General features: G+C 39.1%; 1 non-coding gene across 1 annotated transcript; it reads left to right on the top strand.

Moving 5' to 3' along the window:
- The first annotated feature begins 139142 nt into the window (after positions 1 to 139142).
- On the top strand, positions 139143 to 139213 carry TRNAA-UGC (transfer RNA alanine (anticodon UGC)). The gene has a single exon. It is a non-coding gene; the product is annotated as a tRNA-Ala (tRNA).
- The last annotated feature ends 4966 nt before the right edge of the window (positions 139214 to 144179 follow it).

Raw genomic sequence — 144179 nt, 5'->3', positions numbered from 1 at the left:
TCCTAGCAGCCTGTGTCACTGAGTCTATTGATGGTCTAACTATATTTTCAAAGTGGCTGGTTACATTCCTGAGCTTCTGATCTGTTTCTCTTGGGATATAGTTATAGTATAAGTGCTTGTTTGCTTAGCATTTAGGAGATATTCAAACACAAACAACAGATTTAGAAGGAGGCATGACAAGAGAGTTATGATAACTGCTGGAGGGAAAATCTCCTTAACACCTTATTTTGTGATGGCAGTGCTCTTTTTCACTGGGATTTCTTTCCTTGCCTTATTAGGCTGGGAAATGATTCTGCATTCACTTTTCCATCATCTTCTAAGATGTATAAGACAGAGTCTCAGTCTGCTAGTAAGTCTACCAGGGAGATAAATGCTTGAACAAATAAATTACCATACAGTGTTGCAAGAACAATAGAACAATTTACAATTGTTTCTGGAGAAATGGCCAAGCTCTGTTAAGGTGGAAGCACTGGATGGGGTGGGATGTTAGGCCAAGCAGAGACTGATCTGGGTTTTGAGAGATGAATAAACTCCATTATGAAGCATGGGGATAAAATGAACCTGAAAGACTTTTATGAGTTTAGAAATCCCACAGTTGAAGTGTCAGGTGGCAGGAACTACTGTTAAAGTTGATTTGTGTGGCTGGCTAAATTCTTTCACAGGAGGTATGAAGCTATGGGTGATCTCTTTATATACCACATATTGTATAAAAATTGAGAGAAATGGTATAAATACTATTTGAATGGTTTTGTTTGTCTAAATAACTATAGTATTTAACAAGACACACATATACCTAATTCATGTAATTAAAGTATACAACTCATAGAAGTAAAAATAATACACGTATGTTATTATATGAAATGCACATTGTTACGACCCACATTTAGACTTTCTTTCTCCAAGTGATCTGTTTTTTAAACTGCTGTTTAGATCTCCGTAGAGGCTTCATATTTTGCAACAAGGTAAGATCTTTGAGTTGCCCCAAATTCATAAACCTGTGTCCAGAGATTATTGCTTCCTTACTGAACCATAAAATGCATATGCTCAAATAATTAAGGGTACTTATGGGGCTAAAACATTCTTGAAGTTCCCAAACAAATTTGTAAGTACTTTTCCAGAGAACTGCTTGCTTAAGAAAGGTTATGCCAGTTCTCAGTGCAGCCTTATTTACCCCACTGAACTCAGAATACCTGATAGGCTTGCTTTCCTCCCCACAGTGATTTGATTCTTGTTTTGTTCTTCTGTGCTGAGGACATACTGTTAAACTAGGGACTTGGGGACCCTGTGAGCTAGTAAATGATGGAATAAAAGAGTTTTGTTTTTCTTGGTTATAATTTCCCAGGATTCCTTGGTGTAATTATAAGCCTAGAGTGTCTAATGGTTTTGATATTCGGTTTACTCTCAATGATCTAGGCCCAGCGGCAATCTGTGTAGATGACCGGAAGACATGGCAAATCCATTTTGTTTGGTGGATGTTGATCATGGCTCTTGTTTATGGCAGAAGGTGACTCTGGTCACTTTGGAGTAAGTTTATTCCCTTTGGTCAATTTTCCCAGGTCCACTGTTGACACTGCTTTTCCTCACACATCTACAAAGCTCTTTCCTTTCTTAACTCTTTACTCAGGGGAGAAGGAAGAGATATATTTTAGCACCACCCTCTTGGAATTGGTGCATGGAAAATCAGTGCAAGGAAATGCTGAATTTGTCTACTGCTAAACCCTCTCTGTGGACTTCTGCTTTTTCCCACCCATTAACTATGGCTGTTTCCTAAAGTTCTGCCTCTGGCTTACTCTTTTTTCCTTCCTCTACCCTTTTCCCGGGATACCTTATTTACTCTCATGAATGTGGTTCTAAGTGATAGAGAATGACCTCCAAATCTGCATTTCTAGCCTCTGAGCTATGGACTCATAAATCCAACTCTGTTGCTCAAGGCATCTCAAACTTAACATGTATTAAAATATCTAACTGCACCATACCTGCAAGGACTTTTGCCTTCTCCTGGGCCTCTGCCTCAGTTGGTCGTATACCCATTCACCTAAACAATTAAGCTAAGTGATAATCTTTAACTCTTATTCTCTTTTCACCTTCCCACATTTTAATCACTAAGTTCTGCTGATTATCCTTCTTAAATTGTACTCACTTCCACCTTTATTAGCACTGCGCAGGTTGGAGCCCACATCATCTGTGTCTTGGGTCATAACAATAGTCTCCTAACTGGTTTCCCTGTCTTCATTTTTGTCCCTGTCAATTTGTTCTTCAAAGTCATCTATCAAAAAGAGAAATCAGGCCATGTAATTTTTCTGTTTTCGTTTCCTAGAGCTGAGGCAACACAAGTATATTCTTACATTTCTGGAGTCTAAAAATCTAAATCAAGGTCTCGGCCGTGTTAATTCCTTCTGTGAGTCTTCTTCCTAGTTCAGGTGATCCTTGATGTTCCTTTGTTGTAGATGATGCTCACGTGTCCTTTATCTTTCCCTGTGTGTGTGTGTGTGTGTGTGTGTGTATGTTTGTGCCTATTCTAGATTTTTTGTAACTTAGAAGTGATTAGGTTTAGGATCCACCCTATGCTGGTATGATCTCAATTGATAGATTATGTTACATTAGACTGCATTATGGGAGATAATTATGTTACATGTAAGGTAATTGCATTAAATTACATTAGATTATATTATGGAAGGTAATCTGCTCTGGAGCCCTGGTGGCACAGTGGTTAAGAAGTTGGCTGATAACCAAAAGGTTGGCAGTTCGAATCCACCAGCTGCTTGTTGGAAACCCTATAGGGCAGTTCTACTCTGTTCTATAAGGCCTCTGTGAGTCAGAATTGACTCAATGGCAACAGGTTAGTCTGCTCTACTCAAGGCTGATTTAATCATGTATAACTACTTCGTTGACTAATTCTTTTTGGTATAATGACTCTGTGTATTCCTTTCATCTTCTTTTGATGCTTCCTGCACTATTTAATATTTTCCCCATGGAATCCTTCACTATTGCAACTTGAGGCTTGAATTTTTTCTTCAGTTCTTTCAGCTTGAGAAATGCCGAGCATGTTTTTCCCTTTTGGTTTTCCATCTCCAGCTCTTTGCACATGTCATTATAATACTTTACCTTGTCTTCTTGAGGCCCAAGCCCAGTGGACGAGAGGCCCTTTGAAATCTTCTGTTCAGTTCTTTTATTTCATCAATTCTTCCTTTTGCTTTAGCTGCTCGACTCTCAAGAGCAAGTTTCAAAGTCTCCTCTGACATCAATCTTGGTCTTTTCTTCCTTTATTAAATGATGCAGGAACCATGAAAAGAAGATGGAAGGAATACACAGAGTCATTATACAAAAAAGAATTAGTCGATATTCAACCATTTCAAGAGGTGGTATGTGATCAGGAACTGATGGTACTAAAGGAAAAAGTCCAAGCTGCTCTGAAGGCATTGGCAAAAAATAAGGCTCCAGGAATTGATGGACTATCAATTGAGATGTTTCAACAAACAGATGCAGCGCTGGAGGTGCTCACTCATCTATGCCAAGAAATATGGAAGACAGCTTCCTGGCCAACTGACTGGAAGAGATCCATATTTACGCCTATTCCCAAGAAAGGTGATCCAACTGAATGTGGAAATTATAGAACAATATCATTAATATCACACGCAAGCAAAATTTTGCTGAAGATCATTCAAAAATGGCTGCAGCAGTATATTGACAGGGAACTGCCAGAAATTCAGGCCAGTTTCAGAAGAGGATATGGAACCAGGGATATCATTGCTGATGTCAGATAGATCCTGGCTGAAAGCAGAGAATACCAGAAGGATGTTTACTTGTGTTTTATCGATTATGCAAAGGCATTTGACTGTGTGGATCATAACAAACTATGGATAACACTGTGAAGAATGGGAATTCCAGAACACTTAACTGTACTCATGAGGAACCTTTACATAGATCAAGAGGCAGTTGTTCGGACAGAACAAGGGGATACTGATTGGTTTAAAGTCAGGAAAGTTGTGTGTCAGTTGTATTCTTTCACCATACCTATTTAATCTGTATACTGAACAAATAATACGAGAAGCTGGACTATATGAAGAAGAACGGGGCATCAGGATTGGCAGAAGACTCATTAACAACCTGCATTATGCAGATGACACAACCTTGCTTGCTGAAAGTGAAGAGGACTTGAAGCACTTACTAATGAAGATCAAAGACCACAGCCGTCAGTATGGATTACACCTCAACATAAAGAAAACAAAAATCCTCACAACTGGACCAATGAGCAACATCATGATAAACGGAGAAAAGATTGAAGCTGTCAAAGATTTCATTTTCCTTGGATCCACAATCAACAGCCATGGAAGCAGCAGTCAAGAAATCAAAAGGCACATTGCATTGGGCAAATCTGCTGCAAAGGACCTCTTCAAAGTGTTGAAGAGCAAAGATGTCACCCTGAAGACTAAGGTGCACCTGACCCAAGCCATGGTATTTTCAATCACATCATATGCATGTGAAAACTGGACAATGAATAAGGAAGACCAAAGAAGAGTTGACGCCTTTGAATTGTGGTGTTGGCGAAGACTATTGAATATACCATGGACTGCCAAAAGAACGAACAAATCTGCCTTGGAAGAAGTACGGCCAGAATGCTCCTTAGAAGCAAGGGTGGCAAGACTGCGTCTTACATACTTTGGACATGTTGTCAGGAGGGATCAGTCCCTGGAGAAAGACATCATGCTTGGCAGAGTACAGGGTCAGCAGAGAAGAGGAAGACCCTCAATGAGGTGGATTGACACAGTGGCTGCAACAACGAGCTCAAGCATAACAATGATTGTAAGGATGGAGCAAGACTGGGCAGTGTTTCGTTCTGTTGTGCATAGGGTCACTATGAGTCTGAACTGACTCGACGGCACCTAACAACAACAACTACTTCATGATAACGACTAGACTAGTGCTTGGCCAAACAAATGAGAACCATAACCTAGGCAAGTTGACACATAAAATTGACCATTATACCTACTTAAAATTCTTCAGTGTCTCCACATTACCTCCAGAATAAAGTTCACATTCCTAAATATGACTGGTGAACAAAGAACTAGGATCTCACCTATGCCCATCTTTCCAATTTAATTTCCTGCCACCCCTCACCTGACATATTGTGTCTCATTGTGACAGTGTTGTTGTTTGCCATTGAGTCGGTTTTCAACTCATAACAATCCTATGTGACAGAGTAGAATTGTCCCATAGGTTTTCTAGGTTGTAATCTTTATGAAAGAAGACTGCCAGGTCTTTCTCCCATGTAGCCACTGGGTTGGTTCAACCACCAGTGTGACATATTGGGTTATAATTCCTAAGATGTACTAAGTCAAGACCTCTGTTCCCTCTCTAACTGGAATTTTCTGGCTGCTCCCCTTTTACCTGGCTGATTCATGCTATTGACCACCACATAACTAATGGATAAATCCCAGGAAGTTTCCTGAATCTCCCTAATCTCCAGGATAAAGTCTGTGCCTCTCTTCTATGCTTGAGTGTATAACATACTGTTTGTATGTTGCCACTGCCTTATTACACTGTATCACAAATAACTGTGTGTCTCAAACATTGGAGTGGGCTCTGTAGAGAAAAGACTATGTCTTATTGAGCTTTTTAACCTCAACATCTGATTAGAACCTGGTGTAGTGTTGCTCAATAAGTGTTTACTGATCGACTGACTAAATCCACAAAAATCTCATATTGGGGTAGGATGGAGGAAATTAGTGGTAAAGGAAGAAAGAACTCTTCTTTAGGGTGGAGGGGCACAAACAACAAAAACAAACCCAAAACTTAAATTGACTATGAAGTTTCAGATTCTTTTGGGAAAGTGACTTTAAGCAACTTCAGAGCAAATCAAGAGCTTATTGAGCCTTAAGAACTCCTGTAGGATCAGGGACTGGCTGTGGCTTTTGTTATTGTTATTATAAGGCTATTTCTGGCAAGAGAGGCACTATTTAGTTCTCTGCTAGATCTCTGTAGAGGAGGACTTGGTTTTAGTGCAGGGATAAATGTGAGGATCCAGGGCAGGGACAGGTGATGGCTGTTAAATTAACAGGTAAGATCAGCTGACACTTAAAAAAAAATTATTGTTAATCATCATTGTTGTTGTTTTTGATGGATTCCAAGTGTCTGCGAACAGTATAATTAGTTTTTGTGGCTTGCACTTAATACGCAGGCATTTTTGCTGCAAGGCAATATTTAGTCCATTCACCTCATTGTGGGCACCCAAAACCATGGCAACCATGATTTCCGATCATTTGTAAGCAATTTAATTTGGCTTAAACATCTAGAGGCATTATTTTGCCAGTTATTTCTGGAAATGGTTTGAGAAACACTTTAACAGAAAATTTTTATTTTTTCAGAAAAATTTCTTGTGTTTTCCTTCTGAACCACTCTCTTCCCTTTCTGCAGATTCTAGAGGTAGAAAATGATTTACATTCATATGGCTATCAGTCTGTTCACGTACCATTTAAATTAGCCTTTGAAATCAGAACCAAAGAATTCAATCCGGGGCAGAGACTGGTACCATGTTTTAAAGAAAGTCACCATGCCCCTTTTTCATTTCCCTATAAATTAGCACCATGAGGATGTCCAAGTAATTTTAAATCCTAAAAGGCAACTTCAGATAAAGGAAGACACTTGCTGATGTTTTTTATGTGTGTGTCAGGAAGTAGGACAATATCACTATTTTTTAAAGCTATTAAATACAGGGGAAACCCTGGTGGTGTAGTGAAGTGCTACAGCTGCTAACCAAGAAGTTGGTAGCTTGAATCCGCCAGGCGCTCCTTGGAAACTCTATGGGGCAGGTCTACTCTGTCCTATAGGATCGCTACGAGTTGGAATCGACTGGGTTTGGTTTTGGGGTTATTAATACAGGAGGAAAGCACATCTAATTTCTATTTTTTTTTTAAATCCCATCTCACTGTTGTTGTTTCAAGTATATTAGCTGAATCATCTATACATAGATAAGATTGCCATCATAAAATAACAAGCTGAAATTACGAGCCCAAGAGACAGAAAGGGCCACATGAACCAGGGACTACATCACCCTGAGACCAGAAGAACTAGATGGTGCCCAGCTACAACCGATGACTGCCCTGACAGGGAACACCAACAGAGAACCCCTGAGGGAGCAGAAGAGCAGTGGGATGCAGACCCCAAATTCTCATAAGACCAGTCTGACTGAGACTAGAAGGACCCGGGTGGTCATGGCCCCCAGACCTTCTGTTGGCCCAGGACAGGAGCCATTCCCGAAGCCAACTCTTCAGACATGGATTGGTCTGGGCAATGGGTTGGAGAAGGATGCTGGTGAGGAGTGAGCTTCTTGGATCAGGTGGATACTTGAGACTACGTTGGCATCTCCTGCGTGGAGGGGAGATGAGAGGGTGGAGGGGGTTAGAAGCTAGTGAAATGGACACGAAAAGAGAGTGGAGGGAGAAAGCAGGCTGTCTCATTAGGGGGAGAGTAACTGGGAGTGTGTAACAAGCTGTATATATGATTTTGTGTGAGAGACTGACTTGATTGGTAAACTTTCACTTAAAGCACAGTAAAAACCATAAAAAAAAACCTTAAAAAAAATAACAAGCTGAGTTTCAATCTTAAAAGCTCAATAACTATTGTCCTTCTCACACCTCCCATGATTGGAATTTAGAAGTTTCCATGACAGAATGACTCCGGATAAATTCCCCACATTTGTCAAAATTTGTGGATACATATGGAAATTTTTTTCCATCCAACTTAAGAAGGATAGTTTTCTTTCTCATATTCAGTGGGTGGGAGAGTGCTAAAACTTCTTGTTGATAAAATATTTATAAGGCAATATTTTCAAAGTTAACATCATGATGGTACACACATTTATAAAAAGTTAAATGAGGCCAAGTGGGAATATAGCTTAATATCTTCTTAGAAATGTTGGAAAGTTACAATGAAGATTAAGATTCTAGGTTATTTCACTAATAACCCCATGGCCTCTTCTAAGCTGAGACCTGAAGAACTCGATGGTGCCTGGCTACCACTACTGACCATTTTGGGTAGGGACGGAATAAAAAAAATAGACAGAATAGAGGGTTCCAAATAGAATGGGAGAAAAATGTAGAACAAAATTCAAATTCCTAACAAAGGCCAGACCTATGGGACTGATAGAGACTAGAGGAACCCCCAAGAATATTGTGCGAAAATACCCTTTGAACTTGGAACTGAAGCTGTTTCTGGAGGTCAACTCACAGCCAAATAATAAGATTTGCTTATAAAATAAACAATATCACCTGTGAGTAATGTGCTCCCTTAAACAATTAATTATATAAGACCAAACAGTTAACATTTACCCAGAAGTAAAGATGGGAAGGCAAAAAGGGGAAGGGAAGCGAAATTAGTGGAAACAGAAGGAAATAATGAGAATCCTGACCCCTTGTGAAAATTGTAACCAATGTTATGGAACAATTTGTATAAAAATTTGCTATGTAAACTTTCACCTACAACACAGTAAAATATTATTAAAAAAAAAGTCTAGGTCATTGTAAAACAGGCTCCACAATTTGTTATATTTCAACCCTTTTGTAATTGTAATTGGGGTATCATATAAATAATACAACTATTAAAATTATTTATGCAGATATTTATTTGGCTTATTCTTATTTATACAGCTTGTTTTTCTTTGTTCAGACCACACACTTGGCTAAATATTATCATTTGTATTTTGATATATACACTGGGGTCTGTAAAAAAATATTTCATTTCTGAATATATATGTATTTATTGGCACAAATACGCCCATCTCCCAACAGTACTTGCTACCATGACATTTTATAATATTGTACGGAAAAGTGGTATTGAGAAATTAGACTGACAGAGCAAGAGTTTTGGGGCTAAGACTCTTCCAAGCAAATTCTATTTTGAATCGCAATTTTCTTTCTTTGGTCTCCAGATCATCCCCTACGTTATAACTTAGATATAAGTTGGCTCGTGCAAGTTGCTTCAACAATATTTATTCTGATCTTTGAAGCAAAATTATATGATTGGCTTTTGTTTTAGTTAGCTAGTGCTGCTGTAACACAAATACTATAAATGTGTCACTTTAAGGCACAGAAGTTTATTTTCTCACAGTTCTGGAGGATGAGTCCAAATCAGGCGCCTCAGCCGTGTGGATTCATTCTTTGTTGGTAGCCTCAGGCATTCCTTGGTTCTGTGATTCTTATATGGCATCCATCTTCCCCAGTATCTGCATGCATGTCTCTGTGTCTATGCTGTTCTTTTCATAACTCAGAAGTGATTAGGTTTAGGATCCACCCTACACTCATGTGATCTCAACCGACTGACTGTATTAGATTGCATTACGGGCAGTGACTATATTGCATTAGATTATATCCACCTGTTAGGATTCCAACACATATTTTGGCAGAACACAACTCAATTCATAATAGCTTCTAACTGTACATTTTAAAAGGGTCCCCTGCCTCCTCAATTGGGAAACTTCAGCCTCTCCCCGCCTGACTACCCCTTAGATGCTTAAGGGAGCAGACCTTCCTCAGTGTGGCTAGGCTGCCCCCTGTTTGCTTGGGCCCTCTTGATAAGTCAGACTTAGCTCATCTGCTTTATTAGAAGAAGAGGTCTGATACCATCTTTATGAATGGTGTGAAGCAATAAGACACATACTTGACCAGCTCTGTCGCTTTGCATTTGCCTGGATCCTGTTGATGGAAAGACTTTGGCTGGACTGATGAGAAAGCACCCAGTTACTGAGGACCCGTGACTGCTGAGCTTCACCTTTCCCCCAACCTGACTTCTCAGCCATCAGTATAGGCAGCACCCTGCCTGCGATGAGAAAGGTTTATCTTTCTTCTTTGACTGGCAGGGTTCTCTTTCTTTCCTATTAGCTTCAGGAAGTCGGTAGGAGGCACTAAAGCCTGCTTGTGTTTTTGTCATGTTCTGTAAGTCTGTTTTTCTGTTTGAAGTTACGTTTCTCTAGGTAGAAAAGAGCCTGCTCTTGACTTCACCTTGGGACTGGAAAAATGGTCTTAAATCAGGCTAATTCCTTCTGCCTGATACGATCATTGTGATCTCATCCTGTTTATTATCTAATTTATCAGTCCTCTTCATAATGGGTCTAGGTACATATGATGTCAGAAGTTAGATAAATGATTACAAATGAGATGGGGAAAATATAAAGCTCAGTTCTTTAATGTAATTTAATTTCTTTTAGCCATTATTCCCACTTGGCAGTGGAAGACAGCTTTGTCATGTCCATGTGCTCTAGTCAATTCCATTAATTTTTTTTTTTGTGTGTGTGTGTGTATGTGTAAATATTCAGTCAAACTTACTCATTACTATCACTGTGCACAGAGTTCCTGGGTGGTGCAAATAGTTAACACACTTGGTTGCTAACCAAAAGGTTGGAAGTTTGAGTCCACCCAGAGGTGCCTCAGAAGAAAGGCTGGCTATCTACTTCCTAATAACCAGCCATTGGAAACCTTACAGAGTACAGTTCTACTCTGATGCACATGGGGTCGTCAGGCGTTGGAATCGACTCCATGGCAACTGGTAGGAGTCTGTTGAATAGTTTGTAATCTTGAGTCTTCAGTTGCAGGTATGTATAGGTGTGTGTGTTGGGTGTTTGTGTTGGGAGTGGAGGTTGTAGGTATGTATAGGTGTGTGTGTTGGGTGTTTGTGTTGGGAGTGGAGGTTGTAGGTATGTATAGGTGTGTGTGTTGGGTGTTTGTGTTGGGAGTGGAGGTTGTAGGTATGTATAGGTGTGTGTGTTGGGTGTTTGTGTTGGGAGTGGAGGTTGCAGGTATGTATAGGTGTGTGTGTTGGGTGTTTGTGTTGGGAGTGGAGGTTGTAGGTATGTATAGGTGTGTGTGTTGGGTGTTTGTGTTGGGAGTGGAGGTTGTAGGTATGTATAGGTGTGTGTGTTGGGTGTTCGTGTTGGGAGTGGAGGTTGTAGGTATGTATAGGTGTGTGTGTTGGGTGTTCGTGTTGGGAGTGGAGGTTGCAGGTATGTATAGGTGTGTGTGTTGGGTGTTCGTGTTGGGAGTGGAGGTTGTAGGTATGTATAGGTGTGTGTGTTGGGTGTTTGTGTTGGGAGTGGAGGTTGTAGGTATGTATAGGTGTGTGTGTTGGGTGTTTGTGTTGGGAGTGGAGGTTGTAGGTATGTATAGGTGTGTGTGTTGGGTGTTTGTGTTGGGAGTGGAGGTTGCAGGTATGTATAGGTGTGTGTGTTGGGTGTTTGTGTTGGGAGTGGAGGTTGTAGGTATGTATAGGTGTGTGTGTTGGGTGTTTGTGTTGGGAGTGGAGGTTGTAGGTATGTATAGGTGTGTGTGTTGGGTGTTTGTGTTGGGAGTGGAGGTTGCAGGTATGTATAGGTGTGTGTGTTGGGTGTTTGTGTTGGGAGTGGAGGTTGTAGGTATGTATAGGTGTGTGTGTTGGGTGTTTGTGTTGGGAGTGGAGGTTGTAGGTATGTATAGGTGTGTGTGTTGGGTGTTTGTGTTGGGAGTGGAGGAATGTTTCAGAGAGAAGGGAAGCTAAAATCATCATTCTATGTCTCAAGCTGTATGTGATGGATATGATCCATTAGAGAGAACACTTGATAGCATAGGGAAAGAAAGAATTGGAGCAATTTCTTGAACAGGAAGACGGGATGGGAGCTAGTACACCAGTCTGCCTGCCTGGGCCTTTGCTTTTGTCTTTCAGTAAGAGGTTTCCTGCCTTGTCCTCTTACCTGATTACTGCATTGGCCATCTGAAGAATGTAGCAGAGCAGATGAGAAGAAAACTTGAGAAGTCCACACTTAGGACTTACTACATTTTTCACAACAACTTTATATTGTGAGTTTAAAGTAGTAATATTCAATGAGGATAAAGCAATAAAACTTTGTGAGGATGATGTAGGACGGGGCAGTGTTTCATTCTGCTGTACATGGGGTTGCTGTGAGTCGGAACCGACTTGATGGCACCTAACAACAACAACAATTGTGGTTAGGTTTATTGGTTTAGTTGTTTTTCTATACAAAAAATGCAAACTTCTGTCATGGTAATTATTAGTATTAAAATTGAAAAAGCAATTGAGACATGGGCTCAAGACAAGACCAGAAGGGACCAGAAGGGTCGAAGCCACAGAAAGTTAGAAAGTTTCTTTCTTTCTCAGAAGTATCAGTGATTTCTAGGTCCGGTGAGTTGGTATATCATCGCTGACATTGCAGGTATGATAGCAATTCCCTGAACTTGTAAAATGTGCTGTAGTTCCTCCTATCTGGGATAAACATGATCAGTAATGTGCAAATGGGCTTGCTGCCCAAGAATAGAAATTATGCTCATTCTGCAGTTGCATAAAATTTAGCATACTTGAAATCGCAAGTAACTGCTTCCAAACACAGTTCTATGAAAACGATTTTATTCTGATCTCAGAAAGAAAGGGTCCAGAATTCCCCTCAGGCTTCAACTGATTACTAAGCTAAGTGCTTAATAGACTATCTATACATACCAATAGTCAGAAGTGGGTTTCTTTAAATGGAGGGATGTGACAGACCAACAGAACTGATATCAGATTAGGTGATGCCACCTGGAAAGGTCTAACAATGACAGCTGCAATGTTAGGAGATCTAGCAAGAGACAAAGACATCCAGGTAGAGTAGAAGAAAGAGTAGGCAGGACACCATGGTGGGGCTAGAGGTTGGAGACCAGAGAAGAGGGTAGAATTGAGGCGGAGAATGAAACCAAAAGGGCCTGGCAGGGTCAGGCATCCAGGTGGGAAGGCAAGCCGTGTGAAACGTAACAGGTCTACAAACCAGTTACTATAGACTCCAGGTGACCCCATATATATCAGAGCAGAACTGTGCTCCATAGGGTTTTCAATGGCTGATTTTTCAGAAGTAGACTGCCAGGCCTTTCTTCAGGGGTGCCTTTGAGTGGACTCGAGAGGCACCTGTGATAAAGATGTTGAGCACGTGGCTGAGCATGTAATATAGTTGAGTGTGTTAAACATGTGTACCACCCAGGTACTCCACAGGCCTCACAGGTGGAATGAAAATGTTAGCCAGAAGCCTGGGGAGTCAGGAAGAGGGGTTGGAGGTAAGGGGGTCAGAATCCAGGTAAGAATTTCAGTGACAGTTTGGGTGCACTACAAGCAACATTATTTCTAAATCTAAGCTCGAAACTTTCTGAGACAGAGACCGGATATAGTCCTAGTGCCGAGATAAATAGGTCCACGTGGCTAAAGCCGGTAATTTGTCTTGCATTCAAATCTCTGAGTATTTTACACACACCACACATGGAGGATTGGAAGATTACAGAGTAAAGTGTTCACAAGTCGCTTGTAGAAGTAGAGGAAAATTATGGGCAATTTCGTTTGTTTCTTCTTGTATGTACTTTTCTGAATTGTCTACAATGAATTATTTCTTTAGTAGTAATAACATAAAAGCTGTCTGAAAAAAAAATCTACCCAAATGACCTGCAGTGTGTTTGCTGATATTTTGGTATTTTGTTCAATGATTTGGTGATTGTGCCTGCCTTGAAGGGACACAAATGGGACACAGATGTAAAGCTAGATTATCACAAGACACATAGATTCTCTTGGAATTGGGTAAATTTCTATGTTCAACCCACTTGCCTTTTATCTTCTTGTGGAAATTTCTCTATTTACTGATAAAACAGCCAAGTTTTTTCTAAAACAGTCATTTAGACCAGGTCTATCTGGGACAAAATGACATAAGATTTGGAAATTATTGAACTGAGATGATTAACTGGAAGGATTCAGACTGAATAAATTAAGGTTGGCCCTTAATCCACGTACCCAGCTGGATACTTTTTATTGGCTGATTGAGTGCATAATGGAGTTATGGGATGAAAAGAATGTTGGGCTTTATTTTTTAGTTCATTTTGCCAATGAGAAAAGCCTTAGGCAGTATTCCTTTTGTTCTAAATGCCAAAATATTTCACCATTAACCCCACACAAAACGTATTAAAAAAAAAAAAATTAGATAATAACAATTAAAACAAAACAAAGCAAAAAACCTGAACCAATAAATGACATAAAATCTAAAAATGTTTCCTAGCCCAAATAGTTTTATTAACCGCAATGACATAAAAGGAGCCAAAAATATCAATTAAGAAAAGATTAACACTTCCTATTCTCAGTTTGGAACCCTGGTGGTGCAGTGGTTAAGAGCTCGGCTGCTAACCAAAAGGCGGACAGTTTGAATTCATCAGCCACGCCTTGGAAACCCTATGGGGCAGTTCTACTCTGTCCTATAGGGTTGCTATGAGTCAGTTTAAGCTTTTATTTGTACCTCAGGGATTGAGTAATAAGATAAGAAGTATTTGTTATATGAATGAAACTGACCATTCATATTTATTATACCTACACATATATGTGTCTATTGTAATTCTCCAGCCGAGTTGGAAAGTCAGTTTGGACAGCAGTCATGATTTTAACCTTTTCTTGTTTGTGTGTATCCTCCGAATTTTGGTAAGCCACAGTTATTTGCGTTAGAGCAATAATGGGATGGTTTAGTTTTTTTTTTTTTTTAGTTAGATTTGGATGTTAGGTAACTCAACATGTTGTGTCTTTAATTAATGAGGGACAGTTATGTTTAGCAGGAGATAACGAACAGGCCATTGTCAGGTTCAATCGGTTTGTATCACCCTTATCCATAAGCTGGGTGGGTACAAAATGTCAGAGTAAAGATTACACATGAGCCACAAGGGATATAAATAATAATGTTAAATAAACCTTAAATGTGCTATTTCCTACATAAGGACCAAATGAAACTGTAGTATGAAGCTTATAAGGACTCTGCTAATTACAAATCCTTTCTACCCTTTGGGGAAGTGAAATAATGGGCCTCATTTAATATTGCCATTATCCTGTGGGAGCCCTGCTGGCACAGTGGCTAAAAGCTCAGTCTGCTAATCCACAGGTCAGCAGTTTGAATCCACCAGCTGCTCCTTGGAAACATTTTGAGGCAGTCCTGCCCTGTCCTATAGGGTCACTATGAGTAGGAATCTACTTGATGGCAACTTTTTTTTTTTTTTCCTTTAACATCCTGTGAGCCCAGTAATTACTTCTGAACACAAATAGTCACATGACAAGCGACCCCTATTGCGGGCGGTGAATGCGCGTGTTTCTTAATTCAGCTATTCGCTCTGCCATTTCAGGCTTTGGAACCAAATAATTCAGACTAAGTGAAATTTGGTTGTTAGGAGGTCAGGTCTGGGACAAGTTAGGCCGAAGCAGTACCTTTCCCTTGCTGCTTTCCTGTCCCTTATGCTTTACTTGATGGACGTATCTCCTGATGATACCACATGAGAGGTTCAGATGTGCTATTTTTTCCTATTCGATCCTACCAACTATCCTGTCTCACATATTCCCATGGGTCTTCTAGCTTCCAGGTGGAAGTTGTGAGACTGCCTCAGGCACCCCACTGTTATGGGTGAGCTTGGGGACCTGAGTCCCAGGGAACCTGGCCTAATGCAATCTTGGCTGCCGTGTGTGACAGTCACTGACCCCCTGGTGCTGTTGAATTGCCTGGGCGTGGTCTTGGAGCCTAGCACAGACCTTGAGGAATCAGAATAAAAAAACCAGAATAGTTCACCTAAATTTCCATTCCAAAGCGGTGTTCTCTCCTTTTCTTTTTCTTTGCAGTAAGTTAAATTGCTCTGGCCATGCTCCAGGCCATGTGGAATCCCACCAGAGCCCTGGGCCATTTCTGTGTGGTCTTATATTTTTTGTTATAAGCAACTGGTTGAATGTAAACAAGCTTGTCTTTGGGCCTTCCCCATGCTGCCCTGCCCTGGTCCACTGAGGGCCAACAGTCAGACCCTATCAGACTCTTTAACTGCTGAATGCATAGTTAGGGAGAGAGGCCCACAGCTGATTCTAGTGAGCTGATATGAGCCCATGCCGGCACACTGCTCTCTGTGGATATCTTGCACTTTGTGTTTTGCTCCTAACAACAACAGTGACAAACCACATTCTTGAGTAGTGGTGGAACATATTTTCTCAGCTGAAAGCTTAAATTCAATTTTGTTGTTGTTAGGTGCTGTCCAGTTGGTTCTGACTCAGAGTGACCCTATATACAACAGAATGAAACACTGACTGGTCCTGTGCCATGTTTTGCTATGTTTGAGCCCATTGTTGAAGCCACTGTGTCAGTCCATCTCAGTGAGGGTCTTCTTCTTTTCTCCTGACCCTCTACTTTACCAAGCATGATGTCCTTCTCCAGGGACTGGTCCTTCCTGATAACATGTCCAAAGTACATGAGATGAAGTCTCCCCTTCCTTGCTTCTAAGGAGCATTCTCGTTGTACTTCTTCTAAGACAGATTTGGTTGTTCTTCTGGCAGTCCACGGTATATTTAATATTCTTTGCCAACACCATAATTTAAGGCATCAATTCTTCTTTGGTCTTCCTTATTCATTGTCCAGCTTTCTTACATATATGAGATGATTGAAAATACCATGGCTGAGTCCGGCACACCTTAGTCCTCAAAGTGACACTTGTTTTTCAACACTTTAAAGAGGTTGTTTGAAGCAGATTTGCTTCATCATTTGATTTCTTGACTGCTGCTTCCATTGGTGTTGATTGTGGATCCAAGTAAAGTGAAATCTTTGACAACTTTAATTTTTTCTCCTTTTATCATGATGTTGCTTATTGGTCCAGTTGTGAGGATTTTTGTTTTCTTTATATTGAGTAGCAATCCATATTGAAGGCTGTAGTCATTGATCTTCATCAGTAAGTTCTTCAAGTCCTCTTCACTTTCAGCAACAAGGCTGTATCATCTGCCTATCTCAGGCTGTTAATGAGTCCTCCTCCAATCCTGATGCCTTGTTTTTCTTGATGTAGGACAGCTTCTGGGATTATTTTCTTAGCACACAGATTGAAAAATATGGTGAAAGGACATAACCTGATGCACACCTTTCCTGACTTTAAACCTCAGTATCCCCTTGTTCTGTCTGAACAACTGCCTCTTGATCTATGTACAGGTTCCTCATGAGCACAATTAAGTGTTCTGGAATTCCCTTTCTTTGCAGTGTTACCCATAATTTGTTATGCTCCACACAGTCGAATGCCTTTGCATAGTCAATGAAATGCAGGTAAACATATTTCTGGTATTCTCTGCTTTTAGCCAGGATCCATTTGACATCAGCAATATCACTTATTCCACATCCTCTTCAGAATCCAGCTTGAGTTTCTGGCCATTCCCTGTCAACGTGTTGCTTCAACTATTTTTGAATTACCCTCAGAAAAAATTTATTTGTGTGTATTAATGATAAAATAAAATGATAGTTTTTGATAATTACTGCACTCCGTTGAATCACCTTTGTTTGGAAAGAGCACAAATACGGATCTCTTTCCATCGGTTGGCTAGGGAGCTGTCTTCCAAATTTCCTGGCATAGACAAGTTAGTGCTTCTAGCATTGCATCATTTTGCAATTGGTATTCCATCAATTCCTGGAACCTCGTTTTTCGCCAATGCCTTCAGTGCAGCTTGGACTTCTTCCTTCAATGCCATTGGTTCTTGATCATATGATACCTCCTGAAACAGTTGAATGTTGACCAATTTCTTCTTGGCACAGTGACTGCGTATTCCTTCCATCTTCTTTTGGTACTTCCTGGGTTGTTTAGTATTTTCCCTATAGAATCTTTCAATATTGCTACATAAGGCTTGAATTTCTTCTTCAGTTCTTTCAGCTTAAGAAACCTTGAGCGCGTTCTTCCCTTTTGGTTTTCTAGCTCCATGTCTTTTCACATTTCATTATAATACTTTACTTTGTCTTCCTGAGCTACCCTTTGAAATCTGTACGGCTCCTTTACTTCATAATTCCTTCTCTTCACTTTAACTACTTTGTGTTCAAGAGTAAGTTTAAGAGTCTCTTCTGACATTCATTTTGGTCTTTTCTGTCTTTCCTGTCTTTTTAATGACCTTTTCTGCTTTCTCCATGTGTGATGTCCTTGATGTCATCCCAGAACTTGCCTTGTCTTCAGTCATTAGTTTTCAAAGTGTCAAATCTATTCTTGTTCTTTTGGGGCTTAATTAAGGAATGCTGTCTGTAGTTATGAGAAATTCTGTGGAATAAAACTGAGGAAATAGAAATGCCCCAGAAGGTAATACCAATATTTGGCATTTGAGACATAACAAGATTCAGTTAGTTGGGTTCTCGAATTCAAAGGAGATTTAAGGCTCTGTTGGACGGAACAGGGATGACCCCCAATGGCCTTGCCCTGTTGCAAAGAGCCAGGGAAATTTAATTTGTGTCTGGGCTGCTGGGCAAGTTCCCAAAACCAATTTCTGCTGGAAATGGTGTGTATCCTTCTGGCAACAATCTGGCTTAGCAACGAACTGTCACATTTCAATGCGGAAGCCTTTTGTTTGGCGATGAGATAATTTTAGTTCTTCTTCTATCAGTAATGTATTTATAAATTCAGCAAAAATGCATTTGGAGTCTACTGGGCTATTCATAGGGGAACTAAGGTCCAGGGCAAGTCGTAATGTGTTTTTTTCCTACTTTCCCACCTGCTTCTCCTTCCACATATCAGGTTTTGATACAGGACAAAGAACACCCAAGGTCACCTTGAAGGGTGATTCCCAAGACACAGTATGTGCAGAGTGCAAGGAATTATACAGTGTCATCCAGTCCTCGCCTTGCTAATGGAGGAGGCCAGACAGTGATTTAGAAGCTGAATCTTTGTATTAGTTTTTGAGGTTTTGTGGGCACCTACTGGCTTTGGGATTACCCATTACTGTCAAGTTGATTCTGATTCATAGCAACACTATAGGACTGAGTAGAACTGCCCCATAGGGTTTCCAAGGCTGCAAATATTTAAAGAAGCAGATTGCCACGTCTTTCTCCTGAGGAATGGCTGGTGAATTCAAATGGCAGACCTTTTGGTTAGCAGCTGAGCACTTAACCACTGCACCAGCACAGCTCCTTGCTTTTTGACTGGATAAGCTTAACCAGCCTTCTCAGCTTTAAATGTCTAAGATTTTAAGACAATCTGGACGTGCTGTAAGGGATATGCTCAGATTCAAATTGCTCACAGATCCATGAGGACAGACCATTCAATATTGCTGATTTTTATCTTTTAAAGTATAAACTGTCTGTTTATTCTTACGTATGACTAGAATGGCATTCAAGAATATTTTCCTAATATTATTTTGTGCAAGGAAAGATAGGCATGCAAATTATACTGTTCTTAATGTGTCTTAGATACAGGTCTTCTAACACTGAGCTTTGTGTAAAATGTAAACCTGAAATAAGGACGGTGTCTTCACGCCTTTCCATAAAATTTCTGTTTATTTTTCATGTACCAACAGAAACCAACCTGCAGCTTTCCCTTCACATTTCCTTATATTTGCACTGTTCACCTAAACTTTCACTAACCCTCTTGAATTCAATGGAGCATGTAATTATTGCACCATATAGAAACAGTTGGGGGAAACAAATGGCAGGGGGTGTAATTTATGGAGATAAGTCATCCAGAAAAATGAGGAAGGAATGTTCAATTTATTTGAAACATGTCAATACCATTGCCTTTTTTCTTTTCAGTTGTTCACATTCAATTCTTTGTGTGACACATAAAAAATTATTAAACATGTTCCAATGTAACAACCCTGCAGAATTTGCCACAAAAATTAAAATGTTCCAATTTAAATGACAATAAGGCAGCAGAGTTTAAGGCATTTATTTCCTTGGTTTGAATATGTGACTATAACCAGAGTTAAGACATTTTCTTTTGTCAGCAACTCAAATAACTTTTTTCATTCTTCCATCTTAGAAAGCTGCAAAGGTGACATTCCAGCCTCATACAGTACTAGCATGAAGTGTGTGTGTGTGTGTGTGTGTGTGTGTGGTGGTAGAATGGAAGTACTAACATTTTGATCCTGATTTTATCTGAAAATCTGATGTATAGAATATAGGACTCTAGTAGTGTAAAAATAATGCACTCACACAGTTATACTTATTACATATATTTTTGTGCATGTATATATGTGCCTATATGTATATGCATACCTCATAAAATTGTGAACAGTATATTTACATGTTTAATTTTGACTAGGGTTTTTAAATTAAGCAGAAGTAAGGTATAGGAATATAGAGAAGCATTGTATTGAAGTGTTTACTTCAATATTTAGGTTATTTGGGTTCTAGTAAATCCCTATGCTCGACCATGGCTTTCCCCAACTTTTAACTCAGTTACTCTCAACACAGACTCAATAGAATCAACTAGAGAACTTTTAAAAAATTCTGATGCCCAGGCCTCATCCCTAGGGCTTCTGATTTAATTGATCTGAAAGTAGGACCTGGGCATTGGTAATTTTAAATGCTCCCTTGGTGAATCTAATGTGCAGCCAGGGTTGACAGCCACTAGCAATATCTAACAACAACCACACGGTGATTCTAAGTTTGCTAATGGCTTTCCTGCTTCATCATGATAATTGTTGGAACCTAGATATCCTGAGATCTGCAAATGGTCACATCTATGATTTCAGGCCAAAAAGAACCAGGAAGGGTGTAGCAATGGCAATGACTCATGTAGGGACTAAAAGTTAGTGACTTGCACAAGATTATAAGCCTAGGTGGAGCCAGGAGCTGAACCCAGGTCTTCTATAGTCAAGTGGTTGAGAGTGAAGACTTTGGAGTCAGGCTGCCGGTGTGGGCATTTTGGCTCCTGCGCTAGCTAGCTAGTTGGAGGATGATGGACTAGTCATTTATTCGTCAGCCTGGTAAAAACTTTGGAACACCTCAGTTTCCTGAACCAGTTATGTCTGGAAATGAAATATAGCACCCATTTCAGTCTTATTATGAGGTAGGCTTTAGTTGCTTATACTTTGTTGGCCAAAGTTTTCACACCTATAATATGGGGATGAAAATGACCATACCTACTTCACGGTCTGGGTAAATGAGAAGGTTAAATAAGGTAATAAATTTAAAAGCACTTGTCACAGTACCTCACACATAAATATCATCAATACACGTGAGCTATACTTATTTTTATCATTATTATTTGGTTCTACATCCTATTTTCTTTTCACCGTACAGCATAAATTTCCAGATTGTGTGTATCCATTGAGTCACTTATGACTTGCAGGAACCCTATAGGACAGGGTAGAACTGCCCCATAGGGTTTCTAAGACTGTAATCTTTACAGAAGCAGACTGGCACATCTTTCTCCCATGAAGTGGCTGGTGGGATTAAACCGCCTGACTTTTGGTTAGCAGCTAAGAACTTTACCCACTGCACCATGAGGGATCTTTAGGTCGTGTATCTTAATTCTAAGTTTTTTTCCCCCCAAGGACTTGGAATCTTTGGCTTATAGGACCTGGACACACAATTAGATTTCTTCAACTCGATACTTGTCTAAACTATGGTTGATTCTTTGATTCCCTTAGATTACATTTCCTTGGATGGCTTCAGTTACCCTTTCTTCTAAGCTAGCTGCAGATATAGAAAATAAATCTTTTATGGTTTACTTTTCTTTATGTACTAGACATACCAAAAAAAAATCAAACCCAGTGCCATCGAGTTGATTCCGACTCATAGCGACCCTACAGGACAGAGTAGAACTGCCCCATAGAGTTTCCAAGGAGCGCTTGGTGGATTTGAACTGTTGACCTTTTGGTTAGCAGCCGTAGCACTTAACCACTACCCCACCAGGGTTTCCTTGTACTGGACATAGGAAAGGGTTAAATGCAAATAGAATTACAATAGATTCACACAAATGCTTTGAAAATGAAACTTTTGTTGTAATAATAAATTTTATATGTGCCGGGGGTAGTTTTAAGTGTTTTATATAAAATATTTTTAAAACCTTTTTATTATGGAAAATTTCAAACACACACAGGAGTCCCTGTGTTTGAACAGTATATGAACTTCCACATACCCATGACTCATCTTTATTATCCACTCATGGCCAATTTTGTTTTGTTTATACTCCTTCACCCCACCGTCTTGACGTAAATTTTTTTTTCTCTAAATGGTTCAGTATGCACCTAAAAGATAAAGACCTTTTTAAAAAAGATATAATACCAATATTGCACATCATTTTAACCCTCGTAAAAACCTATGACTTAAGTAATGTTATTATTATCCGCATGTTACAGGTGAAGAAACTGAGCCGTAGAAAGGTTAAATAACTTGTGCAAGGTCATGCAGCTAATAAGTGACAGAGGTGGGATTTGAAACTCGGTGATCTGTCTACATAGTCTGTGCTCTTAACCACTTTGATGCACCGGTTTCTGTAATAGAAAAATAAACAAACAGAACCCCTGACATAATACACAAAGATTTCTTCTCAATGCATGTGAGGTTTCAGCCTTTGGTGTTCTTAATGTCTTAATTAGATGGATGTCCTAGTGGCAACAAGATCCATTTTTGTCTGGGCTTAGGTTTTAGATAGACCTGAGTTTGAATCCTGGTTCCACCATTTATTAGCCATGGGTCTGTGGACTCATTATGTATCCTTTGTAAACCACAGTTCCTTCGTCTATTACATGATGATACCTACTTCATGAAGTTGTTGTGAGGAATAAACAAATTAATGTAAGGTATGTAAAGTGCTTAGCAGCATGCCTGGCATTTATTAGTATCTTTTTTATGCACCATCATATGGGTTATAAACGTTAGGCAGTTAAATGTTTCTGAGAGGTGCAGAATTCCACATGTTTGGGGGTATTTAAATATTTAGATGTTACTGTTTGGAAGTATTCTTTTAAACCTTTAAAAGACTATAACCAACCAACCAGTTGCCATTGAGTTAACTCGGACTCATGGTGACCCCATGGGCGTCAGAGTAGAAAGGTGCTCCACAGGATTTTCAATGGCTGATTTTTCAGAAGTAGAGCATTAGGCCTTTCTTCTGAAGTCCCTCTTTGTGGACTCGAACTTCCAACCTTTCAGTTAGCAGCCAAGCGTGTTAACCATTGACACCACCCAGGGACTTCTAAAGGAATATAGCATACTTGATTAGATTGATTCTTTTGATTTGATTGCTTGGGCAGCTGTCGGGAGATACCTTGGCAAAGACTTAGTACAATAGATTTAGAAACACACGCTTCAGAATTTAGAGATGGGAAACTAAGCTTGTTAAATAAAAATAGGTGTTATAATGTGTTAGCTTGTATGAGCAAAGGAACATCATTTTCAAGGAATGAAGTATCTCTCTCTGAGCTTCTTTTAAGTCATTTGGCAACATACTTTTTTTGTCCTAAAAATATGGTGAAAATTCTCATGGAACTCACATGTACATCCATCCCTCTTTGCCTGGCTCCTTTTCCTCTAGCCTTCTGCTGGGGCTCACACAGTGAACAACAGGATTAAGTGCGAAGAATATGTGTGTGTATGTGTGTGTGTGTAGGGGGTCTCTGTCTGTGACTGCCCTTAAAATTAAATATAAGCTGTTTCTTAACTACCTACTGTTTTGGAATTTATTTGCCATTGCTATATGCCACTACTTTGGATATTTTAGAATATTTTACGGTATTTTTCCTTTGTTTTGCAGCATCTGATATTCAGAAACTTTACCTCATTCCATATCCTCTTTATTTTTTCCTTTCTCATGTTCATTTTCCCCAGGCTTTATATTGAACAATTCAAACTTGTCAAAGAAAAATCATGCTTTCCTGATATTATACTTAATTGCATGCCCTGTTTTTTCTAGCCCACATGATTTATGTACCTTGCACATTTTGACAACAATGGCATTCCTTTTAGTATTCCTACTAGGTGAGAATACTACCTTGTGACCTTATTTCCCCCCCTTTCTCTTCTTTGTTGGGTAAAAACGAAAGAGTTATTTTGATTTAGAAGGAGTAGTTGAGCTTGGCTCTCACCTTCAAGATAGTCTTACACAATGAAGAAAACAAATGTTATTTTGCTCTAGAAACAGTATATTTGAAATTTTTCTTTATGCATCTTTTAAATCATCTCTTCAGCCTAAGGCTTCTTTCTCCCATAGATTTGGAATCCCACCCTCGCCACATAAAGTGAGTACGGAGGATGTTGGTTCTTAGAAATTCTCTGGAGAAACCAAGTTTCTTGCCTCTAGCTGTGTGTGTATAGGGGAAATTAAGCTGCCTGCTTTTCCTATAGCTGTGTCAAGGTAATACTTCATGTTGCCTGGTCAAATGCTTGGCAGATTTCCAAATACATGACATGCTAAACTTTTAGAATTTTACACTAACAATTTGTGATTAAAACTCCAAATTATATTCAATTTAGAAAACTCCATCCTGGATATAAAAATAAAATTAAAAATTAGAATTGGTTTGTCAGTTGAGTAAGTTTGATTTTGTAATCAGCTGATGCTTCATTTTATCTGTTTGCCTGTTTCTGTCTCTTTTTGTCTATCTGCGTACCAACCTATCAGCTTTTAAAAATCAACCTTTTTGAAGTATAATTTGTATACAATAAAATGCATTCATCTTAAATGTAGAGTTCACTGAATTTTGACAGTTGTCTATATTCATGTAATCATGACACCAGTCAAGATAGAAAACATTTCCATAAGTCCCCAAATTTCCTCAGGTCCCTTCCAAGGTGATAAGGAAGAAGAATACCCTTCAGAGGCTGTCATTCTTAGAAGAAAACACATCATCAAAACCCTGTGTCACTAAGACTGGCTATACTTTAACAAAAGCAGTGTTCTCTGTAATTACTTTGTTATAAGCAGAAACATGTAGGTACTAAAAGAGTTCTGGCGCTGACTGGCAGCTCAGAAAGGAGGAGGGGAGAGATGGGTAGAAGTGCCTGGATGGAGGGCAGTATTCGTTGCAACTACAATCAGCTCAGGACACTGGCGTTGGCTTCAGAGGGACCTGGCTTCCTTGTGAATTTAGCAAAAGGGATGAGGTATTGTCAGCATCTGTAATGAAGGACAGCAAGATGACTCAGAGCTAAAAATGTCAGGTGTGGTAGAGGTCAGAGAGCCTTGCTGAATTGTTATTCAACAGAGCGACTTTGGTGCAGGGACCACAGGCAGCAGTCAGGGAGTCAAATGGTGTTAGTGGTTACGTGTTCAACAGCAAGAAGTGTTCGGGGTGTACCAAATCCTAGCCAAAGTATTGACCCTTCGTTAAATCAAACAATTCTGTTTGGGCAAGACAGAGCTAGGGCAATCACTTCAGAGTAGTTGAAGTAAAAAAGAGTAAGAGGAGACAAAGGCAAGGATGCTGGTGATTCCAATTAAGCAGGATTTATTTTTGATGAGATAGGTCTGAGTTCTTTTCCCAACGCATCTCTGTGGGCGTTTGATACTGTTCAGACAGCTCAATTATAGGATTGTGATGCCTTTAGTGGCTCAATCAATCATCTGTAGTAAAGTTTGAGTTGTTTGTGTGCTATAATGGGCTGATGAAGACGGCAGTTAGCCCTTTCATTATAAGAATGGTGGGATTGCAGCAGGGGAAACACGAGTACTATTTCTAATTTAAATTGCACACAATTAGATCTAAAAGACAAGGGTGGAAGACGGGACAAGAAGCGGCAGTTTTGCCCATATGCCAGGCTTTGTTTATTTTTTATTATTCCATTTATGCAACATTATTTAAATCTAAGTGTATGCAGTTTGGTCCATAAGACATCAAATAAGCAAAGACTTGTCAAGAAAGTAGATGCAGAGTCATAGAAAAGGAATCATGAAAGGAGGTAGGGAGGAGAGTGCAGTGGATACTATGGTTGAATTTCACATCCAAGTTCATATTAATTATCCAAAGCAAGAGGGTTCTGGTGATGCCAGAAAATTGGGCGAAGTCTCCAGCAGTAGTGGCACGTTGGTATTTCCTGCCATTCTGTCAAGGAAAAAGTGTCAATAATTTAGTAGATCTCTGGTTGCACAGTGGTTGAGTGTTCGGCTGCTAACCAAAAGGCTGGCAGTTCGAATCCACCAGCTGCTCCCTGGAAACCCTATGGGACCGTCTACTCTGTACTATAGGGTTTATATGTGTCAGAATTGACTCAGTGGCGATGGGTTTGGTTTGGTGGCTTTTTATGAGATCTCCAGAGCCTTGGTGGCACAGTGGTTAAGAGCTTGGCTACTAACCAAAAAGTCAGCAGCTCTAATCCACCAGTTACTCCTTGGAAAGAAACCCTGTAGGGCAATTTTACTCTATTGTATGGTTTGCTATGGGTCGGGATCAACTTAACTGCAACGGGTTTGGTTTTGGTTTGGTTTATGAGACCTCCATGAAATGTCTGGGTTTCCCTTGGAGATAGTTTTCTTCCATTTCACCAGAATTCAATTAACTGGTTGTTATTTGTGGAGTTCTACACAGAGCTTCCTTCTCCTCAGAAATAGTGAGATGCACCTTTTATAGTGCACCAAAAAAACCTTTTATTCTTTCTGTGTCACATGGCCTCTTATTATTATTTAAATAAAATATAAATAGTCCTTAAATATGCTAACACTTTTGCATATACGTGTACTTGAATTATCGACTCTTTGTTCTGGTTTTTGTTAATTTGTACCAAACCAGCTTGTTTGATGGTTATGTTCCTCTAATGACACAAGCCTGTTCTTTTGCTTTTATTTTAATTCTCCTAAGATTAGAGTTCTGAAATCGTTTCCTCGGAGTCAGAGTAAGGAAACCCTGAGTTTATGAAGATAGGAGTGTAGTACAACTAGAAAAATTTTAGTTGTGAATTTTTTTCAACCAAAGTATGTTTTCTACCCAAAGTATATTTTTATTAAGCAAAACAGCACAATTCCTCTTGAATTCTCCATCTTTTAAATATAATCCTCTTCCTTTCTCTAACCTTTGGAGAAACTACTTTTCTTCTCTCCATTTTCCCTATTTTCATTCCTTAAATGAGGCTGGATAACAATGACTTTAACTTTCCATCTTACGGCTTTTATGACCTTGACCTGTTGGTCTAATAAAAGAGTTATGAACCATGCCTTGCTAAAACCACTTCACCCCGCCTCTCTCCCTTCTGCTCGATAAATTCCTTTGGTGGGTGATAAAACACTGGATTGAAATGGACACATTTGGTCTCTGTTAAGGCTATTTATGGCGATTTCTCTGCAGCAAGCATTGCATTTAGGGCAACCAGATGCTCCTCTTTTGGGGTCCATCTAGTAACATATTCTGTCAGTATCCCAGGAACTCCTTTGGGGCCAGCAAATTATCCTCTCTGCAAATGCAGTTACACGACACTCGATCCAGGGGAAGCCTCCATCCAGGAGAAGAATAGAGAAGGAAAATAGCACAATGGAAAAGCATCCTTTAATTTTTTTAAGAAGCGTTTAAATGTAGCACAATAAAAAAAAGTATTTAACAAAATATCATTCTATTTCTCTTTGTTCATATTGTTACCATCTATAGAAAGGTACTTCAGAGGTAGAACACAGTTGTCTGGAAGGCACAAATGATTTTTTACTCTGTTGCTTTGTTTCTCAAAGCATACAAAATAGATAAGCCATGTGAAGCCTTGGGTTAAAGAGCTGGTAAACAGACATCCATGTCTCCCGGTTTTTATGAGACTCAGTAGTCTCAGGTTTTTGGTAAATATTTTGGGTTTTGTTATACTTTTCTCCATTTATTCTCTTGATGATTATTACATCAGTTCAAAAATAATGTAAACAAGACCCTCTCTCCCCAATCTTCTTCCAGAGAATTAGATTTTAATGTTGCTGGTTAAGAGCAATGACTGCTAACCAAAAGGTTAGCAGTTCGAATGCACCAGCTGCTCCTTGGAAACCCTATGGAGCTATTCTGTTCTGTCCTATAGGGCCATTATGAGTCGGAATTGACTCAATGGCAGTGGGTCTTATGGCTACATAGGAGTTCCTGGGTGATGCAAATGTGTTCGGTTGCTAAATGAAAGGTTGGCGATTTGAATTCACCTTTATAGGTGCCTTGGAAGAAAGGCCTGGCGATCTAAGTCTGAAAAGTTTTTCATTTGGGTGTTTAGTGTTGTGTAAACTCCTGTAAGTTTCAGCACCCTCTACCCCTGCCCCATTAGCCTACTGCTTTTTTTTTTTTTAGACCAACACTGAGAATTACAGCACTAATAATACTATTAGCCTTCAGTTTGCTTTATTTATTTAAGTGTAGGTGAGTGATTCTATACGGAGCTCCCAGGATGTGGAGAGGCTGTCTTTGCTCCTTACCAGGGAGTAGCCTGGCAGCCCAGAAAGGGCAGATCTGGCTTGGCAGACGTGGAGCCTTCCTCTCTTCCTTGGCCTCACGAGTCACCATTTCTGCAGGTCCACAGACTGCACAGTTGTTAGCTCTAGAAGGCAACATGCCCAGAACAGACTATCAGATTACATGGAAGCAAGGTGCTTTTTTTCTACTGTTCAAGAAAATAATTTACTTTGGGGAGTGATAGGGAAACGAGTGCTGAGAAATATATGGCAGCTTTCTTCTTACAAACTGTGAAATGTCTAGGTTGTGGAAGCAGATTTGAAAGAGGACATTTGTTTAAGTTTCTTCTGAGGAAAACCAGCATGGAAACCGGGTCATGCTCTATCCTAAAGCCGTTTGGAGTCCCTAGCACAATGCATGGCACATAGAAGACATAAAAATGTTTGCTGAATTAAAATTTCTGTACTAAACCTATCTATGAACCAGAAAAATAAAAATAGCACTTTAAATACTGAGCTCCAAAAGTGGTTGTTGCAGGAAGAAGGCAAATGATTAATGTCAATGAGCACATAGACATTCAGAACGTTTCTATTCAGTTGTGCACATTTCACATTTATTCCTTTCAGGCTGTGATTGGAGGTAATTTCTTTGTTATTTATCTTGATCTTTGACTGTTCCCATTGCTTACTTTGGAACTGGCTCCCAAGGTCTAAGTTTCCTATGTGTAAACATGCCATACTTAAAAATTGTTTTGGAAGCCCTGATGTAGTCTTTTGGAATTCAGTTTTCTGAAGCAAAGTCTGCTTTTGGCAAAATAATAATAATAATAATAATTACTTGACAAAAATCCTTGGAAATAGGCTTTGTCTATGTGCAGTTGCACTGGGTTTCTGGGTTATGTGCAGTTGGGGCATAATTCAAACAAGGTTGTTATATCATTCAAACTAAATTTAGACAAACAGGGAACAGTCTGGACCTCTAATATGATAGAAAAATAACTACCAAGTTTGGTGGCATCTTACTTTTAGAAAATTAGATTTGATTTTATTCGATTTGTTTAATTCAACTTATAAATATTTACTTTGTCCATGCCAGGTGCTGTGTTAAATTCTAGAAATACAAAGGTGGTTTATATACAGTTTGTATCTCCAGGAGCTTGCAGACTGATAGAAAATAAATGACCCCCCTAGAATGTAACCTTGATGTGGGCAGGACTTTTTGCTGTTGTTCACTATTGTGTCCCTAATGTCTAGAATTGTCTCTGGCACCTGTTGTTAGGTACCATCAAATTGGCTTCGACTCATGACAACCCTATGTATAATAGAATGAACCGTCGTTTGGTCCAGTGTCATCTTCATGATCATTGGCATGTTTGAGCTTATTGTTGTGGCTGTTGTGTTAATGTGTGTCATTGAGGGTTTCCTTAGTTTTTGCTGACCCCTACGTTACCAAATCTAATGTCATTTTCTAGCAGTTGGTTTTTCCTGATAACGTATCCAAAATAAGTAAGTTGAAGCTTCGCAGTCCTTGCTTTTAAGGAGCATTCTGGTTGTATTTCTTCTAAAATTGGTTTGTTCAGTCTTCTGGCGGTTCATTGTATATTCAATATTCTTCACCAGCACCACAATTCAAATGCATCAACTTTTCTGTCTTCCTTTTTCATCATCCAGTTTTGTATGCATGTGAAATCTTTGCTCTTTAAAATTTTAAAGAGGTCTTTTGCAGCAGATTTGCCCAATGCAATACGTTGTTTGATTTCTTGACTGCTAAAAAAAATTCTTGACTGCTGCTTCCATGAATATTGATTGTTGACCCAAGTAGAATGAAATCACTGACAGTTTCATTTTTTTCTCCAGTTTTCATGATGCTTATTGGTCCAGTAGTCAGGATTTTTTTTTTTTTTTAATGTTCAATCGTAATTCATTCTGAAGGCTGTAGTCTCTTGGACCTTCATTAGTAAGTATACATAATCAGTTAATAAGTTTCGAATATAAAAGAATAGATGGATTACTGTATTACAAACTATGAATATATTATGACAATTATGAATTATCCTGTAAGCAGTCTCTAGTAGGGAAAATGGTGAGGCTCTTCCTATTCATTCTCCACTGTCATCTACAGAAGATTGTAAAAGTTGCCACTCCTCAAATCCTAGATTATAGCCTAGTGTGTTTGGATTGATTTGGATGTGAAACTCGTATCATCCGGTGTTGTCTCATAATAATCTTCCTGCATAGGACAAAACATAAATTGATGATTGCTTTCAGAGAGCTAGGTTTCTGGGACTTGTCCTGCACACACTGAATTCCACATTCTCTGTCCCATGAACAGGAAGAAGGTTCCACCTTATTACGGAAGCTGGATTACACAGCACAAATGACCTAGAACCTCCAGATCAACAGAACCTGACACAGGCCACAGGTGATCAAGCCTGTCCCATAGCTGTATCACCCAGAACAGGTAGGTTTCTCAGCCAGGAGAATGACCACAAACAGAACCACAGTAGCAGACCTCCCATACGATGTGATCGGACCCAGGAGTTGTTAATCAACAAAGTCAGCTAAAAGTGGAAAGTCATAAAAATTGATGCATAATAATGCACATTTTATTTACATGTACTTTAAAATATGTATATGCATAGTCATTCTTCAATATTTGATATAGGGTCAGGGCATACTCCGAGTATTGGCTTGCTGTTCTTTCTTACATATACCATATCCATAATGCGTCTCCCATAATTTCCCATTTGAGCATCTTTTAAGTAGATTGAGAACTTAAAGACAGTCGAGGAGTATTCTGAGGACAGAAACTTGCTTTATTTTCATGATTTTCCCCAGTCTTGTGGTTACAAACCTTCTAATTCCTCACCAATTTTTTAAGTAATTTGCCTCTATTGAGTCTTTTCAAACAATAAATTCTTTTTATATCAGTATTTTACTGTTTCCTCCGATATTTTACTAGTATGAATTTGCAATAGTAAGTATAATTGTCATACATAGATTCAGAACAAATGCAACCGATTCTTGAGAGGAATGCAGCTCCATGGATGGGAACAGGAATGTAGATGCGTGCTCCAGAGTAGCCTATTAACAATGAAAGGTAGAAAGGTTTTTTAGTTTTAGCACAGCTATGTTGGGCATAGCCTGCAAATACTGTTACAAGTAATGATCTACACCGTGTGAAAGGAGCCCTAGTAGCACAGTGGCTAAGTGCTCCATAGCAAACCAAAAGGTCAACAGTTTGAACCCCAGCTGCTCCACAGAAGAAAGATGTGGCAGTCTGCTTCTGTAAAGATTATAGCCTAGGAAACCCTATGGGGCACCCTATGGGGCAGTTCTACTTGGTCCTGTAGTGTTGCTATGAGTTGGAATTGACTCGAAGGCAATGGGTTGTGGGTTTCATACTGTGTGACGAGGAGGAACAACATGTAAGGTTGATGAAAAAGCCCTTTCATTAGGTGGAAATTTATAGCTTCTCTGCTGAATATAATACTAAAGTTATTCCAAATGAATATAAAATATAGCATTTACTTAAATTGGTTTGACAACTCAAAAGGGATTTATTTGTGCCCAGAGATCTAGAAGAGCATAAAAAGCACTTGATTTGGAGCCAGGAAACCTGGGTCTAAGTCTCTGCCCTGCCACCACTAGGTAGGTAGGTGAGCTTCGGCTTTACTTGAACCATCTCAGTGTACCCCTCTGGGTGTCTGAAAGTAGTACCCTGAATAAAGATTCAGACTCAATACCACTCATAGAGAGGAGATTTTGGAGAAAAGCATCCATTTTATAGGAAATTTACTGGATCAGTCAGGGCCCTCAATTGCAAAAATAGACACCAACTCTGGGTGATTAAGTAGAACAAGAGTTTGTTAGAGGGACATGGAGTAATTTACAGAATCTTTGGGAGGGCTGTAGTGCCAAGTAAGGGACAAATTTGCCAGAATCAACAACCCAGACTGTGTCTGGAACTGGTCTTCAGCTGCTTCAAAGATGTAGATGTTACCTACTCTTTGTGCCACATCTGCACCGCTGTGCATGGTTTAACACAACCAGTGCTGACACTACTCCCCCTTGCCCCCAAGGCCACTATTGTGCTGAGGATTCAACCTTGTAGCCACTGTTACCTGCCACCACTGCACACGTGCAAGATAGAGATAGAATTAGAGAGAGAGAAAGAAAGAGAGAGACCAGGCCCTATCCTTTACTGCTTGAGGCCCTAGATCCTAAGTCTACTGTGGATGGGTCTTTTTGTTCAAGCCTGTTTACAAGTTTGAGCCTAGTTATAAATGATGCTAGAAAAGCAAGTACCTAGCATGTTCAGCTCTGATGACAGGCTCTTAAGGTAAGAATGCAGCAAACATAAAAATGAGTTTAGATGCTGAGCACCCAAAATGAATGTCCGATGTCCACTTAGGCATAAAAAAACTGTACTGAGGCCAACATGAGTGCAGAGATGCTGAAAGATATGTGTCTAAGTGAAAACAAAAGTGTCCAGAATGGAGAATCAAGAAGACCTCTGTCCTCATTTCAGGAGGAGATAAGCCACTGAGTACTCCAAAGCTGGAAGGAACGGTCACCTGGAATTCCATCATGATGATAGATGGGATGTTACATTTGTTTTTAAAATAAGAGGAAGAATTCAGAAGAGTGTTCAAGTCTTAATTAGCACTTTTTAAGGTTGATAGATGAGCACTTATATTTGCCTGCTGGAATGAAAATTGGAATATGATATATCCCTAATAGGATAATGGAACAGTGCTACAGTGCTTTAATTTCACAATTTTAGTAGGATTTAGGCAGCTGTAATTAACCTGATGAATCAAGGAGGGGATGGTTTGAAGGGATCTAAACAGCTGAGCCGCTCTGGCACCACTTCTTCCTGCGTCCTTGAGGGCCTCATCAGACTATGGCTTGGCTCCATTCTTGGTAGACATTCTCTGTCGGGCTTCCAAGACTGGGTCCCATTGGTACTGAATACTGAAGTCAGGGCCAAGATTCTCTTGGCCGTGGTCCTCTGGTGTGCCCACAGAGGCTGTGTCTAATCCTATTTTGGAACCGGGTGCAGTAGGGAAGATCTCTTTTCAGAGATAATCAGCCAGCAGTTATCACACCCAAGGTGGCCTTTGGATTATGGGCCATTTTTTTTTTTATATATTTAGCAAATATTTATTGAGCACCCACAGTGTTCAAGACATGGGCTAAATGCTGTGGAGGTTAGAGAGAGAGAAAAGGAGCACACAGCCCTGGTCTCAAGAAAGGTAACTAATGGAAAAGACTAACATGCTACATGGAACACAAAATGGAACAAACTGTTTCGTATGTTAGTGTAAAAGGATAATGTTTCTGTTTTCATGTCGGGCTGCTCTGGGCTGTGAAAATCGTTCCTCCCTGGGGAGCTGGTGATGTCTGTGGATGAGCTGATGAGCGCTGGCCCTGGCTGACACTGGTTAGCGAGGGTAGAAGAGGCTCCCAAGCCATGGCTCAGCCTTCTGGAGTCAGCTGCAGCCAAATCCCAAATCTCTGGGTGTGAGTGCCAGGTCTATGTGGGGCAGCCTGGTTGAGGGGCTTTTAGTTGCCAGTTTAAGGTTAACATCAGCCTCTTTATGTTTCAACTTCTGCCAGGCAACCTCCTCTGGGGTTGATGCTGCCTTTTTTAAGTGCAGGGAGAAATGAGCTCAGGTGGTCAAAAGAATTCAAACGAAGTCAAGTTTCTACTTCAACTGCTTTGTATCTGAAGACTCTCCCCTGGAGAGAGGAACTTTTTTTTTTGGCTTCTGCCAGCTCTTTGTGGTAAAAGCAAGAAAGCTCATCTCTTGGCTTTTTATTCTGGAAAACAAAGCTTTGATGCCCATCAAGACTGATCTTAGGCACAAGCCTTAGGATGTGGAACAGATTCATCTCCTGTGAAAATTCTTGAGCAAAATTTTTTCTTTCCTTTGGCTTTTAGGAAGAAGGTCCAGGTACTGCATGAGGCAGATTATGGGTATGTAGTACTGCATGTAATGAAATTCATAGCTTCTCACGCATGCCAGCGTTTAAAAGAACCAGCTAATATTCCTCTAGAATTCCTGGGTAGCACCAACGTTTAAGCACTTGGCTTCTAACTGAATGGATAGTGGTTTGAGTTCACCCAGAATCACCTTGGAAGAAGGTCTGGGGATCTACTTCCGAAAAATCTGCCACTGAAAATACATTGGAGCACACACAGTTCTACTCTAACATACATGGGGTTGCCCTTGGGCTGCATCAGGGATATTTGATGAGGACACTTTTATTCATAGATGTGTGTACCAGTCTCTAGCACCTTGAGCTCACTGATGAGTGATGACGATGAGATTTCATGCCAATGACTGTGGAATTTGCCACTATTGAAGAAGAAAAGGGGCACTTGCATGCTTTCTTTGTGACATAGTCCAATGATTCTGTGCTTGGGGTGAAGACCCCAGGACTGTCCTAACAGCCTTTATTATGGTGGGAACTGAAGTCTGCAATGGGATGCTGTCATGGATTGAATTGTATCCCCCCAAAATATGTGTCAACTTGGTTAGACCATGAGTCCAAGGATTGTGTGGTTGTCCTCCATTTTGTGATTTTACTATGGGTTATAAATCATAATCTCTGTCTATGGTTAAAGAGGATTAGGGTGGGATGTAACACCCTTGATCAGGTCACATCCCTGATCCAATGTAAAGGGAGTTTCCCTGGGGTGTGGCCTGTACCACCTATTATCTTACCAGAGATAAAAGGAAAGGGAAGCAAGCAGATAAGTGGGGACCTCATACCACCAAGAAAGAAGCACCAGGAGCAGAGCTCATCCTTTGGACTAGGGGTTCCTGTACAGAGAAGCTCCTAGTCTAGGGGAAGATTGACGAGAAGGAACTTCCTCCAGAGGTGACAGAGAAAGCCTTCCCCTGCAGCCCGTACCCCGAATTCGGACTTCAAGCCTACTAGACCATGAGAAAATAAATTTCTCTTTGTTAAAGCCATCCTCTTGTATTTCTGTTATAGCAGCGCTAGGTGACTAAGATAGGTGCAAAATACAAAAATAATGGTGGAGCATCTATTTCTTAATGGAATGCCAATTTGGGGGGAAGAGGAGCAGTTAAATATGCAACTAAAAATTATCATCTTTTTGAACAACTCTAGGTAGTAGTTTTTCATAGTGCCAGCTAGTGAGATTTACATTGAGGGTTTCTTGGCAAGTTTTTGAGTTTATGATATAGGTACTAGCCATTCTTCCTTACTTTGTTATTCTTTCTGCCAGTTATAATGACATGAAGCTAGGGATCCCACATCCATCTTGTTTGAATGAGGCAATTAGCAACATACTAGGGATGGCAAAAAACAAGCACCTAAGTCATCGACAGCATAGTTGAAAAGCTGCAATAGCACTGGTATGCTTCAACTCAGATCTTTTTTTGTATATGAAAAACAAGCCTTTTGGTCTCAGCTTCTGCAAATCAAGTTTTCTATTGCTTATAGATGGATGTAATCCTTACTGATCCAGATGTCATCTTCAGATCTTCAAATAAGTAAAATATTGAAGACTGAAGTAGAAATTAAAAGAAGTCATTATTCAATAGGTGAAATTAATCACCTGACAAAATTGCAAATTTAAGCCATCTTTTGTAAGCATGCATTTAAAATGATAGAATAGTATATTTCCATATAATTTCATTGAGAAGGCTTCAATCTAAAACACAAATAGTATATATTAAGTTTTTGGAAATTACAATATGAGGAAAACCTGTCCCATTTGACTGATATATAATTCTGAATCAGGGTCCTGGAGAATACAATTTGTGACTCCATGATTGTTTAGGTGAGAACAGACTTTAGTTCTAAACACCAGTACTAGTTATACAGATAGAAATGTTCATCAGTAGACAAGGATGAGCCATCTAGTTCCCTTAGACTGTGATCCTGGGACTAGCAGCATCAGAGTCACCTGTGAAATTGTTGAGTATGTAAATTCTTGGGTTGTTGTTGTTGTTGTTGTTAGGTGCCGTCGAGTCAGTTCAGACTCATAGCAACTCTATGCACAACAGAATGAAACACTGCCCGGTCCTGAGCCATCCTTACAATCATTGTTATGTTTGAGCTCATTGTTGCAACCACTGTGTCAATCCACCTCGTTGAGGGCCTTCCTCTTTTCCTCTGACCCTGTACTCTGCCAAGCATGATGTCCTTCTCCAGGGACTGATCCCTCCTGACAACATGTCCAAAGTATGTCAGATGCAGTCTCGCCATCCTTGCTTCTAAGGAGCATTCTGGCTGTGCTTCTTCCAAGAAATTCTTGGATACTATTCCAAAAGTACTCATTTATTAGAGCCTACTAATCTATTTTTTAACTAGCCCTCTAAGTGATTCTGATGCAAGCTAAAGATTGAAAATCACTGCTTTAGACTGATTTCTATGTACTAGGTTAACCAGGATTTTTTCTTACGCTCCCTCCTCTCCAATTATAAGATCATCAATAACTTCCTGATTTGTGACTTGGTCTTCTGGTGAGCATCTTATGCTGGGTTCTCTAGAGAAGCAAAACCAGTAAGTCGTATAAATATATAGAGAGAGATTTATTCCAAGGGAGTTTCCCTGGGATGTGGCTCACATGGTTGTAGAGTTTGGAATGCCCCAAGTCCCTGGGTCAGGATAGAAACTTCTCCTCATTCACATAGCCACAGGGGCTGGGGAAGCCAAGATCGGCAGGTCAGAGAGCAGGGCTCTTGCTCACAGGCTGCAACAATCACCGAATCCCAAGATCAGCAGGCAGGGCCACAGGTAAGCTGCTCGCTCAAGCCTGAAGAGCTGGAGGTCAGAAGAACAGCAGCCAGCTGCAGGATCTAAAGCGAGCAAAAGCCCATGAGCCCTGCCAGAATGCCCACTTATATTCGATACAGGCCACATGTCCAAGGAGACTTCCTTTCGACTGATTGACTACTCACAGCAGATCCCATTATGGAGGTGATCACATTATATCAAATCTCATAATGGAAGGAATCACAAGATCATACGACTGCCAGACTACATCATAACTGACAAGCCACTGAGAATTGTGGCCCAGCCGAAATGACACACAACCTTAACCACTGGGGATATTCTGTGATGGTAAACGAAGAAGCTGGCATTCTGCTTTTTAAATCAATCTGTTGTGTAACATGTTGTCCCACTAACATCACGTTTCAAATCTTGAGTTCATCTGCCTTACCAAGCGGAAACTCAGCCTAAAGGAACAGACCTCTCTTCATTCATCTTTATTACAAGAACATTTGATATCATAGTAAAGTTTATTTTTTTTTTTAATTTAAAAGAAATTTCCAAATCTAAAGAGTAGGATTTGCCACCAATAATCCAGAATGTAGATGATCAAGCATCAGCTAATCGACTGTTGACTGTAAGTAGACAAGAGGAAAAATACGACAAACAGGACTTTCTGGCCAGCTAAGATGATTTACTGGTTTAGTCACTTTTTGAAAGGTTAGCCCCATAACTAAATTCAACACGTAAATAAAGTAAATAATATAGGGGGAGCTTTGTTTGTTTATTTATACTAACCCCAAACTCATTGCCTGGAGTGGATTCTGACTTTAAAGCTATCAAAATTAATGACCTATTAGTTCCCTCATAAAAAGTTCTTAAAATGAAGTGTACTTACCTTTAAATTAAGTTTGATTTGATTTATTTGGGAAGGGACTGTCTTAAATCTTTCTTTGCCTTATGACTACATTACAATTCATTGTCTCGGATGGTGGAAGCAGGTACATGCAAACGGGGAATTTCATGCTGAGGCAGCTCCCATTAGTGCCTGTGTGAGACACGTTCCCACAAGATTTGGCCAACCTTTTGATTAAGATGTTTGGCTTTTAGAAAAAAATTGTTTTTTGATATTATTATAGAGGTTTTTTTTTCTGGTGTATTTTTATATGTTTGTGTGTGAGATGTGTGGAAATATTATGACTAAGTTAAAAATAGAGTGGTAAGTACTATTTAAGTGTATGTTCAATCTTATCGTAAGATATTTTTCCATAACTATTAATTTAAAATACATAGTTCCATATTTTACCATGTATTTTAAATGCATAGCTTCTAAAACTGTGTCTTTGTGGCGTAGCCCAAATACCTTAGGAAAACTTCATTGTATCCTATGGCCTTGAATCTGGAATGCCATTTTATCAATGCCAAAGTGTATATACGTAAAATATTATAGGAGTGTATGTCATAAATGATGGTAAGTGCCAGTAGGGTCATGGTTGCCCATACTATTCATGTTATTAAATATTTTAACTATCACCTCGATTAAGCACAAGCCAGAATGGCGTATAGCAAGAAAAGCATGACTAAGAAAATAAAGTGAGGGTAATTGCTCCAGCTTTTCCCGGTATCTGAATTGTTTTCTCTATTGGACATGCCCAGATAAGATACAGCATTTTGACTCTATGCAGGGAGTCTTGATAATGGAAAATGATTTTTGGAGTAGGGTGGAGAGAAAGACAATAAGTGGGGAAAGTGGGTAGGAGTAGTCTAAAAGAATTGAATTTTAAAAATATTAGGGCAGAGTCATAACTCATCGGAATCAATTCAACAGCACACAACAACAACAATAACAACAACAGGGTAGAGTGCAGGGAAGCAGAGATGCTAAGTGTATTGAGAGAATCCCAAACAGACATCTCCGGTCCAGATTTCACCCATCTGCTAGACCAGATGTACCACCTGCATATATGCCTTCTCCTGATTGTCTGCCCTCATTGCTATGCCTCCTATTTTATAGAGGCCTTCTGTTGGTTGGTGAAACAAGGTTTTAAAGCTAACATTGAAACCACCCTGCTATAAAAGTGTTTATGCCACAGGACTCGGTCCCAGGCAAGTTGACTTTGAAGCTCAGGCATGAAGGTGCTTTTGATCCACCTTCTTTGCCCTTAAAAAAAGAAAAACACAGAGAAGAAAAGTCTGGGGCAGTGATTTACTCAACCTCTGTAGAGTTGCACATAGAGTAAAGACACATTAACTGGCTTGCTGAGCAAAGCAGTGCTACTTCCTGAGCTCCGGTATTGCTCTTTGAGCATGCTGATAGTTCTTCTGGCATCTCTCATATGTTGGAAACCAGAGAATGTTCTGACCCTGTATTTGCCAGTGTTGAATGAAAATACCACAATTCCCTTTTTATCTTGTATAGAGCAAGATCAGTTTTCTGAGTGAAAAATTCAGATTTGTAAATAATAGTTAAGTTATCCAGTGGTTTTCAGGCTATGATCAACAAAGCCTCTCAGGACTACAGTAGGGAGCAAGGTGAGCTCCAGTACATGTGTGTGTGCATGCTTGCCAGTCTTCCCCTTCTAGCAGCTCTGTTTTCATCTGTTTTATAATTCTATTTTAGATACTATTTCATTTGATAACGGTGTTCCTATACTAAATATAAAATTAAAAAAAAAAGTGAAAACCTTGATGTAGTGGTTTTTTTTTTTTTTTTTTACCTTACAGAAGGTTTTCTAGTGCATTTAAAGTAACGTAAAACAGAGGCTCCTATGGTACCAGGAACCACTGCTTCTCCCAGATGCTTGGATTCTTTAGTGAAATCTGTCTCTGGTGGCTAGGCATCTCCTCCCTGCAGTCCCCATTATTGTTACTATTTGTTGTTGCTGTTTCTTAAGGGCCCTGCTCCATAAACACTCACATAGTTTAGCTTCCCGTGGGTCCACTCCAAGGTGGGCACACAAATCTGTGAGTGTTAAGCCCCAAGTGTGCATCCCTTCCATACCACAGGAGGGCTGTGGGCGCCGTGTACATCAGAGGCTGTGACTAGAAAGAAGGTGGATAAACCAAAAACTCATCGCTCTCAAGCCAGTGCTATCTAATTCCCCAAGTTAGATGTTAGATGTCCTTAGGTCTTAACTCCAACCCATCTGGGACACAAACACACACACACCGTGTTGTTATCCAGACCCTTCCTCAGAAAGAACCACTCCACTTTTAATTGCCTGCTGCTCTGTGGCCTTGCAGTTGGCAGCTGTGGCGTGGTCCTTTAAATGCTGTCTCTTTTTCTACTATCTGGGGTTGTTCATTTAAGCTAGGGTGTTCTGTCCCTGTCCATTCTCCATATCTGAGTTCTGTTTGCCAGAAAGCACAGGTTCTCTTTTCCAGGAATTTGCCCATCGTTGTCATTTTATGGCCTCCTCCTAATCCAACTGTTCGGAGAGCTTTTTAAAAAAATCAAGGCCCAGTTCCCACCCCTAGACATTCTTGTTTAACTTCTGAAGTGGCCCCAGACAGCAATAGTTTTGAAAAGCTCCCCAAGTGTTCTAATGTGCAGCCAGAACTGAGAATCACTGCCTTGTCATTAGCAGGGCTTTTGGGTGATGCTCACCTAAGTGAGGTCAGTTCAGGTTTTCCCAGCTTTCTAGATCTGGAGAGGTTCTGAAAGCATGATCCCTGTTCACGCAGCATCAGCATCACCTGGGAACTTGTCACTAATACAAATTCCCGGGACCTGCTAGACCTATGGAGCCCAGGTGTCACAGTGGTTAAGAGCTCAGCTACTAACCAAAAGATAGGCAGCTCGAATCCACCAGCTGCTCCTTGGAAACCCTATGGGGCAGTTGTACTCTGTCCTATAGGGTCTCTGTGAGTTGGAATCGACTAGCTGGCAACAGACTTTGGTTTGGACTAGACCTATCGAATCAGAAATTCTGGGGGTGGGGCACAACACTCTGTTTTAACAAGTCTTCAAACTGAGTATGATGCAGGTTAAGGTTCAAGAAACTCTGCTCGAAGAAATCCTCCGTTTCCAGGGCTTGGTTATGTTCAAGGCACCTCCTAGATTTCCATGCATTCTCTGGGTCTGTTCTCACGAGCCCTGGTGGCACAGTGGTTAAAACGCTCGGCTGCTAACCACAAAGTTTGGCGGTTGGAACTCACCAGCCACTCCGTGGGAGAACGATGTGGCAATCTGCTGCTGTAAAGTTTTACAGCCTTGGAAACCCTATGGGACAGCTCTACCCTGACCTATGAGTCAGGATTGACTCGATGGCAGTGGGGTGGTTGTTCTCACTGAGCCCAAAGCCTCTGGGCTCCAGTGTCGTGGTGGGTCACTCTTTGTTGCACCACATCAACTTAGATTTAACCCTAAACACCCCACCAAAGAATTCACTCACATGAAGAACATTTGTGCATAATGAAGACTTCACAGAAGATTTGTGAAGGAGTGATGACCAAACCAAAAAGAAACCCATTGCCGTTGATCAGGGATGGATTACCCAATAAGCAAGGTACACTTGGTTTACCTGTGCTTACTCACTAATCTAGAGTGCACATTTCACTGATTTTTCACCCCATCGAAGATCGTCAAGTTGACTCTGACTCATAGCACCTCTACAGGACAGAGCAGGAGATACTTAATCACACACGAGGGTAACAAGTCAACGGCCTGTTAAAAAATCCTGCTCTCTCTTTTCAGCTGGCTGTCCTCGGTCCCACACTCTAACTGGATCAGGATAGTGCCAAAACAGATAACTGAAAAATGAAAGTTCCAATGATCTGGTTTTTTGTCTAAATAATACCAAACCACTAATCTGATTGCCTCTCTTTAATGTTTTATTTTTCTCCTAAAACTGATTTTTTTGGGGGAGACAGGGAGTATCAAGTGGACATAGCTTTTACTTGTCAACCTCCGAAATGATGAGCCTAGTCTACTTCATTTTCAAGAGTGTGGTAAGAGAAACACAGTCCTTCAAATTAACAAAAGATGAAAGAAGTTCTTTAAGGGAACAGGTACTCTAAATGCCAAAGGATAACTTGAAATTTGTATTAGACTTCTCTAGAAATAAGAACTGCTAATGAATAAATCAGCTTTGTAGGGATTTTGAATGTGTCCAAGATAAGGAAGTTTTTACTTTACTTGACAAGGAAATAAAGACAGTGACTAGATTATTAAATGTACTGCTGATGTGACTTAACATCCATTTTGGCAGGTGCACTGTGCTTGAATATACATGATAATAGTTTAAATGTAAATAAGGTTAATGAATTTTAATGTTCTTCTGAATCACACATTCATACTTACATTTGCATAGTGACTTATTTCTCAAGTCCCTTTGTAAATATTGTAATGAAATAAACATAAGAGGTGAGCACAAAGGATTGCATACAATTAACTCTGCAGACGGCCCTCCATAAAGGCAAATTGGAACCGCACGCCAGGATCGCAGACTTCAGGGATGGAAGAGTCACGTAAGTAAGCCAACTGATCCGTTTTGTCTAGTGGGGAATTGTTCTATTTAGGAGATTTTCAGTAAAGTGGCTTGATTTAACTTATGTGCCTCAAGTGACAAGGTTTCTTAACTTGCCTTCAGTAGTATGTTTCCTGTGCTTCTGTCTGAAGTACTGTGGTTCCGGGGATGTGGTGTAAGGGATGAGGGACAATCGAAGTACCAACCCAAGCCACCTTGGCTATGAGCACTGTCAAAGGAGAGGTCAGCCTCAACCTGGCTACACACAGGCGGGCCCCAGAATCCTTCTGAAGAGCACTGCACCACAGATCAAGACTAGCTTTCCTTAGAACAGGCTTTCACTTTTTAAATTGCCAATTTTGAAAAAAAAAAAAAAAAAAAAAAGGCTATTGTCTCATTCTCTGTTATTGTCCTGGCAAAGACAAGCTGTGCTGGTCTCAGAATTCTGTTTATTAAGAGTATTGCCTACATTTACGGCGGTTAATGATGATTCTATGAGTGGCAGAATTCTCACGTTTCATGTGGTAGACCTAGGCTTGACTCCTGGACAGGGCACCTCACATGCAGCCACCACCTGTGTGTCAGTGGAGACATATGTTGCTATGATGCTGAACAGGTTTCCTCAGAGCTCCTGGACTAATATAGACTAGGAAGAAAGGCCTGGCGATCTACTTCTAAAAATCAGCCAATGAAAACCCTATGGGTCACAACAGTCCTATTCCATTGTGCATGGGTCACCATGAGTCAAGGGCCTCCTGGATGGATGCTAACAACAACAGCGACGTTTCTGTCCTTCAGCCTTTTCTTTACTCCCATACCACTACATGCTCAGCTTCGTTTAAAATGGTTACACTTTCTGCACTTCCTTGAATGCACTGTACTCTTTCATGCCTCTGTGCTTATCCACAACATGGGTGTTGGGATCATGGTTTAGAGCCCAGATGCTGAAATCAAGACATCCATGTTCAAATCCCATGTGAAACAGGAACATTAATAAAAAAAAAACTTTATTAATTACTGTGAATCACTACATGTAAAACATTTGGAAAAATGCCTGGCATTGACAAGTGCTTATAAGCATCAGATCTCACTAGTTCCTCTGCTTGAAATGCCCTTTTTCCTCCTTTATAAAACTCTTTTCATTCCAGATCCGATGTGGCTACCCCACCAGTCCAGCTTTCTTTGTAAGTGTAAATTGCTTGTCCCTCTTATGTTTCCCTGACACATTTCAAGTATTTCTATTATTACACGGTATTTGTCAAGCTGTGTTAAATTTGGTTCTCAAATATTCCTCCTATTCATAAGCTATAATTCCTTGAGGGCCGGACTGTATTTTTTATCTATGTATCATCTGTCAGCATCCAAAGCAAGACCTGGATAGATATAATGGGTGCCTGATATTTGTTTGTTGGAATAAAAAAAAAAAAACATTAGCAATGTATAAATATTATTTTTCAATAAGTCTGGCTGAGCAACTACTACGACCCTGTTATTGCTGCGGGTGGTACACGCGGATAAAGCAATGTTTTTGCATCCTGTTGACTGCAGAATCTGAGAGATTTGCAAATGTAAGGGTGTTGCAGTAAAACATGTAAGACGAGGAGATGTAGCAGGAAGAGGGGAGTGGGATTCTGCTTTTCATTTAGCAACTGACATCCACATTTGTGAGATCTTTGACTGTCCGTCCATTTGTGAATAGCCTTTGCGTATTTGGGGAAATTTCCACGTTGTGAGTCTCAGCCTTCTTGCAGGTAGGACCTAGTGGGGGGTGCCATGCTTCCGATCACACATGCTTGTGTAAGGGTTTGGTTTGAAAGAAAGCATGAGCCAAAGGGCTGCACTGATTTCCATTCCCTGGCTTACGTGGCTCTGCACAGAGCTGACTTTCGGGTGCAGCAGAGGTGTTAGCAGAGGTGTTGTGTTAGTAGCAGGTGAAAGTCAAGTCTTAGAATTTAATTCTTGGGGATAGAAGCAGTGCTAGCAGGAGTCTCCCCAACAGGCTAGCTCTATGGCAACATATGGGGGTGTTTTCCTGGAAACTGAAGCTCTAATTTTTCTAAGCTTTTATAAACTACCTAAATCTTTTAATAAATATATTTTTTGCTTAAATTATCCAGAAAAGATTCCGTTGTTTCCCACTAAAAACTCTAATAGAGCTGCTATTGAACCAACTTCTCTTCCTAGAATTTTCAATTGACAGTGATGGCAATAACACCATGGTTGGCTTGGAGCTGTGGGCTTGGTATCAGAGCAAGAACTCAGTAGGGTCTTCACACAGTGGGCAGCTACCAAAGGAACCTTAAAATCATACAGTTATTTTCAGTGGGATCTTTATAAAAATGTCTGATTGCAATCTCAAAGGAATAAAATTGAATAAAGTGGAGCCACACTTCAGCCCCTTGGGGGAACTCCTAAAACTTCTAGATTCTGTGAACATAGCTTAAAAGCTACCGATATAGCCCGACTCCACAATTCTTTAGATAAAGACATGGATAGATAACACCAGATACATGGTATTTTCAGAACAGTGTTCCTGGATAGTTGGATTTCTTTCTCTCTCTCTCTCTTCCTCCTCCATTCCTCCCTCCGTAAAAGGTCCTTGGCTAAAGAAAGGCAAAAAACAGGCCAATGAGCAGTATTTCTCCAGAATCTAAGGACCTTAAGAAATATTTTTCTTTTACTCTGTTTGGTTTACCAGATAGAGCAGTATGTTATAGAAGAAACAGGACTGTAGAAAGTTAGCAGATCTGCGTTCTTGAGCAAATTCCTTGCCCTTTCTTTGCTTCATTTGTCTGATTTATTAAAGGGCTGGGGCTGGACCATATAATCTATTAAAAAAATTTTTTTTTTATCTATTAGCTACCTCCAATTCACCAAGTAGAAATTGTTTTCTACCGTAATTCATGGGTCATAGGGCAGGAGTGTGAGTAAGTGACTTTATTTGATGTCTGCCTAGATCCTTGAAAGCAAATTGGTTACAATCAGCAGAGGAGCTAGAATCAGGAAAGTAGGTTGAAATGAAACGAGGCGAGAATTTCCAGGGGGAAATTTATCCAGCATAAAAGAAGGTCAAAAAGAGTTCAGTTAGGATTTTCTGAAGGAAAAAAAAAAAAAAGATTGAAAATGAAGAGATCAGAAAATTGTTGTAAAAGTAATAACAGATTGAGAAATAGGGAGGAATTAAAAGATATGATTAACAGCTGTCACTACGTCAATTGACAAAGCTGGTTAATTGCCCGTGTAATCCTAGCATGTAATTTCCTACCTGGTATACTTCACTCCTGAGAATCGTAAATGAATTGCATATATTACCTTTCTTAGGCTGCCGAGACAGTGAATCCAAACAATAGTTTTGACTTAGAAGAAAGGACAATGGTCAACACTACACTCATGCGTACATAGTCTTTCCTGTTTGCAGGTGGAAGGCCTATAGAGCTGGGATCAAAGAGAGTGAGGATCTCCTCTGCCTTTTCATCACATAGATACAAAATTGAAAGCCAGAGAGCTGAACTGATTTGCCCCAAGACACGCTTTCTGGAAGGCTGGGTATTGTGACATAAATATCAGGTGATTCAGTATTAGACTCCTTGCTTTATAACAACTAACCCACTGTCCTACAAAAGTCTCCGAGTTAAAAAAAAAAATTCTCCTCCTTCAGTACGTGTTCCACCACCTGTCTGTCAGTTTGCTGTACTGTAGTGGCTTGTGTTTTGCTATGATGTTGGAAGCTATGCCATCAGCATTTCAAATACCAGCAGGGTTACCCATGCCATAGTGGACAGGCTTCAGCAGAGCTTCCAAACTAAGATAAACTAGGAAGAAAGACCTGGAGACCTATTAGCCAGTGAAAGTATTATGGATCCCAACAGAAGTCTGATTTGCTTGCTTTGGACCATCATCAGGAAGGACCACTAGCTGGAGGAGGACATCAGGGGCGGTGAAGTAGAAAGGCAGCAAGGGCAAGGGAGACCCTCAGCGTGATGGGTTGACACGATAGCTGCAACAATGGCCTCAAACCTGCCGGCGATGGTGAGGATGACCCAGGACTGGGCAGCACGTCATTCTGTTGTGCAGGCAGTCCCCAGATTACAAATGAATTTCGTTCCTAAATCTGTCTTTAAGTCGAATTTGTGCATACGTCTGAACAGTTAGGTACGGTTCATATCTAGTATCAGTCAAATGTTTGTCTTAGTATGTAGTATACAGTGATGCAGTGTATTTTTCTACACATAAATAGTATTGAAGAAACACTTCCAGACACACTAAAACATCTTTTAACATAATCATACAATAATTATGATATTTTGATGCAAGTTGTGAAGTAGTGCCCATTTATTATTATGAACAATTGCCGAGTACTTCAAATTTTTAATAGATTTTACAGGGATTGGTTTGTGACTATGGTCTATATGTTAGCTGAGCTTTTGTAACCTGGGGACTGCCTGTAGAGAAGATCACTGTGTTAGAGTCCGTGAGACAGCAGCTATCTATTTCTATCAGCACATGTTCAACACCCCCCTCCCCTCTTTTGTTTTTTCCTCAATCCTTGACCCTGTATTTCATTGCCGGAGAAAGACTGATGTCCATGTGTATCCTGATCAATGTGGCACAGGGGCAAAGCCTAACTAAATGGCTGAGGTGTGTTTCTTTATCTCCCTCTTTTACTTTTTTTTTTAATATAGTTTTTATTGTGCTTTAAGTGAAAGTTTACAAATCAAGTCAGTCTCTCACACAAAAACCCATATACACCTTGCTACACATTTCCAATTACTTTCCCCTAATGAGACAGTCTGCTCTAACCTTCCACTCTCTCTTTTCGTGTCCATTTCACCAGCTTCTAACCCCCTCCACCCTCTCATCTCCCCTCGAGGCAGGAGATGCCAACATAGTCTCAAGTGTCCACCTGACCCAAGAAGCTCACTCCTCACCAGCATCCCTCTCCAACCCATTGTCCAGGCCAATCCATGTCTGAAGAGCTGGCTTCGGGAATGGTTCCTGTCCTGGGCCAACAGAAGGACTGGGGGAATGACCACTGGGGTCCTTCTAGTCTCAGTCAGACCATTAAGTCTGGTCTTATCAGAATTTGAGGTCTGCATCCCACTGCTCTCCTGCTCCCTCAGGGGTTCTCTGTTGGTTCCCTGTCAGGGCAGTCATTGGTTGTAGCTGGGCACCATCTAGTTCTTCTGGTCTCAGGATGATGTAGTCTCCGGTTCATGTGGCCCTTTCTGTCTCTTGGGCTCATAATCGCCTTGTGTCCTTGGTGTTCTTTGTTCTCCTTTGATCCAGGTGGGTTGAGACCAACTGATGCATCTTAGATGGCTGCTTGCTAGCATTTAAGACCCCAGACGCCACTCTTCAAAGTGGGATGCAGAATGTTTTCTTAATAGATTTTATTATGCCAATTGACTTAGCTGTCCCCTGAAACCATGGTCCCCAGACCCCTGCCCCTGCTACACTGGCCTTCGCAGCATTCAGTTTATTCAGGACACTTCTTTGCTTTTGGTTTAGTCCAGTTGTGCTGACCTCCCCTGTATTGTGTGTTGCCTTTCCCCTCACCTAAAGTAATTCTTATCTACTATCTAATTAGTGAATGCCCCTCTCCCACCCCCCTCCCCCCTCTCCTAACCACAAAACAATGTTTTCTTCTCAGTTTAAACTATTTCTCAAGTTCTTATGACAGTGGTCTTATACAATATTTGTCCTCTTGCAACTGACTAATTTCACTCAGCATAATGCCTTCCAGGTTCCTCCATGTTATGAAATGTTTCACAGATTCCTCATTGTTCTTTATCGATACATAGTATTCCATTGTGTGACTATACCATAATTTATCCATTTATCCATTGATGGGCACCTTGGTTGCTTCCATCTTTTTGCTATTGTAAACAGTGCTGCAATGAACATGGGTATGCATATATCTGTTCATGTAAAGGCTCTTATTTCTCTAGGGTATATTCCAAGGAGTGGGATTGCTGATTGTATGGTAGTTCTATTTCTAGCTTTTTAAGGAAGTGCCAAATCGATTTCCAAAGTGGTTGTACTATTTGACATTCCCACCAGCAGTGTAGAAGTGTTCCAATCTCTCCACAGCCTCTCCAACATTTATTATTTTGTGTTTTTTGGATTAATGCCAGCCTTGTTGGAATGAGATGAAATCTCATTGTAGTTTTGATCTGCATTTCTCTAATGGCTAATGATCGTGACCATTTCCTCATGTATGTTAGCTACCTGAATGTCTTCTTTAGTGAAGTGTCTATTCATATCTTTTGCCCATTTTTTAATTGGGTTATTTGTCTTTTTGCAGTTGAGTTTTTGCAGTATCATGTATATTTTAGAGATCAGGCACTGATCAGAAATGTCATAGCTAAAACCTTTTTCCCAGTCTGTAGGTAGTCTTTTTACCATTTTGGTGAAGTCTTTGGATGAGCATAGGTGTTTGATTTTTAGGAGCTCCCAGTTATCTAGTTTTCCCTCTTTTGCTTTTGTTCTTGACAAATGTCAAATGTGAAGAACAGCAGGGTGAAAAAGCAGAAGGCTTTTTAAAAATTTATTTATATAATTTTTTTCTTTTTTGCTCCTTGAAAACTTGGACACATTTGGATAGTTCTTTAATATAGTCTTGCAAATACCAGCAAAGGAAAGCTTCCTTCCCTTGTGTTAAAAGCTGTACATTTTTTTCTTTATATTATCTTTGGAATTTTTAAAGACTTAATATATTCTAGGTGTGAAATATGTTTGTCAGATTCAGGCTTTTTTTTTTTTCTTTTTTATTGAACTTTAGATCAAGGTTTACAGAACAAACTAGCTTCTCATCAAATTTAGTACACACATTGTTCTAAGACATTGGTTAACAACCCCACGACATGTCAACACTCTCCCTTCTCAGTTCTGGGTTCCCTATTACCAGTTTTCCTGTTCCTTCCTACCTTCCAGTCCCTGCCCCAGGGCTGGTGAGCGCCTTTAGTCTTGTTTTGTTCCATGGGCTTGTTCAATCTTTGGCTGAAGCGTGAACCTCAGAAGTGGCCTCATTACTGAGCTGAAACGGGGTCTGGGGGCCATACTCTCAGGGTTTCTCCAGTCTCTGTCAGGCCAGCAAGTCTGGTCTTTCTTCTTGAGTTAGAGTTTTGTTCTACATTTTTCTCCAGCTCTGTCCAGGACCCTGTATTGTGATCTCTGTCAGAGCAGACAGTGGTAGTAGCTGGCCACCATCTGGTTGTACTAGACTCAGTCAGATTCAGGCATTTTGTTTGAATCTTTGAGCCAGCGAGAAAAGCCTGCCTAATACCACCCTTTAACAGTCCCCATATTGTGACAGTCTATAGGGCTAAAATTTCATTTCACTGTATCCTGGGCTCCAGCATTGCCGTGCTGTAATCTTATCACTGTCATTTGCTACCCATTTCTTTCCATGAATTATACTAGTGGTCCTTTGGCGGAAATCTCAAAGGAATAGAAAGGGTTATTAAAAGAAAGGTATTTTCCTTGGTCATTGCTCAAATTTTCCTGGCTTAGACTTTGATTTCAGCTATGGAAATCAAAGCTTAGCTATTGATATAATAAATGATAATTATTGTTAGCATTTCTGTAGTTTCTATTAGGGTTTCTTTTATGACTTCTTTTTAAAATTGAAATATTTTTGCTCTAGCAATAGGAGAATCTTAGAAGCACTGGAAACTTCATTATCTACACAAATAATTACTTATGGAAATAAGTCTGCCATAAATGTAGATGGTATAAAAAGGAATCTTGCCCTTGCATGTCAGCAGTATACTAATGTTAATGGGACCACCCACCATTAGTGATCCCTCAAGGATACAGCCTGTACAAAGAAGGATAAGATTTGATTTGGAACCTCTGAGGCTTGTTTAGTTGATCCTGTGACTTATACTAGCCATTTTCTAAAGTGGACCTTTTGATAATTCCACAGTGTTATTGTTGCCTGAATGTTAAATATTTCCATTTTAAGCCATCAGCGTCTTTTTGATGCCTTTTTAAAGCCTTTCGAGAATATCTGTACACCACACCGTGAGGTCACATAGTCAATAACAATTGATCTTTGTCCTTCAAGGATTTGACATTTTCAGTGATATCTGTTGGATCTTAAGGTCCATGATATGTAATTTATTGTGATTTCAAAAAGGAGCGAACTGGTGTTGAGTGAAGACTGGGGGCAGGGAGGGGGTGACAGTCCCTCGCTTATTTTCCAGTAAACCTAAACAGCTGCCCAGCTCCTGCATCTCAGTACATTTTTTTTTAATTGTAGTAAAAATATGTATAACAAATATTTGACATTTCAATCTTTTTACTTGTACAATTCAGTGACATTAATTATGTTCACCATGTTGTACAGCCTCCACCTCTATCTCTTTCCAAATTTTTCATCACCCTTAACAGAAACTCAGTGCTTAAGTACAGCCTCCCCTTTTCCCCTCCCCCTAACCCCTGGTAACCACTAATAAACTTTGGTCTCTATGCATTTGCATATTCTAGATATTTCGTATAAGCGAGAATCATGCAATATTTGTCCTTTTGTGTCTGACTTATCTCACTGAGCATAATGTTTTCAAGGTTCATCCATATTGTAGCATGGATCAAAGCTTCGTTTCTCTTTATGGCTAAGTAATATTCTATTCTGTGTGTGTGTGTGTATATATATATATACCGCATTTTGTTTATTTGTTCATCTGTTGAGGGACATTTGGGTTGTTTCCACCTTTTGAATATTTGAATATTTGATGTACTAGTTGTCTGTTTGTATACTTAAGATTGGAATTGCTGGGTCATATCGCAATTCTATGTTTAACTTTTTGAGGAACCCCTGCACTGTTTTCCATAGCAGCTGTACCATTTTATGATCCTACCAAACAATGGATCAATACAGTATTAAAGATTTGTCATTGTCTGCTAATATTCATACTACCTTATCCATGTATATATGCGTGCATGAGAAAATGGTCATTAAGTGAAAGAGGTAAAACTTCAGTGATGTGACAATCTACCCAGGAAACACATCGTTTTTGATGAGAACATGATTGGAAGAGAGTCAGGAGGTATCAAACGCAGTTCTGTATTAACAAATCTGGGATTTATTAATGTCTGGGAACATGTACTTGTGAATGTGAAAGGGTTATTTTTGCATTCATTTTGAAGAAATCTAGGGATTATACAAAATAAGAGTAAAAAAAGTGTCACTTTCCTGTGCTGTTAATTGAAAACAATGGGGGCAAATAAAAGTTCTTTGTGATTTACATGAAACATCTCTCATCTTCGTGTTAAATTATTTGTCTTAATGAACTGTTAATTTGCTTATGCTGGTTTTGATAACTATTATAAAACTCATGATATTAGTAAGAGTACTTTCTTTGGAACATAAACCTCATATTACTCCCTGCTTTACCTATAAAGATATATAGGTAAATATATATATATACACAAACAGCTAAGCCACTTTATTCAGAAGGACAAATTTGCCTCAAATATTTTTTTTTCATAAAGCTACACTTTGCTTTTGAGGAGTTCTGAGATTTATTCACACTAGTCAGGTTATAATGCACATGATATGCTTTACAGATTTGTTGGCTGAGCCGTTTAACCACCCTGAAAGGGGAGAGGTGAGCCTTCTAAAGACAGCTGCTCATCAGGTCTGGCCCGCAAAAGGAAGAGAAATGTCATGAGCTCTCCCTGGTCCTCTCTTGTCTGAAGAATGACTTTCAGGGATCATGCTGGCCTGCCTTGATTCCAGGACAAGTGTGAATATAAAACATAAGAGGGAAGAGGGATTAAACCTTGACACTACAAAGTGCTGACTCAGTTTGTCTAGCAAAAAATCTATTACAACACAAATAATTTGTTCTACACCATAGATGTGGAAAGTTCCTACTGTGAAATTCTATCCTTAGCACATTGACTTGATCTTAAATTAACTAGATAAGTAGGTCAGCCAAAAACCGCTGGATGGCTCACGAACACATGGAGAGCATTAACAACCAGAAAAATACTATAAATGAAAAACAGGAAGAAAACAACTTTTACAGATTTTTAAAAGCAATGGAAGCTTAAGCAAAAGTCCTAGAAAATCCATTTGTTTTTGTTTTCTGATGTTAATTTGATTACTTATTAAGTTTTAGGATTAAGATTCTCTTGGACAACTTATTTATAAAAAAATGAAAATAACTTCATTGTTAACAGTTTCTAAATAAGCAGAGAATAGGATTTTTATCAGAGAGCTGAAAACCTTTAAGTGTTATACATCAATTAACAGATCACATGCTCATTATTGTCATACTGCATTTGACTGTTTGACTCCTCACACCACCTATTAATGAATTCTAAAAAATTTTACACTTTAAGAATTTGTATACTTTTCCTTTTATATCCTGTGAGGCTACAAAATTGCATTATTATTACAATGAAGTATATAAACCAAAAACCAAACCCGTTGCTGTTGAGTGTATTCCAACTCATAGAGACCCTACAGGGCAGAGTAGAACTGCCCCATAGGGTTTCCAAGGAGTGCCTGGTGGATTTGAACTGCCGACCCTTTTGATTAGCAGCCATAGCACTTAACCACTATGCCATCAAGTTTTCCGATGAAGTATAGAGGCCAATACAAATTCATAAGAGAAAAAAAATTAAACAAAATATCAAAATTGATATGTGAAAATGGTAGGATTATGGCTAATTTTTTGTACTCTTGCATTTTTCAATTTTATGTAATTTTTATATCATTCAATAGTAGACAAATACATATATTAAAAATAAAATATACTTCTACTCTGGCTATGATAGAAAGCTTGTATCAGACCCATCTTCTCACAATGAACAGATATAAAAGTTGAAAAAAATATAGATACCTGTTTAAAGTCATCAGAAAACAAACAAGATAACTAGGACATGAAGGGCCAAGACATATACAAGGAAAGCACATTGAGTCGATTCTGAAATCTTTAGCTACTTTCTTGATCTAGGTTTTTGCTGATTTTTAAGCAGGAATGAGAGACTGAGCAGAAGGTGGTAGCCCAGAGACAGAAAATGGAGTTTAGAGCTCAACAAGGAAGAGGGCCCATGGTAAATACCTAAGCTGAGACTTTCAAAAGACTAGACTGTAGGATTAAGGGCAAACCAGAAGTAGACCAGCCCTCTGAAAGACCGAAACCTAGTCTCAAAACATCTCAACTCCTAATTGGATCTGCTTTTGGTCTAACTGCTTTCTGGAAGAAAATTAAATTCTCTCGGGAGAAAGTTAATATATCCAGAGCCTCTATACAATTTCATATACGAAAACCTATTGCCATTGAGCAGATTCTGACTCATAGTAACCCTATAGGACAGAGCAGAACTGCCCCATAGGGTTTCCAAGGAACACCTGGTGGATTTGAACTGCCAACCTTTTGGTTAGCAGCTATAGCTCTTAACCACTATGCCACCAAAGTTTCCTTTTTCAAATACTGTATATGGTAATTAAGAGTTATCTGGGATTCCAGGAGATAGTATCAAATGATTAAAAACCAAGGGGAAAAAACAGATAATAGAAAGTGATTCAAAGGTGTCCTAGATATTGGAGCTATTTGACACGAACTCTAAAATGACAGTTTTTAAAATGCTTAAGGACAGAGATGAGAAGATAGATAATCTGTATAAAAAAGAATCGAATGAAAAAACAAAACAAGTGTATTGGACTAGAAGTTTCTAAGGTTTCTTCTAGTTCTTAAAAAGCATAACTTGTTATGGATTTTTTTTCTCTTTTGTTTTCTTGATGGTGGCCTCATGCCTCTACTATCTCCGCTCTGGTGAGCTCAGCCGTGTCCAAAAGTTCAACATGTCACTTATGGTAATTCTAGCTATGTTGAGGAAGATATTCCAAAACTCACCCCTTTACCCTCTTGTTCCTCCCAGGTCACTTTCTACTCTATAGGCTAGAATTTGGCAGGGATATGTGAATTCCATTTTACAGCTTAGCAAACTTGCTTCTTCATACTTGCGAAGGCAGTGTACTTACTCTTCAATAGAACAGACTCTGGACTGGATAGTTTTATTCCCGACTTTATTTTATTCTCTCTGAATGATCTTAAAACCAAATACCAAACCCGTTGCTGCAGAGTCGATTCTGACTCATACTGACCCTACAGGATGGAGTAGAACTCCCCTATAGGGTTTCCAAGGAGTGGCTGGTGGATTTTAACTGCCAACCTTTTGATTAGCAGCCGAGCTCTTAACCACTGTGCCACCAGGGCTCCCGAATGATCTTGGATAGAGGTGAGTAAGCACAGTTTTCCAATGAGCCCAAAAGTAGCTTTAGAATCCTCCTCAGCCTTGCATTCAAAGCAGCTAATACCAAATGACTGGGGTTACCATGTAAGTTAAAACTTAACTTCCCATGCTTGCAATAGATATCTCTGGAAGCTCTTCTGGCCCTAGAATTCTACAATTGTATGCAGTAGTTGGTTTTCAGTAGCTGTTCATTACATCTGCGGGTAAGGAGCATGAGGGATCGGTGAGCAGCAGAAAGGGGTGATCTGATTACAGTTATTGATGCATTTGTTTAACCTAAAATTGTGTCTACACATTCACATTTTTCTGCTCTCAATGGTACATTTGATCCGGTTAATCTCATTACAATGTGTGTCAGTTGTCAAGTTAGTCGAAAGCCACGATTTAGACTTGTAAAATTCAGTACCTTTTGCTGCATTGGACACAGCCCAAACCCAACCACCTTATCCCTCAAAGTGGCACCTCATCAGGCTCCACCAGCAATACTTACTTTTCCACCGTCTGCAGCCATGCTCTGCTGCTTCCAATTGATTTACACTATATTCTTGGAGCAATTCATCTGAATGTTGTGTCAGAAACATGACTGCCTGTGCCTCTAGTGTCAGTAATGATTTCAAAAGACTAAAGAATAGGAGGAGAAAGACAAAATCTTTTTATTGAACTAATGTCTTCATGCATTTATGTATTATTCTCCTGCAATTGTTTATATCAAATGTGTAAGGTGAACAGCAAATACAGCCAAACTCATTAAACTGTAGCTAATCACCAGTCTTTAAAACCTCCAGCTTAAATAGTTCCTGAGAATTTCATGTCAATCATCTGCTATGTATGAATTGGCCAAGGACTCAGGGTTTTTAAATGAGACTCAAGATTACACTGGTGTTTCTACTCAACCTAGAGGCTCTATGAATTGGTAAATTATGGTTAGCAAATGGATTGGAGGTCAGAATAGAATCATTAACTTTTCAGTGTCAATTGATCATATTTAAAGAGGTGAGAGCTGTAGTCTATACTTCCTGGCCATTTCTTGCAACTATGAAGTTAGAATCTCCCCCAGTGCCTACAAACACTCTATATTCTGAAAAAATAAAAAGTACATCAACCAGGTTGAGTGATCAGCATGCTATATGAAATTTTAGGCAAAAATTTTTTTCTGTGTAAAAGTCACATCTTTTGAAGTTTGAAGATTACAGGCATCTAAAAAGAGATATCACAAACCCAGCATTGACTTTTACTTGTTTCTAGACTATTTTAGCATTCCAAAAGTTTTAAATGCAAAAATTCATCATTATCTGTAAAGAATTTTAGCTATTCCTGGAGTTGTAGATTGGCTGTATTTTGGAGGAATGAGTCAGGAGGAGGGAGGACAGGCTTGCCACAGCTGGGCATGTAATCAGGCTTATTGTCCCCTTCCAGGCAGCAGGAGGAGGCTGTTGCAGGTGTACACAACGCGTCTTTACCTACTTTCACCCCGTCAGGAGTAGTAGCCCTTTACTACTTCCGAGGGCTCTGATCCTCGACTCCCTGCCCCCTCCCAAACATGACATGCCATCCAGTTTGGCTTCATAACTTGATGACTTCATGGCCTTGTTCTTAAAGTTTACCTGGGGGAATTCTGACTTCTAGTGACTATGTTTCTGAGCAATCCTTCTGTGGAAAAGCTTAGAGTTTTGAAAATGTGAACACAGAGAGACATCAAATACCAAATAACAACCTAAAGGCTACCATGAAAATGAATAAGATTATTTCCTTATTTGATTTGGAAAGAAACTTCAAGAGTGGTTTTTCAAAAAATACTTTTAAAGAAAAAATTTGAAATGTATACAAACTAAATAGTATAATGAATTCCCATGTATCCATTACCCAGCTTCGACAACTGTCGACATCTACCATTCTTATTTCATCTATACCGTTCTCCACTTCCTGCTTCTCACTCAGTAATTTTGACAAATGGATAAGAGGCATATAGATTTTTAAAGAACTTTGTTCAATGAACATTGACAGTTGCTGTCACCGTTGGAGAGAGGAGGTTGGATCTACATTTGGTCTTGGCACTGTTACCTAAGTCCGGGTAAAAACAAACTACTGACAATGTTTGCAGCTGAGATTTAAAATAAATTCTGTTAACTTCAAGGTAGCATCTTGTTTCCTATTCATTCATTCAGTTAATGTTGAGATGCCCACTATGTCCCAAATATTCTTCCAGGTACTGTGAAGAGAGCAGTAAACAAAAGCAATCGAAATCCTTGAATTTAAAAAAAAAATTTTTTTTTTTTTCATTTTTTATATCTAGATGGGAACCCTGGTGGAGTAGTGGTTAAATGCTACAGCTGCTAACCAAAAGGTCAGCAGTTCAAATCCACCAGGTGCTCCTTGGAAACCCTGTGGGGCAGTTCTACTCTTCCTTTAGGGTCGCTATGAGTCAGAATCAACTTGATGGCAGTGGGTTTATACCTAGATGTGTGTGTGTGTGTGTGAGAGAGAGAGAGACAGAGAGAGAGAGAAAAGATAGATAAAAGGGGGGGAGACAATGTACAAAATACAGAAGTAAATTACACAGCACAGTCGGGGACAGGTACAAATTGTGAGGGGCATAGCTAACACACAGCTTTGTGGGTTTTTTTTTTTTTTGTGGGTTGTTTTTAAGAAAAAAAAAACAAATACAGAGTTGTTATTACAAAATTGGGTACAAACATGGTTATGAATTTAGAATGAGTAAAAACATCCAAATTTCTAAAAGCTGACAAATAACACGCCATCACCAAATGCACAAAAACTGGTTATCGTTACTGTTAACTGCCTTGCATACCTCTCCAATACATTTTTCTGCTTCCTTTTTTATTTTGCCTGCATGCTTTTAATTTTCTTCTCATATGACAATGATTTTGAAATATAATTTTTAAATAGAGGAAACAGAAAGATAATCCAGTCTTCTAGCATGGTTGATAGAAATTTGTATGTTATCACTCATGGTTTATTTTCTAGCTCGTTATTAGTAATGCTACATCAATAACTCCTGTAATTTCTTGCTTGGATGGTATTTCCTGCCTAGCAGTAGCCTCCAGAGAATGCTGGTACTTTGATCCTGTGTTAACAGAAGGCCACTGTGTTAGTGGCTGGTTCACTTGGCCAGATCCTTGCACAGAACCTTCTATTCTCTGTTAGTCTGTTCCTGAGGATGCTAAGGCCATGAAGACTGGGTCCAAGTGGACCCAAGCAGGGAGGGGAGCACATTTCATTTAGATCATTCTCTTTGGGGATCAAAGGTGAATTCCTGTACCAGGGTCAGAAATCCCTGTGGGTTGGGTGGATGTGGAGATAGTGGTGGCGCAGAAGGTGACTCCATGTGAGGTATGCTCCATGTGTCCAGTGAGTGGTTGTGGTTGTTCCTTGCTACCTCCTCCAAGCTCCTTTGAACCTGCTGATCTGTAGAAGGAGCCCTGTATAAGGGAGGGGACTTGAAGCTTAAGCTTCATTAAGCTTCTTCGCAAATCTGCTATTAGATATATTAGAAGGTGTCTTAGTCACCTAGTGCTGCTATAACAGAAATACCACAAGTGGATGGCTTTAACTAAGAGAAATTTATTCTCTCACGGCCTTGTAGGTTACAAGTCCAAATGCAGGACATCACCTCCAGAGGAAGGCTTTCTCTCTCTGTTGGCTCTGGAGAAAGGTCCTTGTCATCCATATTCCCTTGGTCTGGGAGCTTCTCCATGCAGGAACCTCAGGTCCAAAGGACACACTCTGCTCCTGGCACTGCTTTCTTGGTGGTCTAAGACCCTATTCTCTGCTTGCTTCCCTTTCCTTTTATCTCTTGAGGGATAAAAGGTGGTGTAGGCCACATCCTAGGGAAACTCCCTTTACATTGGATCAGGGAGGTGACCTGAGCCAAGAGTGTTACATCCCACCCTAATCCTTTTACCCACAGGCAGAGATTATGATTTATTACACATAGGAAAATCACAAAATGGAGGACAACAATACACGGCCTAACCAAGTTAATACACATATTTTTGGGGCAGACATAATTTAATCCATGACAGAAGGTGACAGATATAATGGGGGAGGGAGGGCGGTATCTGTATGTGTGTGTGTGTGTTTGGAACCACAATATTAAATAGGGGCATCTGAGAGTATCTTATTGATCTGAGCAGGTGATGAGGAAGAAAGCCATGTGGAAACATGCAGTGAGAAGAAATAGCAATTGCAAGGGCCAGAAGGTGGGTGGTGGCTTAATTCTCTAAGAGCATCAAGGAAGCCATCATAGCAGAGAGGAGTGAGCCAGGGGGAGGAAGCTAGGAGATGAGAGGTAGGCGGAGGGTGGCAGATTGTTTAAGGATAATGCAGAGAAGCTAAGCAAGAGCCCACAGTGTAGCTGGCCAACAGAATTAAGGTTGAGGATCAAAGCTCTGCTCTGGCCATTTATAAGAGCCAAAGATAAGGCTGATTCTGTAGTTTTCATCTAAGTTGAATTTCCTGAAGTTAATTTGGAAAGTACCAAAATTTTGTTCCCCAAATCTGATGGATATGCCAGTATCCTGGGTACACTTACTTTTCCACCAAGTTGTTTTATTCACGGCTTCCTTGTCCAACTGGATTGCTTTTAGTATCCTCCCTTCTTTGCAAAATCTGCCTGACAGAACTTCCAATGAAGCAACAAATACTCTTTGACAAATCTAATTCCGAGTCCTGCTCCTTACTGACGGGTAGTATTTGTCCAGTGTCCTTGGTTCAGCATTGATAACTGAGTTATTTAGCTTATCAGTTTTCTCATAGAGCCCTGAGAAGATATCTGCTGCTCAGAATAGCTACATAAACTATTCTAATGCTTGATGTTATATATATAAATGGCGCCATATTTATTCCACCACTAGTCTCTTACAGACAAAATTGCCTTGGGAGATTTCAGACATAGTTTATACGTCAGTAAATCTGCTATATTTTATCATTACCTTTTCCAAAAAAGCAGATTTGAGAAACAATTGTTTTGCTTCTGGCCAAATGCCAATGCATAGTGATTATTGATTTTTTTTAGTTGTACAACTGTCCATAAGATTTTGTCTTGGGGCTAACAGGATTCCTTTCAGGAGTGGCAGAGTGTGTTTACTGCACTAAGTGAAGTCATACAAGGAAGGGCACAAGATGTTCTCATCAGGAGTAATAATTTTCAATTGTTCACACCCAAGTTCAAATTTAATTCAAGCTGATGTAAGTGGGAAGTTATGGCACTCAATTGAATTCAAAAGGGGGAGAAGGATTGGATATGAAAGCCAACTGGATGTGAGGTGAACGCAGAGGCAAAGAGAAGTTTGTTCGTAGGCAGCTTGCATAAAACTTGCTTGACAGGTTTTACATGTTTACTTTAAGGATTATTATTTGTTTATTCAATTAAAAATATCAGTAACTGTCTATTATGTGCTCATCACAGTGCTGTGCGGTGGAAGCCATAAAAAGAGTTTCTAAGACGTGGATCTTGCCCATGAAATGATTTTAGAACAAGACAGGACATCTTTTTCTTTGACTTACTAAGTATTTTTTGAACACCCATGTTGTCAGATATTATATAAACAGGTATGAGACATTTCTTTATAGGGAATATCTGTTGGTTTTTCCTTGTATAAATTGTTTACATGCTCAGAGAAGTCCTAACTAAATGACAAGCACTGTAACTTCCTGCACTCTAGTGACTGAATTACAGAATAATGCTTTTTAATAACATAAAAAAAAAAAATTGGCTTTGAGTCGATTCCAACTCAAAGCAAACATATAGACAGAATAGAACTGCCCCATAGGTTTCCAAGGAGTGCCTGGTGGATTCGAACTGCTGATCTTTTGGTTAGCAGCTGTAGTACTTAACCACTATGTCTCAGTTGTTGTGTTTTAATAACATACATCCCATCAATTCCTGGAATACTGGGAAGTGCTCACTCGTCTATGCCAGGAAATGTGGAAGACAGCTACCTGGCCAACTGACTGGAAGAGACCATATTTATGCCTATTCCAAAGAAAGATGATCCAACTCAATGCAGAAATTATCAAACAATGTCAATATCACACACAAGTGAAATTTTGCTGAAGATCATTCAAAAGAGGCTACAGCAGTATATTCACAGGGAACTGCCAGAAATTCAAGCCAGATTCAGAAGAGGACGTGGAACCAGGGATATCATTGCTGACGTCAGAAGGATCCTGGCTGAAGCAGAGAATACCAGAAGGATGTTTACCTGTGTTTTATTGATTATGCAAAGGCATTCAACTGTGTGGATCATAACACATTATTGATAACATTGCGAAGAATGGGAATTCCAGAACACTTAATTGTGCTCATGAGGAACCTGTACATAGATCAAGAGTCAGCCATTTGAACAGAACAAGTTGATACTGCATGGCTTAAAGTCAGGAAAGGTGTGCACCAGGGTTGTATCCTTTCATCATACCTAAGCAATCTGTATGCTGAGCAAATAATCCCAGAAAATGGACTATAAGAAGAAGAGTGGGGGCATCAGGATTCCAGGAAGACTCATTAACAACCTGTGTTATGCAGATGACACAACCTTGCTTGCTGAGAGTGAAGAGGACTTGAAGCACTTACTAATGAAGATCCAAGACCACAGCCTTCAGTATGGATTACATCTCAACATAAAGAAAACAAAAATCCTCACAACTGGACCAATGAGCAACATCATGATAAACGGAGAGAGACTGAAGTTGTCAAGGTTTTCATTTTCCTTGGAGCCACAATCAAGACCCACGCAAGCAGCCGTAAAGAAATGAAAAGATGCATTGCATTTGGCAAATCTGCTGCAAAAACTAAGGTGAGCCTGACCCAGGCTATGGTGTTTTCAATTGCCTTATATTCGTGTGAAAGCTAGGCAATGAATAAGGAAGACCGAGGAAGAACTGATGCCTTTGAGTTATGGTGTTGATGAAGAATGTTGAACATACCATGGACTGCCAAAAGAATGAACAAATCTGTCTTGGAAGAAGTATGGTCAGAATGCTTCTTAAAAGTGAAAATGGGGAGGCATCCTCTCCCATACTTTGGACATGTTATCATGAGGGACCAGTCTCTGAAGAAGGGCATCATGCTTGGTAAAATGGAGGGTCAGTGAAGGAGAGGAAGACCCTCAATGAGGTGGACTGACACAGAGGCTGCAACAACGGGCTGAAGCATAGCAACGATTATGAGGATGGCACGAGACTGCGAGGTGTTTCGTTCTGTTGTACACAGGGTCGCTATGAGTCGGAACTGACTCGATGGCATCTAATAACAACAACAACATAGGTAAGCACTTTCTGGTACTCACACAGGAGCAAACAAAAAACTGGGAGTCGACCTGATATCTACGTCCTGGTTTTTAATTTAGATTTTTGAGCAGACAAAATGACCTCAAGCCAAAGGAAACTAATTACGGTCTCTTATGGTCTGATAAACCAGTCACTGTGGAGTCATTTCCAACTCATGGTGACCACGTGTGTGTGTCAGAGTAGAACTATGCCCCATAGGGTTTCAATAGCTGATTTTTCATAAGCAAATTGTCGGGCCTTTCCTCTGAGGTCCTCTGAGTGGGCTCAAACCTCTAACATTTTGGTAAGCAGCGAAAGCTTTAACATTTGCACTACCCAGGGACTCCATAGTCGGATAGAGGCTATGTTTTGACAGCTTAACATGTACCAGAGGACTTTGCAAACAGTGTGGAGAGAGGAGGAAGGGTAGAATAAATGAAGAGGTCAATGACTTGTATTTTCCAAAGTTAAGATTTTATCTAAAAAAATTTTTTTAAATGAGTTCTCTATCCTCCCCCTTCCCTTGGTATTTCCAGCCTTTAAAATAGTCACTGACTTTGATGTTCAGATTGTGGCTATCAATCTTTAACTAGGAAGAGATAAAATTTAGTTTTTCTTTCATCCATTCATATCCACACACCCTTTCTTAGTCATCATTCTAAGACATTGCTCATGTAATTCTTGGCTTTTGGCTGACCCACCAGACTTCCTAGTAAATAGTAAGATATTGCGAGGCTGAGCTGCCGACTACCAGTAGAGGGTTATAAGGATGAATTCCTAGCCTGCATCATCAGTGTAACAGAGACATGCACAGCTGAAGGTTTTAGTATTCATGAGTGGAGGCAAAAAGAACATGCACGTCACTGTGGATTTGCTGATAAACCGAGGAACATGCACAGGCTCCTTGTTTAATCTACTCTGCCCGCTGAGCCTTGAATTCTAGCCTGCACTGAATAATAAAGATTCTTTTACAGAGAGTTGTGGCAGGCCCCTTATTAGGAGTAGGAAAGCCCAATGCCTGCACCAACACTGCAGTACTATATTTAGCTGGTGGAAGAGAGAAAATCACAGTTTGTCTCTCTAAGTCCTTCTTTGGGCTTTATCCTTAATTAACTTTTCAGTGAGATTTTTCTGGTTTATTTATTTAAAAAGAAGACTTATTCGATTTTACCTCATTGTAGAAGTAATATATGCATTTTATAGGCAAATGAATACATAAATGTAGAAAAAAAAAAAAGCAGGGGGAAAATTTACCCTTTGTTCCACCACTGAAATAAAACCACTGAGAACATGTTTCACTTTCACCTAGGCACAGTTTTAGCTTGCTAGTTTGATCAGACTGCATTTTCACTCAACAAACTTTTTTTCAATTTTTTTTGGGCAGAAGTGGTTCATTTTAAATGGCTATATTCCATTGGAAAGAGTAATTTATTTAATGGCTCTGCTTTTATGGTATTGTGTTTTCCATTTGTTTATTGCGAACAATCCTTAAAGAACATCATTGTGTTTGGTGTTGTTTCCCCTATTTTTGAGTAATTCCTTGAGATAATTTTTTTTTAAATTGGAACTACTAGATCAAAGTTTTTCAACATTTCTAAGGTTTTTGATGTCAATCATTTCCCAAAAAATATTGTATCAATTTGCACTACCATCTGCAATGTGCAAGAATGTTCATTTGAAGTTTGACTGTGTCCTTGACGTCAATCTGCCCATCACTTTGGCCAAACAGCCCTCAGAGGATAAGATGGAAGAATGACTATTTCTGCCCACACTGTTTTGAATTTTGCTTTCCTGACTCTCGCTCTGCCTCCCCACAACTTCTTCTGTTTTGGAGTTTACCCTTGGTGACCTTGGACTTATTCCCCAGACCTATCCAACTGGCTCTGCTGCAGGCACTCAGTTATCACTTATCCTTTATGGTCAGCTGGAATTGGCCTCTTGTTGATGAGATTTCTCCACTATTCTTCCTCCTAATTGTTTATTTTAACAATTACGAAGTGAATCCGTGGCAAATAGTGTAAAAATTGAAGCAATGGAGGAACTCAATCCAGGTGGTGACTAGAGAAGTATGCAAAGGTTTGGCGATTGTAGGGAGCCTGGCTTTTATCACAAACTTATATTGTACATGTTGAGAACTTCTACCTGCTTTGAAGTGGGGTGTGAATATATTCTACAGGCTAGTAGAAAACACTTGGCTCAGTAAAGAATTGTCAGTGGCAATGACCTGAATGTCTAAGTGTTCACAACTTGTGAAGAGGAAGCAAACAAGCATTACATTTGAAAAATATTTTGATTGTGCCAAAGGCAAATTTGATCAGATTTTTTTCATCCATCTCCATAGCTTGAAAGAAGTTCCCAAAGCTTTTTGAAATCATGAACAATGCCTTTTAATAAATAGGATTTATGCAGCACCCAGGACAGCTCTATGTTCTCATGAATCTTAGTTGTTGGTGCACACCAGGGTGCACTGAGAAACAGCCTGAGAAGGAACGAGTATGTGTTTGCATGAAACCAAAATCTTATATCTTGATTTTTACTTTATTCAGTGGGATTCTTTGGGGGAAAGCATGGGGGGAGAGGGAAACATGACAAAAGGTGTAAGGAGGAGAAATAGATTTTATCAGAATAATAGGGCACTGTAATACATACACTGAACAGGGCTCTTTGCTGTTTTCAAAACAAGAAATACAAGTGTTGCCATAAACTTCTTATAAGATCTCTGATAAGATTTTCCATCTAAGATGGTGAAAATCTGTTTGAACAAAAGCTTGTACTTTCATAGATTTGTATAAAGAAAAATATGAACTCCCAAGTACTAACAGTACTGAAATTAAATGGAAAAGCTATTCATATTTATGAAAACATTTCAGTTTAGACAAGAAACAGACATTAAGGGGCTGTATGAAAGCTTCTGGTGTGAAATTTAAGGCATCATAACAATGAAATATATATATTTGCAATCTATACCATTTCTCTGTCCATGTAGCTTGGCATTAGTTTTGTTTTATTTTAATCTATGTCAACCTTGGATCATTTTCAATAATTTCTTCCAGTTTTAAAATTTGTTGTTGACACTAAGTTCACATCCAGATAAACCACAAAAGTTCTTTGCAATCTGTTGTATCTGGAGAATGCGTGGCTTTAAAGTGAGAACATGTGGACATTTTCTAATTTCAATCAGCTGTTTTATTCACTGAGGCATCTCAATGCTAGACAAGCCTGGGTTTACTTATTATAGGCAGGGACTTTGTAATTACAGTTTTCTAAAGAAGCATGTAATGCATATTCTATCTGGGATATTACACAGAAACATTTGCTTCTGTTCATTCAAACGAAAGCCTGAAAACTACAAATTCAGCAGCCATTTCTACCACTGATGAGAATACTGGAAACAAAAGTTAGTAACCATAGCAAAGCATTTCATTAGGCAGCACTAGATTGGTTTCCCAAATGTTTTTATATTTATGTTGTGTTTTTAAATGAACATACAATGGAGTAATAGGTTGTTTGCAAATCGTATTGCAAATACAGGTGCTATTTCAATGTTAAACAAGATAATTGAGATGGTTAAATGAGTATGATATATATATATTTGAAACATAAGCGTTGTACACTTCTCCTAAGTCTAAAGGCACACTTCATTTAGAATACCCAACAAATCCATACAGTCAACTTAATTTTCTACATAGATGGAGAGGAATAGTAGCATAAATAATTTTTCCATGCACATAATCTAAAGATATTTTTACTCGATTTTAGAATGTATTATGTGATTTTTCACTTTGGTTACAAATATATCCTCATAATTGTGTCTGTATTTTTTTTAAAGTGAATATTAAATTTTAACTTAATTCAGAGAACATTCACCAATTGATGGGAGGAGGTTTTAATGTTTTCCTAAATAGACTTTGTTCTAGTAGGTCACCTTTTCAAAAACACCAGGCACACTGCTTCCAGAATGGCCTTTATTTTTACCAAATGAAAGAAAAGAGCCTCTATATCAGACAAACCTGGGTTTGAATTTAGCTTTACCAATTAACTAGTTACTGTAGAGTCAGTTCCCACTCCTGGCAGCCCCATGTGTGTCGGAGTAGAACTGTGCTCCACAGGGTTTTCAGCGACTACTTAGAAGCAGATCTCTGGGCCTTTCCTAAGCACCTCTGGGTGGACTGAAAATTCCAACCTTTTGGTTAGCAGCCAAGTATGTTAACTGTTTGCACCTCCCGGGGACAATGCTCTATTAATTACTAGCTGTATAATTCTGGGCAAATTTGAAAATTCTTTTTTAAGCCTCAGTTTCTTCGTCTGAAAATGGCAATAATAATGCTGGCATTTCTAAGTTATTGTGAGAATTGAATAAAATAAAGGGCTTAGCACAAGTGTGTGTAGAAAAAAGTGCTCAGAAACTGTAAACTATGATTAGGAGATGCTTGACCAATGTCAGTTTACTTTCCTTCCCGCCTTCTCCCTTTTTAACTTTGCTTTTCTAAATTCTATGATTCTCTAAAACCCCCAGCCCACAAACAAAACAAAACAAAACAAAACAAAAAAACCCTTGCCATCTAATCAATTCTGACTCCTAGTGACCCTACAGGGCAGAGGAGAGCTAACCCATAAGGTGTCCAAAGAGCAGCTGGTGGGTTTGAACTGCCGACCGTTTGTACAGCAGCCAGGCTCTTAATCACTATGTCACCAGGGCTCCAATTCCCAGTAAAAATTCAACCTCCTTTACAGATTTTCCGTGATTAATTGCTTTTATTTTCACTTCTTAATTTAAATACTTTAAAATCAAATGATATATACAATAACAAATAGTATGTTGTGATTGTTTTTAGTTGCCATGGAGTTGATTTTGACTCTTGCGACAGAGTAGAAGTGCTGTATAGGGTTTTCTAGGCTGTAATCTTTTCTTTTTTCCCCTAAAATTTATTTATTTAGTTGTTGTTGTTGAGAAAATACACAGCAAAACATACACCAATTCAACAGTTTCTACATGTACAACTCAGTGACATTGATTACATTCTTCTAGTTGTACAACCATTTTCACATTCCTTTTCTGAGTTGTTCCTCCCTTATTAACATTAACTCACTGCCCCCTCAGGTTCTATCTCATCTTTCAAGTTGTTGTTGTCAATTTCATCCCATATAGGTAGTTCTTAAAAGAGCATAACTCTCAAGACAGACATTTTTCACTAGTTGAGCCAAACTATTGTTTGGTTTTAAGAAGACTTCAGGGGATATTTTTGGTTTCAGGTTTAAAGATGATCTCAGGGCAATAGTTTCAGGGGTTTATCCACACTCTATGGCTCCAGAAAGTCTACAGTCCATGAGAATTTTAAATTCTGTTCTCCGTTTTACCCCTTTGGATCAGGATTCTTCTATGGAATCTTTGATTAAAATGTTCTGTAATGGTAGCTGGGCACCATCCAGTTCTTCTGGTCTCCTGGGAAAGGAGGCATTTGTTCATGGAGGCAATTAACCACACATTCCATATCCTCCTCCTGTTCCTGATTCTCCTTCTTCCTCTGTTGCTCCAGGTGAATACAGACTAATTGTTGTGCCCTGGATGACCACTTGCAAGCTTTGAAGACAGCAGGCACTATGTAACAAACTAGGAGGTCGAACAGAAGCACTAAACATGTTATTAGGCCAATTAACTGGGATGTCTCATGGAAACCATGATCTTAAACTTCAAACCAAGGAACAAAATCCCATGAGGTTTTTGATTGTACAAAAACAGGCTTAGCAGCTATGCTTTTTTTTTTTTTCAGTCATTGTTGTAAATATATTTACCACACAACTTTTGCCACTTCTACTTTTACAGGTGTATAACTTATTGACAGCAATTACAAGAACCAGCTGTGCAACACTATCCTTAATCAATGCAATTTTTCCATCACCATTAACCCCCCTTTGCCTCCTCCCTCCTGACCCTGGTAACCACTAATAAACATTGATCTCTACACATTTGCCTTTTTTTGTCTTTTTATATTAGTGAGGTCATACAATGTCTGTCTTTTTGCAATTGGCTTATTTCACTCAGCATGATGTCTTCAAGCTCTATCCATACTGAAGCATGTATCAAAACTTCATTTCTCAGTAGTATTCCATTATATGTGCATACCACATTTTGTTTATCCATTGGTCTGTTGATGAGCATTTAGGTTGTTTACACCTTTTGGCTATTGTGAATAGTGCTGCAGTGAACGTTGGTGTAGAAGTCTCTGTCTGAATCTCTGCTTTCAAGTCTTTGGATTATATACCTAGAAGTGGAATTTTGGGGATTGTGTCATATTGTAATTCTATTATCAGTTTTTTGAGGAATTGCCACACTGTTATCCACAATGACTATACCATTTTGCATTCCCATCAGCAATGGATAAGTGTTCCAATTTCTCCACATCCTTGCCAACACTTTTTATTTTCTGGTTTTTTTTTTTTTTTTATCTTAACCTTCCTAAAAAAAAAAAAAAATCTATTTTTTTTTTTAGGAAAGAACCTAGTGGAGGTGAAATGGTGTCTTGTTGTGGTCTTGACTTGTTTCTTTCTGGTAGCTAATGATGCTGAGCATCTTTTCATATGTTTGATGGCCATTTGAATGTCCTCTTTTGTCAAATGTCTCTTCAAATCCTTTGCCCAATTTATGATTGGGTTATTTGTCTTTTTGTTGTTAAGATATTGTAAGTCTATGTATATTCTGGTTGTAAGATTCTTGTTGGACATATGGTTTCCAAAGATATTCTGTCCCCCCCCCTTTTTTGTTAAAGTGTTTTGATGAACAAAAGACTTTAATTTTTATGAGGTCCTATTTATTTATTTTGTATTTTACTGTCTGTGCTTTTGTTATTCTATTAGATAATCCATTATTGAAAGCTTGGTCTGACAATGCTGATCCTTCTTGTTCTTCTAAGAATTTTACAGTTTTAGTTTGGACATTTAGGTCCTTAACTTGCTTTTGTGTATGGTATGAGGTATGGATCCTGCTTCATTTTTCTGTGTGTGGAAATCCAGTTTTCCCAGCATCATTTATTGAAGAGAATCTTCTTTCCTCATTGGATGGACTAGTACACTTGTCAAAAATCAGTTCACCATAGATGTGTAGGCTGTAATCTTTATGGAAGCAGATTGCCAGGACTTTTTCCTGCAGAGCTGCAGGGTGGGCTCAAACCACCAACCTTCTGGTTACCAGCCAAGTGCTTAACCACTGCATCACCAGCACTCCTTACAAATAGTATGGAAGGGCTTATAACAAAAATAAGAGTAATCTGCCTACCCAGGCTTCTCCCAGCTTGCAGTCCCATCACTCCCGGGTGTGGTACTTAATGCTCAAAATCCAAGGTGGTGACATTGGTTTCTAGTCAGTATGACAAAGGATGGTATAAAGACCAGAGCAAAGGACACCAGCCTACTTTCTCTTAAGGAGTGTCTTGGAAGCTGCCCTCCTTTACCTCAACTTGTATCTTCCTGGCCAGAAATTAGTCACATGGCCACACTTACCACAGGGAGACTGGGAATTATCTGTATTATGGGAGACCATATACTCTGATAAAAATTCAGTTTTGATGGAAGAAGGAAATATGCATATTAGAGAGAAGACTGACAATCTTTGAAAAAGTTGAGCATCTCAAAATCCTTTCTTCCTCAGGTGTCTATCTCTTTTCTCAATGTCATTTGATAATTTTTCTAGCCCTCTCTCCTCTAGGGACTCAGCTCTGTATACCAAAAACAATCAAAAGAACAAACAAAAACCCCCAAACCTGTTGCCTTCTAGTCAAGTCCAACTCTTAGTGACCCTATAGGATAGAGTAGAGCTGCCCCATTGAGTTTCTGAGGCTATAAATCTTTACAGAAGCAGGCTGCCACAACTCTCTCCCTCAGAGTGGCTGGTGCTTTGAACCACAGACTTTTCAGTTAGCAGCCAAGTGCCCAACCACTGTGCTACCAGTACTCCTTCAGCTCTCTTTAGGAGATTTTTAAATCCTTCTACATTGTTCATGTTAAAAGAGACAAACTGAGGAACAGTTACCTTTGAGTGTACAGGAACATTCACGAAGATCACTGACCGATGTGAAATGCATCTAAGAATAGATAAAAAGAAATAGCGTGGAGATACAGAGACCATAAAGTCGAGCAGATTCCTCTTTGTGACAAAGACATCTGTTAACCGTAGACAGGTCAAGGTTTATCTTCTGCAAATAATTTTACTTTAGGCAATTTCCCTTGTTCCCTGAGATGAGAGAGAACCCTTGGAATCCCCTACCTTTATTATTTTAAACCCTATGGACAATACCCAAGGATTTGTGCAAAGGATTGGGGGCCTTGGAGGCCACCTGGTAATCTAGTGTCAGCTGATCTCAGAAAGGGGAGCATGATTTTAATCAATCACATTAAGACTAACCAATGGCAACTTTCTACTGTTTTCCCTCTTCTCTGTAAAAGCCCCATTGTAACTAGCCTGCATTGAGCCATTTTTTTTTTTAAGAAACAAAATTGTCTCCCTGTATGTGAACAGAATAGCTGCTTGAATAAATCCTATACAATTTAATTTCTGTATTTTTTTTTTTTTTTTTTAACACTCATTCCCATAGTTCTTTCAGGTTCATCAGATTGAGCTTTCTAAAAGGAAACAGCACTTCATTTTGCTTAAGGTGCACTTCATGGAAAAACTTTGATGTGTTATTGTGGTAGATCGCATTATTTACCCATGTCTGCTTCCCTCCCGCAGGGAAGAGTTATACTTCTTGGCCCCATTCATCTGCCATGTGACTTGCTGCTTCCAATAAAGTCTGAAATTGATGTGTCTCATTTTGGCAGAAGCTTTAGGAGCCAGTTTGTGCTCAGCTACTCGATTTTTCCTCTACCTTGAGACTAGCATTAATCCAGATAGTGGCTGCTCCTTCAGTCTGGGTGCCAGTGAAGGGGACACACCGTAAAGCCTCCCCCAAACCACAATGGATACATAGTACCTGTAGGGAATAAACCTTTGTGGTTGTGAGCAACTCAGGTCTTGGAAGCGTTTATCACCGCAACATAATCCGTCTATCCTGACTGATACAATTATTATGCCAAAATAGTTTCTGTTTTGTTTTCTCTTTACCTAATAACCACACCTGCCCTCCACCCGCCATCCCAGGAATGAATGAGAAGGCAAGACGAGAAAGGAACGAAAGAAAAGGGAAACGCTCTTCTGCCACATTAAGACTATAATATCCACTAGCTGCTTATTTTACCTTCTAATTTCCAAAATATACTTGACATTTTATTTTAGCATTTATAATCATATATAAGCAAAATGTTAAGTGAGGTGATTATGGCAGAAAAAGCGCCCCTCCCAACTAATCTATTTATATCTGATTTATTTCTGTAAATATCTGTCTAGACGCAATGATTGGAATAATGTCTTTAGTAAGAAATATAATACATTCCTTAATTCCATTTTTATTTATAGGTTTAACCCTTGAACTAATGGTTAGTTGATTGAGAGACCTTATCTTTGATATATCATTAGCATATACGGCCCTGTGGTCATTAGTAAGTGAGACCAGTTGCCATGGAGTTGATTCTGACTCATGGCTACCCCGTGTGTTTCAAAGTAGCACTGTGCTCTATAGGATTTTCAGTGGCTGTGATCTTTGGGATGTAGATCTCCAGGCCTTTCTTCTGAGGCACCTCTGGGTGTATTCAAACTGCCAACCTTTTGGTCAATAGCCAAGTGTTTGTGCCACTCAGGGACTCCTAGTAAGTGAAAATGTCCTTTTATTTCACAAATGCATTTGAACTTTATAGCTGGTACATTTCATACCCAGAAGCTCTGTTCACCAGTTCTTGTGTATCCAGCTTCAGAGTTCTGGCCTTATGGATCTTGGCCATCACGGCACTGCTCTCTGCCTCCTGAAGGCTTATTTACATTTTAAGCAGTGAACCATGGGCATGGAATTATGATGGGGCTTCTCATTATATGGCCCTCTTCAACCCTTACTTACAAATGTTTCCACACATTCATACCACAGATAAGTCGTCAACCTCTTTCTCTCAACTGCCATCTCTGCTGGTGGGTTAATAACAAAATTTTAGGTGAAAAGCAAGTAATTTCTCACCAAAGAAGATTTTAGAAACCTTGCATAAACAAACTAATTTTACTGGTTTTGAGAGTAGATTTATTCTGGGTCATTCGCTTGCATGGAACTAGCAGGGAAATGGTTTGATGAAGTACACTCTGTTTAACACCCCATCTTCAACATCCAGAATAATACTTGGAACACAGTAGGGTGTTAAAAATCTTATAGAGGCAAGAGTTAAAATCGCTTCCCTGGGCCAAGAGTCAAAAAAAAAAAAAAATTAGTCATAAGGCCATTTCCAAAAAGCAGGATGGAAACTTAAGCACATTTTACTTATAAGCATGAATTAGCATGAGTTACTAGTACTTTTATCAGCTTGAGTTAGCAACACTCATCTGATCAAGATAAACCAGCTTAGCATTCAGTGACCAACTTTCCCAAAGCCAAAGAAAAATTAAATGTGATTAACCAAAGCAAAGGATTAGATACTTAACTCATCTAACTATGTAAGCTTGATCCCCCTCACCATTTTCATTTTGGGGTTGTCTTGGTTATGTAGTGCTGCTATAGCAGAAATACCACTTTAGCAAAGAGAAATTAATTTTCTCACAATCTAGTAGGCTAGAAATCCAATTTCAGGGCTTCATCTCCAACGGAAGGCTTTCTCTCCCTGTCTGCTCTGGAGGAAGGTCCTTGTCATCAATCTTCTCCTGGACTAGGAGCTTCTCTGCTCAGGAACCCCAGGTCCAGAGGACACATTCTGCTCCCAGTGCTTCTTTCTTGGTGGTATGAGGTCCCCAACTCTCTGCTTGCTTCCCTTTCCTTTTATCTCTTGTATGATAAAAGGTGGTGCAGGACACCCTCCAGGGAAACTCCCTTTATATTGGATCAGTGATGTGGCCTGAGCAGGGTGTTACATCCCACCCTAACCCTCTTTAACCACAGGCAGAGATTATGATTTATAACACATAGGAAAATCACAAAATGGAAGACAACCACACAGGGCCTAAGTAAGGTGACACGTATTTTTTGGGGAAACAATTCAATCCATTACAGGGGTGTTCCCTGTTCTGGAACAGTTTCTCATTCAATAAACTCTGTTAACTCTAATTGACTTGTTGATTAATTTTTTTCCCCCAACAATGGGCTCAGTAAATATTTGCTGAGTGAAAGAATAGTAGATCCTAGGGCTCTGAGATAAGACTTCCAGGTACAGTCACTCAGCATTTTGATACACTTCTTAGGCTAGGGGTGACCTAGTGGCGCAGGTCTTAAGCATTTAGCTGTTAACCAAAAAGGCCAGCAGCAATTCGAATCCACCAGGTGCTCCTTGGAAACTCGGTGGGGGCAGTTCTATAGGGTCGCTATGCATCGGAATCGACTCGACAGCAACGGGTCTTAGGAGAGATGTATACACTTTCTCTTTCCATCTGTGTGGACCCTTAACATTATAAGATGCATCTGTGAAATAAAGAGGCTTACATTTTAAATACTCACATCAGTATATCCAAAAGAGATTTGATCTTCAGCTTCCTCACCCTAGGAGGGTCAATGGAGTTGCCATTGCTCAAAGCACTTTATAAACCCACTTCTCCCCCAGCAAGTAATAGCTCTGGAAGGCTGGTGTGTTTGTGTTACAAGTGTTACCAGGTATTGGCTGCTGTGACGGGATGAGATAGAGTCTGGAACTGCAGTGCCCCTTCTGTTCCTCCAGCACCTAGCTTAAGGCAGAAATAGTTGGTAGACACAGTCATTGTTAACGAGTCTAATTTCTCCCAGGGTCTGGTTGACTTTCTAATGATATAAAAAAAGCAAACATATTGGGTCTCTCAGGTTTCATTGTTACTAGCTAGCTCTGAGGTGAGTTCCTGTTTTTCTGTCTTGGGGTGACATAGACACTGGGGAAGCAACACTTCCTTAAAATAATCAAGTCTGCTAAACATATTACTGCAATAATAAAGTGAATTACTATTGCAGGGCACGAATGGTGCCCCAGAGTGTTGAAGGAGTTAATGCTTGGTTATTTTCTTGGTGATCCTGAGGGCACTCACAATTAAGGAGGCAGCAAATCAGGCACTGGGGAGAAACTGGTTCATTTGAACAGAAACTTCTATAGTAGTAAAAAAAAAAAAAAAGATTAAGAATATTTGCTTCAGCTTTCAATGGATATGTGAGTTAGAAAGCGTGGTATAGAGGTAAAGAGGATGTGCTCTGGAGTCAGGTTGTCTGGAATCAAATCCCAATTTGCTGGGAGTGTGGCCTTGGGCAAATGGCATTTTGTCTATATCTCAGTTTCCTTACCTGCAAATGGGGATAGTGTCTACTTCATAGGGATTTCATATGGATTAAATAAAACAATGTAAATCAAATACTCAGTACAGTGTCTGATCTACAGTAAGCTCTCAACAAATCTTAGCTTTTCTCAAGAGTAGGATGCTGAAATCAGAGGAAATCTACCTATTGGCTGAACATCCCATCTGCATTCTTAGGTAGGGCTATCAACATTTTCTGGAAATTCTCTGCATGACCTAAGGAGTTCATCCCATGGTAGAGAAAAATGGGGGAGGATTGAAATGAATGAGAGTATTCTTAGACTGGCCGATGACCGGAACTGCTTAGGAAGCTTCATAATATACAGATTTCTGAGGCCCACACTGATTCCAAGGCATGTAATAGGGCTGTAAAATATGTATGGGGCACTGGTGGCTTAGTGGTGAAATTCTCACTTTCTATGCTGGAGGCCCAGGTTCTGTTACCAGCCAACGCAACTCATGTCCAGCCATCACCCATCTGTCAGTGGAGACTTGTGTGTTGTTATGATGCTGAACAGATTTCAGCAGAGCTTCTAGACTAAGATGGACTAGGGAGAAAGGCCTAGTGATCTACTTCTGAAAATCAGCCAGTGAAAACTCGGAGGATCACAACAGCCCAATCTGCTATTGATCATGGGGATGGAGCAAGACCAGGTAGCGTTTTGTTCCATCGTGCATGGGGTCACCATGAATCTGGGGCAGACTCAATGACAGCTGAAAACAACAACAACAGCAATAGAATATGGGTTTGAAAAAGACCTGTTGGTCTATTTTGATGATGCATCAGGCTTATGAACTACTGGACTATATGATACACATATATATAGCCATGTAATTTATCATTTATTACTCAAACTGGAATACTTTTGAGAGAAAAAGCAGGTACTATTAGTAATTAAGCCAGGATAACTGGAAAGCCAGGATCGTCTTAGGTAAAATGGGATATGTGGTCTCTCTATGCATAAGGTCATTTTTGACTTCAAAGTTCTTGGACTATAGCGATAAATCCAACACAATACCTTCTGGGATGCTGTATGTGTTCCTTTGCATTTACTCTGATTTTCTAGAAAGAAGTTTGGGTCACATTAATATTGATGGGTAACATTGAAAAAGAACCCAACGAGGCCAACTTTATTGGAATTTCAACCAAGGAAATTCATATTTCTGTTGAAAATAATGAAGCCCATAATAAACCCATAATATTCACCAATAATTAATTTGATATTAAAAAGAAGAACCTTCTGTGTTTGTCTGGGTTTTTTCAAGGGCATAGTATTAGAGAAATATTTTTGTTGAAAATATTGCCTAGCGTTTTTGCAGATATTCTTAGTTTGACTTGAGTAAAGTCAGGAAGAAGTTAGGAAGAAAGCAAAGCATCTGGCTAGGAGGACGTTAGTGTTCTGTGTACATCCAAGACAGTTCAGAAAGCAGTGTTAAACTCTGCACCTCTAAATAATTCTTGGACTTTAGCGAAGGAACAAATGAACTAACGCTCGTTGAACACTTAGTGTCCCAAGAGCTGAATTAATTATTTTTTATACCTCAATCCAATGAAGTAGCTGTTATGAATCATTTTATAGATAAGTAACCAAAGACTCTAGGAGAAGTTAAAAAACCTGTCTAAAGTTACACAAATACTAAGTGGCGGAGACTAGGTTTCAAGCCTGGGTGTATCAATGCTCTTTCCTCTATAGCAGGCTGCCTCTCTGGTTGCAGAAGGAGATCCCATTTTATGGCAGTAGAGATCCCGGCTAAACAAGACCATAATTCAAAATTTAGATGCTGTTAGATAGGTTCCTTGGAAGAAAGGCCTGGCAAATTGCTTCCATATAGTCATAGCCATGAAAACAGTTCTACTCTGACACACATGGGGTCTCCATGAGTGGGGATCAACTCTATGGCAACTGATTTAATGAAATTGTTGGTGAAAGCCTAAAGACAAATATTTTCAAGAGTTTTTGCATTGAGGTCCAGGAACTATTGTGAAGGAGACTTATGTGAATGTGCCATTGACAGGAACAAAGAGTGATGTTGAAGGCAGTATGGCATCTATTTCCCTACCTGGTCTGAGCTCTATAGAGACATAAGCTAAAGGCAGAAATGAATAAGCTGTTTTTAAGAAGGAACTTTTTTTTTGTTGTTGTTGTCATGTGAACAAAAATGTGACCAGGTAAAAGGCTAGCAAGTAAACAGGAGCTAGTTTGTGGAAGGCTTTGGCGTCAAGTGAAAGGCTATGCTCTATCTTCAGGGCAACAGGAATCATCTAAAAGAATTGCAACAAGGGAATAAAATAGTCATCTTCTTGCTTTTGAAAGGTCACTGCGTCTTCAGTGTGGGTAATCCCAGAGATTGGTGGGAATGGCGAAAGTGATGCTAATGAAGTGTTCCAAGTGAATGATGGCTGTAGTCTGGACTGTAAGTGGCAGTGGAGATGATTGTCTCCAGAATGAGTTCATTTAGGAGATACCAAGAAGGTGAAATTTGTAAACCTAGGGATTTATTTGATGTAAGGTAAGAAACCTAGGGGTAAGAAAGACGGGCAATTTAAAATTAATTCCTCGATTTTCAGCTTGGAAAACTAGTGGGTTAATGAGTTCAGTTTTAGCCCAAAGATATTAAATTTGAAGTACTATGAAATGTTCATATGAAGGTATACAGGATGGAGTTGAATATAAATATCTGGAGCTTGGGAATGAAATCTGGGCTAGAGATACTGCTATGGGAGATACTAGCATGCGGATTATAAATTAAGTCATGGAAATGGCTGATATCATGTTGCAAGAATATCCAGAATGAGAATAGCAGAGAGCCAAGACTAATTTTTTGAAAAAGGCAAGGTGGAGGAAGGGAGACTTCACAGAGGTCTAGGAAGGAGAGATCATAGGGGTCAGAGGAAAACCAGGAAAGAGTGGTGTCATGTAAGTAAAGGAGAGTTTCAAGGTGAGTGTAGCCACTTGGGTCTAGTATTTCCGGAAGGTCAAGCAAGGTAAAGGCTGAAAACTATCAAATTTAGCATATGAAGATTTTAGGGGACCTTGGCAAGAACATTTCTTATAAAATGTTAGTGGTAGAAGTAAGAATTAGACTTCAACCAGTAGCTGCATGGGTGGGAGGTGAGCAAACAGGGAGCCTTAAGCACAGGTGGATAGATTAGCTTTGTATAGGAAGAGAGGGTCTCTTTTGTTGAAACTGGAAGGGAGGAAGAAGGAAAAGCTGGCAACATTAGGTTGATTTTTAGGATTGAAGGCAAGTATGTGAGGGAGTTCTCTTTTGTTTACAACATCATTTATAGTACATTTACTATCTAGTAGTGTTTTGGTTTCCTAGTCTGCTGTAACACAAATGCCACAAGTGGATGGCTTTAAAAAACACAAATTTATTTTCTCAAAGTTCTGGAGGCTAGACCTCCAAATTCAGAGCATAGCTCTAGGGGGATATCCTTCTTGGTCTATTCCAGCAGCTAGTATCTCCCAGCAATCCTTTAAGTTCCTTGGTTTGTAGATGATTTTGATGTGGTGTCTCTCTCTCTCTCTGTGTCGTTCTGGTCTTTTACAACTCAGAAGTGATTAGGCTTAGGATCCATCCTGAACTGGTATGACCGCAGCTGATTGATTACATTACAATAGATTACATTATGGATTGTGATTACATTACATTACATTAGATATAAAGTAATTACATGGCATTACATTAGATTACATTGTGCAAGGTAACCTCTAACTAAGGCTGACTGATTTAATCAAATTTAACTAGTCCCTGACAGCAACTATACTGGGATTTGGCCAAACCACTGGCCAAATGACACATAAAATTAACCATCAGAAGTAGTCTTTATTTTCCTGTTGGGGTTAATACTTGCAGTCAGCTGGGACCAGGGAACTAATGGGAGGTAGTGCTGAACAGGGAAACGAGCACTGGACTGAAAAGTATGAGACCTTTTTCGATTACTTTATTAGCTTTGGACACTGGGTACATAACTTAATCTCTCTGTTCTGACAACATCACAGAGTTGTGAGGATCAAAAGAAGCTATAACATTTTAAGTATACAGGTTTATATAGTATATACTATAAAATCTAACTGTGGAGGGCATAGGATTTGAACACTGAATCCACTTTTCTTCCCCACTCCCAACTTTTAGGCATGAGTTGATTTTCTCTCAGGTCATTCAGCCACTCTCATGAACTCAATTATGATCTTGGATAAAAACTACATTTATATAATCAGTTGTTTTTGTTACCTATCGCAGTGTAACAGACCACTCCAAAACTTCGTGGTTTAAAATAATAATGACTTATACATCTCTGAGTTGACTTGGTTGTTCTTTTCTAGTCTTTCTTGGGTGCACTTACGTAGCCACAGTCAGCTAGTGACTTGACTATGAAGATGGTCTAAGATGGCCTCTTTCATATGTCTGGGGTCTCAGCTCTGCTGGCTGGGATGTTGGAATGACTGGGCATCCCTTTCTTTTTCATCCCGGGATTCTTTATACCACGTAGTGCCAGGGTTTCAGGGACTGAAAAAAGAAGCTGCAAGGATTTTTCTAACCTAGCCCTGGAAGTTTCACAGTGTCAGTTTCGCCACATTCCCTTGGTGAAAGCAGGAGTAGGGAAATAGATCCTACTTCACCTTGGGAGGAAACCCTGGTGGCGTAGTGGTTAAGAGCCATGGCTGCTAACCAAGAGGTCAGCAGTTCGAATCTACCAGGTGCTCCTTGGAAATCCCCTGGGGCCGTTCTACTCTGTCCTATAGAGTCACTATGAGTCGGAATCTACTAGACGGCAATGGGTTTTGGTCACCTTGGGAAGAGTAGGAAAGTCCCATTGCAAAGGGACTTGACTCTGGAGGTGTGATTCACTGGGGGCCATTACTGCAACAATCTCCACAGAAATCTACATCAGACCTGTAAGGATCTCCAAATGCCTTCAGGACATTTCCAATTATGATGTGATTGAGCAAATAATAAGGTAACAGTGTCACCCAAAATGATTTTTGTTACTCACTATCAACCCCCCTTTCCCTAAACTGACCCTCTTTTATATCCTATATCATTTGGTTATCAAATTTGGTTCTTTTTTTGAATCATTGTATGCCTGACGTCTTTTCTCCTGCAGAGCAGCTACTTGGTTCAAATCACCGAACTTTTGGTTAGCAGCCAAGGGCTTAATCCTTGTGCCACCCTATGGGGCAGTTCTATTCTATCATATAGGGTCACCATAAGTTGGTATTGACTTGACAGCGCACAGCAACAATGCCTGTTGTCGATAGATATCAAAAATTTTGAAGTACTTCATGAAAAAATATTTTGCTCCAGTGATTTGGACAAAAATTTCCACCCATGGGCAGTGGAGAATTTGGCTTAGGGCCTGATGCGATAGTGCTCATGTACTTGCTTAGGGTTCAGTCAGTGAAGACCAAAGACCTGGTTGGTGCCTCTGGGCCTCTACACTCTCCATTTAATACCTTTACGACCTGTTAAGGTGCAATGGACCGATAAGAAGGCTGTCAAAGATTTCATTTTTTTTTCCAGAAAAAAAGGAGGAAAAATTAATAGAACAGAGAGAATCAACAGGTCTGAAAACATTAAGATCATTTCTACATGGATTTGGTTGAGTTTTTTAATTTTAGTAATCTAAATTGAGGTGAATGTCATAGCACCAGTATTATTTTAGAAAATGTTCATATTTTTTCAGGTTAACATGTATTAAATAAAATTAATACCACCAACCTATTCAAACAACAACAAAAAATCAATTTAGTGATAAAAACATTCGAGTCTGTAAACAAAACAACTAGCTGACTGATTCACTTCTCACTGAGCTTTTGGTCACGTTACACTGATTGAGCCTTAAAGTCACATTGCTGAATACGCATTCTTCAAAACGCTCTGAATTAAACGCAGATGCAGAGTTTGCACTCAAGCTACGTTTCTCCTTTCAAGACCGTGACTTATGCCAAAAAACGCGAACATCTCCCGCCAATCCAGACCTTATACTCTGCCCTCTATGTTTTTTAAATTTCCTCTACTTCTGTGATTATACATGTTAATTAAGAAAGAAAAAAAATATTTGGAGAAGGTCGCTTATATTTAGTAATTATAATTACTTGGGATTGCTAATTATTGATGACTTGTATTATAAATATACTTTGCAAAATAATATCTACCTTCTTTGCTGTAACAGTCTCCAAAATTGTGGTTCTCCTGGAAGGTCGGGCAGGTCTAGGGTATGCAACGGATTAGAACTGCCTAGGCTAAGGCAACACTCCTTAGTGGCTGGCATAAAGTCACCCAGAAATATAGTGCAATGTCTCTTGTGTTTCTATAAAAAGGGCCATTTATACCAACCCCCTTTATGAAACTGCTGGGAGAAATAAATTGTTACGAGAAAGTATAATGACAACAATATGTATGAATCAATCCCCTGAGGCACAGGAGTTAAATACATCTACAAATTGGGTAAATAACTGGTTACCCAGCTATGAAACCAAAGTAAGCAAACGTCCAGTTGAATTAAAGATAATGACGATTACATGTGCATTAGACAAACATACCAATCAGGTAGGTGGAATTTGCTTTCCTGTATTTGGAAAGGTTAGCAGGAAATGTTAAATATATAATTGAATATATTAAGGCAGAAATGAGGTCTATAATGCTATTATAATTGATTATAAAATATCCACGTGTAGAAATATGTACAGCTTTTCACATGTGGTTTTTCAGTCTGCCTCAGAAAGATTTATGGTAATTTATGAAGAGAAAAACCTCTGGCCATTATTTATTAATAATGCATTTGAAATGTTTTCCTTAAGTATTTTCTTGCTTTATGTCTCTCAAAGCGAATGCAGCCGATGAGAATACATCTGAGTGAAAACGTGCATGAGGCCAGTCTTGAGGGAGCAGTTAACAAAGACTCCAGACCTGGAACCTAAAGGCACTGGGACTATAGCCCACTTATGAGAAAAGCTCTCTGAGCATGGAATTCCAAAACTCTGTAAATGTTTTTCTTCTCAATAGATCTTCTTTTTAAATAAACAAAACAGAATTTGAAAAAAGCCATGTAGTTCATATAGCCCTTCCTTAACCCTAGTTTTGAGAAAAAAAATCATTCTTTACCTTGTCTTGGCACAAGATAATCTACTTGAAAGTTGACAAATATATTTTTCCTTAGAAATAGAAAAACTGCAAAGCTTAGAGATTTCCATGAAAACCTGGGGCATGATATTATCGTCTCTGATGTCTAAAAATATTACCCCACCAAACCAAACCAAACCTGTTGCTGTCCCGTCAATTCTGACTCATAGAGGCTCTATAGGACAGAGTAGAACTGTCCCATAGAGTTTCCAAGGAGTACCTGGTGGATTTGAACTGTCGTCCTTTTGGGTAGCCGCTGTAGCACTTAACCACTACACCACCAGGGTTTCCATTACCCCACAGTACATTGTTATTATTTTTTCCTTAAGCTGTCAATGATCTTTTAAAGAGATTAAAAAATAGTCTTTTATATTTACCCACATTTTTACCATTTCTGCTGTTGTTCTTCAGTCCTTTGTATAGCTTGAGATTTCTACCTGGTGTCATCTTCTTTTTGCATGAAAGAATTCCTTTCATATTTCTTGCAGTTGAAGTCTGCTGGTTATTAATTCTTTCAGCTTTTGTGTATTGGAAAAAGTATTTTGGGATCATGTTTGAAATATATTTTCAGTAGGTATAGAATTCTAGGTGAACAGTTAATTTCTTCATTATTTTGAAGGTGGTGCTCCATTGTATTTGGACTTGCACTTTTCTGGATGAGACATTTGCTGTTATTCTTATATTTGTTCTTTTGTGTACAATGTGTCTTTTTGTCTCTGGTTGCATTTAAGATTTCCTCTTTATCATCAGTTTTAAGAACTTTAAGTATAATGTGCTACATTATACTTTTCATCATTTTTTTTTTTTATGTTTGGTGTTGTTTGAGCTTATTGCCTCTATGGACTTTTAATTTTCCTCAAATTAAAAAAAAATAGCCATTCTTCTTTCAAATTTTTCATTTCCCCCTCTTTCCATTCTTTTGGGAACTCCAATGATACGTATATTAAGCTGCTTGAATTCGTTCCACAGCTTGTTGGTGCTTTATTTCTTTTTCGTTTTTTTTTCCTCATTTATTTGTTTTTAATAATATTTTATTGGGTTTTCAGTGAAAGTTTACATAGCACATCAGGTTCCCATTTGGCAATTGCTGCACACATTGTTTAGTAATATTACGTACATTTTTCACAATGTGTCAGCATTCTGTTTGTGTTCTGGTTGTTCCATTTCTAGTACTCTAGTTTCCCTGCCGCCTTGTCTTCTCATCTTTGCTTTAGAGTTAACGTAGAAGTTTTGGCCTCATGTAGCTGTTTTTTCAATTGAGCACTATACTCATGGGTAATATCCTTTATTTTGTGTGTCAATCTGTTATTTTGTTAAAAGGTAACCTTAGGGAATAGTTTTTTTCCAAGGTTTCAAGAATATCTCAAGGCGATCGTCTTAGTGAATCCTCTGGTCTCAACTGGTCCAGTAAATCTGGATTTTTTAAGAATTGAGTTCTGTTCCATGTTTTTCTCTCATTCTCTCAGGCTTCGTCTACTGTGACCCTGATCAGAATTGTCAGTAGTGGTAGCTGGGCACCATCTAGTTATTGTCTGTCATATATTTTTTATTAGTTTCTATTTCAATGGCTTCAATTTCATTAATCTTTCTTCTGAGCTATCTAATTTGCTTTTAGTCTCACTCAGTTTAGTTTGCATTTCAGATATTGCATTTCTCATCTCTACTTCTTCAATTTGAGACTTTTAAAACATCTTCTGTACTTAACATATTTATCTTTCCTCTACAATTTTTAACATATGAACAATAGACAACGGTTATTTCAAGGTGTGTGTGTATTTCCTACTAATTCTACTATCTTTGTCATTTCTGGGACTCTTTATTGATTGAATTTTTAATTTTTATCGTGGGTGGTATTTTCCTGCTTCTTTGCATGCCTAGTAATTTTTAATTAAATGTCAGACACTGTGAAGTTTACCTTATTGGACACTGGATATTTTTGCACTCATAAAAATAATTTTGAGCTTTTTTCTAGGATGACATTAAGTCACTTGGAAAAAGTTTGATCCTTTTTGGTCTTGATTTTCAGTTTTTTTTTTTTTTTTTAATAATACTTTATTGTGTTTTTGGTGACGACTTACATAGCAGTTTAGGTTTCCATCCAATAATTTCTACACAAATTATTTGGTGATACTGGTTACATTCTTCACAATGTGTGAAAATTCTCAATATTTTCATTCTGGTTATTCTGTTTCCATTAATCTGGTTTCCCTGCCTCTTACATTGTCACATTATTTTAAAGTAATTATTGACTGTTTGCTCTCATATAGGTGATTTTTAAAGGAGCACAGTACTCCTTTATTTTGTGAGCCAATCTGTTATTTAGCTAAAAGGTAGACCTCAGGGGCTAGTTTTGGTTCAAGATTTAAAGACTCTTTCTGGGAAATAGTGCCATGGAATCCTTCAGTCCCAATCAGTCCAGTAAGTCTATTTTTCTTTTCTTCTTTTAAAATTTTTTTTTCAGAATTTGAGGTTCTGTTACACATTTTTCTCCTTTCTATCAGGGTCCATCTATTGTGGTCCTGATCAGAATGGTTGGTAGTGGTAGCTGGGCACCATTTAATTCTTCTGGTCTCAGGGTAGACGAGGCCGTGGTTCACGTAGACTATTAGTCCTGTCGACTAGTTTCTTCTCTGAGTCTTTGGTTTCCATCTTCCTCTTCTGCTACAGACAGTAGAGAGTAGTTGTGTCTCAGGTGACTACTCACAAGTTTTGAGACCCCACACACTACTCACTAAACTATGATGTAGAACACAAACTTTAGGAACTATATTATGCCAGTTCACTGAGATGTCCCACAAGATTATGGTCCTAATCCTTCAAACCCAGGAAACCAATTCTGCAAAGTGTTTGCTTATGTCTGAGAAGTATTCATAACTGTGTCCTCTATGTGCTTTATTATATATATGAATATATGTGCAGTCACATAGATGTGTGTACATATACATATGCATATACCTATATATACACACATATATACTCACATATACATATCTATACACGTTTATGCCTACACACATACATACATACCTGCACATGTATTTTTTGGTTGTTATTGTTATTGTTTCAAAATTATATATGGCATACCCATCGCTGTGGAGTCGATTCCAACTCATAGTGACCCTACAGCAATTACCAAAAAGTCCTTTTTCTTATGCACATTTTAGTGACATTGTTTGATGTTCAGCTTTGTGAAAAGATGAAACCAGAGGCTCATTTATTCTATGGCTAATTTTGCCCCACTTCTGAGACACTAAGGAGCCCTGGTGGCAAAACGGTTAAACACTCAGCTGCTAACCTAAATGTTGGCAGTTTGAACCCACCAGCAGCTCCTTGGGAGAAAAGATCTGGTGATCTTCTCCCAGAAACATTATAGCCTTAGAAACCCTGGTGACATCATGGTTAAGAGCTACAGCTGCTAAATGAAAGGTTGGCAGTTCAAATTCACCAGGCACTCCTTGGAAATTGTATGGGACAGTTCTGCTCTGTCCTATAGGCTGCTATGAGTCGGAAACAACTTGACGGCAACTGATTAGGCTTTTAAACCCTAAGGGGCAGTTATGTTCTGCCATATAGGGTTGGTATGAGTTGGAATTGACTCAATGGCACACAGCAACAACAACAACTGAGACACTACTATTTTGAGTACTCCACCTAATACTCCAATAATTATGAGGTGTTTTGTTCTGGTTGTTAGGAACACGAACTATTCCCAGACTTCTATGACTTTCAAGAATTGCTCCCTATGCTCCTTTTGTGTAGTTCTTTCCCTAACCTTGGGTAATTTCATCACACTTATGTGCTGATCAATACTCAGCTGAGGACTCAGTGGGGACCATCTGTAGATCTCTGGGGTTTTCTCTGGACATCTTTCTCTTTTCCAGTACTCTGTCCTGCAAACTCTAGCTGTCTGTTTCCATGGTCTTCCAGCTCTTCTTCTCATCTCAAGGAGATTGTCAAGTTCAGTCGGAGTTCCCTTTCCCAGTGCTCTGGCCTGAAAACTTCCTTCAGGCAGTAAGCTGAGGCAATTGTAGGGCTCATCTCATTTGTTTCCTCTCACCAAGGCATCGTTGCCTTTGTCTGCTTTATGCCTATTATCTGAAAACCATTGTTTGTTTTTTGTTTGTTTGTTGTTGTTTTGTTTTAGTTGGGTCAGGTGGGAAGGTAAATCCTATTCCTGTTATTCCATCGTGGTCAAAAGCAGACATTTTCAATACTATGTTCTTTTGAATTGGACCACTGGGTTCAAATCCAAGCTACCTTATACCTACTTGGTTTAGTTACTTGGGTTACTTGGGCCCCGTAAAATGCCATAGAATGCATAAGCAAATGTTTTAAATTATACACAAATTATAAAGCCACTTTTGCTTTTTGGACAATCTCCACAAATTAAGGAAATATCAGAGGAAACATTAAAACTCCGTTGTATAATTTTACAACTAAATTCATGCTCACACGAAACTGATTTAAATGAAGAGTTAAATCTTAGAAAAATTGTACCATAAGAATTATCAGCTCTAAATGCACTAAACTTTCTATTAAGTAATTTATTTAAAAACTATCCTAATGTGGTAACAGCCTACAAAATACTCTTAACAACTTCAGTAACAGTTACATCAGCAGAAAGATCCTTCTCAAAATTAAAATTCATGTAAGATCTTGAATTTGCCAACAACAATTGTCATTGTTTTCAGTTATGTGAACTGAAAACGAAGTTGCTAAAACTATAAATTTTGATGACCTAATAAATTTTCAGGAGAGCCATACAGAAAACTTTGATCAATAAAGAAATCACAAAAATAAAAGATTATTTTTCTTGCATTATATAAAATTTTACACCAAAAACACTAATTTGTTTTACAATTTGTAAGTTTATGTTATTACTCATTTATCACTATCACCCGTATTATGTTTTATAGGTAATAATTTTTAAAGAAAAAAAAGTTTTCTACTTTAGCATTTTTTAAAAAATTTTATTTTGTTGTTGAGAATATACACAGGAAAACATACACCAATTCAAGTGTTTCTACATGTACAATTGAGTGACATGAATTACATTTTTTGAGTTATGCAACCATTCTCACTCTCTTTTCTGAGTTGTTTCTCCTCATTAACATAAACTCGCTGTCTCCTAAGTTCCTATCTAATCTTTCAAGTTTCTGTTGTCCCTTGGATCTTATGTGGATAGTTCCTAAAAAAGCATAATGCTCAGGGCAGACTTTTTTTACTAGTTAAGTTAAACTACTGTTTGGTTTTAAAAAGCCTTCAGGGAATATTTATGGTTTAAGGTGTAAAGTTATTTTAGGGCAATAGTTTCAGGGGCTCATCTAGCCCCCTAGGCTCTAGAAGATCTAAAGTCCTTGAGAATTTGAAATTCTGTTTTATGTTTTCCCACTTTTGATCAGGATTCTTCTATGGAATCTTTGATCAAAACGTTCAATAATAGTAGCTGGGCATCATCCATTTCTTCTGGTCTCACAGCAAAGGAGGCAGTTGTTAACGGAGGCCATTAGCCACACATTCTGTATCTTCTTCCTATTCCTAACTCTCCTTTCTCTGTTGCTCCAGGTGAATAGAGACCAACTGTGCTTTGGATGGCCACTTGTAAGCTTATAAGACCCCAGGCACTGCACAACCAGCTAGGAGGTAAAACAGAAGCACTAAACACATTATTAGGCCAATTGACTGAAATGCCCTATGAAACCCTAACCCTAAATCTCCAGAGCAAGGAACTAAATCCCATGAGGTTTTTAGTTGTATATAAACAGCCTCAGCAACTATTCTTTTTTTTTTTTTTTGTCATTGTTTTAAATGTATTCATCATGCAATTTTTGCCAGTTCTTTTTTTTCCTGTATTCTGAACAGGACCCCACATTGTCATTTTGTAATGGGTCCCACAAATTACATAGCTGGCTATTACGGATTGAATTGTGTCCCCCTAAATGTGTGTCAACTTGGCTAGGCCATGATTCCCAGTATAGTGTGGTTGTCCTTCATTTTGTGACCTGATGTAATTCGCCTATGTGTTGTAAATTCTAACATCTATGGTGTTAATAAGGCAGGATTAAATGCAGTTGTGTTAACAAGGCAGGACACAATCTACTGTATCTTGAGTCCATCTCTTTTGAGATGTAAAAGACAGAAGGGAGCAAAGAGGAGAGGGACCTCATTACCACCAAGCAAGAAGAGCCAGGAGCAGAGCTCGTCCTTTGGACCCGGGGTCCCTGCGCTGAGAACCTCCTAGGCCAGGGGAAGACTGATGACAAGGAACTTCTTCCAAAGTTGACAGAGAAAGAAAGCCTTCCCCTGGAGCTGGCAACCTGAATTTGGACTTCTAACTCCCTAAACTATGAGAGAACAAATGTCTGTTTGTTAAAGCCATTCACTTGTGGTATTTCTGTTACAGCAGCACTAGATAAATAAGACACTAGCCCTGTCTGCCTCTGAAGCCCATCTTTCTATTCTATGTGGCTGCCTAAGGACTGTGGTATGTCCATGTCTGCATGGACCAGATTTTTCAACTACCTTTCAGGAAAGCCTTTTCATAAAAAGTTAACCTAAATGTTCATAAAAATTTATATTAATTTTGAAGAATCATTTTGGAGAATGAACTTGCTGCTTGTAGTGAACTGTTATGATTTTTATTTATTATACAAAAGGTATTACAACAAGGGAAATGATAAAAAGAAATTTTAAAACATTTGCAGGCACACTAGTATACCTTATATTCTGTTTTTCTTTTGTCCATGTTTTCTTCCATGTTTTATCCTTGTCCATGTTTATTGCATAATTTTAATCATTGTGTAAATATTACTTTATTTGCTGATCTTTTTAAAAACAAAATATTTCTTGAGAAAATGTTTAATGGTCTTATTACATCCTATCAAATATTAGTATTTTATTTGACTTTTTATCAATTTTTTGAAACTTGCATTGATGTTATAAAGAACAACTGTGCATTTAACAAATACGAGTTGAACTTTTTTAGAATAATAACTAGCAATAATAGCTACCATGCATGGGATATTTACTGTGAAGTAGGCTCAGTTGCATGGATGGGATGCCAGGGCAAAAAGGTATGAACATTATTGTCCTTAATATGTGTTGCCAGATCATGAGAACAACAACAACAACAAAAACTTGTTGCTAGATAAGTTGATTCTGACTCATAGCAACCCTATAAGACAGAGTAGAACTGCACCATAGGGTTTCTAAGGAGCAGCTGGTGGATTTGAACTGGTGACCTTTTGGTTAGCAGCCATAGATAGCTCTTAACCCCTACACCACCAGGGCCAGTGTAAATTGACACTATAAGTTGGAAATAATGAGTTACTAGTTTTTCCACTACCCTACCAGTTTCAGGAATTATAAAAAACATTTTAAAACTTTAATAGTTATACCAGAATGCTTCTTAAGGAGGAACAGACTTGGTTTAGGAAAATACCTCGATAAGCCATTTTAGGGTGAAGTAGAAAATTCTGAACGCATGAATTGTCTAAAGCCAAAACAAAAAACTGCTTTGAATTTGAACAGTAATTTGAGGATGAGGAACAAGAAGGAAGAAAAGGGGAAGCATGAGGAGAGTTGAATAAAACATGGCAGGAGATTGAATACCTAGTTGTGCAAATCACCAAATAACTTTTGCAGCAGGAAATAGCTAAAATAGCAGTTTTGGGTTGTTTGCGTTGTGGCCTCGCAAATTCCCTGACATTCCAAATTTGCAGTCAAGTATTTCTACATGTAGATATTCATGAGAATGATTGCTTTGTGCAAAATGAGGTAAACAGTCCCACATCTAGGACAACATAGTGTGAAACCGAACAGGATGCAAAAACAGAAGGTGAGATGTTCTCTAAATAAACCAATTAAAAAATTTTAGGAGCTTAAGCCAGAGGTGACAACAGGGGAATATAAATTCCTAAGAAATTCTCTGAAGATTTTGAGAAGGCTTTGTATTTCCAAAGGGCATAAAATAAGGGTTTGACTGCTCATATTTAGATCTCCCAGAACATACAGACTCTAGTGGACACCTGGGTTGTGTTCACCTTTTTTTTTTGTTAATGGCTTTAAGTGGCTCTGCTTCCATCTCAGACTTTCCTGCGATATACCTTCACACCAGTTATTGGCTATGGGTGGACTGCCAAACGCAAGGACTGAAAAAGGTTTTTGTTTATCTCTATTGTGTTAAACGAACGTTAACAAGAACAGTTTCTGAGCTGTTATCATTGCATTTAATCATCATCGAGCAAATGGTCAGGCTGGGAGTATACAGAGATATTAAAGGCCTTAAGGGATAGCAGTGGCTCAGTGGTTGGATTCTCACCTTCCATGCAGTAGACCTGAGTTGGATTCCCAGCCAGTGTACCTCATGCACAGCCACCAGCCCATCTGTTAGTGGAAACTTGCACGTTGCTATGATGCCGAACAGGTTTCAGCAGAGTTTCTAGACTAAGAAGGACTAGGAAGAAAGGCTTAGCAATCTACTTCTGAAAATCAGTCAGTGAAAACCCAGTGGATCACAATGGTCCAATTTGAAACCTGTCATAGGGATGGTAGTGGACTGGGCAGCATTTTGTTTTATTGTATATGTGGTCAGAGGCCAACTCGATGGCAGCTGACAACAAAGGCCTTGAAGTCAAACTTTGGAGGAGATGGTCAGCAAGACTTTTCCTCAAAAAACTTTCCACATTTAGTATAAGGAGCCAGTCTTGCTATTGCAACATTGTCTTCTAGCTTACTTCAGAAATTTTAAAGTAATATTTAACAACTCTTAAAGTAGGCAATCTTTAACCTTATTTTATTAAAGCTATTTATGATTGTGTCTTGCTCTATCTACTAGAGTGAAAACTCCTGGAAGGCAGGAAAAATATCCTATTCCTCTTTTCTCCACTGTAGTCTATACCATAATTTGAAGCATATAATCCACATTTAATAAGTATTTATTGATTAAATAAATGTGGTACCCCTCCCAACTGTACTCCCAACTTAACACATATCGTGTTGTCTACTTATTTTGATCTCTCAAATTTCCAGTTTCTTTTTTATGTTATTGTCCTTGCAGGCTGGTCTCTTCTTTAATTGTCAGGTATATAATTTATAATTTTATTATGCCAGCTAACACTGGTGGCGTAGTGGCTAAGAGCTACGGCTGCAAACTGAAGGGTCGGCAGTTCAAATCCGCCAGACACTCCTTGGAAACTCTATGGGGCAGTTCTACTCTGTCCTATAGGGTCGCTATGAGTCGGAATCGACTCGACGGCACTGGGTTTTATAAGTTAATGCCACTTGAGCCATTAATTTTTCTCCGGGTATGTTCTCCTAAATGGTATAGCTATTTTCTCCAGTATCCTATAGCAGCTAGTACAATAAAACTGATTGCTGCTGAGTCTATTCTGACTCATAATGACCCTATAGGGCAGCTGCTCCTTGGACACCCTAATTGGGCAGTTCTATAGGGCAGAGGAGAACTGCCCAATTAGGGTGTCCAAGGAGCAGCTGGTGGATTCGAACTGCTGACCTTTTGGTTAGCAGCTGAGCTCTCAACCACTGCACTACCAAGGCTCCATACCTAGTGGGTAGTCATTATTAACAGAAATTTGTTAACACACTTTATGAGTCAGTCAAGTCACATAATTGACAAAGTGTCCTTTCATTATTTATTAACAAACAAAAATGTTAACATTTGAGGGGCAGTCTCAGGGCAATTTGGATGAGCAGATGGAGTCATTTAACTCCTTTAGATTGCTGGATTGCTGACAGGTACCACGTAGAGTTAGAGCAGCCACCTCCATCTGGCACACACACGGGTGGTTACTGAGAGATTTAGCACAGTGAGATGATATGAAAACAGATGCTATTGCGAAGGGACAGAATACACAATGGCAGGAATAGACTTTGCTCACTCATGGACCGTCTTACTCAAAGGGCAAACTTTGAGCTGCAATTAATAACAATAATGAGTCTATTTTTAGGCAATGACTAGTTTTAAAACATTAGTCAGAAATGTAAAGTTCTATATTTAATAGCAGCAAAATGAACTTTTTTTTTCTATTCATTTGGTTCCCTGAGTGTTATGCAGAATGTCATGAAAAAAACCAGTGGGCACTGCTAAGTCAGTGACGCAGAAAATGCTCTCAGATTCCCAGAATTGACTCCTGGGTCTCTGATTCTTTTCTGTAAATCTACTGAAAATTCCCATAGTAGGCGTTATCACCTTTCCATTTCTAAATTGCAACCTGCCTCCATTTTATTTGCCATCATCCATTTAGCTATTACAATGATGTAGAAAAAGAGAAATAATATTTTAGAAAAATGAGAAATATGATTGATCTCTTTCAGCACGCAGAGCAATTTGTACCCCCGAATGTATTCAGGGAAAGTCATTTAAGGAGACCCCCCATTGTTCTGAATTGCACAAATGTGCATGTTGAAAGGCCACATTTTCTGATGTGGCATTAAGAGAAGAACGACATTTATAAATCTTGACTGCCGGAGCAGTGGAATAGACAGATGACATGGGCAAGTGAAGGTTCCTAAGCACCGAAAGATCTTTTATAAGTTCAATATTTTTGTTGAAAAAAAGGAAGTGAGTCTATAGAGGCAGTATAAAAATACAGGTGTGTCCTGTTTGAGGTATTGGAACGATAGGTATTCAGTTGAAAACACGGTCACACACAGAGCAAAATGGTGCTTCTCTTTACTGAATTTCCAGACAGGTTGGGAATGCAGCACTTAAAATAAACCAGTGAAGCTTGTACTCTCGGGTATCTTTTTAGTGGGCACATTCCCAGGGAGAATGAGCTGCAAAGAGCAAGAATAAAATCTGTATGTTTTCAGATGAGTTAATATGCTTGGTCAAAATTTAGTGGTTGGATCATGTAAAGAGCGTTTTTCCTCGGAGGGATGCCCAAATACATTATTTGAAAAAAGGTATGAATAGCAAACACTAGCTTCTTTGTTAGGGTAGAATTTTCTTTTTCTTTCTTTTCCTTCTCTCTTATTTTCTCTCTTTCTTCCTTTCTCTCTCTCTGTCCTTCCCTCACTCCCCCTCTTTTCTTCCTTCTTTCTATTTTGAGTGGTTGTATGATAGGAAAATGGACACAAATGGGCAACCTGAAGTTATGGTTCGGTTTGGGTTTGTTATCTTGGGCTAGATACTTAACTGTTCCGGGCTCTAATTCTCTTATCAGGGGTAAGCGAGGCGGAGTGAGGCCAAATAAGCAGTAGGGTTATTTCTATACTTTGAGTATGTCGTTCCATTTTTTTTTTCTTGGGTTTTATTGTTTCCTTTGTGGAGTCAGCTATCAATTTGTGTCTATTTGCTTTTTTGAAGATAATTGTCTTTTTTTCCTCTGGTTGCTTATAATTTTTTTTTTCTTTGGTTTTCACTAGTTTTACTATGATTGCCTGGGTATTATTTTCTTCATATTTATCCTACTTGGGGTTTGTAACACACGTCAAATTTGTGGGTTTTTTTTTTTTTTTTTGTCAACTTTGAAAAATTATGTCATTAAATGTTGCTTCCACTCCATTTTCTCTTTTCTTTCCTTTTGGAGCTCCAGCTACACATATGTGATCATATATCCCTTATGCTCATTTATGTATTTTCTATCCATTTGTTTCTCCACGTATCTACCTGAATATTTTTTCTGACCTACTTTACAGTTCATGAATCTTCTCTGAACTTAATTTAATCTCTGTTAGACGCTTTAACTGAGTTCTCTGCTTACTATATTTTTTAGTTCTAAAATTTTCATTTGATTCTTTTCTTATTTTTCAGCTGAAATCCTCAAACTTGTCATCTAAGTTCTTGAGCATATTAATCACAGTTTAAAAAATCCTGTGTCTAACAACTCCAATAAATTTTCTGTGACTCTGTTTATATTGTCTATTATTCTTTTGATTTTTGTCAAGTGCTCTTGTCTTCTGATAATTTTGGATTGAATGTCAAACATCTTATATGAAAAATTTGATTTTGAATGATTTTATCTTTTTTCAGAGAGGCTTGCTTGTGTTTCAAAAAGGCAGTTAGGGTAGGTGAATGCCACCTTCACCTAGCCAAGAGATGACCTGATAGAAAGCTAGGTTTCAGTATTTATGAGGGCTTATTCAATGCTGTCTGTTTTTGATGAACACTTTTTATAGGGATTCACAGCAGCTTTCAGGGACCCTACCTGGAAGTTTTGGAGGAGGCATTGGTGGTTCAGTGGCAGAATTCTTGCCTTCCGTGCAGAAGACTCAGATTCGGTTCCCAGCTAATACACCTCATGCATAGCCACGCCCTGTCTGTCAGTGAAGGCTTGCATGTTGCAATGATACTGAATAAGTTTCAACTGAGCTTCCAAATATGACAAAGAAAAACAAAAACAAACCCACCAGGGCTCCCTAACTATCACACAGGAAACTAAATATGCATATAAGGCTTATCTAGGGGTACAAAAGCCAAAAGGCAAAATATTTATCCAATCACACTTCTTGGTTGTACTACCTTACTTGCAAGCTTGGTATTCCAACTATTTTGCCTAAACTAACATTTCTTTTACCTTTTGCTGTTATACAGGTTTCCACTGAAGGGAAGCAAATATTTTCAGGGGTAAAAGTATACTACCAAAGAACCCGAGAGCCAGAAAAAGTGGGTAGTACACCACATAGTCTAGATACCATGAAAAGATTGGTTGGAAGTTCTGTTCGGCTTTTCATTCTCTCGGACACAGGCTCTGCTCAGTCTTTTTGTCTTTAAGTCACACTGGTCAATCGGCAAAAGCTTCCATGATAAAAGTAACACATCAGATGTTAAGATGATTTCCCTTTGCACCTTAGCTGTATGGGATGTTAGGTTTTCAAATTCTCACTGCTTTTGAAACTCTCTGAGGCCTTCAAACATATACATTTTAAAATATTTCTTTAATATTCTCTTTTTCAGAGGAAAGATTTGTCTGGGGAAAACAAAAAACTAGTCTGCCTTTTCAGTAGCCGAAAAGCTCTCTCTAGAGTAATTTTAAACTCTAAAATTCTACATTATTTTTTGTTTTGAAAAAATGGGTTATCATTTCTTAATAGTTAATCTACAGAGAGAATAAGACAACACATAGCTGGGTATTTAGATACATTATTTGTTGTTAAATACTTTTTTTCACTTATTCTGCCTGATGCAATTGAAAGGTCAAAGTTACAGAATGGCTGTCAGAATGACTTTTGCTACAGCACTACATAGGCATGTCCTTGCTGATGCCTGTACATAACCAGGGTGACATTTCTATGGTTCTTTAATGAAAACAATGTTTTCCCCTTCTTCATTCTGATGAGAAAAATCTTGAACCAGAATAAGGATTTAGGAGCTATTGATCTGAACTCACTAAGAAACACTGCTTTTCCAAAGTCTTTTGGGATATACCAAGGCCAAATTGTAGGCGTCTCCATAAATAATTAAATACATAGTATTTCCACAGCTGTACTACACCAGATGGTTTTGCTTTCTTAGGCTTAAAGAAATTTCCTTCCTTTGCAGTTAAAAAGTCAACCGTGTCAAATTCTATCCACTTGTCCTTCTTAAATGGGGCAGAGAAGGTCTGTGAGACTTAGATGTGAACTCCATGATATTCCAACTTCTAGTGGAAGAGAACTCAATTAAGTATGGCACATGTTGGAGTCAAGAGGTTCTGCTGTCAGTGCGGCAAATGTTTTAGCTTTCAACTGAATTATTTAATTTGCAATAATGACACACTAAAAGACAGGTGGAAGTAGTGAAGCTGCATGCCTCACTGACCACAGATTTTACTTCTCAGCCAAAAATGTCCCTGCATATTTGCTGAACACTGCATACTTGAGTCTCCGTTCAGCCCCCAGGCTCATGTTTGGCTCTGCTTCCTATTTTGCACTGCTTTTCTGATTTCTCTATTGTAGGTTCATCTGAGGCTGAATACCTGATGTCGTCTTTGTTTTTGGATAACTTCATTAGAAATAACATAATAGGGACAGTCCTTTATACAGCATTAAGAGACACAAAGTGACATATTGAATAAGGTTACTTTGGGCTTCACTGAAGGCATTTCTTTCTGTGTAAGGGAAAAGGTAGGACATTTCATCTTTGATCATTGTTTAGCCAAAGATTTTAGACTTAAGGTAAAGACTAAACATAAAAACAAAGACTACCCTTATTTTTATGAATATTAAAATTCGTATGTTTAAAAATGGTATCATTTTTACTTTTGCTTTTATTTATTATTTTGAAAAAGGCAATACTTCTAAATTTTACTAAATTCAAAAGGCACAGAAGGGTATACAATGATAAGTTTTCCTACTACTTCCGTACATCAGCTACCTTGTTCCCTAGAGGCAACAAATACTACCAGTTTATTTTGTATACTTCCAGAAATTTTTTTTTACATATACCTGTTGTTGGAAACCCTGGTGACATAGTAGTTAAGTGCTATAGATGCTAACCAAAAGGTCAGCAGTTCGAATTCACCAGGTGCTCCTTGGAAACCCCACCGGACAATTCCACTCTGTCCTATAGGGTCACTATGAGTCGGAATTGACTCAATGGCAATGGGTTTGGTTTGATTTTTTGGATACCTGTTGTTGTTGTTGTTAGGTGCCGTGAAGCCGGTTCCAACATACAGCGACCCTATGCACAACAGAATGAAACACTGCCCAGTCCTTGCCATTCTCATAATCGTTGTTATGTTTGAGGGCACTGTTGCAGCCATTGTGCCAATCCATCTCATTGAGGGCCTTCCTCTTTTTCGCTGACTCTTTACCAAGTATGATGTCCTTCTCCAGGGACTGGTTCCCCCGATAATATTTACGTATACCTACTTTTATTTATTCATTTTCCCTATAGACCTGCCCTATATCATTCCTAAGACCGAGATTTGCAAGCCCTGCACATTTACAATGTGCACACTCTTTGCCCTTAGTTTCTTTCTTTATCAACTTGGAACAGGGCATCAGTGACTTTGTGTCTGGCATAATGAACTGTACAACTTAACATCACCACCTTTCCATTTTCTTACTTCACCTCCATGACTAGATGATAATAAGAAAGTTTAACTGATGACCTGAAAGTTTCCTAATACTTCACCGCTTGTATTTCAGTTTATTACAACTTAGAGAAGCCTTCTTGTATATATTCATGATATGTCTTCTCTTTTTACTTTTGCCTGGTTATCTTAGGAAACTCTTTCCGTCTCCCTCTCTTTTTATAATTTTTTCTTTCTTCTTTACATTTGTGACTCATTCCTTGACCTTATCTAAATTATAGCAGTTATAGTTAACAAGCATAAGACTGGGGTTAATGTACTAAGAAAAAGGAAATTCATGAGTTTAGAATTAAAATGATAGGTTAAAGCCTGTGTCAAAGTATAGAACTCTTAAATGCACCCCAAAATGCCATCTCTACTGGTTTCTCCGAAGTCTCTATTTCCTCAGATTCTTCTGATTAAACCTTTTCCCTCAAAACCCCATCCCCAAAAAGCCAAAACCAAATCTGTTGCCATCAAGTTGATTCAGACTCATAACGGAGTAGAATGGAGTAGAACTGCTCTCTAGGGTTTTCCAGGAGCAGCTAGTGGATTCGACCTGCCTGCCTTTTGGTTAGTAGCCAAACACTTAACCACTGCACCACCAGGGTTCCTCAACCCCCCATACTGATTATTAAGCACAACATATTGATTATTAGAAGAGAAGTTAAAGTAAGACATACATTTGTGCTTTTCACTAATATTAAGGTAGTATTTTTCCATTAAAATTTCTATTTTGAAGTAGTATAGTTTAAAATGAATTTATGATTTAACTGATAACTGTCATTTAAAATATTCCCTCTAAGGGAAAATAAAGAAGCCCTAATGGAGCGACGGTTACACTGCTTGGCTGCTAACCAAAAGATGGACGGTTAGAACCTACCCAGCGCCTCCATGGGGAAAAGATCTGCTTCTGTAAAGATTGAAAAAAAAAACCAAACCCACTGCCATCGAGTCGATTCCAACTCATAGCGACCCTATAGGACAGAATACAACTGTCCCCATAGAGTTTCCAAGGAGTGCCTGGAAACCCTATGGGGCAACTCTACCTTGTCCTATGGGGTGTCTATGAGTTGGGATCAACTGGATAGCACCCAACAACAGCAATAAGGCAAAGTAAATTCTAAGGTCAAAATATTGGTCTTAAAAATTATACTATGTTGAGTAACCTAAAAAGGGAGTCAGAAGGCATAGGTTTTAGTCCTGGCCCCAGTATTTTCTGGCTTTATAATTCTGAAAAAATCTCACTAAACACATTCATCTGACCAAGGGATACCATAATATCTTCTGCATAGGGTAGTTGTAAGGATAAAAACAAAACAAAAAGAAACAAAAGCAAAAACAAAACAAAAAAAAAAACCCTGAAAGTTTTCCTTAAACTATCAAACATTAAAACAATATAAAATATTCTATTGTTAATGTTTGTTTTATTATTATTATTTGTTTGGTCTGTTTATAAAGCTAAAGCTGTATTTTTCTTGTAAAAATTTCTTTATCCAAATGGTTTTCAAAGCATGTAAGTCCATATAGATCTTTTATAATCATTTCCTACAAATAAGATCTTAAGAGCTATGGCTGGTAACAAAAAGTTGGCAGTTCGAATCCACTAGGAGCTCCTTGGAAACTCTGTGGGGGCAATTCTACTCTGTCTTAAAGGGTTGCTATGAGTCAGAATCAATTTGACAGCAGTGGGTTTGTTTTTTGTCTTTGTATGCTGTAGCCTGGTAAACCCACTCCTTACTTATCAACTGTCTTGATATCCAATATTTTGCGTTTACGACAATAGTAAAAAAATCCACTATCTGACAATTTTGTGTATTAATGACATGCATCTGATAGTAATGAGAACTGGGGTGCAAGGCAAGAGTAACAATGGCTGTGATGGTTAAGGTTATGAGTCACCTCGATTGGACCATGATTCTTAGTGCTTTGGCAGTTATGTAATGATGTTAATTTGTTAGTTAGGTGATGATATAATTTGACAGTTATGTAATGATATAATTTGGCAGTTGTGTAAGATGTAATCATACTCCATTTTTTGATCTGATGTGGTTGTCCTCCACTTTTACATAATGTAGATTTTCATATAATGTCCTGGATTTTGGAACCTAAGCATGTTGATAAGTGAGGAGTGGGTGTATTTTTATTCAACAATAAGTTATGGATATTATTCCAGGTCAGTACTTACAGATCTTTATCATCATTTCTAATGATAGCCTAGTATTCTATTTAAACAAACAAACAATAAACATAGGTAGTCTCCCACTTGCTTTGTGTCATTACCTCTATTGGGTAAAACTTGCAGACTCATTGTTGAGTCTGTTTACATGCTTTATGAGAGCAGAAGCTTGCAATTCTATTCTCACTGTCCTTCATGGTTCCTTCACATAGTGAGAATGCTAACATTTATCCAATAAATAACTTAATACATATTGTCAAACAACTACTTCTCTCCATAAAGTCTGCACCACTTAGTATTTTATACTGTCACCAATAGTGCATTAGAGTGCCCGTTTTTCCAGACCCTCCTCAACAATGGATGCTGTTAGTTTTTTAAATGTTTATCTTTTTGATGGGAGCAGCAATTTTGTTTTGAGTAGTGAGTACCACTTAGTGGGGGCAAAACAACACCCCATGGGTACAAGAAGGCTTAAAGCTAAAGTAATGGATTATTTATTTATTTATTTTTTTAAGGCACCATGTATTAAACTGTGTGCTCCCAAAACATCTTTCAACCTGGCTGGGTCATGATTCCCAGTATTGTATGATTGTCTACCATTTTGTCATCTGAAGTGATTTCCCTATGTGTTGTGAATTCTATCACTTGATGTAATGAAATGGATTAGTAGCGGTTATATTGATAACTGCTTATAAGATTAGATAGTGTCTTAAGCCAATCTCTTTTGAAATACAAAAGAGAGAAGTGAGCTGAGAGAAATGGGGACCTCATACCACCAAGAAAGCAGTGCCCGAAGCATGTCTTTTGGACCTGGGGTTCCTGCTCGGAGAAACTCCTAGTCCAGGGAAAGATTGATGAAAAGGCTGACACAGAGAGAAAGCCTCCCCCTGGAACTGACGCCCTGAATCTGGACTTCTAGCCTACATTATTGTGAGGAAATAAACTTCTGTTTGTTCAAGCTATCCACCTGTGGTATTTCTGTTATACCAGCACTAGATGACTAATACAAAAGGGGAGAGAGAGACACACAGAAGGAGAGAGAAAGAAAAGAAGAAGAATAGATAGCGAGAAAAAAGAAGACAAGGAACTACTGTGCTGGAGAGTGGGAAAGGGTTGCCAGATAACAACAGCTGCTGTGAACTTCCATTTGTACTATTGGCTTTGTGACTGAAACCAAGGTGTGGCAGGTGCGCATAGAATTTAGGAACTATGACATAATAGATCCAATATACTTTCTAGAGGCCTTTATCTAATTTTAGTCTCCTCAATTAAACGAGGGCATGAAAAATTCAGGTATACTATAGTTGAGAGTGACAGCAATGGCAAAAGAGTTGAAAAATAAGGCACGTTAGTTGCAACATCTGAAAACTGAAAGATACCTTCGAGATTGTCCATTTGAGGACTGGCGTATATTCACAGCACAGGTGCTCCCCTTCCATTGCAGAGATGGCCATTCAAACAGGATGCTGCTCAGCCCTGAACCCAGACCCAGCCTCAGAATCTGCCTCTACACAGAGCATCGGTTAGTTATAACCAACTGATCAGAGCTGGGACAAAATAAAACCTATTTGCTACCAGAGTCCAATCCAATCTTTTTATTTGCAGATTGAAAAAAATTGAAGCCCAAGGAGAGAAAGAGAGCTAATCACAGGGCCAGAATAAATTAAAGGCTGGGTATTAAGCCCCAAATTCCAGTATAGTGCTGTTGTACTTCTCCACAATTGTCCTGCTTCAACAGTAAGCAAAAGTTGGGGAAAAACACTGGGTCACCAGAAGTTTTTTCAAAATCTAAAACTCTGGTCCTGGATGACTCCTATTCAGGGGCCTACTAGGCATATTATATCTTTCAGAATGCAAAGTTTAATTTGAGCATTCACGTATATGCCTAAAGTGTAATGATTCTGGTGATGACTGGGGAAAGAAATAAAAAGAACAAATTTTGTTGCTACAAGGGCTACAGGCTATACTGTCTGCTTTCCTTATGCCATTATTTCTCAAGTCTTTGTGCTCTGTATTAGAGTATCAAGATGAATAAAAGAAAAAGCCTAAACTCAAGGAGGTCAATACATGGAAGTGATTAATGGAAACATAGTGAGATGACTGAGTGCATTCTTGGTGCTGGGACACAGCTCACAGGCAGAAATTTATTATCTATAGAATTAGAAAAATGATAAAAAAAAAAGTTGAATGCTTATTTCGAGGTCGTTAATCCCACCTTACAGTCAATGCAGGAATTCCCTCTACACTATACCCATAGCCTTCATGTTTATTCTGACTCATAGTGACGCTATAGGACAGAGTGGAGCTGCACTGGGTTTCCAAGGCTGAAAGTCGTCTTTTTTTTCCCCAGGATTCTTTAACTGATTTTTTTTTAACTTGTGGATTTTCTATTATAGCAACACTAGATAACTAAGACACACATTTATCAAAATGTCTTCAGTTCCGCTCTAATTAACAGATTTTTAAATTAACAGAGCCTTGTGGCCTATAACTAGAAACCTTCTGCTATGCTGATTTTATCTGGAGGTTATTATCTATGCATCTAGAAATCCAAATAATTGTGTACCTAGTCAGCATGTCTCTAGCTTGTCCATTGTCTCTAGCTTGTCCATTAGATTTTGTTTTATCAAATGCTTTGCTGAAATTCAGTTATCCTATCCCTGCAATATTTAACCATTCTTCTGATCGAGAATCCTGTCAAAAGAGTTTGACTGAGTTTTTTTAGATGTACTGCATATCCACATAAATACAGCCCACAAAAAATATATATATTTTATAATTTATATATAATATTTATATATAATAAATATTATGTATATATATTTTTTGCTATCTCACTTCTTAGGTTTTTCCATGAATATGTTTTTTTTTTCCCCCAATTTTGTTATTTTAATGGGGGAAATTGTTTAAAAGATAACTCTGGATATGATTTTTAAATACACATACACTCAGGACTTGTGCTAATCATTGTGTATTGAATAAAAATGTTTATCTTTACTCTCTCTTGACAAATCCCAGTTAACTGACAAGAAATGAATGAAAAAGGTATAAACCAATAAAGGAGAAGATGAAGAGGTGACAAAAGCAGGATAGATGTGAACATACTTTTGAGAAGATGAAAAGGCAATGTGTAATTAGTAGCTGATAGGAAGGCCAAGAAAGGTGAAGAGTAACTGCTTGTGGAGGCATTGGGAAAAAATGCCAACAAGAAGTAAAGTGATTCGTGGCAGAACCTGAAAAAGGGTCAGGAGATGGAGATATCAAGTATCTCTAATGGGGGAATGCAAGGTAGGTTTAAAACAAGAGGCTTTGTCCGAATATAGAACAGTTAGAACCAAATCTTTTCCCCCAAACCCAGGAAGCCAGCTGAATACTCTTGCTCCCACTTTTTCAGAGGGCAGAAGGTAGCCTCTCCAGTGTGTTTGAACACACAAGACTGGAATCCAGGACACCACGATCAGCTCAGGACTGATATGAGGCACCGAAGAGTAAAACAGGTTTAATATAAAGATCAGTCATCACAAAGACATCAGGCTTCTTAATGGTTGTATCAGAAGCTAGAGGACAATGGATCCAAATTCTTCAAAATTCTGAGTAAACGCTGTGAAAGCTGGAACCTATATAATGCAGAAAGCTGTCAGAAAAGGAAAACTCAAGTGTTTTCCACTAAAACGAGTGGGTAGAAAGATTTTCCACCGCGGCAAACTTGAGAGACACGGAAAAACATGGCTCACAGGTTTCGCTGTGTATTTCAAACCTAGAGCGCCTGGTGGATTCAAACTGCCGAACTTTTGGTTAGCAGCTGTAGCACTTAACGGCTATGCCACCAGGGTTTTGAGAATTCTATGCTTTTTTTTTTTTATGCTTAGTCATATTAAAACTAAAGTGTAAGGACAGAATGAATATTTTCAGAAAGCTACTGAACAATATGCTTCACCGGTACAAGCAAATAAAAGGTAGAAGAATATGTGGAGTCCTGGAAATGGAGAACCTACCACAAGCCAGATGGATAAGGATCCCCAGGATCAAAGTGAAGGGAACTTTCCTGATGGTAACTGATATACTGCCAGATTTGTTGAACTATAATGAAACTACTATCATGTATCTCGAGACAGTTTCCTGGTGAATTAGTGATAAATACATAGAAAATGAAGCAAGAAAAAAAATGAGCCAATTATTAACTCCTAGAAAACTAAAAGTTGTGCAAGAAATTACATACTACATTAGACAGCTTAGCTAAAAGCCAAATTTCCCTCAGTGCTGTTATGTATATCCTGAATATTGATTCCATCTTAAATTTTAATACACTATTTTGGGAATTGGGGAAGGTGTGGGCATTGTGTAAGAGAGCTAAAACTGTACCTGCAATAAATTATGTCTAAAATTGTAAATTTAAGAAATAGAAGTTCAGATATGTTATTTTTAATGGTTGAGTTAAATAGCATAATTAAATGTTAAAAGAATGGAAAGTGGTTGCTACTGTAGAGTATAAGAATAGGGCAAATCACTGGCTTTTTTTTTTTTTTTTTAAACTTGATAGTACTGTCTGATTTTTTAAGCCATGTGCATGCATACCTTTGATAAAAATGAAAATTAATTAAAAACATGCATACATTCACACACATAGATTTGTTTACAAAACAAGTACACATTCCTGGCCATATAATGGAGTTTGGATGATACACTTTTAATAATTGTAAAAAGTGTTATCTTTTAAAAAGTAATTGCATGCATATTGCTCTGAAGGAAGCCAGCTGCCATGCTGTGAGAATACTCAAGCAGCACTATGGAGTCTAGGTAGTGAGCGGTCACATGCTGTTGTTGTTGTTAGGTGCCGTCGAGTAGGTTCTGGCTCATACGACCCTATGCACAACAGAACGAAACACTGCCCGGTCTTGCACTTGTTATGCTTGAGCTCACTGTTGCAGCCACTGTGTCAATCCACCTCGCTGAGGGTCTTCCTCTTTTCTGCTGACCTTGTACTCTGCCAAGCATGATGTCCTTCTCCAGGGACTGATCCCTCCTGACAACATGTCCAAAGTATGTAAGACACAGTCTCGCCATCCTTGCTTGTAAGGAGCATTCTGGTTGTACTTCTTCTAAGACAGATTTTTTCATTCTTTTGGCAGTCCATGGTATATTCAATATTTGTCGCCAACATCACAATTCAAAGGTGTCAACTCTTCTTCGGTCTTCCTTATTCATTGTCCAGCTCTCACATGTATATGATGCAATTGAAAATACCACGGCTTGGGTCAGGCGCACCTTAGTCTTCAAGCTGACATCTTTGCTCTTCAACACTTTGAAGAGGTCCTTTGCAGCAGATTTGCCCAAAGCAATGCATCTTTTGATTTCTTGACTGCTGTTTCCATGGCTATTGATTGTGGATCCAAGTAAAATGAAATCCTTGACAACTTCAATCTTTCCTCCATTTATCATGATGATGTTCATTGGTCCAGTTGTGAGGATTTTTGTTTTCTTTGTGTAGAGGTGTAATCCATACTAAAGGCTGTGGTCTTTGATCTTCATTAGTAAGTGCTTCAAGTCCTCTTCACTTTCAGCAAGCAAGGTTGTGTCATCTGCATAACGCAGGTTGTTACTGAGTCTTCCTCCAATCTTGATGCCCTGTTCTTCTTCATGTAGTCCAGCTTCTTGTATTATTTGTTCAGCATACAGATTAAATAGGTATGGTGAAAGAATACAACCTTGAGGCACACCTTTCCTGACTTTAAACCAATCAGTATCCCCTTGTTCTGTCCAAACAACCACCTCTTGATCTCTGTAAAGGTTCCTCATGAGCACACTTAAGCGTTCTGGAATTCCCATTCTTCACAGTGTTATCCATCGTTTGTTATGATCCACACAGTCAAATGCGTTTGCATAGTCAATAAAACACAGGTAAACATCCTTCTGGTATTCTCTGCTTTCAGCCAGGATCCATCTGACATCAGCAATGATATCCCTGGTTCCACGTCCTTTTCTGAAACCGGCCTGAATTTCTGGCAGTTCCCTGTTGACATACTGCTACAGACACTTTTGAATGATCTTCAGCAGAATTTTGCTTGTGTGTGATATAGATGATATTGTTCTATAATTTCCACATTCGGTTGGATCACCTTTCTTGGGAATAGGCATAAATATGGATCTCTTCCAGTCAGTTGGCCAGGAAGCTGTCTTCCATATTTCTTGGCATAGACGAGTGAGCACCTCCAGCACTGCATGTGTTTGTTGAAATGTCTCAATTGATATTCCATCAATTCCTGGAGCCTTGTTTTTCGCCAATGCCTTCAGAGCAGCTTGGACTTCTTCCTTCAGTACCATCGGTTCCTGATCATATGCCACCTCTTGAAATGGTTGAATACCGACTAATTCTTTTTGGTATAATGACTCTGTGTATTCCTTCCATCTTCTTTTGATGCTTCCTGCATCATTTAATATTTTCCCCATGGAACCCTTCAGTCCGAGTGTGTTCTTCCCTTTTGGTTTTCCATCTCCAGCTCTTTGCATGTGTCATCATAATACTTTATTTTGTCTTCTCGAGAGGCCCTTTGAAACCTTCTGTTCAGTTCTTTTACTTCACATAGCCAGCATGAATTTACAAGCCATGTTAGTGTGTCATCTTGGAATCAGATTCTCCAGGGCCAGTCAAGCCTTGAGATAAATTCTGCAATGGTCAATATTTCAATAACTCGTGAGAGAGCCTGAGTCAAAACCACCTAGATAAGCTGCTCCTGAATTCCACACTCATAGAGAGTATGTGAGATAATAAATGCTTATTGCTATTTTAAACTGCTAATTTGGGGGGAAGTTGTTATGCAACAAGAAATAACTCATATAGATTTTGGAGGAAACAGACTCAGAGAAATATAAAGACCAGCCCCAAATTTCACACCTAGTAAATAAATGGTGGAGGCAAACCTAGAACTCAGCTTTTCTGAGCATAGATTCAGTGTTCTTTTCATTTATAACACAAAAGTGGCCTCCTAGCCCAAAGAATAGTGTGATGTTCTGAAAGTGTTTTTGTTTCAGCTGGTCAATTTTGATATGGGTAATATCATTCTGATAGATTTTAAGTGTAAACACTTAGGAATCATGACGTCCAAATCAGATTTCATTTGTCGAACTGCATGCAACATAAAGCTCCCATTCATTTACAGCCTGATATCTATGGCCACTATCCTTGAACAAGGAATCATTGTACTAGTCAATCTGGAAGAAGTTAAATAGCCTACATATGTAGCAAGTTCTGATCCGGCCCCCGCACTAAGTAGTTTCTTCCCTGTATATTACCTTCCTTATTTATCTCTTGAGTTCCGCCTTTGCATGAAAAGCAACCTCAAAAATAGCATTCATTGTAAAGAACTTATGACAACTCATTTTTTCCATCAGTGCACTAAACATAGAAATGACTATTAACTTCTTGCTGCCTTCATATCATATCTGAGTAAGTATTTCAATTTGCCCTTCTCCTCATCTCACAGATTTTTAATTTTCTGTTTCATTTAAGGTCATTAAGAGATATTACTTAAAATGGGCAAAAAGGCTAGTGTTTAGTCATTTTTAATTTACTGTGACACATACTTTTGCTGATTTACTGAATGGACTAAGGTTATCTTAATGCATTGTCTGTGCTCCTTGATGCTTTTGGATTGCTTTTCCATGTGGATGCGTTTTCCATTAGAAGTCCTCCAGGGCACACAGTGTCCCTATTAACTGAGTCATAGATTGTACAATCCTCAGGAGGACTTACTAGCCTGATGTGGTGGTGCGGAGGGGATTCAGACAGAAGACCAAGATATTGCCAAGGATGTAGGACGGCCTAGGGCAAAGATCATTGTTCTTGTCTTTCTCCAGTCTCTCAGGCCACCATCCCAGAAAACTAACACCTGACTAGTCACTGTTCTTGGCATTCTAGAAGTATACTAGGCCATACTAAAGAAAACCTGTATTCATGCCATTCTACAGGTATTTCCTGGGAAGGTGTGAAGCCCATGAGAGAGGTGCTTGGGGTTGGATGAGCTTGAAAAGGTGAATGAGTCACTAGAATGTTTGATGGTATATTAAAAGGAGAGGAAGGAGATTCTTTTGAATTCCACTCCCCAAAGTTCCTTATGGCAGCAATAACCATGGTCTCAAAACAATGTCATGTATCATCTTCCCCCTCTCTCACTCATGATACAAGTTAGTGATAACTGACTTATAGCCTAGACTCTGTCTTAGGGTCCTCTAGTGAAACAGGAGCAGTGAGTGATAGACAGACAGATTAAGGGATAGATAGAGATAGACACTGATTGATCTAATTTTGAGGAATTGACTTACACGATCATGGGGACAGGCAAGTCCAAAATTCATAGGTCAGGTGAGAGACTGGAGATTCTGGCAGTCTCATGTCCCCAGATCAGTAGGTCAGGTGGTGGGGGAGTGACAAAAATTCTGGCAAGATGTCTATTTATAGTCTGTATGCAGAATATTCCCCCAGGAAACCTCCCTTTTTGATCTTAAGGCCTTTACTGATTGGATGAGGCTCACCCACATTATGGTGCAGTGGCTAAAATGCTCAGCTGCTAACCAAAAGGTGGGCGGTTTGAACCCATCAGTTGCTCCTGGGGAGAAAGGAAGACATGGCAGTCTGCTTCCATAAAAGATTTACAGCCTTGGAAACCCTATGAGGCAGTTCTACTCTGTCCTATAGGGTTCTTATGAGTTGAAATTGACTTGAGCACATTGAATCTGGCTTGATTTTTGTTTTAATCTGCTTTACTTAAGGCCAGCTGATTTAATCGCACATAACTATATAGTAACAGCATCTAGATCGGTGCTTGGCCAGAAAATGGCATCATACACTAGCCCAAATGACAAAAAATTAACCTTAAGACACCCATTCTCAACCCTTTCTTCTCTTTCCTTTCCTAACATAGAGACTGGGAAAACTAAATAATTCACATTATTAGCTTCTTTTGACACCAGGGATGTTAGATCGGGAAGCTTCGGCCAATGAGACCTAACGGGACTCTTCTCAGAGGTGTTTGGGAAAGCTTCTGCTTTCCTGATAAAATGGATTAGGTGTGGTTGACAAGGCCCTGTGCCCTCTGCTTTTTTTCTGCTTGGAGTATGCATGTGTGGCTAAAGGACCAGCAGTTTTCTTCTGGTTATGAGTCTATGAGCTAGCATAATAAGAATGGCAGCACAGAAAATAGGAAGAGCCTGGATCCTGATGACATTTTTGGCCACTACACAATTCTTGCATTGACTACTGTTGGACTTTTTGTTTGACTGAAAAAAACAAATCAAACACAAATTAACTATTTGTTTAAGCTATTGGTGCTTAGGCATTCTTTTTCTTGGAAATAAATTACTCTTAGTTGATAAACCAGTAACGCTGGTGACGTAGTGGTTAAGAACTACTGCTGTTAACCAAAAGTTTGGCACCGGGCTCTCCTTGGAAATGCTATGGGACAGTTCTACTCTGTTCTATATATAGGGTAGACTATGAGTCAGAAATGATTCAGTGGCATTGGGTTTGATCTTTCTGTTTAGTTGCTACACCAATAAATTGAATCATTTTAATAGTTAGAATAAAGAAGGATTTCTCAACGTAGGCAATATTGACATTTTGGGCTGAATAGTTCTTTGTTGTGGGGGCTGTCTATGCAACGGTGGACGTTTAGCAGCATCCCTGGCCTCTACCCACTAAAGCTCAGTAGCATTTCTGCAATAGCAACAACCAAAAATGTCTCCAGACATTGACAAATGTCCCCTGGACACAAGTCAGTCCTGATTAAGAACCCCTGCTGTAGAAGCAGAAGCACAGTGAAATGGGACTTACACAGCTGCAGGGGGCCACTCTTAGATGTGCAGTTATCCATTTGTATCGGTCGGAATAGGTTAGTTTATGCTGCAGCAGCAAAGGACTCCAAAATTTAAGTGACTTGCAACAACAAAGGTTTGTTTCTTATTCAGGCTCCATATCCCTAGTGGCTTAACTGAGGTTCTGATCTGTGACATTTTCAGGATGGCTGAGTAGCTTCCTTCTGAATATTTCAAGTCAGTGAGGCAAAGGAAAAAGAGCACATGGCAAAGCAGGTGCTGGCTCTTAAAACTTCGGCCTGTGTGTTCACATTTCATTGACCATGGCAAGTAAACAGGGCTGTGCCTGAGCGCTATAGGGTGGGGAAATCCAATCTTCCTACAGGGAGGGGCACCAGATATGGATTTTGAAAAGTAATACAGTCTATCGTGCCACTTGAGAAAAGGATAATAATCAATGACAATTATTCTGCCAGACCAGCTCTTAGGTCCATTTGCTAGGATGAGAGCCCTTCACAGAGGAAGGGTCTAGCATACTTTGGGGGCAGAAAAGGACAAAGACAGAGCAAAGAGTAGAGTTTTGGAGAGGCCTAGCCTCTGGAAAAAACCCAAAAGAGTTTAGCAGTTATTAACTCAGAGATAGTCTCACAAGTCAGGCCAGATTTGCATAGTGGCTGAGTGCATAGGCTTTGATGTCAAACCACCTATTTTCAAATCTAGAATTCAGTATTTTCTATCTCTATGACCTTGGGGGAAACTCTGGTGGGTAGTGGTTAAGTGCTACAGCTGCTAACCAAAGGTTTGGCAGTTCGAATCCACCAGGCGCTCCTTGGAAACTCTTATGGGGCAGTTCTACTCTGTCCTATAGGGTCGCTATGAGTCAGAATCGACTGGATGGCACTGGCTTTGATACTGGGTTATGACCTTGGGTAAGTTAATTAACTGAGTCTCATTTTATTCAGTCTCTCTTTATTCAGCAAAACAAGGCGAAAGATTACATCTACCTTAGACATCATCGTTACAATATAATCTAAGTTAAATAACTAGTGCTGTTGGCACCTAATACTCAATGAATGTCTCCTACTCTAATGTAAGTGACAGTTTGGCACCGCTCTCAGAATTACCACCTCTGTCGCATATTTGGAAAAGAAGGAAGCTATATTAAACCTGACTCTGATTATTCTAGTTTACCCCTGCTGCTTTTTTGAGTTGCAAAGTCCTCTCTTCTTTAATGGTCTCTATCACTTCAGCTTGGCCATGGAAATTAGAGAGAGTAGGTCTCCTTGATGATGCAAGGGGTTTGGGATAGGAAGGGGGGAGGAAGTGGGGAGGACTAAATTTGAGGCTTATCTCATTTTCTGCCTTTACTTCCCACTGCACCACTGGAGCACAGAGTTATATGGGTGCACTAGATGTCACTGAAGGGTTGGGGACCTTTAAAGGGAATTACAAGGTTCAAGAAAAGTCTTTAAAACCATCCAAAGGGGGAAAAAATGTTCAAAAGGAAAGCCTTTATGGGATTCTTGGTTGATGAACTACATTGAATAACATGGGTCATGGAAACTTTCATTGCAAATTCTCTCAGACCTTGCCCTAAGTGTCTCTTCAATTGTATCCAAAACTATAGTCATAAAAGGGACTGGAACTGGATGAATGGACACAGGGAACCCAGAGTGCAAAGGGGAACATGCTGTCACATTGTGGGGATTGCAACCAATGTCACAGAACAATACGTGTATAAATTTTTTAATGAGAAATTAACTTGAGCTGTAAACTTTCACCTAAAAAAAAAAAGCTCAGTAAAATAAAATAAAGCCTCCAAAAAGCTAAAACCTTCACGAATGATTCCCTCAGGGGCACATCCAAATTCTTGCCTTTGCTCCCCTGACCTCACGTTCACCGCCCACCTCTCTCTGTGAAGGTGTCTTTTCTAACATTGGGCAAATCTCCACCCCCACCACCGGGACTGTGTGCACGTTTTGGACCCAACTCTCTCCTCACAACAAAGCCTTTCCCCAAATCTGAGGATGCAGGATAGATTTAGACTCTGTGGCTCTAGCAGAATAGTTTTTGGTGACCTTTGATTTCCTATGTCCTGCAGAAAATCTGTGCATGAAGGACAGTGAGGGAAGAGTTTTGGCCTTTTAAGTCCAATCTTTTTCTAGGACTGCCCCCCAGTGTAAGTTACAGATATGGATTGTTTCTGATTGTCCAGCAGCTAAGCGTGTGTGTGCATGTGTATGCGTGTATGTGCACACACACACAGACAAACAACTGCCAGGGACAAACAGGGATTCTCAGGGAAAGGAGATAATTGGTGGTTCAGTGGTAGAATTCTTACCATCCATGTGGAAGACCCGAGTTTGATTGATGGCCGTTGCGCCTCATGTACAGCTACCACTCATTTGCCAGTGAAGGCTGGGTCGCTATGGTGTTGAACAGGTTTTGGCAGAGCTTCTAGACTTAGACAGACTAGAAAGAAAAGCCTGGTGATCTACTTCCAAAAATCAGCCAGTAAAGACCCTCAGGATCACAACAGTCCGATCTGCAACTGACCGTAGGGATGGTGCAGGACCCGGCAGCATCTCATTCTGTTGTGCATGCTGCTGCCATGAGTTGGGGGCTGACTTGACAGCAGCTAACATCAACAACAACAAGAAGTACAGGAGAATAAGGCATGTTCAGCCATCCTTCCCCTACCCAACTACTAACTCATTGTGGTTATGGGTCGGGTTCCTCTCTTCCAGGGGATTTAGTATGTCAAATTAGTATGCAAACAGGCTTAGTTCTTTTTGTTCATCTCTCTGCTCTCAAATAGTGCCCTTTAAGAAACGACAGGAAGGAAAAAAAAAAAAAAAGGTTCATTTCTAACTCATGTACATCTTAATGGCTGTTTCCTTAGCTAGGCAGAACTGAGGCTTTGGGTCTGTAAATGTCTCCAACAAAGCGATTTTCCTTCCTAGACTCTGGCCCAAATAGATGTAGGATGTGGGTGGGGGAGTCATTCTTCCAGACATCATCATTATTGTTATTAACTCATACAGTGCTACACCAGTATGTTATCTAGCCCTAACTCATTGTTTATTTGTTCTTTCCGTCTTCGTTTACATTTTTAAATAACCACTCAATAAAGCTATCAGAGATGGTGCAGATGTCAAATAATATTGCCTAACTTTGCATGACAATAGCTCATTTTATTCCCTAATTTAGTTTAATTCAAAACAGGGCTAATGTCTGTGAAATAGCCAATCCAGAGACCAGCTGGGAACCTAACTGGCCTCACAAGCTCCGCTCAGATTAACATTTCAAAAATGACACCATATGGTGGAGAGCTTTGGATTTTATGACAAAGAAACAATGAGTGCTGGACATTGCAACCCAGCATAGAGCACATTGAGTCAGGCACTGTAGTGAAAGGAACATAAGCTGGAATGATACAGTCATCATCTGCCTCCTTAACTAGCTCCAGGAACAAGCTGTTTTTACACAGTAGTTTAATGGAAGTCTTCGTAATTTTTTTCACAAGAGCGAAATGGCTGTTGATTTCAATGCGTTATTTCCAAAGTAGTTTGAGCATTGAAACTATCTTTAAGGAAACTAAAGACAACCACCCTAGATAGGTTTGGTCGAAAAGTCCAGATACATTTTGATGTTGTTACTTATGCCAAACCATTGACAAAATGTTCTGAGTTTTGCTAAACAAGTTTGCCTTAATTTTTCTACTCATTATGAGCTTAAAAGGTAGTATGATCTGTGTGTTTCTAACTCATTTACTGTTAAATATTTTAAATATTGCTTGTTAAAAGCACAGTAGTTCCATACAGAAGTCATTTTCAACTGTTTTTCACAAACTCTTGAAGGATCTCCCATCTTAACCCTCTACCCCAGACCCCTGGTGGTGAGAGCAGGATAGTCTTTCTAAAACACTGTGTTGGAGTTTGCCAAATACGTATGTCTCTATGAGTCGGAATTGGCTCCATGGCAATGGGTATATATATATGTATATATATAAGTGTGCGTGTGTAGTTCTATGCAATTTTGTAACATGTAGATTTATGTAACTACCATCACCATCTAGATAAAAAACTCTTCCTTCAACACAAGGATCCCTTATGTTATCCCTTCATAGCATCATCCACACCCTTCCCCCCAATTCCTTACCCCACACAACCACTAATCTGTTTTCTGTATCTATAATTTTGTTATTTCAAGAATGAATGAAGTGAAATTATACAGTATGTAAGCTTTTGAGAGTTTTTTTTTCCCACTCAGCATAATTTATTACGTGTATCAATAGTTTGTTCCTCCTTATTGCTGTGTAGTATTCCATGGTATAAAATATACCACAGTTTAACTATTCACTCACTGAAGGACATTTGAGTTATTTCCAGTTTTTGGATATTAAATAAAGCTACTATGAACATTCATGTATGGGTCGTTATGTGAACATAGGTTTTCATTTTTCTGAGATAAATGCGCAAGAATGCAATCCCTGAGTCGTTGTGGTAAGCACATATTTCATTTTGTAGGAAACTACCAGTTTGTTTTTCCAGAGTGGCTATCTCATTTTACATTCCCACCAACAACGTAAGGGTAACGCAGTTTCTCTGAATCCTTGTCAGCATTTGGTGCTATCACTATTTTTTCTTTTAATCCTACTGATAGGTATGTACTAGTATTTCATTTTGGTTTTAATTCGTACTTCCTTAATTACTAATGATTTTGAACATATTTTCATGTGCTTATTTACTATCTGTACATTTACATGTGCTTATTTACTACCTGCATATCATCTTCAGTGGAATGTCTAGTAATGTCTTTTGCTCATTTTCTAATTGATTTTTTAAAATTTTTATATTCTGAACTTTTATTGTGGTGAAAATATGCATAACAAAACATACACCATCTCAACAATTTCTACATGTACAATTCAGTAACATTGATTACATTCTTCAAGTTGTGTAACAATTCTTGCTATCCTTTTCCAAATTGTCCTACCACCATTAACATAAACTCAATGCTCTCTGAGCAAAAACTCCTCCTTTGTCTCTTCTTCCCACCCCTCAACCAAAAACCCAAACCAAACTCGTTGCCGTCAAGTCAATTCCGACTCATAGTGACCCTACAGAACAGAATAGAACTGCCCCATAGAGTCTCCAAGGAGTGGCTGAGTGGATTCAAACTGCGAACCTTTTGGTTAGCAGCTGTAGCAATTAACCACTATGCCACCAGGGTTTACACTCCCAGTAACCACTATATTGATCTATAGGTTAGTTCGGGGAAGACTGACATCTTTAGCTTTCCGGTGTATGAGCATGGTATGTCTGTTCATTTATTTAGGTCTTATTTGATTTCTTTCATGAAGATTTTTAATTTTCAGTATTCAGGTCCTGTATGTTTTGTTGGTGATTTTTTTTTGACCGCTCAAGCTGACACCCATTTACACTATAGCAACACAAAATCTAATTAAAATGGACACAATTTTAAACATAGTTGTTAAAATAAGTTATGATAATAGATCCTAACAAGATGTTTTCCCTTCTTTAACTATAATACAGTTATTTACCTGCTCTTGCCAGGCTATTTTGTAGCTCTTATGCATGGCATACTTAACACTACACTCATACACAAAACATCCAGTTTGCCACTTATTAACTCCATAATCTGAGGAGCGAGTTACTTAAATTGATGTGTGCCTCAGATTCTTCTTCTGCAAAATGGGAATAATAATAAAACTTATCGGTTAGGATTGTTTGAGGATTAATTAATTAATATGTGCAAAATGATCAACACAGAGCCTCACATTGTCAGTTAATATTATTATTACCGTTACGGGATAATAATTAATTCAGTCTTTAACCCAAAGACAAAGGAAAACAGTGAAAACAATGCAGATGACACCACACTCGCTGGACAAGTTAACGTCATAAATGGCAAGATGCCTGAGATTATGTCTGCTATAAATTAGCAAGCCATGGGTTTCCTGAGAGGAGAATTTAATAAAATACAAGTTAATTACATGCACAAAGGTGAACACATATGGCTCAAGAGATAAAGGAAATCCAAGTTGGTCCCTGTTGATGGGAAGAAATATCTCAGAAGGCAAAGGAAGGAATGTTACATGGAATTCCTTATAAATTTGAGTTCTTATTACCTGAATAGGCACATCTTGGGTATAACTGTATTTATAGATCACTTTTAAAAAAAAAAAAGTTTTTTTTTTCACTGGGAACTTTTAAAATTGATTCCAGGCATCAAATATTCCCCTCCTCTATAATTTTTACTTTTGTGTTATGGTTCTCCAATGCAGTTACTAGCTCTCTTGGCAGTGGTTACTAAGAAAATACTAAGAATTCTAAGAACTTTGGGAGCTTTGTGGCTTAGCTAATATTGAGGTGTCTAAAAATGACTGCCCTATCTTTTTGGTTCTCAAGTCCAGGCTTGAAACCCCAGGTGATCTTTCTCCTCTCAACAGCACAGTTGGGACTTCCCCCACCCCCAAAGCCTGATTTATTAAGTCTTCATTGTCAAACTGACATAGTACCTACCCAGCGTGAACAATAGCTTTTCTGAGAGTCTCCTACAGACTTTTATCCATCAATTTATCATCTCTTTAATACTCAGGAAAGATAAACACCCAATTCTCCATGGTCTGGTATCCCTCCTAAACATTCATTATAGCAAACCGCCCCATGTCCTGCCAGAAAGGCTTAAATTGATTCCTGCTTGCGTGTCTCAGCTGGGGCTCCTGGCTTCATGTCAGTGCCCAGGCTGACAGATGAGCTGGATATGTTTTGAATGCAGCTGTAGACCTTTTTAAGGAGCATCAGCCAAAATGAGTTCATAATCCCTGAGATGCCTGCTCTATGTGGGCTTTTCATTTGCTTTTGGAGACATTCCAGAGTTGGCAATTTCAGATAGAGTTTCACTGGCCTCGACCCTATCGCATCCAGAGGAGGGAATTTTTGTTTCTTTGTCCATCTGCTGGATGCTTTGTTGTCTTTGTAATGTTTTGGTTATATTTCTGCATATTGCAGGAGGAGAGATATGTACATATTATTGGTACAAGGTCTTTAGAGTGGGGATAGGCGGACCCAGTACATTCTAGTAGAAGTTGGTTAAAACAGAGAATGTGGTATAAGTCTTTTTGGACTCATGCTGTACTGAGAATGGAGCAGTAGGTTTGAGGCTCAAGGATGGATACTTGAGTTTTGGTGGAGGGAGCCATGGGATAAAAAATTATTTTAAAAAAAAACAACATTAAACCCATTGCTGTCAAGTAGATTCCGACTCACTGTGACCCTAAAGGACAGAGTGTAACTGCCCCATAGGATTTCCAAGGAGTGCCTGGTGGATTCTAACTGCCGACCTTTTGGTTAGCAGCCATAGCTCTTAACCACTGCACCACCAGGGTTTCCGTGAAATTATTAGAAAGGGTCTATTTTGTCTAGTTCAGAATGTTGTGAGGCTGCCCTTATGTTTGTTCATACAGTATTTATTAAAATGCATGTTTGTTATATTAATAAAATAAATACTTTAAATCTAATTAGCTTTACCAACCAAACCCAAACCCATTGCTGTCAAATCCATTCCGACTGTATTTAGTTTTTAGGCATCTAAAACGTTTTCAAAATGGTCCAAAGAGCTAGAAAAAGAGTTGATTTATAATTAAGCAATAATAATCTGTATGTGACAGATATTCATGATTCATAAAAAATGCTTTATCTTACATCGACAGGGATAAAACAATCTGTATATGCAATTCCAAACTTACGGAATTAATAAAACAGGAAATAATTCACTTTACAAAGTCTGGATTATGGCTACCAAGAGGATACAACCTGTTTCACTTCCTCCTCTCCCCTTCCTTCCCCCAAAATAGCAGGAAATTAGGGAAATAAGACCAATGTGTGAAAGCTTAGCAGTTGGGCAATGTGAAGAAAAAGTTTAGAACCATCTCCAGATTGGTGGGACAGCTACGATCTGAGAAAAGGTAAAAAAGGTCTGAGTGCATCAGAATGGGTCTGGCTAACCATGGAGTCAGGGAAGGAGAATTATTGACAGGTATTTTTTTTATGGGTGGTACCCATCCAACCTTTTTAGGGAATAAGGGGTCCTGGCTAAGTGCACTCAAGCACTATGTTTTTCTTGGCAGTGCTAACCTGTATTAGATGAAAAGGCCTTAACTTTTCTTTTTGAAGAGTTATTTCTTAAGGTCCTCCTACTCCCTTAATTCTGATTCCGTAATTTCCCAGCAACCTTCTGGTAACCTGGCTTTCCATTTTAGCCACCTGTTTACACGGAAGGAATGTGTTAATTAGACTTGTATGATCTTCCGAGCTCCTTGAAAGTTGTATTTCTCATTGTTAATCAATAACTTGGCATTCTACTTATAATTCGATTGCCCTCATTAATTCAATGAATATATATTGATCACCTGCTAGGTGCATGGATTACTTCCGGGGAGGGAAAGCAATAATCTGCAGATGTAAGCAATTTCTGATAACAGAATTTCTCACTGCAAGTTAACACACGGGCGTTGTGCTCTGTGTGTACATATGCATGCATATATACGTGTGTGTGTGATTTATCACGTGAATCTGTTTCCGTGAGAGAAAGAGTCTCTTTTTATGGGACTTGGACAACAACCTCAGGTTTCTGAGGTCGTAAGGTGATTTCAAAGTCCCTGGATGGTGCAAACAGTTTAAACTCGAGTACTAACTTAAAGGTTGGTGTTTCAAACCTGCTCAGCAGTGCCACGGAAGAAAATCCTGGTGGTCTGCTTCTGTAAAGATTACAGTTAAAAAAACAAGAACCTGTGGAGCAGTTCTATTCTGCAACACACGGATTGCTATGAGTCAGAATTGACTTGACCACAGTGGACTTTTTAAGATGATCTCACCGAGGTACATGTTCCATTTTGCATTCTCTAAACAGCTGGCCAGAGGACTTTTCCTTCTTGCAGCACAACATTTGTACTCAGTCCTTGTGTAAACTTACTAAGAACTCTGTGCCAAAAAAGTAATCCTTCCTGATACCTAGGAGGTCAGAACTGACCTTGCATGGCAATTGAAGTCTTTGTTCCCCCTAGTGGTCCTGGCCCCCACAGAACCAGGCACAGAGGTCTTTTATTTGAGTAAAGGACTTAAGAAAAATCACAGGAGCAGGAGGTGGGTGACCGAAAAAGAAGCCCTTGCAATTTTTTCCCAGGTCACGTTTGTCTTAATAGTGAACGATTGTTCATTTGTCACAACATGGCAACTCCTGCTCTCCCCTCAGAATAGGAGTCAGTTTCCTCAACAATAGCTGCCTGATGAGAATGTTCAAAGTCACCTTTGAGTAGTCCGTATTTTCCACAAGTGAATTAGAGCGTGAGTACTTGGTTCCACTTTGCCTTAACCTTGCTGTGTGCTCCAGATGAAGCAGGGCCTCAGTTTTCTCATCTTCTGATGAGAGTGTTGGGATTCTCAAAAGTACTTTTTGCAGCATAATTCTTTCAACAAAAAACACTTACACATTCCCAATACATAGAACAGATAAATGCAGAGGTATTCAGGTTGTAGCAGGGACGAAGGGGCGCTGAGCGCTGCTGGCTTGCCATCTCTCTCCCTCCAGTCTACATGACAGTCTCTGAAACCTCTCCCTGGAAAGGATCTCATCCAGTTTAAAACCACTGGACTAGATGGTCTGTAAGGCCCTTTCACATATAAAGGTGGAAGATTCTATTTACAATATCCATTTAATTTTCCGTATATTATATCAGTATGTGTCTATCTGCCCATCCATTATCTATCTGTCTGTCCATCCGTCCATCCACCCATTCCCGTACCCACCTACCTACTTACCCACCCACCTACCTACCTGATTAAGAGTAGGCTTGTGCTGTGACTCTGCCGTTTGACTGGCTGGGTGGTCTAGGGCAAGCTCTCTGTGCCTCAATCCTCAAGTACGGAAAGGGAGCGAGGAAAAATCTGTACATGCAAATGTCATTGTGGGGATCACATATGTAAATGTTTTGGGCATGCTATAAGAACTTAACAAACACCAGCCATTGCTGCTGTTATAGTATAGGTAAACCTTTGCAGTTTAAAATGGATTTCAAATGTACATAAAAAATGCAAGACGGCTGGGCCCATCTTTCTCCGTATACACCTGCCCCAAATCCTAGACCTTAGGAGTTGGAGAGGAAGGCAGCTGAGCTAAGGAGGAGCCCTAGGAAGGTATAAGATGGGGCTGGCACAGCAAGTGCTCATGAAGCAGAGGCTGGGAGCAGGCTCTTCTCTTAAAGCTGCTGACCATGCCACAGAATGAGAATCTGCCTAAAGTCAGGATAATGCACAATCTTATAGAAGTTACATAACTTGTATACTGGCTTTTATCCCCATTTGATATTGCAGAGCTTCGAGCTCCTTGAGAACACAGCCCAGTAGTTTTTGTAAGTACTCAGGAAGTTTGGGTCAAATGAACTCATGAATGTCCACACTTATTTTATCCTCTATTGTCTTGGCTCAGTCTCATTTTCTTGGATTCTAGGTGGTCACCTACGTACAGCTGCACCCTCTGCTGGGCATTGGTGAGCCAACAGGCACTGCCACTGGTAAAGAGTCCAGGTCACCATTACTCTGCCATCTGTTGGGAGTCAATCACCCTGGGGTATCAGAGCCCTTAAGGCAGGAAGGCGGTGTAATGGTCTTGGCTGAAGCGGGCACAAAAGTATTTTTCTCCATCTCTCTTAGGTTTTATCACAGGGGCTGGGCACCGAAACAACCACTTTGCCATGGAGTCTAGAAACCAGCACAAGAACTCAAGTGCATAGATCTGAGACTCTCTTCCTGCCACCTCAAAGTCTTTTGTCTCCTTCATAGAGTCTTATGACATCTCGGGTGGTAGCAGAGGAAGGGATGAAATCTGAAAGACTGAGCATTTACTTAAAAGAAACTGTTTAAATGGAAAGAGCTTGATAATGTAGTAAACTGGCACCTTTTCCTTCACATAGTGGTCACCACTCTGTATCTTAAGTCCTTCCCCTCTGTTCTAAGGACGTATGAGTGTTCAGGACAGTTGACTGGTGTGTTGTCCACACAAGCAATTTTGGAAGGGGCATAACAGTTTGGCAGCATGTTTAGGGTACTTTTTTTTTTTTAACCAAACACTCATTGTGAGAAGAGCTGATTCTATAGGCAGTAGGTGGATCTCTCCAGATTGCTACCAGAGAGGCAGCTTTTGGCAGTGAGTCAGCTTCCCACATACAAATCATAGTTTCAGTTCTACAGGAAATAGTTTCAGGATAATGAGTTATGAATGCAATAAGAAATGCTGGAGCTATGGCCATTCTTCTGAAATCATTATGAAAAGAATCCAGCAGCAATATACGTGCTGTGTGTGTGAAGTCATTGTTCTGACAATTTATTTCTGCCAAACACCTGCAGAGAACTTCAAGCAACAGTGCAGAACCTATCCCTTCTGGTACATACCAATCATGGCCAGGGGCATCATGATCCCTAAAGTCCTCTGGTAAAGACCATCCTAGGTTATTTGCAAATAACATGTGTATTATATGTTTTTTGCCAACTGTGCAATCCCCTTGTGTATTATTTTCCTAAGTGTTATGCGCGTTATATGTGCAGATGTGTTAATTACATGAGCTTGTTATTTGAAAAAACAGTACAGTAATTCATATCCTGTCCTTCATTTCCTGTGACTAGTCTGTTATAGACCTTCTCAGTTCTTACTTCGAAAGTCTTTCCTATCTGTCTCCATGGTACATGTTTCCCACTTCACATCTCCACCATGGTCTCTTAATTTCCTCATTGACTGCATATGATTTCCCCTCCAAACCCATCTGACAAATTGTTGGGTATCTAAAATACAATTTCATTGCCCTACTCAATGTTAAAATTACTGCCCAGCCTCCTTTCTTGCCCCCACATTCAAGATTGCACTCAAAATCCAACCATGAACTCAACAGGTTTTTTAAATGCAGCACGTGCTATCCAACCAATGCCCCCTATTTGGAAACTTGAGAGGCTGGCAATTTCCATGCCAAGTCCACATTGAGCCCCTCTACATCCTTCATTTCCTTGTATTATTTGTGTCATTAGATTTAAGATCAAGTTGACATGTCCCATATGGCCTCGCACTGTGAGCAGTGATTTTGTATAAATTGATTCTTCACTGACAGGACCTCCCCTGCTCTACCTATTCACTTCAATGCATATGCCTTCCTAGTTCATTATGTCTTCCTTCTGTGACCACTACAGGCTTCACTGAGCTCTACCCTTTGAATTTTACAAATGGTAAACTGAATGGTATAGACTAAGCACAAAGGGACCTCCATGCTTCATTCCATATTCAAGTGTTGTGACTTGCCCTGGTCCATTTTACCTGGAAGAATATCAGAGGGTGATCACTTGCCTCTTATCACTACTTTTCTGTTTGCTTGTTTGCTTGTGTCAGGGGTATCTAGATCCGTTCCCCAGATATTTATGCTAATAATTATAGCATGGGCAGGACTATATCTCGTACTTACTTTGTGTCCCCATAGTTTCTATCGTCTTGCTTTTCACAGAGTGGCTGCTCTGTAAATACTTACTGATTGATAAATGGATTAACTCTAGGACATAGTCATGCTTAACAAAATACTGTCATGTGGAACACACAATCAATTCCAGAATTATAAGGTAAAGTGAAGTGACTGCTACCCGGGAGGTGACAACAAATATTTCAGGACAGAAAAAAGCAAACCTTCAAATAATAACGATGACAGATAGATGATGGATAAGTAGATAGGTAGATAGATAGGTAGATAGATAGGTGCTGTCAAGTCAACTTTGACCTATGCCATCCCCAAGTACAGCAAAATGAAAAGCTGCCTGTGACTGCCAGTGTGTTTGAGTCCGTCCATTGTTACAGCCACTGTGCTAATCCATCTCACTGAGAGTCTCCCTCACCCTCACTTGCCCTCTGCTTTACCAGACATGATGCCCTCCTCTAGCGATTGATCCCACCTGATGACGTGTTCAAGCAAGTAAGTTGGGCAATGTTTTGTTGTAATTTATAAGGTTTTCATTGGCTCAGTTTTGGAAGTAGATTGCCATGCCTTTCTTCCTAGTCTGTCTTAGCCTGGAAGCTCCACTGAAATCTGTTCACCATGGTTATAACTAATATTAATTCAGTGCTTATTAAGCATGTATTATTGCCCAGTGTTATTCTAGGAGTCTTTACCTGCGAGATAGGTACTATTACTATCCCCATTTTATAGATGAGGAAATTGAGGTATAGTTATCAATTGTAGAATCAGGGTTTGAACCTATGCAGTCTGGATCCATACTCTTAACTACTGCAATCAATATCTTGAGATTGTTGGAACAACAGTGGTTTACGGCAATCAGAAACAGCACTCAGAAAAGTTTGTAAGAAGTCTGCTCAAGGTTTTGCTGAAAGACTTGGCAAATTCCAATTTTTATGTGTCCCATGTGTGGATTAGACTGCACACATCACTCTTTTTAATTACCTCTAAGTGCTTGAGGGCATACACACATGTAATAACAATCACAACAACAGTGGCAACTTCAAAATACAAAGGACAGTACACAGTAGTTGAAGATAAGTATACTTTCAGAGAACTTGTTTCTTTTCACATTAATTAATGTATGAGACACAAGATTCCCCAAATATGACAGTAGTTTTTTTTTTTTGTAAAGGGCCAGAAAGTAAATATTTTAGGCTTTTCAAACCACAAAGTATTATTGCAACTACTCAACTCAGCCATAACAGAGCAAAAGCAGCCATGGGGAATATGTAAAAGAACAGGCGTGGCTGTGTTCCAATAAAACCTTATTAATAAAAATAGGTATTAGGCTGGATTTGACCCTTGGGCCGTAGTTTCCCAACTCCTGGTTTTGATAAATGATTTCTGTCCTGTCAAGTTATTATTGGGACTAAGCAGTGTTGGTGTCCACAGTTTTCAAATTATTCCCTCAGCACTTCTGTTAAGAACCATTGCATAATGGAACTACTTTCAAATTTTTCAATCAGGCTTTCATTATTCTTCCTGTCGATGGAGTTTTCAATGTTTCTCAGATATTCAATCAATTAACACCTCTAAAAGCAACAGTCAACTGGATACTTTGTAAACTGCTTTATATCCATTGACTTGTAAGGACTCAGGAAGGCGTACATACTCATTTATGTTTTCTTGTAATGACGAGCTGTTCATTAGTATGCTTCAGATTTGTTTCCAGCTCTTAAATCCCAAATATCTTGGGAGTGAGGGAAGATAGTGGCAGAAAAAAGAAGAGATGGAAAAAAGGAATAAGGAAAGTTAGAGAAAGAGAAGAAATGGGTGAAGGAGCAGGGGACTCTGGACTATAAAGAACAGAAATATTTATGGCATTCTTAAGACTAAGACTACTCCAATATAGAGTAACTTATGAAACCCCTGCTACAGATATCATATAAATATGTCTGCTCTGTCTAATAAATGCAAACACAAAATTATAGAACCTACGTAGTTGTTATCCAGAGCAATGGAACCAACCACCTTTAAATGCTTTATAAAACCCATGAACTAATGCATGGGACTTCCCCTCAAATGTTGCAGTTTTAGGATGAAAGCGTGCAAAAAAAATTTTTTTTTATTTGGTTTCTATCTGCATTAAATAACTTTTTTTTTTTTCTCCAGATAGGAAGTAGTAGAACATTGTTCTTGACCACAGAAGAGTTGCCATAAACGAGAGGATGGTGAGTCCTCATTCTGTCCTTCTTCTGTTTACAGAGATGAGTATGAAGGCTGCATGTCCAGGAATCTCATCAAGCTTGAACTAAAGAAAAGGGATATTTTCAAAGTTTTGGCCAGGCCTTGATATAGTCACATGGCTCAGTGGCCTGAAAGGGCTTTGGTAAATAGGCACTTTTGCTTTTTCTGTGCTTGGCCTCTAACCCGGAGAAGCAGGAGAATGAGTCCATGGGAAGTCACACATTCTGAAGAATAAAGTCATCATGCGCTGTACTTAGGAAATACTTATTTCCCTTAGTATGGATTTAGATATTACTTCTCTGAAAGTCCTCTGATAATGTTTGCTGAAAATTGCTGTGTGTATTTGATAGAATACTTCCCTACTGAATAACTAGCAAGAATGAGAGATTTGGTTATCTGGGCCATGGGGGAGAACAGACTTGGATTATCAAAGCTCCTTTATGTCATCCCACGTTCCATCGTAGTGTTATTTGTGGCTAACTGCAGGTTTGTGACCCTACTGCTGTAGGTCTCCTGTAGAAAAATAAACTCCTGTGGTCCTACAGAAGGTTTCCCCAAATCTGGGTGTCGATTCGCGATAGAGTGGTTGGAAGAAAGATCTCAGAAGAGAGGAGAAAAAGTAAGAAAAACAGGAAGCTACTATAGACGTGCCTCCAAGGGATCCAACTGAGAAAGATTTAATCTTTCTTTTTTTAACTTTTCCAATGAAACCTGGGAATAACCATATTTAACTAAAGGTTTTTAGGTTGTTCTTTCATGTTGGACTTGACTTTGTTGTTGTGTGCCATCAAGCTGATTCCCAGTCATAGCAACCCTGTGTGTACAACTGCCCCATAGGGTTTTCTTGACTGTAATCTTTATGGGAGTAGATTGTCAGGTTTTTCTTTGGCAGAGCTGCTAGGTGGGTTGGAACTGCCAACCTTTCAGTTAGCGGCTGAGTGTTTAGCCATTGCACCACTAGGGCTCCTTGGACTTGGCTTTAATTACTTCCAACTCTTTTGTAAAGTGAGTCTCCCCTGTACATTCTTGCAATGTGGGTGTTTGGAATTAAGAGGTACAATATTAAAAGGACCCCTTCACAGAAGCCAGAGTAGCAGTGCTTATCTGAGAACCCAAGGAGGTGGGGTGTGGGTGTACATGGTACTGAGACCCATTGGTCGGTGAGAGAAACAATGGGGGGAAGCAGCTGCCAACTAAGTGGCGTAGAAGCAGATGCAAAATTCCAAAACAGTCTTCTCAAGATGAAAACAAATATTGCTGTCAGTATCAGAGAATGAACAGCAAGGTTCTACGCTGATTCACTTGGCTTCTACGTCTTACTCCTACAGATTGCCTGAAATAAAACCTTTTAAGAGTTCTGGTACTGTAAGAAAATAGCCGATGCACCTGATTTGGCTATAAATGCACAACGTTCCTTTCCCCGAATTGGGTATCTCGTGTTATTTTCAGTATTTGCTAAGAACAATTACTTAAGCAGTCCCTTTTCTTTAATTGATGCGGCAATGCAGTTCTTTAGTTAATTTAGATTGTTGGGTACTGTTGGCTGATTGAAACAGGATGGGGACAGGCATGTAATGACAACATAAATACCTAGTTTTCTGCTTTATACTCAGGTGGGCAACTCAGTGTCATTGCCACTAATTTACCATTCTTATTCCTTTCATATTTCTCCCTTGCATCACTTTTCTGCCTGATTTAAAAAAGAAAAAAAAAAAAAAACGAAACCGAACCCATTGCTGTGGAATTGATTCTGACTCATGACCATTCCGTGTGTTACAGGGTAGAGCTGAGCTCCACAGGGATTTCTTGGCTGTCATCTTTATGGAAGTAGATTGCCAGGCCTTTCTTCTGTGGCATCAAAGGACAGGTTTGAACCTCCAACCTAGTAGTAGTAGTCAAGCCCAAATGGTTTGTACCACCAGGAAAAGGAGCACTTTTAAACATTGTATTTCTAAGAATGGGAGTTGGAATGGACTGATGAAGATGGGGAAGTGTCTGTGGAGTTAGACACCTTAGTTAATAGCGAGTATGCAGAATGAATTTTAAAAGCCACACCTACCATGGGATACTAGGTGAATTGCTTAATCTTTCTAAGCTTCAATTCTTTATCAGTAAAAGAGGGAGATAATAATGGAAACTTCTTATTAGGATCGTTATAGAAATTATACATAAAAAGGCAGAAAAAACACTTAGGACAATGTCTGGGTCATGGTAAGCACTCAAGAAGCGCTTTCTATTTAACAGATATTCCTTGTGATAATATCCAAATATTAAAGCTGATCAACAGAACGATTTGAAAGATCCTGTCATCATTTCCAATGGGAATGATTTGAGTTCTGATTTTCTGTTTCTGAGGCTGGATGGCAGAAGTGATAGCCTCTCCTCTGCTCCTGATTAGCATCAATATGAGTGGGTTTTATGTAAATGAGACATTTGCATTCATAGTGACTGGAGGAACGAGTTCTAAATCATGTGGACTCTTTGGCACCTCATTTTCTTGTTTTCTAGTGTTGCGCTAATGTCTATCTCCAATGCACCTGGGTCTTCATGTCTGCCTGAGCTGAAGTCATTAAACAAATATGCAAACTGCCTCTTTTCAAATTAATGACATATGTTTCCACTCTTTATGTTTTGGGCAAATAATCAAAATTTTCAACACAGCTAAGGACAATATGTAATTTAAGTGAAATCTTACCACTTACATACTTACTTTTCCACATCATCCATTCACCAGTATCAGGAACAAATGGAAAAAGTTGCTGATACTGGTGCTGGCGTGAGCTTTTCAACAGGATCATGTGATTAAATATATTTTCACTATTTTGTTGGGATATTACTGCTATTATTATAAATGGGAGAGGAGTGAGGGGGGCATTGTAGGCGGGAGAAATATACCAACAAAATAATTAAAATATATAACATTATAATAACATTATATTTGTAGAGCGCTTGCTGTATTAGACATTGTTCTAAAGCCTTTCTATGTGTTACATACATTTAACTTCAATACCCCCCTTAATAATTTTGTGGTACTTTTTAATCTCCCTTTTGCAAATGAGGAAATTAAAGCAACCTATCCAAGCTCACATAGCTGGTAAGTAGCAAAGCTGGGATTTGAAGCCAGGCATTCTGTGCCAGAGCCCCTACACTTAAGTTATACAGGGAGCCCTGGTGGTTAAGTGCTCAGATGCTAACTGATTCGAACCCACCCTGTGGCTCTGTGGGAGAAAGATCTGGCAGTCTGCTTCCCTGCTTTGTAAAGATCACAGTCAAGAAAGCCCTATGGGGCCATTCTACTCTGTAAGATGTGGTTGCTATGAGTTGGAATCGACTTGATGGCACCTGACAATAACAGCAGCTGTCTCAACATTTAGCACAATTTCAAACTTTCTTAAGGGCTCATCTCAGTGTTACTTCCTCCTAAATCAATGCATCTAATCCCAAACAGTGCACCTCTCCTTCCCCAACTCCTACGGAATTTGTTCATTTGCTTCATTCGTCATTTAGGGAGCTCTACCTATCACTGTAAATACCTATTTTATGTGTATGTCCTGACTGCCCCAAAAGATTTGAACTCCAAGTACCAGGCTTAGTGCAATGTCTTCCATTAGGAGGCAATGACGGGTGAAAATGCTTAGCCTGACAAATCAGCTTTGTACTGGAAAGCACAGCCTGATTTTACCAGCTGTAAACTGAAGAACAGGATTAAGGGATAAATTCTTTTCACCTATTTGCAGATATATGAGGCAGAAAAACCAGTCTGGGCTAGGAGAAAAACAAAACATTCAGGTTCTTGGGCGCAGTTCTTTGTTGCCTGTATGTGAATGATCATCTTGAGTCCATATGTTTTGTGAGTTACTTCACCGTGGTCAGCGTTTTACTATAGATCTTTATTCGTTAATATTAACAAGAATCATGGGGCCTGAGCCTCATGCTCAGATGGAAAGTTTACACCTACTAAGAGAGTCCAGAGTAAGGCAATTAGCAGTTATGTTTTGGGGTTGAATGGATGGAAACCATCTGAGAATTAGAAATCATGCCAAAGTGGCCGGCACAATGAGAATGGGGTTTTCAAAAATGACTAACTGAACCCTGTGACTGAATAATTGTTTTCAGAAACATTCCATAGCCAGGATTTCTCAAAACCCAGGTCACATTGATTTCTTTACACAACGCATGGTGCTAAAGGCTTGAGATACTTTGTTCTATAGCCACTCTTAATCCCTCTGTGGGAAAAAATATATTTCATAACGGGAGAAATATTCTCTTGTTGGGAGCTAGGAGTAGGTCAAACTAGAAATGGCTGAACTCTCTTGCTGCGATTACAGCACCCAATATTTGCAAACACCCAATATTTGGTGAGCCTACTTGACGAGTAGAAGAAACAAAGTCTGCATCATAAATTTCACCGTTTACGGTCATTGGGCAAAAATCAGCATTTACATAAGTAATGAAGGAAGTTAGAAAATACCCAATAAGATTTCATTATTCTACTTTAATTTCCCTCAAATCGTCCATGAGAATCATGGCTGCAATGCCATGTTAACCGAAGATCATTGTAAGCTCTGACCCTTGTAGGGTTGATATTAGCTTAAAAATGGGTCAAGCCACGAGGAAGCAACCAAGGAAAGGCGTTTTTGTTAACATCTACTTGGGAAAACAGTGCAATAAAGAAATAAACACATCATTCCTGGTTGGATCTGAGAGTGGGGAGAAGAAGCTGTTCTTTGCGTAAATCCAAAAGAGCTACTGATCTGCCAACGCTTTTTTGCAATGCCAATGCTGCTTTATGTTTCATTTCCAATCATTCATAGTTGCTTCTGCTAACGAAGGTCCTCTGCTGGCAGTAATTCTTTTCAGAAGAGTGAAGTCGTTTAGTAATGAAATCCTTGGGGTATTCACTAACACGAAGTGCGATCTGTCCTTGCACCTGGTACACATTCTGCTTTACAGAGAGTCACGTTGCTATTCATGCCTTTTGTTTAGTCACACAAGGGAACTGGAACAAGACGTGTAGATTTTCACCTTGGCTTTTATAAGGTACACTCCGAGCTATACACCTCCTTAGAATTAGCTTGGCAGTCCTAGTTCTCAGGGAACAATGATTTGCAACTGGACATAAGGAAAAGGAACATTAATTGCTAGTAATTAGTAGTTCATGAAGATTTTTACTCTGAATTAATCAATTCCCTGAAAAAGGGAGGGATAGAAAAGCCAGGTTTTAGCTTTAGAATTCATTTCAAGATTGGTGTCATACCAATGACTCGTTTTGGGGGATCTCAAAGCTTCATGTCACCCTCTTTTTACATTCAATATTACATTTACCATAATTGTACAGGTACATTATTTCAAAAGTCAAATAGTTCTGCAAAGCTAATACTGAAAAGCAGCACTTTCTCAATCCACTTCTCCCTCCTCCATTCCTGTTCTCCAGAAGTAATCTTTCACTGTAAGCTGTTTCTTTTTCTATTTACTGCCATATTTCTAGAAAAAATGCTTGTAATCTTTCTTCTTTTTTTTTTTTTTTTCTTTCTTTCAGCTTTATGTCTTATTTACTCATTCCTCACTATGGAAGTTAAGAATTTAGTGTTCTTACAACCTCCTCTTAACCCTAGGATACATCTTCTCTCTTGATCCTCCCTTATTGTTGCATTATAATTTTTGACTACATCGGTATTAACTGTTTATGTTACTGATGCTATATATACATTATTTGCATCTATGAAGTATAACAAGGAGAGAGAAGGAGACAGAGAGAGACAGGGAAAGGGAGAGAAAGAGATTGAGAGAGAGATTGATTTACTTCAAGGGATTGGCTTGGCAATCGTGAGGTAAGTCCAAAATTGGTAGGTCAGACAGCAGACTAGAGACTTCTTCTGACGCACAGGATTTTGGGGGGCTAGCAAGTCCAAAATCCAATAGGTAAGGTGGCAGGCTGGAGACTTCTGCAGGCTTTGGTCCCAAGATCTGGAAGTCAGGTGGAAGGAAGACTACAGAGTGGAGAGAGAGAGAGTGAGTTCTGTGAAATATCTATTCATAGTCTGGGAACAGACCACACCCTAAGGAAACTCACCTTTCAGCTGAATGATCGATAACGTTAGATGACATTATGGAAAGTGACTATATTACAATGCATTAGATTACTTTATGGAACAGCAACTAATCTAGTGTTTGGTCAAACCACTGGGAATCATAATTTAGCTAAATTGACACATAAAAGTAACCATCACACCACTCTCTTAAAGGTACTCTTTGTCTTGCATCTGTGATGAATCTCCTGTTTCCTATGTCCCATGTCTCCCTCTTTCTTGGTATTCTGTCATGTTTTGGTTGAGAATGTCATCCAGTAGTTGGTCAAGAAAGAGGACATGGGGAAAAAAGGCTTTGAGACCTTACATGTTTGATAATGATTTTATTTTATCCTCACATGTTATTTATAGTTTGGCCAGGTGCAGATTAATAGAATATTCTCATCAGAAGTTTTGTGTAGATTGGTGGGCCATATCACTGGGGTGGAGGGGCTCCCGTAGGTCTTTTTTCTTGGTATGTTTGGAGAGTATAAGTTGGGGGTCAGCATTTGGTACAAATTGGCTATTCTGGGCCTTCTCTGCTGACTTATGTTAGACTTTCTTCCATCTGCCAAGTCAGCTACCATTTCTCCATCTTGTGCTTGTGGGTTTTGCCATTTTTACACATTGGTTATTGTCATTTTACTGGCTTTTAGAAGGGAGTAGAGTAAATGCCTCTGGGTGGACTTGAACCTCCAATCTTTGGGTTAGCAGCCAAGTGTGTTAGCCATTTATACCACTCAGGGACTTCAAAATATATATAGTAGGCTGGACATACTGAGATTATAGATATTATTTCAGTTTAGCACATGTTTATCATAAATTTGAGTTTCCCTTACTGTTTTGTCTATATTAAGATATTTATTAGACTCAGAAGGAATTATCTTCAGAGTCATTTTCAGAAAAACACTGGTTTTAGGAGCGTGAAGAATGGGTCAATTGCTTCAATTTTTATAAATCTTCAGAGAAAGACAAATGACTAATTATAATGCAAGTACAAAGAATTACAAAGACCCCAAGGCCTCCTCGAGCAGGCTCATGGGAATACCTACTCTTCTTCTGTCTCAGCCACTGAGGGATTATTGTACCACAGAGAAATAGCTCCTCCTCCAGGGCCTCAGTGGTTTGGAGAGTGATTCTACTTAGTGAGCTGTGTCTGGAAGATATTTGTCTTCTTTTCTGAAGAAGTGAGAAAGTCAGGTAGGAGACGGCCTTCCCAGAACGTCTTTGTTGACTGTGGGCTCTGGCTATATCTAACATCCCTGGGGTGTGTGTTCAGCTTTCTCATTCTCTTTGAAGCCTAGCTATTTGCACTCCAAAGAAGTTAGGATTCTTAAGACTGTCGAGGCTGAATGTGGTTTGAAACCAAGTGTTTTCTTTACTATTCAAAGGCTCTTGTCATTGAGCGAATGTTTGCCAATAAGTAAACTATCTAGAAGAACTTGTAATAATAACCTGAAATATCACAAACTCTGAATTTAAATTGCTGTGCTTTCAAAATATGTTTTTGGCTGTGTTGTGTAGTTGAAATAATTTAATACAGAAAGTTGATACTCTGAAGTAAGGCATATTTTGAGCCATTGTTTTATTTTTTTAAGACCATGAAAATGTTTTGGTACCTCTGTAGCTAATTATAATGTAATGTGTTCAATTGAAACTCACTAAATGAACATATTCAATAAAATATGAACATATTCAATAGAATGACTTAACTGGTTAATTACTCAAACATGAAAACACTGAAAAATTTCTTTTAGCAATAGCTTAATGATGTGTATATATTTTTATACATATTTACCTCTATAAAGTTAGAGTTTAATAAGTAAAATATGTATTCCATAAATTATATTATACACATGTTTCACATTCTTAAAGGAAATAAAGTACATACTATTCTAACCTAAAGGTCAAGTCTATAACTTCTGATATTCTTTTTCCAGTGAGCTCTCTACCCTGTTCCTTAGGCCCCCAAGAAATATTAACCAAAAGTGTGCTGTGTATTCATTTTCAGTAATCTATTTTATATGTAAAGTCCATATGTAAACTATTAGTAGGCAGAACATAAATACACATTTTTATATCATTTTATTATGAGGCTCAAATTTGTACTAAAATTTAGCGTATATTTTTGTAGAATTAATTGGTCACACAGGGCTTACACTGTTTGACCTGTTTACTTTGTATAGAGCCGTATAGAAGCTGCAGGGAGCTTTACTTGCATGATTACACTCTGGAAGGCTAAAGTACCTTTCCCCAAAGAAGTTATAAGCATTTTATGCAATATATTATTTACTCTTGGAAACCCTGGGTGTGTAGTGGTTAAATGCTACGGCTGCTGACCAAAGGGTTGGCAGTTCAGATCCGCCAGGTGCTCCTTGGAAACTCTATGGGGCAGTTCTACTCTGTCCTACAGGGTTGCTATGAGTCGGAATCGACTCGATGGCACTGGGTTTGGTTTTTTTGGTTTATTATTTACCCTTAGTATATACTTACACCAGTAGGACAAAGCCCCTCCTCTACCCTAAAGGATGATTCTTGCTCTTTTTTTTTTTTTCTGTGCTTGTCAAATCTCACCTCTGGAAGGATTTTTTTTTTTTTTTTTACCAACTATCGGGGATCACTGTGTTGTTGTCGATAAGCTGTGAAAACTGTGCCTACTAATGTGTGTGTGTGTGTGTGTGTGTGTGTGTGTGTGGTCTCCACTGGAAAACACAGCATATGTTCATATGTTTCAAGGGCATTTCCCACCCTTCCTCTGAGAATTTCCTATTTGCTTAGTCTTTCCCAGATCAAACACACAGCTGATTATAACACAGGTGACACAAATCACAAAGTTGTATCTTGGTTGTTCCCTTATAGGACCCAAGCAGACTCCTGCCTTCTGGGAGAGAGTGCTCAAATCCAAAAGAAGGGACATTTCTAATATACCATCTTCCCCGATACAAATTGTAATCAGGGATGACGCCCTCTCCTGACCCCTCATTCTTGTTTCTGTTTCACTTTAGCTACCAGGCAGCTATTCTGTCTCATGTCCTCCATGTCACTTTCTCTTGTGTCCTCAGCACTCTCTGAGAAATTTCACTCACCTCACCTAAGGAAGAAATAACCCCTTCTCCCCATCCCTTTATTCCTCTCTTGGTCTTTATGAACTCCAGGGCCTTGCACTTTGGCTCCTAGTGGAGGCTCTTCTTGGCTCCTCCAGAGGACTGGGCTCTAATAGGAATGTAAGTACTCCAAGTCCTGTTCTGTCTCCCCAGTAGTGAGACCTATGGCTTATTCTTTTACTAGTTCCTTTGAGAATCAAGCATACTATACTAGAAAAAAAAAAAAAAAGGAGAATTGTTTTTTCTAACTGATATGAGGAAAATGCTTTTTCTCAGGTCTCCTGCCTTTAACTTTGCCCTCTAACAAATAATCAGCCTCTGCATTACTGTGTATTTCTCCTGTCGCTGAATTTTTTCTCCCCCATTAGAATGTAAGCTCCATAAGGGCAGGGGTGTTTGTCTGTTTTGTTCACTGCTCTATCCCTATATCCAGAACAGTACCAGGGACATAATATGGGCTCAATATATATTTCCTGAATAAGTGAATATTGTAAGAGTCAACACCACATAGAAATGGCTTTCTCTTTGGCATACAGAAGTGGATGCATGTGAAGAGAATGTCAACTTGGATTTGTTTCCTTTTTACTATAAATCTTACCCCCAAATCCAAAAGAAGGGACATTTCTAATATACCATCTTCCCCAATACAAATTGTAATCAGGGATGACCAAGGCGAACCACAAAGAATAGAAGGAATTTACCTTACGAATAAGCAGATTGCAGCTGGCCATCCGTATCTGCCAGCTCCACATCTGTGGATTCAACCAACAATAGACGGAAAATATTAAAAAAAAAAAAAAATATATATATATATGATGTGCAGGCATCCCCTGCTGTAGCCTCCCACCATTTCACAGATCCTCAGTCTGTCTCCGGCACTCTTTGTTTGAGTGTTGTTCACCTGGCATCTGCTGTGTACTATGTAGTTAGGCTTATGATGGCTACGTCTATTCAGAACATGTACGGACCTTTTTGTCTTGTTATTATTCCTCAAATGATACAGTATAACATGCTATTCACGTAGCATTTATATTGTATTAGGTATTATAAGTAATCTAGAGATGATTTAAAATACACAGGAGGATGTGGGTGGGTTATATGAAAATACAATGCCATATAAGAGACTTGAGTATGTGTGAATTTTGGCATCTTTGGGGGATCCTGGAGCCAATGCCCCACAGATACCGAGATTTGACTGTATTAACAGGTCAGTTTGTAGTGCTGGACCAAGGATTTTATACTTGGGCTTTACACCTAACTTGAATTGATCTGCTTGAAATGGATCACACTATGTGCTCAGGATTATAACTCTCATTTGGTGACCTCATATAAGGTTTGCCTCATAAAGCTAAGAAATAATATTTGAAGTATACATATAAATATATATGTATATTTATATGTCAATATTATATATGTAACTTTTTTTCAAGTTAAAGCTTACAAGATACTAAAAGGTGTTAATCAACTGATACTTAAAACAAAAATGTTCAGTAGAGTTGATTAGGAGTAAGGCAGATGATAGCCTTGGTTTATGAAATCTTGAGCAAGGGCCAGTCAGACTTTGCAGTAAGTGGACTTCACAATGAGTGTTCAAATCGTGTTGTGCTGGGGATAAGTCAAAGGAAATTTGAAAACAACACAAAAAAAGTGGAATGAATTCCGGATTCATTCTAATGAGAATATGAGTATGGTACATCAAACTCAAGGAAAATGAGAGGATAGGGTTAATTTTCTTTCTAGATAATAAATATTGTGGCAAAGGCAACAGGAGAGGGAAAGGACCATGGTGAATGACTGAAAAGAAAATTGCTAAGATCCCTGTGTCGGTAATTGATCTTAATGGAGTTTAATTATTTTATTACCATAATCAGTCACCTCTTATCTTGCTTTTTCTTCCACTCTACTTTGAGAACCATTAACTCCTATTACCTAGCCATGGTCAGGAAGAAACTGCTTGATAACAAGTTTTAATTCTTGTTGCCACGTGACTTTGGTACACTCATTTGTTTGCATTCACAGCTTGGAAGAGAAAGGAGTTATTGTAAAGTGAGTGGCAGTGCAGGAGATTGGTAGGTGGTAATATCATTGTGTTTTTCTTTACTCTCAATGCGCAATGTGAGTGCACTGAAGTCACAAATCATGCTTATTTATTTTGTATTCCCAGAGTCCTGTATAGTACCTTTTATAAAGTAGATACCCAAGAAATACTTATGGAATGAGTAGTAAAAATAATTAACATGCTACTAATTTTTTATACTATTATTTCTCAGAAATGAGATGATTTATGTACTGTCATAGAATAAATGAGTTCTTTAATTGACTCTTTATCAACAGATACCATAGGCAGTGTCTTTCAGAGACTGAAATATCCTCTACTAAATGATGCCTTAGCCATTTCTTTATGCTAGTACACATCTTAAAGATGAAAACTCATGGTCAAATGGATTTTAATTCTGTAAAATTGCTAAAGCTATGCTTTTTTGGGGGGTGGCAGGCTTACATGTGAAAAAATGACTTTTTAATGATAAGATTTTAGACTGGAGGATTGGCAGATGGCTGTAATAACAATTTGTTGTTGTTATTAGCTACTGTCGAGTCAGCCCCCGATGCATGGTGACCCCATGCACAATGGAATCAGACCATTGTGATCTATAGGGTTTTCTTTGGCTGATATTGGGAAGTAGACCTTTCAACATTAGTGGTAAGAGGTGAGGGGTGTGTGTGTGCATGTGTGTGCAATCTTCAATATCTGGAGGTTTTATCCTGCGGGAACCCTTCAAACTGTTTCTCATATTGATTTTACAGAGGAAAAGTAGAGCTCAAGACTTTGGCCTAGCTAAAATCAAAAGAAAAATCTTGACTTTCAAAGTTTCTGCTGAGTCTTATTATAGTAATATGTGGGTATCACAGAAAAGATGCCTTTTTAAGTGGTTCAAATTATTATTCAGATCTTAAAAATAGTATTTTTCTATTACATGAATTATATATTCATAGCTAATATTTTGTAACCACCACCCGTCTGTCAGTTCATTGTACTGTGGTGACTTGTGTGTTGCTATGATGCTGGAAGGTATGCCACTGGCATTTCAAACACCATCAGGATCACCCATGATGAACAGTTCTCAGTAGAGCTTCCAAACTGAGACAGACTAGGAATAAAAGCCTGGAGATCTACTTCTAAAAATTAGCTGATAAAAATCTTCTGGATTACAATAGAATATCGTCTAATATAGTGATGGAAGATGAGTCCCCTAGGTTGGAAGGCACTGTACAATAACTGCAGCAAGGGACTCAAACATACCAATGATCATGTAGATGGTGCAGGTATGAGCAATGTTTCACTTTTGTTATACATGGGGTTGTCATGAGTTGGAACTGAAATAATTTCAAAGTGTTTATGCCATTGTTTTTCAAAATAATGTAAAACATAATTTTATTGACAACCGTGCAGATTATGAGATAGGCAGCAAAGTGTTTTCTTAATATGGTTTGAAATTCTACTCTCTTGAGGATTACTATATACCTTTGAGGGGTGTGTGTGTGTGAGAGAGAGAGAATTTGGTTCAATATTACCTGTTAGATAAATTAAGTAAGAACAAAAAGGTTTCTCTGTACCTCACGCTAATGGGGCAACCTCAGAAGACACCATATTTAACTAAATAACTGAAAACTTTGGGAAACATATTTTTTTTTTTTTTTACTTTTATTGAGCTTCAAGTGAAAGTTTACAAATCAAGTCAGTCTGTCACATATAAGTTAATATACATCTTACTCCTTACTCCCACTTGCTCTCCCCCTAATGAGTCAGCCCTTCCAGTCTCTCCTTTCGTGAAAACTTTGGCAGCCTCCAACTCTCTCTATCCTCCCATCCCCCCTCCAGACAGGATATGCCAACACAGTCTCAAGTGTCCACCTGATATAACTAGCTCACTCTTAATCAGCATCTCTCTCCCACCCACTGTCCAGTCCCTTTCATGTCTGATGAATTGTCTTCAGGTATGGTTCCCATCCTGTGCCAACAGAAGGTTTGGGGACCATGACCGCCGGGATTCCTCTAGTCACATCCAGACCGTTAAGTATGGTCTTTTTATGAGAATTTGGGGTCTGCATCCCACTGATCTCCTGCTCCCTCAGGGGTTCTCTATTGTGCTCCCTGTGAGGGCAGTCATAGATTGTGGCCGGGCACCAACTAGTTCTTCTGGTCTCAGGATAATGTAGGTCTCTGCTTCATGTGGCCCTTTCTGTCTCTTGGGCTCTTAGTTGTCGTGTGACCTTGGTGTTCTTCATTCTCCTTTGATCCAGGTGGGTTGAGACCAATTGATGCATCTTAGATGGCCGCTTGTGGGAAACATATTTTTATGGAAGACTGAACTGCACAATATTCTTGAGGTGAGGATGGATCTTAGGCTAAATGTGGCTGGAGTTTTCTTAAAATGGGAGACCTACATGGCTATAGATGCAGTTACCAGTAGAAACTATCGTGGAATTACTGGGGAAGTTGAGATCAATGGAAAAATTCACTTCCATATTGACTTATTTATTTTGGTGGTGTCCTCTGTCTCATTTGACTCTACTTTAAATGCCACAAAAAAATCTTAAAACAACTGTCACTACTAACTCTGCCATGGGCTAGCATGAAGTTCCCACAGTTCATTAAATATCCTCTGCGTATCCCATGTCTTGCCGTTGTTTCTAGCCTAAGGTCCTGTGAGTTGCAAAACCCAGGCTACTTCTTTGCCTTCTGTTCTCATTGCCAAAAATAAGGAGTTGAGTTCTTGACACGTTGCTTTCATTGTTCTATTAGACATTCAAGTGGAGATGTCAAGTAGACAGCTTTGTCTGGGGTTAAGAGAGCAAGTCTGGGCTGATAAATTTGGTAATTGCAGGTATACACATGGGATGTTAAACCAGGAGACTAGAAGGCATAAGCAAGAGAGTCAATGCCCTGGGGGACTTCAAGTTTAGGAGGTTGGGTAAAAAAGGAGGAACTTGAAAAAGAAACTGAAACTGGAGCGATCCAGTAAGGAAAGAGGAAAACTGGGAGATTTTGGTGTCTCTGAGACATGTGAAACCAGTGCTCAAAGATGCTGGTGGGTCAGCACTATCAAATGTTAGTGTTGGGCTAGGTAAGATGAGGCCAGAGTATTTGATCACTGGTGATCTTGAGAAGAGCGGATTTGGTTGAGTGGAGTGGACAAACCCTCTTTGGATTGAGTTTAATAGGAAATGGTAAAAAAGGAATTGAAGACATTGGGATAGGTAGGACAGCAAAGAAACGGCAGTTGCTGATGCAAGAGATGAGGCCAAGAGGAGGTAATGTCTAGATGTGACTTGGCAGTGCATTTAAACCATTCTATATCTCCTAAAAAAATAGTGTCCTGTAATTTCTGTCTTGTAATGATAACAAGAACAGAATTTCTGATCCAGATTTTGGTAGGCCCAAAGACAGTACCCCAATATTCACAGGGACCATCTCATTTTAGCTGCACAATTTCCTTTTCCTTCTCCCCAAACTGGAAGTACCCTTGGAAGATTCAGAGTCCAGGTAGTTCAAAAGGGAATTCTCACACCAGGCCCTGATGATGATGCCTCCTTTCTGATTTTCTAACATGCTTGCCACCATCTATCTCTCTCCTTCCCACTTAAGGAGGAGGGCAGAAAAAGTGACACCCAAAGATCCTCACTGACTCCCACTCTGCTCCACCCTACGGTGACCATTTTGTCTTCAAGTGTGCTGAAATAGAATCCAATAACTTAGAAAGCATCTCATTGCCCGTTCAGTGCTGTAGGTCCATCAATTGCAGTGTCCCACTGAGTAATCCATAGTTTTTCCAACACTTAATGAAAGTTAAAATGAAGGTTACAAAGACCTAAATTTTGTGGCATGATTACAAACAAATAGTATTTAGCCTACAGTTCATTTTCAAAAAGTGTAAAGTACTAGTTGGAAGCTAAATAATACATTAGATATTTTTGCGTGAAGTGTCAATAAACTTTTACCTGTTATAGCAAACCAGATTTTGTCTGAGTAAGAGGATACGTAACAGGAACATATTCCCTGCTCTTATCTTGTACAGTGATTTGAATTATGTAAAAGCTGCTCTCTTCATACCTCCCACACATGGCATCATTTTAACCTCACAATGGTAATAAAGGAGTCTTAGCTCTGTTTGCCTCTTTCTCAAGGAGTAAAAATGTGATGTCAGCGTGTCACTAACATGCTAGATATGTATCTCTAGAGGTTGCCATGGTAAATCTGGAACTAGAGCCTCCCTAATGAGGCTTAACTCTCTCCGTCTGACAGATTAAACATTCTCAGGCATTTCCTGTTAGAACATTTGTCTCTTTGGACTGGGTGTTGAAGTCCTCTTGAAAGCATTTGCTTAAGTTTCTGGCAATAGATTAGTATTGGGTGGGAGTGGAGGTAGAGTCATATCCAGTCATGAAGCATATCTTCGTCTGACAGAGGAATTTCTAGGGCTGCGAATGTATCAGGCACAACAGGACACTAAGAAGATATGTTAAGTTGAAATCCAGCTCCTGGCAGCTTTATGATAAATTCTTCCAACCCATCTCAAAAAAACGAAAACAAATCTACTTCCAAGCTAAGGAGATGTTTATTTTTACATTTTTACATCAACATTTGGCCTAAAAAGAATGTAAATGAAAAAGATAATGGAAGAAGAAAGAATAACAATACCAGGAAAAGAGAAAGGTTCTCTGAAATTGTCTCTTGATTGCTACTTCTGAAAAATCAGCCATTGGAAACCCTCTGGAACAGTCCTACTCTGACATACATGGTGTCACAATGAGGCAGAGTCCACTCAACGGCTACTAGTTTTTTGTGGAGGCCTTGGTGGCTCAGGGGTAGAATTCTTGCCTTGCATGCAGGAGACCTGGGTTCGATTCCCAGCCAATGCATCCCAAGCACAGCCATCGACCATCTGTCAGTAGAGGTTTTCATGTTGCTATGATGCTGAACAGGTTTCCTCAGATCTTCCAGACTAAGATAGTCTAGGAAGTAAGGCTTGGTGATCTACTTCTGAAACTCAACCAATAACAACTCTGTGGATTCATGATGGATCCTGGAAAAGGCACAGGGACAGGCAGCATTTCATTCTATTGTGCATGGCGTTGCCCTGAGTCAGGGGCCAATTTGACAGCAGCTAACAAGAACAAGGTTAGTTTTGACAGTGAAGACAAAAAATATAAATCCCTTGCTAAGTGTCAAGCATTTTTATTACTCAAACGTACAAGGCTTGCTACAATGATGGCTGCCAGTAACACCAAAGTATCAGAGCAACAAGCACTATTCCCTCGTTATAATGTCAGACCTGTATCATTTCCTTTAATGTGATCTTCAATTATTTACTGAGTTTAGAAACCCGAAGTAATATATTTCTTTAGTTTGTACCAGGGCTGACATGGACACCTTAAAGCGAATTGGAATAATTCCTATTTAGAATCAGGAATACAATGTGTGGGGAGGCGAGGCCAAGATGGTGGAATAGACAGGCACTTCCAGTGAGCCCTCTTACATCAAAGAGCTGAGAAAACAAGTGAAACAAGTGTATTTATGACAAGCTAGGAGCCCTGAACATCAAGGGCAAGGTTAGAAAATGAACTGAGGGGATGGGGGAGGAAGAGACAGTTCAGAAGCAGAGAGGAGTTACCGGACCTGAATCACCAGGAGCCCTCAGGCACCGTTCCCAGGAGTGGCTGTGGCAGGCTGGTACTAGTGTTTGGCCTCAGTTTCCTCAGGAAGAAGCAGCCAGCCACACAACCTACTCATACCTCTGGAACCAGAGAAGAACGGCGCTCTCAGCAAAAGCTAAATACTTGCATATGTTTTACTGTGCCCCTTCCCCCAAAGCCTGCCGCAGTGGCTGCTGATTTCTCTGGGCCTGAGATAGGCCCTTTTGAGCACGTAGAGCCATCTTCCAGGCCCTGGAGAAGGAATAAATTTGCAATTGGAGGAAAAGACTATTTGCCAGCTCCACTAAACTGGGGAGCTCAGGACAGAAGTGGCTCCTGTCCAGGAATAAATGGTCTGTGGACTTTGAGTACCTTTCCCCTCTGCATGGACCTGTGTGGGCCTATTTCAGGAGAATACGTCCTTGTTGGCAGACTACAACTGTTTCAGCTCAGCTGTGCAGTAGAGAGGTGGGTGTTTGATGTTTGACACAGCTTTGCCTATTAAACAGGGTTCTCCAAATCAGAGACCTAAGGACTGGTGGCTCCACTCAGGTCACCCAGCCACCTTGGACAAGGGTCCAAGGATAATCGGTAGCTCCTGGTCCTTACAACCAAAAACATTGGGTGCCCATGGATCATCTGCAGAACTCACTCACCTGTACGCTCTAGGGAACAGGGACACACTTTCCTCAGAGACACTTGGGGGATGATTCCCAGCCCCCTGCCTTGTTCAAAGTGTGACCCCTGCTACAACCAGATACCGGTAGCTACACCAGTCACCCCTGCCCCTCTAAGACTGTAGGACAGAGCCTGTACCACACACTTGGTGATCACGTACCTGGACACCTGAGCTGAATTCATACAAGAAAAGTGAATGGACTTCTAGACTGGTATACCTGATAACAGCTCTAGCCATCTGGGGACAGGACATCAGAGCTCCAAAGGTGAAAATAATCAAGCTAGCTCATTCAAACAACCCATCTGAGCATATCAAAACAAAACAAAGCAAGAAGCTATGATGCAGTAAGCAAACATAAAATAAACTAATACGATAACTTACAGATGGCTCAGAGACAACAGTCAGTATTGGGTCACGTAAAGAAACAGACCATGATAGACTCAACAAGCTCTCAAAACAAAGAATCAAGGGATCTTGTAGATGAAAGTGCATTCCTGGGATTACCGGAGGCAGAATACAAAAGATTAATGTACAGAACACTTCAAGACATCAGGAAGGAAATCAAGCAATATGCAGAACAAGACAAGGAACACACAGATAAAGAAGTTGAAAAAATTAAAAAGGTTATTCAGGAACAGAATGAAAAATTTAATAAGCTGGAAAAATTCATAGATAGACAACAATTAGAAATTCAGAATATTAACAATAAAATTACAGAATTAGACAGCTCAGTAGAAAGTCAGAGGAGCAGAAGTAAGCAAGTGGAAGGCATAATCTGTGAACTTGAAGATAAAGCACTTGGCACCAATATATTTGAAGAAAAATCAGATAAAAGAATTAAAAAAAAATGAAGAAAACTTAAGAATCATGTGGGACTCTATCAAGAGAAATAACGTATGAGTGACCAGAGTGCCAGAACAGGGAGGGATAGCAGAAAATACAGAGAGAATTGTTGCAGATTTTGGCAGAAAACTTCCCCGATATCATAAAAGATGAGAAGATATCTACCCAAGATACTCACTGAACTCCACATAAGGTAGATTTTAAAAGAAAGTCACCAAGTTATATTATAATCAAACTTGCCAAAACCAAAGATAAAGAGAGAATTTTAAGAGCAGCTAGGGATAAATGAAAAGTTACCTACAAAGGAGAGTCAATAAGAATAACCTTGGACTATTTGGCAGAAACAACGCAGGCAAGAAGGAATGGGATGTCTTATGTAAAAAACTGAAGGAAAAAAATTCCCAGCCAAGAATCATATATTCAGCAAAGCTGTCTCTCAAATATGAAGGTGAAATTAGGACATTTCCAGATAAACAGAAGTTTAGGAAATTCGTAAAAAACAAACCAAAACTACAAGAAATACTAAAGGGAGTTCTTTGGTTAGAAAATCAATAATATCAGGTATCAACCCAAGACGAGAACACTGGGCACAGCAATCAGAAGTCAACCCAGACAGGGAAATCCAAAAAATAAATCAAGATTAAAAAAAATGCTCAAAACAGGGAAACAGCGATGTGACTATACAAAAGAAGACAACATTAAGACAATAACAAGGACTAAGAAATATAGTCATAGATCTTTCATATGGAGAGGAAGACAAGGCAATACAAAGAAATAAAAGTGAGGTTTAAATTTAGAAAAATAGGGGTAAATATTAAGGTAACCACAAAGGAGACAAGCTATCCTACACATCAAAATAAAATACCAGAAAAAAAAGGAGACTCAGCAGAAACAAAATCAACAACAATGAATATGAGGAAGAGACAATATGTAATATATTCAGCACATAAAATTAAGTGGAAAAAGAAACTGTCAATAACACACAAAAAAAGACATCAAAATGATAACACTAAATTCATACCTATCCATAATTATGCTGAATGTAAATGGACTAAATGCACCGATAAAGAGACAGAGAGTGGCAGAAGGGATTAAAAAACACAATCTGTCTATATTCTGCCTACAAGAGACATACCTTAGACTTAAAGACACAAACAAACTAAAACTCAAAGGATGGAAAAAAATATATCAAGCAAACAACAATCCAAAAAGAACAGGAGTGGCAATATTACCTTCTGAAAACATAGACTTTAAAGTTAAATTCACCACAGATGATAAGGAAGGACACTATATAATGATTAAAGGGACAATATACCAGGAGGATATAACCACACTAAATACTTATGCACTCAATGACAGGGCTGCAAGATTCATAAAACAAAATCTATCAGCATTGAAAAGTGAGATAGACAGCTCCACAATAATAGTAGGAGACTTCAACACACCACTTTCGGTGTAGGACAGGACATCCAGAAAGAAGCTCAATAAAGACACGGAAGATCTAAATGCCACAATCAACCAACTTGACCTCATAGACACATACAGAACACTCCATCCAACAGCAACCAAGTATACTTTCTTTTCTAGCACACATGGAACATTCTCTAGAATAGACTGCATATTAGGTCATAAAGCAAGCCTTAGCAGAATCCAAAACACTGAAATATTACAAAGCATCTTCTCTGACCATAAGGCCATAAAAGTAGAAATCAATAACAAAGAAAGCAGGGAAAAGAAATCTAATGCTTGGAAATTGAACAATACCCTGCTCAAAAAAAAAAAGACTGGATTATAGAAGAAATTAAGGATGGAATAAAGAAATTCATAGAATCCAATGAGAATGAAATCACTTCCTGTCAGAACCTTTGGGACACAGAGAAAGCACTGCTCAGAGGTCAATTAATGTCAATAAATGCACACATACAAAAAGAAGAAAGGGCCAAAATCAAAGAATTATTCCTACAACTTGAATAAATAGAAAGAGAGCAACAAAAGGAACCCTCAGGCACCAGAAAAAAAACAAATAATAAAATTAGAGCATAACTAAATGAAATAGAAAACACAAAAACAATTGAAAGAATTAATGAGACCAAAAGCTGGTTCTTTGAAAGAAATCAACAAAATTGATAAACCATTGGCCAATCTGACAAAAGAAAAACAGAAGAGGAAGCAAGTAACCTGAATAAGAAATGAGATGGGCATTATTACAACAGACCCAACTGAAATCAAAAGAATCATATCAGATTACTATGAAAAGTTGTACTCTAACAAATTTGAACACCTAGAAGAAGTGGATGAATTCCTAGAAACACACTACCTACCTATACTAACACAGAGGTCGAACAACTAAATAGACCCATAACAAAAGAAGAGATTGAAAAGGTAATCAAAAAAAAAAAAAGCCCTGGTCCCAACGGCTTCACTGCAGAGTTCTACCAAACTTTCAGAGAAAAGTTAACACCACTACTACTAAAGGTATTTCAGACAGAGCATAGAAAAGGACAGAATACTACCAAACTCATTTTATGAAGCCACCATATCCCTGATACCAAAACCATGTAAAGACACCACAAAAAAAGAAAATTCCAAACCTATATCCCTCATGAACTTAGACGCAACAAGCCTCAACAAAATTCTAGCCAATAGAATTCAACAACATATCAAAAATAA

The sequence above is a fragment of the Elephas maximus genome, chromosome 6 (genome assembly GCF_024166365.1).
Source record: "Elephas maximus indicus isolate mEleMax1 chromosome 6, mEleMax1 primary haplotype, whole genome shotgun sequence".
NCBI classification, from domain to species: domain Eukaryota; kingdom Metazoa; phylum Chordata; class Mammalia; order Proboscidea; family Elephantidae; genus Elephas; species Elephas maximus.
This window is presented reverse-complemented; position numbering and strand designations above follow the sequence as displayed.